This window comes from Ochotona princeps, chromosome 1 (genome assembly GCF_030435755.1).
Source record: "Ochotona princeps isolate mOchPri1 chromosome 1, mOchPri1.hap1, whole genome shotgun sequence".
NCBI classification, from domain to species: domain Eukaryota; kingdom Metazoa; phylum Chordata; class Mammalia; order Lagomorpha; family Ochotonidae; genus Ochotona; species Ochotona princeps.
The window spans coordinates 53934465-54078643 of NC_080832.1; the positions used below are offsets into that span (position 1 = coordinate 53934465).

Genomic DNA, 144179 nt, shown 5'->3' on the forward strand with positions numbered 1-144179 from the left:
TAGGCCACAGGCAGGGAGCTCAATGGGAAGTGGAGCATCTGGGACAAGAACCAGTCCCCATACGGGATCCTGACACTTGCACAGTGAGAGTTTAGCCATTGAGCCATCATGCTGGGCCAAGGACTTTGAAATCTTAATCAATGTGGTGCTCCTCTGTATTAGCTCACTTGGATATGACACCTCCCTTGCATCCCTACATACTGGGTGCTCCCCAACCCACCCACGCCATACAGACTCTTCCTGGGAAAACCATCCACCAGTGGAACCTTCTTTGCCAAAAGTAGTAGACCAGAATTTCCCTAAGTGTGTGTTTTGTTTTCAAAACACTAGATCTTTTTAAAGCAATGATTATTTTAAAAGTATTTATTTATTTTATTGGAAATACACATTTACAGAGAGAAGGAGAGACAGAGAGAAAGATCTTCCATCTGCTGATTCACCCCCCAACCAGCCACAACAGCCAGAGCTGAGCCAATCCGAAGTCAGGAGCTTCTTCTGGGTCTTTCAAGTGGGTGCAGGGTCCCAGGGCTTTGGGCCATCCTCTACTGCTTTCCTAGGCCACAAGCAGGGAGCTGGAAGGAAAGTGGAGCAGTTGGGTCATGAACCAGCGCCCATATAAGATTCTGGTATTTGCAAAGTGAGGATTTAGCTACTGAGCCATTGTGCTATGCCCTAGATCCTCTTTTTGTCCATTAAAAAATACATTTTTTTGGCCCGGCGGCGTGGCCTATCAGCTAAAGTCCTCACCTTAAACAAGCCCCAGGATCCCATATGGGCACCGGTTCTAATTCCAGCAGCTCCACTTCCCATCCAGCTCCCTGCTTGTGGCCTGGGAAAGCAGTCGAGGATGGCCCAAAGCTTTGGGACCCTGCATGCATGTGGGAGACCTGGAGGAGATTCCTGGCTTCCGGGCATCGGATCGGCGCAGCATCGGCCCATTGCGGCTCACTTGGGGAGTGAATCATTGGACGTAAGATCTTCCTCTCTGTCTCTCTTCCTCCCTGTCTCTCTTCCTCCCTGTATATCTGACATTTTAATGAAAATAAAATAAATCTTAAAAAAAAAAAGCTTTTTTTTTTCTTCTGCAAAGCAGAGTTACAGAGAGAAGAGATGAAGAAAGAGATGGTGTGTGTGGGAGGCACAGAAAATAAGAAAGAACGATTTTCCATCCTGTGGTTCACTTCTTAAATGGCGATAACCACTAGGGCCAGGCCAGGGCAAAGCCAGGAGCTTTATAAGGATCCTCTATATGGTGCAAGGGTCCAAGCACTTGGGCCATCTTTTGGTGGTTTCCCAAGCAAATCAACAGGAAGCTGGATCAGAAGCAGAATTGGTGTTGGAGTTGGTTTTTACTATTAATGTGGGCTTGAAAGTTGATGTTGCTGAGAATGCCTTGCAAAAGGACCTTTTACTATTCATGCTGTCTCCGCTGTCCCCATTGACCATATGCTAATCAAGGGTGTTAAGTCCCTGGATGTAGTGGGAATCTGTTTAGGGTTCTTCTTTCCTTGATCTTTGGGTCCTTCCTTCTGTGATGCATTTCCTCCCTTAACTGATTCAAGATTAAGTTGTAGAATGAGGATTGTAGTAGGAATGTGTTACTGATAGATATGCACGTCTACTGAGAAATTCCTGACCACAAGGTCAGGATGGATAACATCCCGCTTTAAGGTGAAACAAACAGCAGAATTATTCTTGGAAACACCCACTTGACCGTGATGTAGAAAGTCTGTGCCAGAGCTTGTGACTGCATCTGTATAAATAAAAAGGACAACTTTCTTGAATTGTCCATTATGATCATGAAATCCTAGTGGTCATTTCTTTTCTCCTTACGCCCACTCCACGCACCTTTCTTGAGCTCCAAACTCAGCTGGAGCTGGACTCCAGCACCCCTATGGTTGCATTTGCTGATTTGCACCAGGATAGAAGAAGTCTCTGGACAAATACTTGTGTTCTGTCCACAGCTGTCATTCAGAGTGTCTGATTGATAGGGGCTGCAGGGGAAGCCAGCCTTCTGGGAGACAGAGAACATGTGGGCAAGACAGAAACATTTGAAGCAGGGAATAGATTGGTGAGAGGACGGGAAGCCCCCCAGCTCTACCACAGAGTCTGCCTGCCTGTATCCACATCGCTCTGTGTGCCCTTGGCCATGTTTATCTGTCTCTCAAAGCCTTGTCCTCCTCCTGCAGGAAAAGGGTGCTTTCATTAAAGTCTTCACTTCACAGAGCTGTTTGCAGAAGAAACGAGCCAGGCTGATGGACAAAGCTAATTCAGAAGGTTTGCAGAAAAAAAAATGGAATTGAGAGATAAGCTTACTTGGATGTCAGATTTTCTTTCTGAAATTTGTGCCTGGTTTTTTCATTAGGCTCATTGGTTGTAAATTCTTTGAAGACCCCCTCAGATGCCTGGATTTGGGGGATTTGGGGCACCAAAATAGATGTACTCTTATGATCCTATTTCCCTGCAGGCTTTTTGAAGTACCATAGAATGTATACTACCCATCAGCTACTCACATTATCAGCAAGGAGGCTTTAGCATTAAAGACGCAGGACTAAGGAGCTCAGTAGAGAAGAGGACTGAGGTTGAGGCTTCCGTTGCATTTCTGTACTCTTGGGAGAAAGGGCTCATGAGTGTGAGCTGGGGGTCCTGCCACGAGTTGGTGGTCGACAATTCTGTCTGTGGACTTCTCTACCTCCACTCCAACTTCTGAGAATACCTGGCCAGCATCGCAAAACACAAAAACACGTAACACTTCTGATATGTTATGTTTTGCAAGAGAAATTGGCATCGATTTCAACAACTAAGATGGAAAGGCTTTAAGATGTAGGTAATAGTGATAAGCCTGTTGGGTGGTAACCTACTCAGCCAAGGCAGAGAGTAAGGAGCAAGTCCTGTTGAAACACACATGAGATTCCCCCACATCAGCCCTGGAGTCATCATTTTTTAAAGATTTATATATTTTGATTTGAAAGGCAGAGTTACAGAGAGGAGGTAAGACAGATTGAAAAATCTGTCTGCTGGATCACTCCCCAAGTGGTTGTAGCAGTTGAAGCTGAGCCAGTCTGAAGCCAGGAGCCTCCTGCAGGTCTCCCATGAGTGTGAAAGGTTCCAAGGCTTTGGGCCATCTTCTGCTTTCTTAGGCCACAAGAGGGAGCTCGATGGGAAATGGAGCAGCCCGACACAAATCTGCATCCAAATGGGATACCAGCAGGTGCAAGGTGAGGATTAAGCCACTGGACTATTGCACTGGGCCCTGAAGTCATCTTAGTGAAGCTCCGGACCACTGGGAGATATTTACATAATAATGGCAATCATTGATTGAGGACTTACAATTCCAAGTCCTAGGCTTGGGCACCTTTCAAATAACAACTCATGCTATGGTTTAGGTGTTGTTTGTTGCTACCAAAACTCAGCTGAAATTCACTTGTGTGGGTGGTAGTATTGAGAGGTGGTGAGGATCTGAAAAGGTTAAGGTCATGGGGGCTCTACACTTAGGAGAGTGTTATGGTGAGAAAGAGTTGTTAGAGATCCAGCCCCTTGTGTCTACTTGTCCTGCACTCTGCCTTGGGTTGAAGGAGCACCAGGCATGCATCGCAGGTGGCTGCCTTTCCTCCTCAACTGCGAGCTGAAGAAGCCTCGGGCATTCTGTTAATAGAACATAGACTAAGACAACTCATCTACCAAGGTCCAACAGTTATTCCTGTTACAGAAGAAATTGTTTCTGCAGGTAGTAAGTAGTAGAGCCAGGTTTTCAGTGTTAATACAATTTGGAAGCCCATGCTTTTATCCTTTTTGCTATGTTGTTTTTTCATCTATCTTCCCTCTAACCAGGTATTTCAGTATTGTAGTAGTTTAACTTATTTCTTTTTTAAAAAAGATTTATTTTTATTGCCAAGTCAGACATATACACATAGAGGAGGAAAGACGGAGAGGAAGATCTTCCATCCGTTGGTTTCAGTCCCCCAGTGACCACAATGGCCAGAGCTGTGCCAATCCGAAGATAGGAGCCAGGAGCTCTTCTGGGTCTCCTGTGTGCGTGCAGGGTCCTAAGGCTTTGGGCCATCCTCGTCTGCTTTCCCAGGCCACAAGCAGGGAGCTGGATTGGAAGCAGGGCTCCTGGGATTAGAACTGGTGCCCATATGGTATCCTGGCAGGCACGTTCAAGGCAAGGACTTTAGCTGCTAGGCCACCATGCCAGGTGTTTTTTCTTTTTCTTTTCTTTCTTTCTTTTTCTTTTTTTTTTCTTCTTCTTTTTTTTTTTTTTTTTTTTTTTTACGATTTATTTGTTTTTGGTTAAGCACAATAACTCAGTTGGGTGATCTGCCTATAAGAGCTGGGATCCCATATGGGCACTGGTTCATGTCCTAGATGCTCCACTTCCCGTCCAGCTCCCTGCCTGTGGCTTGGGAAGGCAGTTGAGGACAGTCCAAGGCTTTGGGACCCTGTACCCATGTGGGAGACCCGGAAGAGGCTCCGGGTTCCTGTCTTTGGATCAGCTCAGCTGCAGCTGTTGTGGCCATTTGAGGAGTGGCTCAGCAGATGAAAGAGCTTTCTTTCTTTCCTCATCTCTGTGTATCTGCCTTTCCAATAAAAAAAAAAATAAATCTTAAAAAAATGTGGAAATTGCAGGCCCTACCTTGGACCAGAGTTTAAACCTTTATTTCATTAACCTCTCCAGGGGATTCACCCACACATGAAAGCTGGAGAGGTGATGGTCTGCAGCTTTGAGTAGAAGCCCTGAAATCATCACACTTTGGGTAATTCCCAGCCCCTTACTGCACTGTCAGAAGCCAATAGTTGTTGGCCTCAGTAGATCAAGATGCCTCAAAATCACCTGATGAGAGCCCTCCTGCTTCCCCAGCACTTAGACATCCCCCTGCACTTGAAATGGGATATTGGGGGCAGCTTATGCTACTGCTTGTGATACCAGCATCCCATATTGGAGTGTCAGTGTGAGACCCAGGTGCTTTGTACCTGATCCAGCTCTCTGCTAACATGCTCCAGTATTTGGGGACTCTGCTGCCATGTGTGAGATCTGGACACTTGGGCACCTGGCATTGGCCTGGCTCAGCCTCAGCCATTGTGGTGAGATGAGGAGCAAACCAAGAGATGGAAAGATCTCGTGGTATTCCCCGCACTCCTCTGGTGTTTTGCTTTATTTACTCAAATCATTAATTTTTTAAGAGAATAAAAAATAAGAATTTAGATTGTTGTGATGAGAGGCAGCTACAATGTGAAGAGGTTATGAAAGGTGCTTCAGCATGAAGGGGGCTTAACTTCCACAAACAGTTGTATCAATTCTGAAAATTAGCTGTCCATTGGAACCCCTGGCAGTTGTGGTGGTGGTGGTGGAGGGGAGGAGAATTGAGCTCAGAATGAATAAACCAATTGGAATGATCTATGCACTGGAAATTTTTAAGTTCCCCAAGTGCTTCTGATATATAGCAACACTTGTGGACCTTTAAACTACTGTGAATGCTTTCCCTTTTTGGTCAACACAGTTCTGGGATCTTTGTTGTAGTCTGAGATGCTTTAAAAATAGTGTTTCCAAACTCCTTTAAGACTCACAGGAAGTACTTGCTTAGAATACGATCCACAGGTCTTATCCCTCAACTCACTGCCTTGAAATCACCAGGGATTTGGGGGGCTGTCATTTAGCCAGCACCCAGAGGCTCCTGTTATCACAGGAAGGATCAGGAAATACAGCCTTCCAAGAACAGTGGATTTGCAGCCCGAGCACCCACAACAGTTATCTGCTTTTATCATCTCCTATCTTCCTGTTTCTGGAAGGGTCTGAAAGGACGCCTGATCCTTACCATCAAGAACTAGATGGTTTTAAAAGGACAAAAAAAAAATGGGTTTAGGATTATTCTTTTCCTCCATTATACTGCCAATATGAGGTATAGAAAGGGAGAAAGACTGATGCTCCTTTGTGTTTGTGTTAAAGAAGCAGTGTGGAACAGATGCCATCAACTGTAGGGATTTGATGGCATTGCATTGGGGGCATCCATGCTTGCATCTTGCATTCTTTTTGTGTAATTACTTTGCTGAAGACAAACTATCCTCATCCTTTATTGTAAACAACACTTTTCCCCAGAGCTACCATAAAGTTTCTGTGATGTATTGCCTTCTAGTTGCAATACAAAATTATTGAGTTGCAGCAAATAAAAACAAGAATTGGATTTTGCATGCTTGACAGCCTTCTGCAGGGAAATGGATGTTTTTCAAATATTTATTTTAAAATTTTATTGGAGAGGTAAATCAGATTTATGGAGAGGACAGATAGAAAGGTCTTCCATCCACTGGTTTACTTCTCAAATGGCCACAATGGCTGGAGCTGAGCTGATCCAAAACCAGGAGCCAGGAGTCTCGTCCGGGTCTCCCACATAGATGCAGGGTCCCAAGGCATTGGACCATCCTCAACTGCTTTCCTAGGCCACAAGCAGGGACTTTGAAGGGAAATGGAGCATCCAGGACATGAACTGGCGTTCATATGGGCTCCTGGTGCTTGCAAGGTGAGGATTTAGCCATTTGAATCATTGTACTGGACCAAAGGGAAATGGATTCTAAATATGCTAAATCCACCTGTAATCTAGACTTAATTCTTTTTTTTTTAGTATTTAAACATTTTTATTATAAAAGCAGGTTTACAGAGAGAAAAGAAGAGACAGAGAAACAAAGCTTCCATCCTATGGTTTACTTCATAAATGAACCATCCATGGCTGGAGCTGGACTTACTCATCAGAAAGCCAGGGGCTTCTTCTGAGTCTCCCACATCAGCTCAGGGACCTAAGAAATGACTTGGACCATCTTCTGTTGGTTTACCAAGTACATTATCAGGGGTTGGATTGGAAGTGGAGTAGCCAGGACTGGAGCTGGCTCTCATGTAGAATGCCAGCACTACAGGTAGAGGTTTAATGTGCTAGGCCTTGGCACCAGCCCAAAGGATCTCAATCTTTAAATGAACGAACAGGTAAATAACTGAAAAGGGGCAGCAAAGTAGCTGGAGGAAGGACCCAAACACAGGCTGTCTCCCTGTGCTTCTTCTCACCTTTAATCTCCTGTACATATTACACAAATGATGGTCATAGTCATCCTGCTAGACACATATGCTTGACATAGAACAGAGACAGAAAGAAAGATGTTCCATCCACCAGTTGACTTGCCAAGTGGCCACAATGGGCAGAGCTGACCCAATTTGAAGCTAGGAGTCAGGAGACAGGAGCTTCTTCCAGGTCTCCCACGCAGGTGCAGGGTTCCGAGGCTTTGGGCTGTCCTTGACTGCTTTCCTAGGCCACAGGCAGGGAGCTGGACAGGAAGTGGAACAGTCACGATACAGATCAGCTCCCAAAAGGGATCCTGGCGCATGCAAGGTGAGGGTTTAGTCACTAAATTATTATGCTGGGCCCAAGTATTTTTTTTAAAGATTTATTTATTTTTATTCTAAAGTCAGATATACAGAGAGGAGGAGAGACAGAGAGGAAGATCTTCCGTCCAATGATCCACTCCCCCAGCGTCCACAACGGCTGGTGCTGAGCTGATCTGAAGCCAGGACCAGGAATCTCCTCCAGGTCTCCCACACGGGGTACAGGGTCCCAAGGCTTTGGACTGTCCTCGACTACTTTCCCAGGCCACAAGCAAGGAGCTGGATGGGAAGTGGAGCTGCCAGGATTAGAACTGGCGCCCATATGGGATACTGGTACATTCAAGGCGAGGACTCTAACCACTAGGCCATCGCATCAGGCCCGCCCAAGTATTTTTTAATAACACTTTTTAACATACTGAGTCATAATGTAAATAGCTCTTGTGAAGATAGAGTTTGAAGAGCATTATTGAATATGTATGGGATTTAATAGTTGCTGGTCTTCTGTGGCAGCTGGGAATAAAACATGCACACACATATACAACAGCTAATGAGAAGTGTTAAATTAATATTCCTTATGTTCTAAAGAAGGCTTTATTGCTTCTGTGGGCTTTACATTATTATCAGTGAGCTGGAGTCTGAGGTTGGTGGTTTAGTATTATTAATTTTGGTGGTCTGATTATTATAAATTTTTTTTTAACTCCCAGAGTGTCAAAGGGTTTAGTGAAAAAGGCCAGCACTTGACTGACCATGAAGTCATCCATGCTGACTACCATAAACTTGACTGCTGAGTCATCTTTTAGCATTTACCTATTTAAGAGAGAAATGCAGACCTCCCAGATGAGAACAGGTACTATGGAGCCAAGGATTACACCACTATCACTTGAGTTTGGCAGAGACCCAAACCCAGGAAGGGAGTGAAGAAGCTTAAAGGTAAAAAGTGAGGAAATTACAGCTATGTGTGGCTTGTAGATAGTTGGCCTGGAGAAGCTAGAGGAAGGCTAAGGAGAAGTAGTGTGATTAGCCCTGATGTGTCTGCTTGACCGTGGCTTGAAAGTAAGGGGAAAATCATCAGTCACTGACCAAGCACTCATGTTCTAGACCAATAGGTGCCCAAGTTGTGGTATAGCCTCCTGGATTGGTTGCTGGGTGGATTGTGGATCAGAGTTCTGTTGTCATATAATTCTGGCTACTGCCTTACCATCTATCAAAACAATTTAACCTGCAGAGGGCAAATTTATTCATTTGCTTGACACTTTTGGTCCCATGCCAATTTGCCCAGTGAATCAGAAAATAAAATAAGGGCTGAATATATAAGCTCAGAGTTTCCTTCGTCCCATCTAATTAGTGTTGGCACGGATGGCCCATACCAATCTGCATTTGGTGAACTGGAGGTGTTCACTTATGCTGACACTTGTTGGCAGATGACCAACAGCTTCGATGAGAGTATTTGGAGTCTGGCTAAACCAATTCAGTTGGAAGAGCTGGGAACCCTGTTAGGTCTACAATTATTTGCTCCTCTGGCGCTCTAGGGATATGTATGCTGTGTAGTTTTCAGTCACTTTCGGCATAGCCCTTCCACCTAGAGGACCGAACAGCCCTGAAACAGGAAAGGGTGCTAAGTTTTGATTCACAACATGAACATATTCCAAGGGCTTTGGTGTCTGAGGATATATGTGTTCGGGGAGAAACATCATTTAAAATGTAGGAATTCAGAAACTACTCTGGAAAATTCTTCTGCTTACCAGACTCTAAAATTGTAACCAGAGGATTCGTTTGGTTCTCTTGTTTGAACTTTGTCAGCAATGAAATCTCTGGGTCAGCTTTGTGCTTTAATGGGTTCTGGAGCATGGGTTCAAGTCCAGTCTGTTCTACTGATCCAGCTCCCTGTTGATGAACCAGGGAAAGCAGTGGAGGATGACCCAAAAGCTTGCGCCGCTAAAAATCATGTAGGAGATGTAGGAGACCTCGATGAAGTTTTGGGCTCCTGGCTTCCACTTGGCCAAGCCATGGCCAAGCCCTGGCCATTATGGCCACTTGGGGAATGAAGTGGCAGACATAAGCTACATAAGATTCATGCTCACTTGCTCTCCTTGTAACTTTTTTTTTTTGTCTTTTTTTTTGGGTAACTGTGTTTTAAACAAAACTAAATAAACTTGCAAAAAAACTAAAGAAGGAAACATCTTTGTTAGTAGTAATGGACCACATACACAGTGAATACAGTAATAAATGTCCCACATTAAATAATTTGATGGAAACCATGCAAATTTTTCATTGTTCAGAATTTTTTTGTTTGTGAAACACAAAATTATATTAACTTTGTACATAACTTATAATTTGATTTTTTCAATCATGAGGGCCCCTCCTCTTTTAAAAAAGGGTTTATTTATTTTTATTGGAAAGGCAGATCAGATTTATGCAGAGAAGGAGAGACAAAGAGCCTCCATCTGCTGCTTTAGTTCCCAAATAGCCACAACAGCTGGAACTCAGCCTATCTTAAGCCAGGAACCAGAAGCCTCCTCTGGGTCTCTCATGCAGGTGCATGGTCCCAAGGCTATCGGCTGTCCTCGACTGCTTTCCCAGGGCATAAGCAGGGAGCTGGATGGGAAGTGGAATAGTTGGGACATGAACCAGCACCCACATGGGATCCTGGCAGCCATTGAGCCAATGCACCAGGCAGTCTTCCTGTAATTTTTAAGTGTTTTTTTTTTTTTTTATTTGAAAGGAAGAATGAGAGAGAGAGAGAGACAGAAACAGAGACAGAGAGAAGAGAGTGTCAGAGACAGAAATAGAAATACAGATATCTTCCATCTACTGGTTTACTCCTCAAGTGGCTGCAATGGTTGGAGCTGCACCGATCTGAAACCAGGAGTCAGGAGCTTCCTCCAGGTCTGCCATGCGGGTGCAGGGTTCCAAGGCTTTTGGTCATCCTCAACTGCTTTCCCAGGCCACAAGCAGGGAGTTGGATGAGAAGTGGGGCCTCCTGTATACGAACTGGCACCCATATGGGATCCTGGTGCATGTAAGTGCAATGCGAGAACTTCAGCTGCTAGGCTATACCACCCTGGTCCCCCCAGTCAGCATCCTAAAATGTGCATCTTGATGTGAAATTTATGCTGGGTTAAGGATGTAGAAGAGTTTTGCATGGTAAGAGTTGCACAAATATTGCTTTGCTGATGCTACTGTTGTCATCATGACAGCAGCATGTCGCTGCTAGTAAATACACGAATAATTGGTTAATTTATACCAGAAGACATTTCTCCTCTTAACGGAATAGCACTCTGACTGTGGTTTAAGAATAAATAGGATTGGGCCCGGCGCCGTGGCCTAGCGGCTAAAGTCCTCGCCTTGAACGTCCCAGGATCCCATATGGGTGCTGGTTCTAATCCCTGCAGCTCCACTTCCCGTCCAGTTCCCTGCTTGTGGCCTGGGAAGGCAGCTGAGGATGGCCCAATGCCTTGGGACCCTGCACCCTTGTGGGAGACCCGGAAGAGGTTCCTGTTTCCGGCTTCGGATCGGCGCGCACCGGCCGTTGCGGCTCACTTGGGGAGTGAATCATCGGATGGAAGATCTTCCTCTCTGTCTCTCCTCCTCTCTGTATATCTGACTTTGTAATAAAATAAATAAATCTTTAAAAAAAAAAAATAAATAGGATTGTGTGCTCGCTTCGGCAGCACATATACTAAAATTAAAACGAAGAATAAATAGGATTTTCTAGGCATCAGCAGTAAACATTGCCCGTCCATGGTAGCATGAGGGAAGGGGAAGAAGACTGGACGTAGTTGCATGTACCTGTGTAATCCGGTTCTTTCAGGTCTCCCAGCAGCTAATTCCATTGAGTAACAAAGTGAATGATGCTGATTGTGGCTACATAAATGTACTACACAAATGTGTACATCTAAGTCAACACCAGCAACACGAAAATGACTCTGATGAAGGAAAGTTTCACTGTGTGGAAAAGCAAAGTGCTAAGATGAACCTAAAAGTATCAGCTTTCCCTACTTAGGAGGCAATATCTAGCCAGCAATCACAATGAAATGAATTAAAACATTTATGTACAGGCACAAATAGAAATGATACTAAGATACCTTTTAGGGCACGGCACGTTGGCTCAATGGCTAAATCCTCATCTTGTAAGCTCCAGGATCCCATATGGGCGCCGATCCTAATCCCCACAGCTCCGCTTCCCATCCAGCTCCCTGCTTGTGGCCTGGGAAAGCAGTCGAGGATGGCCTAAAGCCTTGGGACCCTGCACCCACCGTGGGAGACCGGGAAGAAGCTCCTGGCTTCAGATTGGCTCAGCTTCAGCCATTATAGCCATTTGGGTAGTGAACTGGTGGCAGATGGAAGATTTTTCTCTCTGTAAATCTGCTTTGCTTTTTAAATAAAAATGAATAAATCTTAAAAAAAAACCCGTTTTAACATGTGCATATTAGGTGGGAGAAAACATGCTGATAATTGTGCTTTTTTCATATTCAGTTACTATTGTAAAATATTTCGCTAAGATGATCTCTTCAAGGAAATAAATGACTGTTAGGGAAAGACTATTATGAATGAAATCAGAAATTGTGAAAGAAATTTATTAAAAGTGTGATTAGATTTGGAGACTACCTGAGTGGTCGGAGTTTAGCTATGCTCAGTGGTGTTAAGTTCTTAGGATAAAAGGTATTTATCCTCTTTGAGTGGAAGACATATTTCCAAATCTTTAATATGCTTTGTAAAAAGCAATCTTATTTTGGACTGGTAGGCGGTTGGCAAACTAACGTTATTTACTCAAACTGTTATTTTGTGGTTGAGTTTGGTTCAAGCCACTCTCCTGCATATCCCCAAAAGGCACCCAATAGATTTTCCCACAGATAGGAAGTCAGAAGGGGTGTGTTTACTGTCCATGATTTACAACCCCTCAAGGTTATAACATGGATGTACTATCCACAAAGGCCAGGCAGAGCATAATTGCAGCAATAAATAATTAACCAGTTTAACAATATTAAAAGCTGGGAAGAACTCAGTAACACAGTCGACACTAACAGAAGGAGGTTGAGGGGAGTATAGTCACGTTTGGCATTTATTCTTGGTGCAGCAAAGCAAATAACTTGCGCTGGGCAGGTCAGCGCCGGGCTGTCCCTTCGCAGTTCTCTTCGCAGTCGGGTTGTCCCTGTTTCAGGTTTTTCCACTCCATTACAGCCTGGAAGTTCCACGCAGACCCGAACAGCGGGGGCAATGCTGGGAAAACCGGTTAGAGACAGTTCCAAGGGGGTGGGCAGTAAGTTTGAAACGGCAGGCAAAGACGCAGGAATGTAACCCCGGAGGAAGACAAGCAGGGTGAATTCAGACAGGACTAGGGAGCGATCTAGGGAGCAATCTCCACGCTCCACCCCAGCAGTCCCTCCTCCAGCTGTTGACCCGCAGGGCACCATGTCGAGGTGCCCCAGGGCACGGGCTTTGTGGCGTCAGCGGGGTCCGGGCAGCAACCCGAGCCCTCCCCTTCCTCGTGCGTGACTTTGGGCCTCCATTTTCTTATCTGGAAAGCAGGACTGCTTTGCTTTATTCCGCCCGGTTTACTAAGAGGATCAAAGTGACAGGAATTAATAAAGGTCTTGGCACAGCGCCCGGTCTCAGGAAGCGCTAGGAACTGGAGGCTAGGGATGTTAGCGGGTTTGGGATCGCTAGGGCACCCGCCCCCTAAATGTAGGGGTTCCCCTTGAATAACGTTTATTTCCACATGGGGCTCTGCGGGAGCGCCTCAGGACCTGGCCAAACCACGACCGGGGCAATGAGATAGCCAGAAGCCAGGACGGGTGACAGACCCCAGTTGCAGCCCAGGCGGCACAACCCGCTTCCGCTGGCTTTGCCAACAAGCCTTCGCCCTGACCCCACAGGTAGGAACCCGGAAACCCGCGCGGGGCGCCGGGAAAGGAAACGCAGAAAGGGGGCGGGGCGTTGGATGATATGGGCGGGGCCGAGGGCGGGCCTAAAGGGGATCAGGGGCGGAGCTAGGGGAGGAGCTCGCCGAGTTCCGCCGCTGCGCGCGCCACGTCGCCCTTAGTGAGCGTCGGGGTGACAGGCCCGGAGGAGGGGCTAGCAGAGCGGGGCGGGAACTAAGCTCCTCTCGCGAGACCTGGCGTCGACACAGCCGCGGCGACGGCGTGTCGGGGAGGGGAGCGTGGGGGCGGGGAGCGAGACGGCGGTGGCGGCGGTGGCGGCGTCCGAGCTACGCCACACGGGGCCGGGGCGCCGGGACCGGAGCGCCGACGCGCGGGGTCGTGGCGGTGGCGGCGGTGACCGGAGCGAGGAGGAGGGGGTGGTGCCATGGCGGGCCAGCAGTTCCAGTACGATGACAGCGGGAACACCTTCTTCTACTTCCTCACCTCCTTCGTGGGGCTCATCGTGATCCCGGCCACCTACTACCTCTGGCCCCGGGACCAGAATGCCGGTGAGTGCCGGGGCCGCGCGGACCGGCACAGGCCCCGCCGCGTCCGGCTGGCCGGGGCCGTGCGGCCGGTGCGCCCGGTGCCCCGCCGAGCCTCATGGTCCTCCGCCCCTCAGTCCCCCATTGTTCTGGACGCCCCTGGCCGCTTGCTCCTGCCTCTTTTGTCTTCCCGCCGCTGCTGGCGACGAGCTCTTTTGGCTTGTTCTTGGGCTTTTAGCGGAGACGGCAGGGTGGGATGATGGGGAGGTCACAGAAGAGTTGGCGCAGGCGAGGGCCGCTGGGGCCGACAGCCCCCGGAGCCCCGCACCCCGAGCCCCCCGGTTCCCCGCTGCAGCCCGCGGTACCGAGGGTTCGAGGCGCCCTCCGAGCTGGGTGGCATGTTCGAGACGCTCCAACCCGGCTCACCAGCCTCCCACCCCGTCACTTCCCCCGTGGCTTTTTCATTTTCTTCACTGACACGATGGTGGGGGTTGGGGGGTGAGTTTGAAAGCGATGTCTTTATTCCTCCTAGCCAAAAAAAAAAAAAAAAAAAGGCGTCTATCTTTGGAGTTTCCTGTTTATGACGGGGAAAGTGCAAGTGTGGAGCATTAAGCCTCCTGTAATTGATCTGATGGGTAGTTGCGAAGCGGCGGCTCCGTTTGCTTTTAGTTCTGCATCCCTTCTTCGCGTGAAGCCACGTCGGGTTAGAACACAGACTGTTGGAGGTGTTCTTAAAACGTCATGTTTGTGCTGGAGCGCTGTTTAAATTTCATTTGTTGTCCGAAGGAGATGTTCTTCAAGTTGGCTGGAACTTGCAGGGGTCTCCCTGCCTGGTGGATGGATGGTCGCGGCCACAGTGACCAGTGGCGTTTTAGTGTTAATGTTTGCTTTCTGTTTGACATCACATATGCTAGCTTAAGGCTCTTGGGTGTGGTGGAATTCTCTAGGTTGTCCGGTTTGCTTTGTTGTCCTGTCCTTTGGGGATCAACTCAGAACTTGTTACACTTTAAGACTGATTTAAAGATCTGTACAAATCTGAAGTTACACATGATGCAATCCAAACATTGCGTTTAGAAACAAGAGCGACAAAGGACTCATCTTTTTTGAGCCTTCTTGACTAAGTTTAAATACGCGGTCAGTGCAAGAGTCTGCCCCAGTTCCAGTTGTTACCTTTTTCTCGTTGAGTGGGTAGTGGTTCACACGTGGATTTGGGGCTGTTGTGTCTTTTCCTGGGTGCATTTAAGTTGTGTGGGCTCTTTGGCAGTGTCTGTGTGCAAGGGATTAGTTTTAAGTAATGTATTGGTTTCTCTCATCTGTAGAACCCAAGTCAGTCTCTTGGTATTTCAAATGAGAAAGGTCCACTTTTTGGCGTGGTGGTTTGTCTCCCATTTGTGCATGGGGTTGGTTGTGTTGAAGACAGAGGCTACCGGGAAGATAGGTGGGTTTTGTTAGAATGTGGTTTTGGCAGCTGCCTTTTTCAGAGATTGGTAATCACTAACTGAATGTCTGATATTTGACTCCGTTTTCATGGTACTTGTGCAGTATAAAATTTGCCCAACAATGACACAGACAAATTAAGCCCCTTCCATTTATAAGGGGCGTTAGACAAGTGGTGGTAGTTTGGACTTTAGCCGCTAGGCCACGCCGCCGGGCCCAAGTGGTGGTAGTTTGGGTGGAAGGAATTGTGTACTTGTAAGTCACAACTTCAGATGTTACTTTGCTGAATCTTGTTAAAAATGTAATGAGGTACTGTCACCGTGATTATCCCCGTTGGACAGCTGGAGGTTGGGGTGGGGGGAGATAAGAAAGTTTTCTGTGTGGTGAATCAAAGCTCTGCGTGTCCCCCACCCCTGCTGCCCCCTCCCCCATTCTCCCCCCATGCGTAGAAAGCTCAATGAACTCTAGGTGTTGATTTGCCCATTCCTGACATCTGTTCCTCTGCTTCAGACTTGCATTAGGAAATGTATGCATATGTTGATGGATTTGTTTGGTCTTGCCCCAAATTTCTCTGTTAAAGTGGACACTGATCATGGTGCAGATTGTTGGGCACCACTCAGACTTTTACCATGGGTTTACTGAAATACCTTGTTTCTTTAGAATTACAGTGGAATTAAAAGGATGTCTTCAGAGTGGCTACTCCCCACCCTAAAGCCTAGTAACAGTATTTTGAAAATCAATTAGAAATGTTGAATTACAACTTCACCCAAAGCTTCGGAAAGAGTTTATTTCAGATGTTTGCGGAAAAATAATTTGCTGCCTTTACTGATGGGGGCAATTTAATCTTTATTCATCTTACTTTAAGTTCTGTTTTGTGTTTAGGGTATCTATCTGGCTCTTGGTCTGTGAGAGCCCCCGGGGCGTGGCAGGGTCTAAACACTGCCTTCCTTTTGAAATCCAGAGACCGTCTGGAGCATGTCTTCCCTCATGGGCTCTGCGGATCAGTCGGCTCAGCCGTGGACCTGAGTAACAACATGTTTCTGCATATTTTAGTAATTGCTTTTAAAGATTATCTGGTTTTCCTGTGAAGCTCTTCAATAGCCAAATTAAAAGTATAAGCATGAGTTTCAAAGTTCTGACAGTCATGCTTTTTCAGGGATACTTTCTGCATGAAAATATGAGCAGATTTGCTTGCCACAGTCAAGTCCTACAGCCTTGGAGTTTAAGTACTCTTGAAGGTTTTGTTAAAATGACGTCAGGGGCTTTGAGTTTCCTAGTTGGCAGCTTGTATCAGAGACACAAATGCCTTTTTACAGATTGTAAAAACTAGGATTTGAAAAATAGAGTTTGGTTATTGACTGTAGGGTTGACGTGTGAACTGAACTTATGCTGTTACCAAGAATATTATTAATGGAATTCTTTTGCCTTGATTTTGTTTGATTTGCTGGACTAAGGTACTTATAATTGGCTGAATAAAATCACAAAATGCTTTTCTATACAGTTGAGGACAAAAACTGAAAAAATAATAACATGGGGGGATTTAGATTTCCCAAGAACAATGGCTCCCAACTGTGTCTCCGTATTAGCACAACTTGGGGAGCTTTTAAAAGCACTTCTGCCATCTTCAGTTATTCTGCTTTAATTGGTCTGCAGTGCTGCAGCGTATTTGAATTTTGAAAGGTCCCTATATGATTCCAAATTGTAGTGTTTTTGAAAAGTGGTGATTATAGTAAGATTTCCTTAGATTGGTCTTTTGCTGGAGTTGTCATTTGGAAGATAGTATATTTGTTTTGGTATGTGCTTTTTGCTTAAAATCTAGAAAACTAGTGTTTTAGATTTGTTTATTTTAGAAAGCTAAGTAGTGCTTATTATAAAATAACACTGTAAAGTTCTTCTTTTTTTTGGGGGGGGGGGAAGTCAGATTTACAGAGAGAAGGAGATACAGCAAGAAAGCTCAAACATCCGCTGGTTCAGGTGGCCACAATGGCCTGAAGTGAGCCAATCTAATGGTAGGAGCTAGGAGCTTCTGGGTCTCCCATGTGGGTGCAGGGTACCAAAGCTTTGGACCATCTTCCACTGCTTTCTCAGACCTCAAGCAGGAAGCTGGATGGGAAGTGGAGCAGCTGGGACATGAACCAGTCAGTGCCCCAGTGGGATCCTGGTACTTGCAAGGTGAGGATTTAATCACTAGGCCATTGCACCAGGCCCCGTGCTATAAAGTTCTGATAGTTGGAAACCAACAATAATAGATTATTAATACGGGTTTGTAGCCAATATACCGAAGTTATCTATTATTTAGACATTGTGCTGTGACTGGAGCCTTAGGTAGTTTGAGTATCCTTAAATTTTGAAACAATTTTATCTAATTACCTTAGCTACCACCTAACTTTGGTGTTGCTTATAATTAGGTACTGTGACAGTTTGTGTCTACTGTGCACTTTGTTCCCTCTTGACAATGTTAATGCTTGTCTTGTTCAGTACTATTTATGAGTACTCTTAACGTTTATATGTAATTTCAATCTGTTAGTGTAAGTACTTAATTTTGTTTACTACTTCTTTGGTTTGTAATAGAGGAGTAATTTTTTTTTTAAGATTTATTTATTTTTATTGGAAAGTCAGATATATAGAGAGGAGAAGAGACAGAGAGGAAAATCTTCCATCCGATGATTCACTCCCCAAGTGAGCCGCAACGGCCGATGCTATGCCGATCCAATGCCAGGAGCCAGGAATCTCTTCCGGGTCTCCCACACGGGTGCAGAGTCCCAAGGCATTGGGCCGTCCTCGACTGCTTTCCCAGGCCACAAGCAGGGAGCTGGCTGAGAACTGGAGCTGCCGGGATTAGAACCGGCGTCCATATGGGATCCCGGCTTGCTCAAGGTGAGGACTTTAGCCGCTCAGCCATGCCGCCGGGCCCGAGGAGTAATTTTAAACATGGTTCTTACTGTTTGTGCCAGGTTCATGTTAGTGTATTTGTTAAGAGAAAATAATTGATAGCTTGTAATTGTAGAATTTCAAATAATCAAAAGAATGCTTTCATTCTTTTGTAGGTTAAGAAGCATAGATCTTTTGAATTGAGAGAAAATAAAATGTTGCATATTCCTGGTTTTTGTTTTGTGGCTTATTGATCTTACTCTTGGGGCTGCATCTTACTTTTCCAAAGCTTGACCTTACCTCCTCTATTTTATTTCTTCAAAACTGCTTGGATTTGAAGCTTTGCTCTGGTAAAAATAGTAACCAACTATGGTTTTAGGTAAGTGGTGCATTTCATTGTGCTCTTCTGTAGAGACAGTAGTCTGTTTCACCTGAAAGTGAGGATTGAAAATCTTTGCTGATTGCCTGGTCTTTGTGGAATAGTTTGATTTGGTACTAAAACATGCTTGTTTTTCATTGAAAGAATAATGGAACTTAAAAAAAATACTTTTATTTGTTATTGCTTACTTACTCCCCTTCAAACAGTACTTACGTGAACTGTTACTTGAGAGTATGAATATGAGACCACTGCTGGTGCTTATTAGTATAGTAGGAAAACCCATAATTTGAAAAGGGAGAATGTTTTTTCAAAAGATATATTTGGTTTTTTTTTTTTTTTATTGTTATTGGAAAGCCGGATATACAGAGAGGAGGAGAGACAGAGAGGAAGATCTTCCATCCGATGTTTCACTCCCCAAGTGAGTCGCAATGGGCCGGTACGCGCCGATCCAATGCCGGGAACCTGAAACCTCTTCCAGGTCTCCCACGCGGGTGAAGGGTCCCAAAGCCTTGGGCCGTCCTCGACTGCTTTCCCAGGCCACAAGCAGGGAGCTGGATGGGAAGTGGAGCTGCCGGGATTAGAACCGGTGCCCATATGGGATCCCGGGGCTTTCAAGGCGAGGACTTTAGCTGCTAGGCCATGCCGCCGGGCCCGATATATTTGTTTTTATTGGAAAGGCAGATTTACGGACAGAGGATCTTTGTGTTTTTTTTTTTTTAAGATTTATTCATTTTATTACAGCCAGATATACAAAGAGGAGGAGAGACAGAGAGGAAGATCTTCCATCCGATGATTCACTCCCCAAGTGAGCCTCAACGGGCCGGTGCGCGCCGATCCGAAGCCGGGAACCTAGAACCTCTTCCGGGTCTCCCACGCGGGTGCAGTGTCCCAATGCATTGGGCCGTCCTCAACTGCTTTCCCAGGCCACAAGCAGGGAATTGGATGGGAAGTGGAGCTGCCGGGATTAGAACTGGCACCCATATGGGATCCCGGGGTGTTCAAGGCAAGGACTTTAGCTGCTAGGCCATGCCGCCGGGCCCGAGAGAGGATCTTTGAACTGCTGGCTCACCCCCCAAATGGCTGCAACATCTGGAGCTGGGTTGCTCCAAAGCCAGGGTGTCTTCTGGGTCTCCCACATGGGTACAGGGTCCCAAGTCCTTGGGCCATCTTCTGCTGCTTTCCCAGGCACATTTGTAGAGAGCTGGATGGGAAGTGGAGCAGCTGGGACTTGAGTGGTTCCCGTATGGGACACTGACACTGTAGTTGGAAGTGTACTACATAAGAGGGCTGGTCTGGAAATTTTGGTTTTTAAGTCCCACATTAGTTCCTGTTTAGTTATCACTGAAATCTCAGCCTTGTTTTCTAAGGGTAATAATAATCTATCTGGGTCTCCTCAAGAAGTGATTTTTAGAAGCAAATAGACAAAACTCAGGCACTATAGAAACTTCTTTGTTTACAAATACCTGTAGTGTTGTCTTTGTGCTAAATGCAGTTTTTTTTTTAAAGATTTATTCATTTTTATTACAGCCAGATATACACAGAGGAGGAGAGACAGAGAGGAAGATCTTCCGTCCGATGATTCACTCCCCAAGTGAGCTGCAACGGCCAGTGCACGCTGATCCGAAGCCGGGAACCTGGAATCTCTTCCGGGTCTCCCACACGGGTGCAGGGTCCCAATGCATTGGGCCGTCCTCGACTGCTTTCCCAGGCCACAAGCAGGGAGCTGGATGGGAAGTGGAGCTGCCAGGATTAGAACCGGCACCCATATGGGATCCCGGGGTGTTCAAGGCGAGGACTTTAGCTGCTAGGCCACGGCGCCGGGCCCGCAGTTTGTTTTTTTTTCCCTGAGTATTTGAAAGGCAGAATGAGAGAGAGCCGTCTTGTCGTGATTCTTTGGTTCATTCAGCAACCAACAGCAGCCTTGCCTGGACCCTGCCTGAGTCAGGAGCCTCAGGCTGCATTCGGGTCTCCCACAGGAGCACAGGAATGTCATGGGCTGCCTTCCAAGGTACATGTTAGCTGGAAGCTGATTTGGAATTGGATGCAGGACTTGATGGATCAGATTTTTTGAGTGTACCTTTGTTCCTAATTTTTGTTTATTCAGTACATAAAAGCACAGAGGAATGAATGTTTGTAATACCATCATCCAAATCAACAAAAGACAACTATGATTTTGGTGTGTACATCTCCTTTTTATTCCTGTGGGGATGAAAGTAGTGCAAGTGTTTGTAGCTGTGAATTTCTCCCTTAGCACTGATTTTGTGTGTCCCATAAATCTTGCTATGTTGTGTTCTGGTTTTCATTCTTTGAGAATTTTCGCAGTTATGAGAGAGTGAGACAATGAGAATGATACCTTGCCATCTGCTGATTCACTTCCCAAATGGTTGCAACAGCCAAGGCTAGCACAGGCCAAAGCTGGGAGCCTGGAATGCCATCTGGGTCTCCCATGTGGGTGGCAAGGGCCGTCCTCGGCTGCTTTTCTAGGTATATTGCCAGGGAGCTGGATCAGATGTGGAGCAGCCCATACTCCATCACTTATTTGGGGTACTGGAGTCACAGGTAGTGGCTTAATTTGTAGTGCTACAATACTGGTCCCTCTGTTACTGATCTGTAATGTCATCTGTTGTGTTCAGAGAAGTTACTTGTATTTGTTTTCTTAAATATAGTAAGCCTTAACTACTTCTGGTGTGACACACAGCCTCCTTGCTCTCCTGCTTACTGCCTGCACTGAATGACTGTTGCCTGCTCTTTGACTACCTAGTTGCTTTGTGTCTTTGAATCTGAAGTGAGTCGTTTGTAGACAGCATTTTGTTGGATCATGTAATCCATCCATTCTACCATTTTAATATAATCCATTTGTGTTTAAAATAATGAATAAGGCAGGATTTTGGTCATTTTGTCCCTTGTTTTCATATGCCTTACAACTTTTTTTTTAAAGATTTATTTATTTTATTACAAAGTCAGATATACAGAGAGGAGGAGAGACAGAGAGGAAGATCTTCCATCCAATGATTCACTCCCCAAGTGAGCCGCAACGGCCGGTGTGCGCTGATCCGAAGCCGGGTACTAGGAGCCTCTTCTGGGTTTCCCACACGGGTGCAGGGTCCCAAAGCATTGGGCCGTCCTCGACTACTTTCCCAGGCCACAAGCAGGGAGCTAGATGGGAAGTGGAGCAGCCGGGATTAGAACCGGCGCCCATATGGGATCCCGGGACGCTCAAGGCGAGGACTTTAGCCGCTAGGCCACGCCGCTGGGCCCACAACTTTTTTTTTTCAATTCTTGTGTTACTAATGTTTTATGTGTCTCTTTTTTTTGTACTGAAATGTTTATTTTTAATTTGTTTTCATTTTACTTCAAAGAGAGAGACACAGATAGAAATGGAGATGTTTTCCACCTGTTGGTTCATTCCACAGATACCTATCTTAGCCATACTGGGCTAGACAGAAGCCGGAGCCCAGAATTCCATACAGGTGCTTCGTGGAGTGGCAGGGACCCAAGTACTTAAGACATCATCTTTTAACTTCCAAGATGCACATTGGTAGGAAGCAGGGGAACCAAGAACTTGAACCAGGCAGTTTGATATGGGATATTTGTGTTGCAAGTGGCAACTGAAAAAGCCTGTGCCAAAAACCCACCCTGTAGTGAAATGTTCAAATATCTTATTTCCTCTTGTGTGTGTTCTATAGATATTCTCTTCTTTCTCTCTTTCTTTCTTTATCTCTCTCTCTCTCTCTGTAAAGATTTGTTTTTGTTGGGAAGGCATATTTACAGAAAACAGGAAAGATCTTTCATCCTCTGGTTCACTCCCCAAATGGCCACAACGGTCAGAGTTGAGCCAATCAGGAACCAGGAGCTACTGCCAGGTCTACGTGGGTTCTGGGTCCCAAGGCTTTGGGCCGTCCTCTACTGCTTTCCCAGGTCACAAGGAGAAAGCTGGATGGGAAGTGGAGCAGTCAGGACAGGAACGGGCATCCGTATGGGATCCCAGTGTGTGCAGGGTGAGGATCTGGCCACTGAGCAATCGCGTTGGTCCCAGATAGTTTCTTTGTGTTTACCACTGGGATTACACTGAAATTTTGTACTTGTAACACTCTGATTTGAATTTATACCAGTTTAATTTCAGTGACATGTATTCTGCTGTTTTATAGCTCTCTTCCCCACCCCTTTCAGTCAATGGTATAAAGTTATATATTGTATTTCCTAAAACATACCCTGATGGTTTTTAAAAATATGTTAGTCTCATAAAATACAAATTGAAGTGACAATTACAAATCAAAATGGCAATGATATTAGCTTTTAGACTAGCACCTTTTTTGGCATATAAAGTAAAAACAAAGTGAAGGTACAAACTATTGTTATAATAACACTGGCTTTTGCAGATTATGTATTTAGCTGCTTGGAGATCTTTGCTCATATTTGTCTTCAAGCTACCTTCTGCTGCCCTTCCTCTTTCCTGGCAGGATTCCTCAAGTATTTCCCCTTATGCAGTACTGGCTATTAACCAGCTACCTCAGCTTTTCTCTGAAAATGCCTTAGTTTCTCACATTTGCCAGAAGTGGGAATCTTGGCTGACAATTTTTTTCTTGTAGTACTTTGACTATATTGATTCACTGTCTATTGGCTTCTGAAGGCTTTGATGAGAAATTAATCAGTTTGAAGATCCTTGTATGTGACAGGTTAGTTACTCTTTGATGCTTTTAAGATTGTCCTTGTCTTTGTCTTTTCGGAGCAGGATTATAGTGGTATAGTTCGTTAAGCCTCCTGGATGTTTATATTCATCAGATTTTTAGCCATTATTTTGTCAACTAATTGTAAAGTTGGAGCTCATGTTCAGAACCAGAAATCCAAACAGAATAGAGTTCAGCTTAAAACAAGCTTTACTGGGAGTGTTCCTGATTGAGGTTCACTGGTCTTGTATAGACAGCGGGCCAGGGAAGTTGCACCCAGGGGACGTGAGGGGTTGTTTTTAGCAGGGGGCTGTAGAGGTGGGGTTGGGGGGCAAAGGAGTGTGCCTTCCAGAGTGTCTTAGGCTCCGTTTGGCCTTGATGCATCACTGCTGGTCCAGGATGTGTGACCTTCTCAGCCGCCCTTCCCAGCCTCCTCCTAGGCTGTCCCTCACCCACCCTGGCTGGTCTTACCCTAGTCTGCGTATTTCTTTCTTGTCTGGGATGGCTGTAATGTGTATACTGGTCTGCTTGAAAATGTCTCCTAGGTTTTGTTCATATTCGTTAGTTTGTTCCTCATACTCAGCTGCCTCGCTTATCCTTTCTTCATTTCATTATTTTTTAGAAAGATTTGTTTGAAAGGCAGAGTGAGAGAGGGAGAGACAAAAAGAGATTATCACCTGTTGGTTCTTTCCCCAAAAGGCCACAAGAGCCCGGGAGTCAGGAGTAGGAACTCTGTCTCCCACGTGGGTGGCAGGGGTCCCAGTACTTGGGCCATTTTCCACTGCCCTTAAGGCACATTAGCAGAGGGATGGACTAGAAGCAGAGCAGCCGGGAATTGAACTAGTGCACTGATATGGGATCCAGTGTTGTAGGCAGTAGTGATTAACCTGCAGTACTACAATCCTGGCCAGTCATTTTTCTTCTGCTTACTCAAATGCCCTTGTATCCTTCTTGAGGAGTTTTTTAAAAAATTATTTTATCTTTGGGCCCGGCAGCGTGGCCTAGCGGCTAAAAGTCCTCGCCTTGAGCGCCCCGGGATCCCATATGGGCGCTGGTTCTAATCCCGGCAGCTCCACTTCCCAGCCAGCTCCCTGCTTGTGGCCTGGGGAAGCAGTAAGGACGGCCCAATGCTTTGGGACCCTGCACCCGCGTGGGAGACCTGGAAGAGGTTCCAGGTTCCTGGCTTCGGATCAGCGTGCACCGGCCGTTGCAGCTCACTTGGGGAGTGAACCATCGGACGGAGGATCTTCCTCTCTGTCCTTCCTCCTCTCTGTATATCTACCTTACCAATTAAAAAAAAAAAAAACCTAGTCGTGTAAGCTTTAAAAAGCTATTAAAAAAAGATAAATTTTTTTAAAGATAAAATTTTTTTAAAGATCTATTCATTTTATTACAAAGTCAGATATACAGAGAGGAAGAGAGACAGAGAGGAAGATCTTCCATCCGATGATTCACTCCCCAAGCAGCCGCAATGACTGGAGCTGAGCCAATCCGAAGCCAGGAGCTTCTTCCGGGTCTCCCATGCGGGTGCAGGGTCTCAAAGCTTTGGGCTGTCCTCGACTGCTTTCCCAGGCCATAGGCACAGAGCTGGATGGGGCCGCTGGGATTAGAACCGGTGCCCATATGGGATCCTGGCCCGTTCAAGGTGAGGACTTTTAACTGCTACACTATCGCGCTGGGCCTAAAATTTATCTTTAATATTGTTTATATACTTGAGAGGGATACAAGCTCATGCGGGCCTCCAGTTAGGATGGGAAGTGTTGATTATGATGGGGAGGGTCTAGATATGGAAGAAGGTAAACAGAACAAATTTTTTTCGCTGTTCTCTTGTGTTTCTGAGGAGGGAAGGAGAGGGGGCTGCTCTTTGCTATCAAACTGTATCAGCACCCAGGAATGGGGAACAGTCATTTGATGAGACCTTAGAGACTCCAATGTGGGGAACAATGTTCCAAGGGTGTTACTTGAGTAGTTTTAATAGTTCTGAGGTTTTCAGCTTTGTTGCAGAAGGGTTGAGAAAATCTTTCCAAGGTCTGTTGGCTGACCAGGTCCACAGACCCAGACACTTGCTGCAAAGACTGTGCATCCACAGACCCATACACTTCTGCAAAGCTTGGCTAGGAGAGTTGTCCAACCTGTTCTGCTTTCCACCTCTGAAAAGACCCTCAGTGTCCTCTGCTTGCCTAAATGAGTTGGCTGTCATGTCCCCTGTGTGCATCTGGATGTGCTTTCATAGCACAGGTAATAGCAACTGAGGGGGTCCAGTTCTGATACATACATTCCAAGGTTAGACTATGTATCTTGTGATTTTTTTCTGTTTCCAGAGTTTAAGTCCAATGATCTAGTTGGGGGAAGCCCCCTGAGAAACCTCACCTGGGGTGACTTCAGACTTGACTCTCATGCTCCAGCCAGTGTGGGATCAGGTTCAGTCTATCACCTGCACCAGCCAACACACTTATCAATGGATGTGGCTACCAGGTCAGTTTGCTCTTAGCCCCAACGGGTGCTGCGGCCCAGCGCACCAAAGGCCTCGTCCTCACACAAACCTAGTCAGGATGACCCTGATAACACCTGCCAGGCCTGCTTCCAGCCTCAGTTTTTGTGTGTGCCATCATGTGCTATGGTTTAGCTCACACACCTGCCCCCAGACCTGGTTCACACAAATGCAAATGATGCTGCTGCCTTGTCCACCCTGGCCTGCCCCCAGCCATGGCTCTTGTGCTGAACAGTGGGAGCTGCAGCCTATCAGGGATGTGCCCACAGTTCCCCTACCAGGCCCACTCCCAGTCCTGGATCTTTCATTTGCCATGGGGTACTGCAGTCTAATCTGAGATGCCTTGCACCCATTCCTGACACTTCGTAGCAGGTACTGTGGCCTGGTTCAGCCAGCCTGTACACATTCTGGCTCTTGCATGGGTCAGTGGGTGGTGGGCCTTGGCCTAGTTTGGCCCACCCCTAGACCCAGCCTACCTGTGAGTGATGCAGCCTCACCCAGCCTGGTCTGCCCCTAGCCCTGGCTCTTGGGCTTACAAGTAGAAGTTGTAGCCTCGCAGGGGAGTCCTCAAAGCTCACCTACCGGACCCATTTCCCAGCCCCAGGTTTTGTGAGTGCCAGCAGGCGCTTCAGCCCAGCCTGGCATGGCCTGCCCATGCTCAGCTCTTGCCTGTGGGTTGTTGCAGCCTAGCCCAACCAGGCGTAGCCCACACCTTGTCCTTGCGCTTGTCAGCACCAGCAGATGCTGTGGCTTGTGCCAGCCTGGCCTGTACCCAGACCCAGCCCACAAGCCCACAAGTGCTGCATGCTTGTTTGGCTCGGCCTACCCTGCGCCCAGGCCCAGTCCTTGTACTTCCCAGCAGGAGCTGTGGCCTAGCATTAGAGTTCTCCAGGTTCCTCTGTCAGGCCTGCTCCCCTGTGTTGGCAGGCGCCTCAACCCTTCTTAGCATAGTCTGCCCTCAGTTTTGGCCTCTGTGCTGGTGGGTACTGCAACCTGGCTTAGCCTGCCTTCTTCCGGCTGCCATGAGTGTCTGTGAATTCTGTGCTTTAGCCTGGCTTGGCCCATCATTATCTCCAACTCTGTGCAAACTGACAGATTCTGTAGTCCTCTGGAGGTGAGCCCACAAATCCTCTGCAGAATCTGGTTCTCTTGTGTTCTGGTGGGTGCTGTGTTCTGTTAGTTATTTAAAACAGTGGAAGAGTTCTAGTTCTTAGGATATTACAATATTATTACATACAATATTACGATATTATTATTACGTGCAGCTAATTCCTGCAACCTGGTTCTTTACCGTGAGCTGAAAATACCAGACGCAACGAGGTATCTAAGGAGGTTTATTCCAGCGGGGCAGCAACAGGGTGGAGGGGAAGGGGGGCCGGAGAAAGAGGGGAGAGCAAAGAAGAAGAGCAAGAGAGAGAGAGAGAGAGAGCCGCACCTGGGGGCCTTTTTTGTCTGCCAGGTGTGGGGGGTGGGGATTGGGAGGGATTGAGGGCAGGCCCCCAGGGGATTGGTGCCTGCAGGTGAATGCCTAGGGATGATTGGTGAGTGGGTGGAGTTGGGGAAGGGGCTGGAAGATTGGGGGTGGGATTCTCAGGTGGAATGCCAGGTTACATCTGATTGGTGGATGGCTGGACCTGCGGGAATTTCATGAGCTGTGAGGAAGAAGAAATGGCGCCGGGTCAGGGAGGGATATTTGAATAACTCCTTACATGTTCAGCCCTACATGGCCTACCCCCTGACCTGACAGTTGTGGGTATGTACTATGGCCTATTGCAGCCAGGTCTTCACCCTAGCTTTTGTGTGTGTAATGGGCTGTGGGCGAAGCTTCTTAGCTCAGCCCAGGCCTAACCACGTAGGTGAGTGAGTGCTTTGGCTTGACTCAGGCATACTTTCTAGCTTCCTACCTTCCAAACCACCCCATCTCAGCTCCCTCACTTACCTGTCAGTACAGTGTGGCCTGATATGTTGAAGACCCTAGATGTCATTCCTACCCAGTCAAACCATGCCCTCAGCAGCCCTTATCCAACTTATCTCCAGTCCCCCTTCTCTGGGCAAGCTGCAGCGCCCTCCCAGCCAACACATGGTGGGACATGACATGTCCGACCTGGCATTCCCTGCCTTCCTATTTATCTTAGGGAAAAAAAGGAAAGAAAGAAAAATGAATAGACAACTCTGTTGGCACATAGGTGTAGTTAATACAGATTTGGCAGAGTGCCCACCGGCTATTGACTGCTTTTCTCCCAGCATTGTAACACGTAGTCAGCTTCCTAACCTTGAGGATCTTCTGAGGTTTTTTTAAAGACTTACTTGTTTTTAATCCAGAAGACAAAGAGAAGAGACAAAGAAAGAGCTCTTTCATCCACTGTTTCACCCTGCACCCTCAAAATGGCTTCAACAGCTGGGACTGGGCCAGACCGTAGCCAGAACCTTCTTCTGGGTCTTGCATGTGGGTGCAAAGACCTGAAAACTTGGTCCACCTTTTACTGCTTTCCTAGACCTGGAAGCGGAACAGCTTTGGCTGGAACCAGCACCAACATAGGATGTCAGAAGGCAGCTGAGGGCTTTAGGCGCTATACCACAATGCTGGTCACAAAGTTTTCATGTTAGTTATTGTGCATTTAGTCCCAGAATTTCCTTCTGGTTTCTTTTTAGGTTTTGTGACTGTTGAAATTTGTTTTGCTCATATGTAAATATCTTGACATTTTTCTTCACTTCCTTTAGTTCTTTATACATCTTTTTAAAAATTGTTTAGTAGAATTGATTAAATGTCGTGTGTGTGTTTTAAAAGATTAATTAATGTATTTTGAAAATCAGAGAGAGCTCTTCTGTCAGTTCACGCCCCAGATGACTGCAGTGGCAAGGGCTGGGTCAGGCAGGAAGCCAAGAGTCAGGACCTTTCTTGGATTTCCTACATGGATGACAGGGCCACCCCTCCCCTGCTTTTCCAGGTTATTAGCAGGAAGCGGTATTGGAAATGGAACAGTTAGGACATGAACTGGCACCTAATTATGGCATGCAGACAGTAGCATGACCAGCTACACTGCCAACTCTGGTCCCAGATTTTATTTCTGTGGATATATTTTTCCCTTTGCGCTATAGTTAACTGTTTCTTTGTATGCCTTATGGCTTTACTGTTGTTGAAAACTGGACAAACCTGTGGTAACCCTGGAAATCAGATTCCGCCCCCCTTTTCCAGCATTTACTTTTTTTTTGTTACTGTGTTTAAATGTAAGCCATGTCTGACCTGATCCAAAGCCAGGAGCCAAGAACTTCTTCTGGGTCTATTATGAGGGTTCAGGGTCTCAAGGACTTGGGCTGTCCTCAGCTGCTTTCCAAGCCATAAGCAGGGAGCTGGATGGGAAGTAAAGCAGGTGGAACATAAACTGGTGCCTGTAAGGGTTGCCAGCACTTGAAGTTGGAAGATTAGCCTGTTCAGCCATGGTGCTAAATGAATAAATATTTTAAAACTGTATAATATGAGTCACAAAAAGAAAAAAGGATACTTGCAAAAAGTGGTATAAGCTTTGTGTTCAAAGGAATTATTTTTTGTTTTTAATCTGTTTACATTTAGGACTCATGGTCTTGCTAAGACTTTAGATCTTGAAGGGATATTAGAAATCTAAGAGAAGTTTGAATTTTCTTAAAAAAATCCATTCCCTCTTTTTCTAGCTTGAAAGAGAAGGACATCAGACATCTGTATAAGCACTTACGTCCCACACAGAGGAAACCAGCTGGGAACTTGGTGTCAGAAAGAATTACAGTACTGTATTTAGACTGTATAGGTATGGTGACAAGCATGGATTAGTAATTGCATTATGTAAACTTGCCTCCATTTAAAGATTATATTGCATAGTTTCTTGATCTTAGGAGAACTTAAAAAACAAAGCTAGTTTCATTTTCATTTTCTTAGGTGTTTATTCCTTTAGTCACACTTTTTTTCAGACATAATGAAGGTCATTACCAATATATTCATTTTCTTAGATTTCCTTTTTAAAATATTGCCAGGCTTTATTGATGAGAAATACTGTTATACCATGCTACCATTCATTTTTGTTTCAGATTTGAAAAGCAGAATTGGAGAGAGAGAAAGAGAGAGAGAGAGAAACTGATTTTCCATTCTCTGGTTCACTTCCCAGATTGCCCTTATAGCCAGAGCTGGGCCAAGCCAGGGCAAAGCATGGAGTTTCGTACTCCATCTTTGTCATCCTCTGCCGCCTTGTCAGGTACATTAGCAGGGAGCTGGATTGGAAATGTGGAAATGGAGCAGCCAGGACATGAACCAAAGCAGTGTTTATATGGGATGTTGATGTCAAGTTTTGCTTAACTTTCTGTGCCATAATAGCAGCTCCACTGTTGCATGCTTGAAAGGCCCAGTCTGTTGTTTGTCGTAACAGGGTGTTTCTTGGAATTGTGTTTGTGTCATTGGATGAAGAAATCTAGTATGCTCTTGTGTTGTTAAATCCAGTTGTTATTGACTGAGCAGTCAGTTTGTTTGATTGTGCTAGGTACAACAGATGATACAAAGTTGAATGCAATATAAATATAGTTTTGTTTTCATATGTGAGTGGGCTGTGGCAACACTAGGATTAGACAAATCCATGAATTATATCCAGATTCAGAAATGCAAAAGAAATCAAAACAACTGCTGTGGATAATATATTAGATAAATATTTACATCTGTTTGGATAATGGAGTCTACATCAAAGATTTTTGATTTATGGTTTTAACTTATATTTAGGTTTTATGAATTTAACCTTTTTAAAAAAAGATTATTTTTATTTGAAAGAAATATTTAAAAAAGAGATTTATTTATTTATTTTTAAAATGTATTTATTTTTATTGCAAAGTCAGATATACAGAGAGAAGAGACAGAGAGGAAGATCTTCCATCCAGTGATTCATTCCCAAGTGACCACAATGGCTGAAGCTGAGCCAATCCAAAGCCAGGAGCCAGCAGCTTCTTCTGGGTCTCCCATGCTGGTGCAGGGTACCAAGGCTTTGGGCAGTCCTCAACTGCTTTCCCAGACCACAAGCAGGGTGTTGGATGGGAAGTGGAGCAGCCAGGACATGAACCAGTGCTCATATGGGATCCTGGTGCATGGAAGATGAAGACTTTAGCCACTAGGCTAGCACACTGGACTCCTATTTTTGATAATATTTACATAGCCAAGGATACATGCCCGTATGGACCACTGATTAGGGTGGGAAGGGTTGAGGGATGGGGAAAGTGGATGAGAAAATTTGTTTCCAATTTTCTTTTTTTTTTTTTTTTCCTTCCTATATCTGAGGGAACTGGGGAGAAAAGGGGAAAAGCCACACCCAGCATCCTAACTGCAACTGAACCCGGGGATGGACGGCCCACCTGATGTCGTTCCAGAATCCCCAGTGTTGAGTATGCTCTGAGGGTTTTGCTCAAGTCTGAAATACTGTTGATTTAATTGATCAGAAGATGAGCACATCCTTCCAAGGTCCATGGACTGACATAGTCCACCCTGGACTCTCCTCTCACCCAGATATTTGCTATTAGTGCTTGGCTGGGAAAATTGTCCAATTTGATCTGCCCTCCATGGTACTGGATGTCATCTCCACGCCTCAATGAACTGGTTATAATGTCCCCCATGTGCATCTTGGCATGCTGTCCACTGCTCCATTTTCAACTGAGGAAGTCTAATTTTGACTCATGCACTTTTTGGTAGGACCACAGATCCTGCATTTCTCCCCATGGTTGGAGTTCTGAGTGCAGTGGTTTAGATGGGAGCTCTCCAAAGAAACTTGCCCTGAGGTGACCCCAGACCTGACTCCTGTGTGTGCTAGCCAGTACAGGGTCCAGGTTACTCTGTCATCCACATCAGCTATGTACACAGAGGTGGTTCGAGTCACTGGGTCAATTCTATCCCCAGCCCCATCTCATACTCAAGTTAATGGATGCTACGGTCCGGCCCAACCCTGCCCACCACACATTTAACCCTCATGTACACCAGCAGGGATTGCAGCCCAGAAGGGTGACCCCACTAGCCTTCACCACGCCCGTCTCCAACCCTGATTTCTGGGCATGCCGGTATGTGCAGCAGAGTTGTCCAGTCCATCCCGCATTCCATTCGGCTTTTGTATACATCAGTGGGTGCTGCAGCCTAGCTCAACTTAACTGACCCCACTGTGCTCCAGTCCTGCTTTTCATGCTCACCAGTGGGAGTTGCAGCCCATCAGAGGAGTGCTGTTTCCTTATTGGGCCCACTTCAACTCCTGGATCTTGCACTTTCCAGGTGGTTCTGCAGCCTAACTTGACAGGACTTGCCTCCCATTCCTAGCACTTGCCAGTTGATGCTGTGGCAGACTGACTAGTCTGCATTTACTCAGGCTCAAGCATGTACCATTGGATATAGTCATTTACACCAGCCTGGCTCTCCCCCTAATGCAGCTCACATGCAGGCCGGTGGGTGTTGTAGCCCTGCCCCTGGCCTGGTCTGCCCCCGGTTCCAGTACTCACACTTACCAGCAAGAGCAATGGCCCAGAAGGGGAGTTATTGTTGCCTTCCTTCCAGGCTTGCCAGCCCCTTCCTCCCATGCCCCAGGTCTCGCATGTGTTGGTGGGTGCTACGGTACAGTCTGGCATGGCCCACCTCACCTCGGCATTTGCCAGTGGATGCAATAGCCTGGCCCAAACTTCTCCCAGTTCCAGCTTATGCTGGTGGGTGCTGCAACCTAGTCTAGTCCTACTCCCTAGTCCCAGCCCTAATGTGAACTGCCTGGTGTTACAAACCAACCCAGTCTGGGCTGCTCCTGGACCTGACCCAAATGTTTGCAGTTGGATACTGTAACCTAGCTCAGTCTGGGCTGCTCCCAATCTTCATTCTTGTGCTCACCTTAGGGACTGTATCCTGACAGAGGAGATTCCCCAAGCTCCTCTATCAGGTTACCTCACAGTGGCAGATCTCGCATGAACTGTTGGGTTCTTGGCCCAGTCTCCTATCCCGGCAGGGCAGGTACAGTGACCTTGCCCAAGTGGCCAACACCTCTTCCTGCTTGCCCAGACCCAGCTGTTACGTGGTTCAACAAGTGCCGAGACCTAGGCCAGCTTGTCCTACACCTACCCTGGTTCTTGCAAGCTCAGTGGGTGCTGGAGCCCAGCCTAGTCTGGCACACCCTTGACTGTCTACACCCACACCAAGGGATACTGCAGTCATGTCCACCTCAGTTCACAGCCCCCATTTTGGCTCTTGTGCTTACCAGTTGGGACTACAACTTGGCCAGGTGTTTCCTTAATTCCCTACCAGGCTTACTCCCAGCCATAGATCTTGCTCATGCTGGTAGTTGCTCTGACCCAGCTTGGCGTAGCCCATTCCCCTCTTGGCCATTGCTGTCAGATGCTGCATCCTGGCCTGGCCTGGCCTACTCCCACACAACTCTCACTGGTGGGTATTGTAGCCTAGCTCTGCTTGGTCTACCCCATTTCTGGCTTTTATGCAAACCGGTAGGTGTGATAGCCTAGCTCAAGCCCAATATGGTGCACACTACATTCTGGCTCATGCACATGCCAGTGTGCTAAGATTGACCTTGCCCTGCCCAAATCCCCCTCACTCCCATCCCCAACCAACCCACATGCTTGTCAACAAGTAGAGCTGCCTTGTCCAGCCTGACCAACACCCAGCCCTGAATTGTGCTCACCAGTGGGAGCTATGGCCGACCAGGGAAGTTACCCAAGTTTCCCCCACCAGGCCCACTGCCAGACCCAGATCTCACATGTACTGGCGGGTGCTAGGCCCTTACCTGGTACATTCTGCTCCCTGCCACCCACCCCCTGCTCCCCCTCTTGTTTTGGCCTTTGTGTGAACTGACAGATGTTGTAGCTTGGCCCACCCACACCCTATTCCTGTATGCACATATTGGTGCTATATCCTGGACCAGCCTGGGCTGTTCCCAGCCTAGTACCCATGAATGTCAGGGGATTCCGTGGTCCTGCCTAGCTCAGCCCATCACTTACCCCAGCGCTTGAAGAAACCAACCAATATTGCAGTTTCAGAGGGCTGAGCCCACATATCCCCCACAGAATCTGTCCCCAGACCTGATTCTCTTGCGTGCTGGTCAGTGTCATGGCCCTGCCTAAGTTTTACTATTCCCTATCGTGATGTATCCCTGCCAGGTAGGCCCTCAGCCTTAGCTTTAGTGTGTGCCAGTGAGTGGTGCTTGACAGTGGTCAACAGTGGTTGATGCTAAGTAGCCCAGCTCAGGTCTCCTATGTGGGTGGGTACATAGGTCTGATCCTGAAAAGTCCTCCAGCTTCCCTCCTTCAAACCGCTGCATCTCAGCCACTTTGCTTCCCTGCAGGTATAGTGACCTTGGTGGAAGTCCCTTGGAAGTCATTCCTTACCTGCAATGTACTCCCTCAGTGATCTTCCCTCCCACATATCCCTTATCCTTTTCCCTGTGCAAGTCACAGTCCCTGCACCTGGGAGCACATAGGTTCTCAGCCCAGTCTTCTGGTAGGGTGGAGCCCTGTTCTCCCAATTGGGATCCTAGAACCAGTCCTCTGATGTGCTGGCTTGGGCTGCTATTCCTCCGCCCAGGTAGAACTCAAGCATGTTAACAAGGCTTGCTTTGCTCCCCCTTGCCGCCAGCCCAAGTCCCCAGCCCATCTAGGCATTGCTGTGGTGGAAGCAAGGGGCCTAGGTGCCACTGTGGTGGAAGCAAGGGGCCTAGGTGCCACAGTGGTGGAAGCAAGGGGCCTAGGTGCCACTGTGGCGGAAGCAAAGACGGATGTTCTCTGGATGCTTACTTACATCCTGAAGAGATAAGGGGAGGGAGGAGGGTAGTTGGCACACCAAATCACAAGTTTGGCATAGTGATGAATGCTTTGCTGGGAAATAAAGTGTTCTTTCAAGGTTTTTTCTGAGATGGTGACTTCAAGTTGAAAGCTGAGTGACAGTACCAGCAATTTAAAGTCCTGATTTGGGTGGAAAAAGCCTATTTCAGGCTAGAGAGACAGTTGGTGCGCAGAAGCCTTTAAGGCAAGGAAGAGTTTGGCATGTTCTAGGAACAGAGCAGATGGAGTGGCAGGGTGTGACAGGTGAGGTAAAAATGGGCTGAGATGAAGTCAAGGCTAGGCCCAAGTCACGTCTCTAAGTCAGGTAAGAAACCTGGGTTTCATTCTAGGTACAGCAGGGAGCTGTTAAAGCAGGGAAGTGACAATACTTCATTTACTACTATTCTTCTTTTCAATGAGAAGAAATCATTTTTTGGCTAGCTTTGAGAGATAGTCATAAAATTTTTACTTAGAAATTTAGTTGCATATTTGAAAATTACTAACAAATATAGCTGTACTTATGTCAGTTTTACTTATACTTTAGTAAACAGTTATTTTCAGATTTCTCATGTATTCAACCTCGGTATCTTTGATCATCATGAAAGATTTTTTTTTTTTGAAAAAGATTTATTTATTCGAAAGGCAGAACAAGAGAGAGATATCATCCAACTGCTGGTTCATTCTCAGAATGGCTGCTGTGAGTGGAGCTGAGCCAAGCCCACACTAGGAGCCTGGAACTCTTCAAGTACTTGGGCCATCTTCTGCTGATTTCCCAGGGGCATTAGTAGGTAACTGGATCAGAAGTGGAGGATCTCAGCTTTGGGCTGGCACCCATATAAGCTACTGACCCTGTAGATTATGGCTTGATGCCTGTGCCACCAGATCAATTTTTGAGCTGTTTTTCAGAATTTATTTGCCTTTGTTTGGGATATGTGCTTTTCTTTAAAGAATTTAAGATTTATTTTTTAAAGATTTATTTATTTTTATTGGAGAGACAGATTTATAGAGAGAGGGAGAGAGAAAGATCTTTTATTAGCTGGTTCACTCCCCAAATGGCCCTAGCAGCTGGAGCTGAGCTGATCTGAAGCCAGGAGCCAGGAGTTTCTTCTGGGTCTCCCATGTGGATACAGGATCCCCAGACTTTGAGTCATACTCCACTACTTGCAGGTCGCAAGGCAGGAGCTGGATGGGAAGTGGAGCAGTTGGGACATAAACTGGCACCCACATGACGTCCAAGGATTTAGCCACTAGGCTACCATGCTGGGCTTGAAATACAGATCATTCCTAGAGGGAGGGAGGAAGGGATAAAGAAAGAGAAAGAGAGGGCACGATTTGTTCATCAGCTGCTTCACTCCTTAAATGGCCAGAACTGGGCTGGATAGATGCCAAGAGTCAGGGACTGCATCATTTCTCTCATGGCTGGCAGGGCTCCAAGATTCCCAGGCTCATTAGCAGGAATGCTGGATGACAGTGGAACAGCCAGGCCTCAAACTGGCACTTATGATAGGGGATGCAGGGATTAAAATTGGATCAACTTTCTGCCGCCACAGTGCCAGTCCTGGAATACAGCTCTTGGGGATTCTGCATGTGAAACTATCACTGGAAATTTTCCTTTTAAGCTGTGAAGTGTAACATTATACAGCTTTGGGTATTTTCATCATCTTATAGATGTATATTTTTGTTGTTTGTAATATAACCACTAACTGTATTTTGAAGTAACCTTTATAAAGATAGTTTACAATGACAGCGAGAGTTTTAATTAACTTTTACTTCAAGTGACTAAGAATGCCAAACAAGCATTAATTTAGTTTGTTTTGTATTTGTTTTAGACTTTTAAAGTAAATAATTAAGCTGAATTCCCCACTCTTCTTATTTTCCATAATCATTCAGATACTGAGTGGTTCTTTTTTCTGAAGAGTACTTTTTAGGAGAATGTGCAAGATGATCAGTTCATTTTTACTTCTTTTTATTCTTGTAGCTTATCCTGTCTTCTTTTTCCTTTGTCCCTGAACTGTAGGCCATGTCATTGAACTTGCCTTTGATGAACTCCTCATAGCAGAGAAGGAGAGCATTAGTGAAGCAAATAGATTGTCTAAAAAAGTGAGCCAGTGTTACCACAGTGAGATAATATGAAGGTACTTCAACAAGTTCATGGAAAATGGAATTAACATAATTTTGAAATGCATGCAGAGTTTTTTCTTGTAAATGAATAAAATGTCAGTGAAATAAACGATGTTTGTCATTTGGCTTTCTTAATTTTGCTAATTTATATACAAAAAACTGTAAAATCTCTCAGTGTGTTTAATTTAATTTTTATTTTTAATACTGCTTATAGTTGAAAGGGATGCTATGCCCAGTGAGTCTCTGATGAGGGTGGAGAGGGTCAGATAAGGAGGAAGGTGGGTGGGACACATGGGTCAGTCTTTTTTTCCCCTTTGTGTCCACAGGAGAGGAAGGGGAGATGGCTGCTTGCTGCTTGCTGTCAAACCTCATCCACACCTGGGGGCGGGGAAGCGTCCTTTGATGACGCTGCAGAGGCACGGATGTAGAGAAGAGTGTTCTGAGGGTGTTACTTGATTGGCTTCAATAGTTAGTGGTTTTTGTAATCCTCAAAGGATTAAAATATTGTCACTGAAAGATTAGGTCACACTTTTCTTCACATTTTGATTTTGTTGATTTAACATTGAAGACTCCTTTACTGTTTAGGTTCTGCAGTATATATTTCCTGTAAATTGAATGAGCTAATCTGGAACCTCCATGTTTTGACAAAATATGCTTGTAATAGAATAAAACTGCATTACTCTGTGTTCCATATTGACAGAACTTTTTGTTTCATTAAAGATAATTTAAGGGGTTGGTGCAAAAGCGCAACTGGCTAGTCCTCTACCTTGTAGTGCTGGCATCCTGTATGGGTACCAGTTCATGTCCTGGCTGTTTTGTTTCCAATCCAGCTCCCTGCTTATGGCCTAGGAGGGCAGTGCAAGATGGCCCAAAGCCTTGGGAGCTTGCACTTGCATGGGAGAGACTGGGAGGAGGTGTCTGGCTTCAGCTCTGGCATTGTGGCCATTTGGGGAGTGAATCAGTTAGATGGAAGGTCTTTCTCCATATCTCCTTTCTGTAAATCTGCCTTTCTAATGGCAATAAGATCATTTAAAATTAAATTTTTATTTATTTGAAAGAGAGAAAAGAGATATCATGTTTGCTGGTTCACTCTCCAAATGCACACAACAGCCAAAGCCAGGCCAGTCCAAAGTCAGGAACCAGGAACCTTAAAACCTGGATCTCCCTGGGGATTCTAGGAACCCAACTCTGACTTAGCACCTGCTGCCTCCAGGGGTATGCATCAGCAGGGAGCTAGAATGGATAGAGGAGGTGGAGCCAAAACATCCAAAGTAGCCTTACTCTCTAAATACCTGCCTTTGTATTTACTTATTTATTTATTTTTTATTCGTTTTATTACAGCCAGATATACACAGAGGAGGAGAGACAGAGAGGAAGATCTTCCGTCCGATGATTCACTCCCCAAGTGAGCCGCTACGGAAGAGGGAAGGAGAAGAAGGCAATTGAGAAAAAGCCAAGAGTTACAAATAACCTGTTAATGATTGGTGAATTTGAGTGAAGAATGTTGTTTATTGTAATGTTCTTTCAACTTACCGTGTGAATGTTTTTGAAGCCAAGTGGAGGGGGAGGGGCAAGTCCTGTGATGCAGTTTTAACTACTGCTTGAGGGTACCTCCATCCTTTATTATGGGATGCTAGTTAAGAGTCCTGCTTACTCTGTTACTGATGTAGCTCCTGCTAATGTGCCCGGGGAACACGAGCTGATGGCCCGAGTATGTCAGTCTGCCACGCACTTGTTAAACTCAGCCCTGGATTTCAGCCTGGTGTAGACTCAGTTCTTGTGGCCACTTAGGGAGTGAGCCAATAGAGAGATTAGCTCTATTTTTGTCTCTGCTTCTGTTATTCTTTTAAATAAATAAATATAGCAAAACAAAGTGGACAACACTTCATAGTCACAGGGAATAAAAATAAATTTTTATTTGTAGGAATGTGAAAAAAGAGAATGTGTGAAGTCAGAGTATTCTCATTTGCAGGTTCAATCTCCAAGTAACTGTAATGACTGGGTTTGGGCCTGCCCACGGGTAGGGGTCAGGAACTCAACCTGAGTGTCTGTGTGGGTGGCAGGAACCAATTACTTGAGCGGTCCCCACCATCTTTCAGTGTGGGCACTGTTCGCTGTTATTTGCATTCAAGTCGTTACATGCAGCTAATTCCCACACCCAAGTCCTCTCTCCAGGATAAGTTTGCCGCAAACCCAAAATACTAGACCCAACGAAGTACTTAGGAAGTTCTTTATTCCAGCAGTATAAGGAACAGACTGGAGGTGGAGGGGAGAGAGCAAAAAGGGAAATGTTTCCTTGCCGTAGTGGCAGGAGGGGGCTGCAGGGAAGGGTAAGGGGGCAAGATGAAGGAGGACAAGGAATGGCCTGGCGGGAAAGGGGCAGCGTGTGCAGCTGGGAGAGAGGAAGAGGAAGGGAGGGCAGCCGTGAGCGACTGGTGGTTAGGATTGTCAGCACCATGAGGTTACTGCCGATTGTTGGGCAGCCAGAAAGACTTGAAACTTGTGAGCAGTGGGAAGAAGCAGGAAGTGGTGCTGCATCCAAGATGGAGGGATCTCATCAGTCCTGAGCGCTATTCGAGCCACTCTCACAGGCACTGTCTCTAGTCCTGGCTGCTCTACTTCTGAGCCAACTCAGAGGGTAGCCCAGATGGGCCTTTACACCCACGTGGGAGCCCTTGGAAGAGGCTCCTGGCTTCAGCCTGATCCAAAGATTTGGAATGTTTTGTTAGGAATTTTCACCATTAACCCAAGATGTCCGATGCAGGGAGTCACATAGGAGGTCTTTATTTCAGCGGGGGAGGTGGCTGCAGGGAAGGGCTTTCAGAGAGAGAAAGAGTTTTCCTGTCATGGTAACAGGAGGGTCATCTTGGGAGGCCGGTGGGAAAACAGGGCTGAGAGCTGAGAACCTAGAACCGGAAGAGAAGAGAGCAAGAGGAAGAAAGAGTGGCAAGAGGGGGCCCAAAGGACCCCAGCATGGGGAAAGAGCAAGAAGGGGTGCCCTGCACACAGAGGTGTGGGTTTATGGCCTGCGGTGGGTATCAAGGGGCTGTGGGGGATTGTAGATGCAGTAATAGGCGGGTCCTAGGGGGTGGGGCTGCAAAGGATTCGTGGATAGGGACATGCGGTGCCATGAGGTTAAAGGGGTTGATGATAACACGGTTAGGAAGTTAGAGCAGGTTGGTGGAGTACAGGGTTGTGAGGTAAAATGGCTTAGAATCCAAATTGGCAGGGGTCCTATCAGTCTTCAAGACTGATGTTCGTGTCATTCCTCCCATATATGCCATGGAATTTTAGTTGTGTTGGAATTATAAATGCCACTGTGTTAATATATAAAGCATGCTCTGTGATACTTAGTGATTGATTTAATTGTCCTCTTCAAAGGGAAGATTTAAGTTGAGAGAGTATGATATATGGGCCTGATGCAACGGAACATTGTCGCATTTCGTTGGCATGTTTCTTCCTTCAGTCTGGAATAGTTGATTGGCCTTTACTTTAATTGTTATAGGCCGATTATCTAGTGGAATGAGCTATAAATTTAGGTTGTCACTAGATTCAGATAGTTTCTGAGGCAGGATTACCACAAAACACTGTCTGCTGTTCCGATTGCATTCCAAATGACTCCAGGTTGTCCTTGTACTGGTGATGTTTATTGAACCCTTGGTAAAAGTGGTCACTGCCAGATTGTGTTAGTTCCCTATTGTAATAAGTTAGTATAAATTCAGTGGCTTAAAACAGCAGCTTTAATCTTTCCCAGTTTTGAAAACCCGAAGTCCAAAATCAACTTACTTGTGCTGAAGCCGTGGTTTGTGGGGAAGGTTCCTTCTGGAGGCTCTGCAGTAGAATTGGCTTCTTTGCTTCTGCTTCCAGAGGTTGCTTGTGTGCCCCACTTTTAAAAAGAGCATTATTCCAAGGTTTTCTTCATTGTATCACTTTTTTTTTGACCTTTGAACCTTCTGCCTCTCTAAGCACTGCTGTGATTGAATGAGTCATATTAGGATAATTTCCTTGTTTCAGTATTCTTTATTTAGTCACAGCTGCTATAAAGTACTTAAAATGATGGGTTGCAGTTGTTGGGCTGTGGGCCTCTTGGGGTGGGCATTTGTTTAGCCTGTTTTACTTGCTCAATGTAATGTCATTGTTTTCTCCTTTGTAATTAATATTTTAGTGGAATACACTGGAATTCTTGGCTCCTATTACTAGCAAAAATGATGTTTAGAAGTCAAGATCAGGCTGCTGGATGTGTTCATTACTATTGGCATTTTGCTGCTCCTGGGCTCTTGTCACACAGATAGGGCTGTATCCATGATTTTTATTACAATACATTGATTTGGGTGGATGTTTGGCTCCAAGTTCCTCCTAGCTCTTTGTCTTACGCTAAAGAGAAGCCAATGGGCATTAAGTGGACCCTCACCTCCCCGAAGTCTAGTTACCATATAACGATGGGGGGGGGGGCTGTTAGTCACACCCTTCTGATGACCTTTTTATTTTGATGAAGGAACTGGACAGGAATTCCCCTCCATACCCTTTAATTCATTTTGCCTTCCTCCCTGAAATGGTGCTTAAAAGACTCAACTCCCACCATTTTCCTGGGTCTGTCTTCTCTTGGATTCCCCGTTGCTGATTGGAGGCGTTGTTGTGGAACCCCCAAAGTGGATCTGATCATCTGATACTCAAAAAGCCAGTCACTGACATTCGGGTCAGTGGAAGATGGTAGATCTGTATTGCAGAGCATAGAGCTAGGAGCCAGACAGTTATTGCTTCATTCCTGGGCTTCCGTGTAGTCGGGGTAAAGGTTTTTATAGAGTGAAAATTGGGGCTGAGAGGTGTGTACATGCAAGATTCCTGATTGGTCAGCTATGCGGTGATCTTTAGGAAGGGATTATTGACCTTTGTGTGTATGTGTGTGTGGGTTACTTGAATGTAGTTACAGGATTTCCTTCCAGACCCTCAAGGTTCTTATCTACTGGTGAAGCAAAAGACTCCTGGGAAATCACTCTCTGAAGTGAATTCCTTTTGATAAAAAGCAGGCAAGGATACATTGTGCTAAGGCAGACAGACAGGGATACCTGCGGCTAAGGGAAAAGGCATGGATCTAGACCTTGCTTTTGTTACGGGTTGCAAGTGAGATCACACCAGACATGTCTAAGGTTTATTAAGGAGTCTTTATTAACCAAGCTTGGTGATAATAGAGCATACTAGAAATAAGCAGATCACAAGTCCATACGGCAATCCAACCAATCATAATCCAACCAAACACAATCCAAAGGGGAACAAATGGTCATTACCCTGAAGTCCATCTGTTAAGCTGAAGACCTATGCCCCAGTTTCCCCAACAATAAGTTATCCTAAGAGACATGCAACGAATAACCTGGACACATGCAAAGCTGCAGACATTCACCTTTCCCTGGCTTCTCTGCCCACATTCCACTACTGCTAGGCCTCCCCTCTCCTGGAACTCCTGATAGTACACGAACCAGAAACAACGCTACTATATCCATTGTCCCATCTAAGCAGTACACAGGGACCATGCTCCGGGGATTACCTGACCAGAAAGAGAGCGAGCCCCAGCTTCACAGGCCTTTTAAAGGGGCTTGTGAGGGGAGTGGTTACACAACAATGCAATACCACCCTCTCTCAGGTGATAGGTGAGTCACAGGTGGGCAGGAGCAAATACCTAGGTGGTGGGGGGGGAGTGGCTGAGGATGAAATTATCATTCCATTGCTGTTAGGATCCACCTTCAGGTCAGAGGGCGGGGGACACAGCCACATTTCATTTGCCCACTGTCAGTGGGTGTTGGCTATCACTGGCTGCACCCATAACAGCTTCAGCTTTTTTTTAAAAATAAATTTTATCCTTTTGATGATTTTTACATAGTTGATTAGATTGTAAAGGGTCAAGGGCTAAAGGAAAGTAGATGAGACCATTGTTTTCACATTCTCTTTTTTCTTCCTGTATCTGGAGGAAGAGGGAAGATAAAGGGAGAAGCCACACCCAACCTCCCAATCATCCCAGGGGCCCCAGTGTGGGGGCTTGTTCCAAGGGTCCTGCTCCAGTGATTTTTGTTAGTTCAACAGTCCTAAAATGCTGTTGATCCTGCCACTCCAATCACGATGAAATCTCTGCAGAATCCACTGGCTGACATAGTCCATCTTAGAGTCTCCGTTTGCCCATATTTTCACTGCCAGCACATGGCTAGGATAGTTGATCAATTTGTTCTCTCCTCCAACCTCTGTTGTGGTACCAGGTGTCCTCTGCAGACTCCAGTATTCTGCCATATCGTTCCTGTTCATCTGGATATGCTGTCCACTGCTCTAAGACACTGAGGAGACCCAGCTCTGACACATGCACTCCATGGTCATTTAATGGAACCTGCCACTCTCTCCATGGTTGGGGTTCTGAGTCTAGTGGTTTAGTTGGTGGTGGGGGGAGGTCCACAAAGATGCTTGTATAGAAGTGTTTCCAGACCTGATTACTGTGTGTGCTTGCCAATACAGGGTCCAGCACAGTCCCTTGCCCAAAATAGCCTATGCACACACATACATGGGTAGCTGCAATTGCTGGGTCAGTTCTGTTCCAGCACTGTGTTCTAGCAAACCAATACGTGTTGTCCCCCACCCCACATTTGACCATCTCGGAAATCAGTGGAGCTGCAGTCTAGACCCACAATAACCCCAACCAAGTTCGTCCCCTGCACTGTTTCCCCTGCTTGCCAGTATGTATAGTAGACTGGTCCCACATCCCACTCAGCTCTTGTACGTGTTAATGGGCACTGAAGCCTAGTTCATCCCAATCAGCCCTACTATCTAGTCCACACTGATGCTAGTGGATGCCACTCTGTCTGTCCATGACTGCCCCTAGTCCTGGTTCTCATGGTCACCAGAGGAAGTGGCAACCCAAGAGGGAGTTTTTCAGGATTCGCTTTTACTCCTGTCATTGTGGCGGGAAGCCTCTATCTTACATAAATATTGCTTTGCATGATGAAATTGTCCACATCAAAATTATTTTGTGTAAGACAATAATTGAGGATGCCTTCAGTGACATTAAGTACCTTAATGTTCGAGTAGATAGTAGCGTGGTAATGATGCTTAATATTGTGTTAACTCTGGTTTTATCTTTAGTTGGAAAATGGTTTAACCCATCTTTTTTTTTTTTTTTGACAGAGCAAATTCGACTAAAGAATATCAGAAAAGTGTATGGAAGATGTATGTGGTATCGTTTAAGGTTGCTAAAACCTCAGCCAAATATTATCCCTACAGTAAAGTAAGTAATGGTTTCAATTTTTAAAAATACGTAGTGCTTACTCTTTGGGATTCACACCAAATAGAGGTGTAATACTATAATCGGACATTGTATGTAAAGAACATGTAGCCTGCAATAGGTGTAAGACAGAATTAGTAAGTTTGAGAACTGTGAACAGAATGGATTAGAAATCCATAGATCCAGAAGGGTGGACAATGTAAGAAAACAAATCCTGACTGTGACATCTGTAAAAGATTGCAAAAGCAGGGCTCGGCACGGTGGCCTAGCGGCTGAAGTCCTTGCCTTGAAAGTGCCAAGATCTCATATGGCAACTGTTCATATCCCAGCGGCTCCACTTCCCATCTAGCTCCCTGCTTGTGGCCTGGGAAAGCAGTCTAGGATGGCCCAAAGCCTTGGGACCCTGCACCCACATGGGAGACCTGGAGGAATTTCCTGGCTCCCTGCTTCGGATCGATGCAGCACTGGACATTGTGGTCACTTGGGGAGTAAATCATAAGACAGAAGATCTTCCTGTCTTTCCTCCTATCTGTTTAACTGACTTTGCAATAAAAATAAATAAGCTTTAAAAAAAAAGTTTGCAAAAGCAAGGAGATGCCAGGGTCAAGTTGCATTCCAGAATAACAGAGTTTGTTGGATACCTACTGTATGCCAGGTACTTTATGATAGTTTTAATCATAGTTGTGTTACTTTAGGTGGCTTGAATCCTCCCCCCCACTTTTTTTTTTTTCGTTTGTAAGGCTTTGTAAGAAGAGGCAAAGATTAACTTTAGTGTTGAGAGCTTCAGTGATGTAAAACAAAAGGCAAAATTGATGTTGACAAGTGGCACTTTTATTTTTTAAGATTTACCTTCTTTATTTGAAAGGCAGTTAGAGGGCCCAATGTAATGGATTCATTGCCTAAATCTTCACCTTGCAAACTCTGGGAATCCTATATCAGTACTGGGTCATGTCCCAAACCACTTCCCATCCAGCTCCTTGCCTGTGGCCTGGGAAAGCATTAGAGGATGGCCCAGAGCTTTGGGACCCTACACATGTGAGGGAGACCCGGATGAAGCTCCTGGTTCCTGGTTTCAGATCAGCTCAGCTCTGCCCATTGTGGCCATTTGGGGAGTGAATCAGCAGGTGACAGATCATTCTGTCTCTCCTCTGTAAATCTGATCTGCCTTTCCAATAAAAAACAAACAAATATTAAAAAGAAAAGCAAGGAAAGAGAGGGAGGAAGAAAGTAAGGAAGGAAGCACAGAGTTACAAAGAGAGGAGAGACAGAATGGTGTTGCATATGCTGGTTTACTCTCCAAATGACTACAACAGGCAGGGCTGGCCAGGCCATGGACAGCAGCCAGGAGTTTCCCCTGGGTCTTCCAAATGAGTGCAGGGGCCCGGAGACATGGGCCGTCTTCCATTCAGGCATGTTGGCAGGGAGTTGGATCCAAAATGGAGCAAGCAGCTAGAGTATAACTGACATGCGTATGGAGTGCTGGTGTCATTAGGCTGTTTCATCTGTTACTCTTGGCCCCAAAATAGCTTTCTATACACTTTTGTTATTGTTTGTTTTTATGTTAAATTAAACTTTTGTGCCAGTTTTAAAAGAAACATCCAGGCAAATTCTTTTGGCTTCCCAACAGTTTGTAGATATCTGAACCTCAACATTCAAGGGGGAAAAAAAAAGGATTTTTCAGTGATTAATAAATTGATTTACTTAGAGTGCAAACTAAGGACTGTTGAAGTGAAGGAAAATTGAGTAAATACTGGTAATTTAGATAAACAACTAAAACGTTTTTACTAGTCATTCCTGGAACTTTCTTTCAAAATTAAGCAGCCGTTGTATAATGTTTCCTTTCTGGTAGCATCTCTGAAACTAAGGTATGTCATTCCTGAAAATTGCCTCCAAAGTGCTCATAGAAAAATATGCTTAGAATTAACTCTGCAGGACTTTCATAAACTAAATTCACAAACAGAGATCACATTAAAAAATATGGAACTAGGCTCAGTGCAATATCCCAGCAGCTAAAGTCCTCGCCTTGCATGCGGCAGGTTCTCATGTGGGCACCAGTTCTAGTCCCGGCTGTTCCACTTCTTTCCAGCTCCCTGCTTGTGACCTGGGAAAGCAGTAGAGAATGGCCCAAGGCCGTGGAACCCCATACCCGAGGGAGGCATGAAAGAGGCTCCCAGTTCCTGACTTGGGATTGGCTCAGCTCTGGCCATCGCAGCCACTCGGGGAGTGAAGCAGCAGACAAAAGATTTTTCTCTCTGTCTCTTCTTCTCTCTAAATCCAATAAAAAAAATCTTAACATACATATATAGAACTGTATCGTGGAATAATAAAATTAATCAATTAATTAAAAAAAAAAGAAAAATATGCTTAGGCCGGCGCAGTAGCCTAGTGGCTAAAGTCCTCGCCTTGCACACTCCAGGATCCAATAAGGATTCCGGTTCTGATCCCGGCAGCCCCATTTCCTGTCCAGCTCCCTGCTTGTGGCCTAGGAAAGCAATAGAGGACAGCTCAAAGTCTTGGGACCTTGCACCCATGTGGTAGACCCAGAGGAGGCTCCTGGCTTCTGGCTTCAGATTGGCACAGCTGGGAGGCTGCTGGGGGCTGCAGGAAGGAGCGTCTTGCTCGGATCTCGATCCCAGCCACCATGTGCTCATGGTGAGCTGGGCCTGGGCCCGCCTGGATTCGGGAACTACTTCCTTTCGGGTGGGTACACCGAGGTGGGGGAGTCTCCGGGACTGGTTGGGTCCGGTGCCCCCCCTCCACCGCCCTCATTGGGCGGTGGACGGGATTGGGGTGGGGCGTAACCTTGGGCCTGCGGGTTTAAACTTCAGCAGCCAGGAGGCTGCTGGGAGCTGCAGGAGGAGCGTCTTGTTCGGATCCCGATCCCAGCCACCATGTGCTCATGGTGAGCTGGGCCCGGGTGGCAAGTGCGCCATTTGGCGCCAGGCTGTGCCTGCTGACCGCCCGGCTGGGGAGCTCTGGGGTATTGGTTGTCCAAATCGCTGCTTTGGTAGCTCCAGGCTAACCCCACTGTTTCTGGGATCTGAGCCAATCCTAAAGATTCCCAATGCCAGTAACTCTTCCTTTGAAGAACTTGTAATCACTTAACAATGCTGAGCTGTGAACACCTATAATGCAAAAGATAAGCTCAGGCTTGTCTAGCAGGATATTGTTTTGCCTGACATGATGATGGTTCAGGAGACTGGTCACATTAGGCAGGGCCATAACATCAACTAGCACTCTAGAACCTTATCCTGGGGTGGATTCTGTGCAGGATGTGTGGGTCACACCCTGTAGAAAGTTTAGCCCCACTGGTAAACCTAAAAGTTTGGGTGGTTATGGATTAAGCTAGGTGTGACCAAGGAGCCTGCCATCAATCGCAGGTAAAGGAACCTGCAGCAGTCTGCACTTGTCAAGGCAGCAGCACCTGAATGTGCATCCTGAATAGGATGTGGGGTGGGCCGGGCTGCAACATTCACCAGCTCATACAAGGCCAAATGGGAGGCCAGAGTACACCGGGCGCTGGCCTAAAACCCATTGGCATGTATGAGAACTGGGGTTTGGAGTGGATCAAGTGGAGGAACTTGGGAAACTCCCCTGGCGAGTCATAGCTCTCGCTGGTGAACACGTGGTCCAGATCTGGGGGTCGGACAAGCAGGGCATAGTAGCTCCAAGATGTGTAAATTGGTAATGGAACGGAATGTACTGGGCAGGACTGAGCAAACCTTAGCCTACAAGCAAAACTAGGAACCAGGATGGAGCACAGGTCATACCGAGCTAGGCTCTTGCACCTGCTGGTCCTCAGAGCAACCATGGGCAGGCCCAATTGGGAAGGTAAGGGGACACCCTAAGTGGGTTGAGGTTCCCACCAAGGGGCGCGTGTGCTGGAATGGGGGCTGTGTTCTAACTAGGAAACAGTTGTAGTCTCCCGTGGCACTAGTGTGGACTGGGATTGGATGCACCAGGCCAGGTCAGACCCCAACACCGTCTGGTGTCATGGAGAACCAGGATAGATGTGGGACAGACTAGGCTGGGTATCAAACCCTATTAAGCCATGTGTGAGCTGTATGTGGGTATGGACGAGCCATGGCTGGGCTGAAACATCCAACAACAAGAACCAGAATGGGTTGAAAGCCAGCCAAGAAAAGCCACTGTTCCTGTGAGGACAGGAGGTGAACTGAGTAGGGCTGGCTCATGGACCCCCTGGTATGCGCAAAATCTGGCATTGGGAGGGGTTCTGATGGAGGAACCTGGGCAACTCCTCTGGCAGGACACAATCCCTGCAGGTAAGCGCAAGAAGCATGATAGGAAACAGCCCAGAATAGGCCATGGAAAGTTTCCCACTGGCACACATTCGGCATGGGTCAGGGGCAGACCAGGCTGAATCAGTTCATGTCATCCACTGGCAAATCCGATCACCAGAACAGTGTGTTGGTCGAGCCAGGTTTGGTCGCGACAAAACCAGTACACATTATGGAATGCCATGGTGTGGTTGACTGTACTGGATGTGACTGCAGCACCCAACCAGCAAACGTGAGGTCCAGGAAGGGAGGGGCAGAGCCGGCACGGGGATTAAGGGGCTGGTCCCCTCGCTGGATAGCTACTCCCACTGGAGAGCGTGGGCTGAGATGGGGACAGACCAGACTAAGCAGGGCTACAACACCTGTGCGCCGCATGTGGACTAGATCAGGGAAAAACCAGGCTGGGCTGATTATTCCTACTGGTGCAAGCATAAATTAGAGTGGGTGAGGGTTGTTTGGGCTTAGCCACAGCATCAGATGGCAGAAGCTGGCACTGGGGGCTAATTCTGTCAAATCAAACCACAGAACCACCCGAAGTGTGCATCAACCGGGATTGAGAGAGACCCGGGAGGGAAATAGTGGGTTCCTCCCTCTTGGGTTACTACTCCCACGGGAGGGCATAAAAACTAGGATGGGGGCTGGGATGGCTAGACAGAGAGGCACTCAACAACATCCGTGAGGGCTGGATAGTTGAGTTGGTTAGATGGAACTAGGCTTCAATACCCATTGACAAGTACGAGAGCCAAATGGGATGTGGGACAGACTGGACTAGTCTGCTATACATACTGGCAAACCAGGGTAGGGGGCGGGCCTGGTGGGGGTTATTGTGGGTCGCTCTGACTAGGCTGCAGCTCCCACTGGTTTATGTGAGGGCCGAGTATGTGCTGGGCAGAACCAGGCTGGACTGCAACACCCATTGGTTCCAGTGGAAGTCGGGACTGAAAACAGAACCAACCCAGCAATTGCAACCACCAGCTGATTGGGGTGATGGACTGTGCCGGGCCCTGTGCTTGCTAGAACATACAAGAATCTGGTCTGGGAATACCTCATAGTTTGTTTGGAGATCTCCCCAATCGAACTGCTGGACTCAGAACTCTAACCAAGAAAAGACAGAAGACAGAACAGGTCAATCATTCATCTCAGCTATATGTGGGCAGCGAAATATGGGGCAAATGGAGACTTTATGATGGACTATATCAATCAGTGGACAACCTCATCGAGCGAAACTGGCAGCGATTCATAACTGGAGAACTATTAAAACCACTTGAGCAAGGATCTCAGAGCATGCCCCACCTCCGGGACTTGGGGTGGGCGGGAAACCGGGTGGGGCTTCTCCCTCAATATCCCCCTTTACCTCAGATACACGATGGAAACAATATGGACATAATAGTATTACCCACTTCCCTGTACCCCCTGAACCTTTTCTTGTTAACCATAATTAACTATGTAAAGATTGTCAACAAGTATACAATAAAATAAAATAAATTCAAAAAAAAAAAAAAAAAGGATCGGCATAGCTCTGGCCATTGTGGCTACTTGGGGAGTGAATCAATGGACAGAAGATCTTCCTCTCTGTCTCTCCTTTTCTCTGTGACTTTCCAATTAAAAAAAATGAAAAGAAAATTATGCTTATAGGAAGAAAATGCAAGATTTCACAAGTTAGTTCCTAAGACCATATGCAGGGAGGATGCTTTTTTTGTGAATCGGGGTCCAAATATGTTTTTGTGTACAGTGTGGTCTAATTTGTTATCTTTTACTCTTTTGTTCTGGCTTTCGGGAGATTTGAGCATGGTAATTGGTTGTGATGTAGTGTTGTGGGTTGGGGGCTTCTTGCATGAGCATCCCCACACCACAGTTCTTGGGTCTGAGACCAGGTGCTGCTTGTAAAGCATGTGACAGTCTATCACTCTGCATGGGTTATACTCTTTGCATTTGTTTTAAAATCTTGCTTTCGTGATTTTTAAATTTTTTTTTCTTAATTTGTGCTTTGTGAAGTTTGTTATGTTTGCCGTTGGTAGGAATTGGCAAGGCAAATTGTGGTTATTTGGAGATAAAATCTGGTTTTAAGTGTTTTTCACTGTGTTGGAGGTTATACCAAACTTTGAGTTACAGATGTGTTATTTTTCATTGTTTTCATTTGTCATTCAGTACTTATTCTAAGCTTACTGTATATCAGTTATATCAGGTGTTTGGCTATACTCTGATAAAATAGATGTGGGTCAGCATCTAAGTCATGAAGATACTGGAAATAAACAGGCAGTGATAATAGAAATAAAAATACATTCATTTGGATGTGAAACTTTTTTGAAATCTATCCGTAATTCTCGTTTTCTTGTTAAAAAGGGCTTATTTGAGGGGCAGAATTACAGAGATAGAGACACACACACACACACACACACACATCTTTCATCTTCTGATTAACGCTCCAGGTTACACTGGCTGTGACTTGGCAGGACAAAGCCAGGACCGCAGAACTCTTTTCAGGCCTCTCACATGGATGGTAGGGACCCAAGCATTTGGACCAAATTCCACTGGTTTCCCAGGTGTATTAACAGGGAGCTGCATTGGAAGAGGAGCAGCCAAGATTTGAACTGGCACTCATGTGAGATGTGAGTGTTGCAGATTCAACTTAATCTGTGTAGCATGCCACCAGCCTCTGTGGATAGTTTTTTTTTTTTTTTGGTACTACACCTTCTGTATGAACTTTTTGGAGATTCATTGTATATATAGATTCCCTTTTTTTCCTTTTTTGCATCAAAACGTGATTTTATTCTCCCTGAACTTCTGTTTTTAGGTTTTATTTATTTGAAAGACAGAATTCTAGAGAGATGATCAGTCTGTTGGTTCACTCCCCAAATGACTGTGTTCCCCTGTTCTGGGTTGGGCCAGACTGAAGCCTGGAACCAGAGCTTCTTTCCATCTCCCATGTGTGTAGGAGGAACCCAAGTACTTGAACCAACCTATTCTGCTTTTCCCACGCCATTAGCAGGTAGCTGTTTCAGAAGTAGAGCAACCAGGATATGAACCGGTGCCCATATGGCATGCTAGTGTTGCAAGCAGCAGGTTTTGCTGCTATACTGCAGTGCCAGTCCCTGTAGGTAAAATTGTTAGAAGATAACCAAATATCCCTCCTTCCCCAGATAAATTGCATTTCTACACTTACTGAATGTAATTATTAAGATAGCAGTTCTTTTTTACTTTAATTAGATAATACTTAGAATTATATATTTTGCTATGATTTAATGAATCCAATAAGTCATCCAGCTGAATTAACATATGTCCTTAAAATTCTGTGAAGAGTAACAGAAAATCTATTACATGCAAAGCATTGTGCTAAATTCTTGAGAACTGGGAGAAAGATACACTATTCTTGTGATAACAGGTGTTTACAACTGGGTGATTGTGGAATTTGAGTTAGAAGCATAGTGATATAGAATTGCTTTAGATTGTGTTTTGTCTTGATTAAAGGTAGCTTAAAATGATTATTTATATGAAAGGCAGAGTTATGGAGAAAGAGAGCTCTTCTATCTGCTTGTTCATGATTCACAGGATCAAAATTACCAGGACTGTGCCAGGTTGTAGTCAGGAGCCATGAGCGTCTCCAATCCTGCACCTGTGCCTTCCTCCACTGAGTGCCCAAGTGCAGTGGCAGAGAACTGGATTGGAAGTGGGCGGTACGGATGGGCTCAGTGCCACAGCGAAGGCACCGTGTCTTTAGACTCTTAAAGCAAAGCCATTCAGATGTGTTTACTTACGCTTCACTTTTTTTCTAAACAGGAAAATAGTTCTGCTTGCAGGATGGGCATTGTTCTTATTCCTTGCATACAAAGTTTCCAAGACAGACCGAGAATATCAAGAATACAATCCTTACGAAGTATTAAATTTGGATCCTGTGAGTATTTCTGCATAGTGCACATCATCAGTTTAATAAGCCTGTATCCTGAAAGTTATGATTGAGTTTTGCCTCATTTGTTTTTTTTATACATTTTATTATTATTCTTATTATTTTATAGTACAGTTTCATATTCCCTTATCTCCTCCCCAGTTCCCTCCCCCCCCAGTTCCTCTATATCATTACTAACATATAGTTCTTCATACTCAGTCATATGTCCATCATTGTGGGCCTGGACAATGGCAGAGAGTCCAGAATCCTATTGTCAAGATACAGTAAACAGTTTCATTGTAAGTCCATTTTTGTCTGGAAGCAGAAATGCATACCACACTACATCCTCACATCTGAATGTTAGTCTCCGTTTCACAGCTACTGTACATCCCCTTAAATGAAAAGTCATGTTTCAAAATCAACAATAGAAAGAAAAGAGGAAATTTACAATGCCATGAAGTTAAATGACATGTTACTAGATATTACAGTCTCCATTACACAACTACTGTACATCCCCTTAAATGAAAAGTCATGATACAAAATCAACAAATAGAAATTTACAATGCCTGAAGTGAAATGACATGTTACTAGATATGACAGTCTCCATTACACAGCTACTACACATCCCCTTAAATGAAGAGCCACAAAACAAAATCAACATCTGGGAGAAAAAAGAAATTAACAACACCAAGAAGTTAAATAACATGCTATTAAATGACTAATGTGTAGCTGAAGAAATGAAAATCAAGAACCTTCTTGAAGAAAATGATGCTACCGTATGATATACGAGTCATTGAATGATTTAATCAGAAGGAAGTGTTTTGAAGAGATGAAACTAACAGAGAATAACAAAACCCATGTGATATAGTTTCCGCTAATCTTTGTTGAAGTTTGTCTCCTCCAGACAATAAGCAGATGGGTTTTGTTTTTTAATCAAGTGTACTACTCTATGATGTTTGATTAAGTTTAAGCCATTTACATTCAGAGTTTAATATACATGGGTGTTACATTGGTCCTGTCATTTTAGCAATGGGTTGTTCATTGGTTTAGTCTTCTGTTGTCATTTTACTGGGATGTTCTTCCCATTTGCCTTTGGTTTTGGTAGGTGCTATTCCTCTTCTCTGCCAAGAGAACATCTTGAAGTATCCTTTGTAGGGCAGGTTTGGAAGAGGCAAATTCTTTTAGCTTTTCTTTGCTGTGGAAGAATTTTATTTCACTTTCAAAGACAAAAGAAAGCTTTGCTGGATATGTTATCCTAGGCCGACAATTTTTTTCTTTTAGAATCTGGAATATGTCACTCCATTCTCTTCTTGCCTGTAGAGTTTCCTGTGAGAGATCTCCTGTAAGCTTAATTGGCATTCCTTTATATGTCAATTGATTTTTTTCACGTGCACATTTAAGGATCTTTTCCTTACGTTCAATTGAAGAGAGCTTGATGATCATATGTCGTGGTGAAGATCGCTTTTGGTCAAGCCTGTTGGGAGTTCTGTGCCCCTCCTGGAACTTGTTTCCCAATTCTTCCTCTAGATTAGGGAAATTTTCCCTTATTATTTCATTAAATACATTTGCAAACTCAGCTTCTCTTTCTGCACCTTCTGGGACTCCCATAACTCTTAGATTTGGCCTCTTAATAGTGTCTTTCAATTCTTGAATACTTTTTTTGGCCTGATCCAGCTCTGCTTACAGCTTTTTGTTTGCTTCCCCCTGGTGACAGGAAATACCTTCCACTTCTGAGATTCTTTCTTCTGCTTGCTTCATTCTATTTTGGAGACTCTCCACTGTACTCTTAATTTGCTCTACTGTGTTTTTAATTTCTGATATACCAGCCTTGATTTGCTTTATTGCTTCCTTAAATTCTTTGAACTCTTGCATAAGCTTCTCTTTGTTGATCAGAATCTTTAAAATGAGTCTTATGGATTCTGTGTGCCCCATTTTCTCGATGTCTTCCTTAGTTAACTCTGAGATTGGCATAGGGTTTTGCTCCCTTGCAGGAGAGTTTTCGGCAATATTCATTGTGCCTTTGTCTCTTCTTTTATTCTTGATCATTGTACTTCTGCTTAGCAGAGTCTTCTCCTTGGGGTAGGTTTCTAAGCTGTGTCACCCAGGGGGCTACAATGCGATTTTACTTATTGCGGTTGGTACACAACTTTTCTTGCCGCCACTTGTGCCACAACCTCCAGCAAGTTCCAGGTCTGGGTTCTTTTGTCAGATTTCCACCCTGGTGTCCACAGCCCCAGCTCTTGGCTCACCACTCACCACCTCCTGTGATACCGTGGCGAGGCTGCATTGTTGTCTCTGCAACGTTTCTCCCACTTCCGGTTGGAGCAGGTCCCAGGATTAGAGAGACACCAGGTGTCCTATATAATTAGGTTGTTGGTGGCGCTGATCTTGTCGGAACCTGTTGGACATTAGGTCTGGGTGCCACACGGACCTATTTTGACCCGTACGATGACACAGTCAGTATTATTTTCCTGTGGGACCAGTGCAATCTCGGACCTCAGCAAGTTCTCACGAGATCAGCACATGCGCAGTTCACTGTTGTCCCCTGCAGTCCCAAAGCTATTGCCACAGTGCCCCAAATGGCGCCTAATATACAACCACTACAGTTCTTGATCTGCTGGCCGTCAGATCCGAGGGCTATCCAGACCTGCCCTGGATGGAACCTGTAGAATGCCACGTCGTTGCAGTTCACTGAGACAGAAATGAGTTCACTCCCAGCTCAGCGCATGCTCAGTCCTTTCCCTTGCTCTTTCCTCCTTATGCAAAATGACACCCAATTCAGCTCTAGGGGGCTGACTGGGCTATGAAATCCACCCTGTTATCTCACTGCCCGTCTGAGATCTGCTGCTCTGTCTCTGCTCCTGGTCAAATCAAACGGACCAGCAAGATGGACAGTTCTTTGTCTGGGTTCACCTCCCGAGCTCCCAGTGAAAGTCCCTTCCCACCTGGTTGCTGGTGGAGTTCTGGCTGCTGGTGGAGTTCAGATCGCCGTGCTGGAGCATCAGTCACTGCAACACCACACCATTGTGTCTGCTGCTTTCCTGTGTCTGTCAGTCTCCAGGTACCCCTCTGCTGTTGTTCTGTCCCTTCCTGTTTCCTGAAATATGTCCTCTCTGCTTCATCCTGATTAAATGTTTTTCCATCCGCATAAACGTGTCCTTACCCTATTCCTCCATCTTGATTCTCCCGAGTTTTGCCTCATTTGGTCAGTTAGATTTGTTTATTAAAGTAAGACAATTAATTACCACTTCTGATGTGTGTATCTTTTTAAGCTATCATTAATGATTGCTGTATTCAGGATTGGTTTGCATTTGCTAAAATTTAAGAATATTTGAAGATGAAATGAGAACTTACTGTGCATGATTTTCAAAGGCATCTGTAAGTTTCATTTAATGTAAAATTATAAAGCTGGATGATTTATGTTAATTGAATCATAAAAATCTTTTTTTTTAGAGACTATTTTGAAAGGCATAATTATACAGAGAGATGGAGAGAGAGGTCTTCTTTCTGCTGGTTCGCTTCCCAATGATTGCAGGAGCTGGATCTGGCTGGCACCAAAGCCAAGAGCTTCTTCTGGTCTCCTGCATAGGTGCAGCGGGCCAAGGACATGGGCCATCCTCTGCTGCCTGTCCAGGCCATAAGCAGTGGAGCAGCTGGGTCAGAAACCAGTCTCCATAAGGGATGCCAGCGCCGCAGATGGGGAGGCTTACTTAGCTTGTACAGGGGTCCCAGAGTGACACCAATCTTACAACATTGTTTTAATTAGGCAGTTAGGTTAAGTCCGTTATATAGTCTTGTAAAGAACAATTACTGTTGTTGCAGAAGTTCAGAGTAACCTTGGGTAGCCCCCTTGAATGATCTCCTGATTGAGCTTGATTGATAAGTCCTAAAAGAAATTTAATCTTTTTAGTGTTTTGGAGGGAGTATCAGAACTGAAATTAATAGAAGATCATCTAGCTTTGATTTTTAAAAAAACATATAGATTACACTTTTTAAACAAGCCCAGTTTGCTCTGCCACAGTGTCAGCCCCCTGACCCTTTTTCAGATAGAAAAAAATGAGACTTCTTACTAAGCTGAATCTCCTACTATTTCCAGTTTTTTGCCCTTACTCAGCAGATGCCTGGAAGGAGTGTATCAATCATGTAGCAGTCTGCCATACAAAACAAAAGTTTACATAGCATGCGTTTCCCTTTTATGATGACTATGATTACCTGGACAGATTTTACAGCATTGCAAGGTTTGGGGGTAACAAACTAATTCTTTTTTTTTTTAAGATTTGTTTATTTTGTTGGGAAGGCAGATATACAGATAGGAGGAAAGACAGAGAGGAAGATCTTCCGTCCGATGATTTACTCCCCAAGTGGCCACAACGGCTGGTGCTGCGTCGATCCGAAGCCAGGAGCCAGGAACTTCTTTCCGGGTCTCCCACGTGGGTACAGGGTCCCTAGGCTTTGGGCCATCCTCGACTGTTCTCCCAGGCCACAAGGAGGGAGCTGGATGGGAATTGGAGCTGCCGGGATTAGAACTGGTGCTTATATGGGATCCCAAGCGTGTTCAAGGCGAGGAACTTAACCATTACGCTATCGCGCTGGGCCCAACAGACTAATTCTTAGTAGACACTGATGTTAATTAGGGCATGGGCCAGCTTAGTAAATGTGTACTTAATATGGCAGTATGTTGGCAGATGAGGCTACCTGCTGTCCCCCAGATTGTAAAGGAAGTTGTCACTCTAAGGCTTCTTGGAGCCAGTCTGAATTTGGTGTGACACTATTTTGACAGATTAAAACTCCAGCATTCCTTTAGTTATTATTTCCTTGTGCTGTCTCACTCATATCATTGGTGCCTAGTGTACTGCATGACTCCCAGCAGGAGCTCAGTGAAATAAAGACTGCACAAACTAATACTACCATTTATTTAAAAAAAAAAAAGTTACTGGCCCCGGGTGTCAGTCTTGCGGCCAAAGTCCTCCCCTTGAACGTGCCAGGATCCCATTGGGCACCAGTTTATGTCCCAGTGGCCCTGCTTCCCATCCAGCTCCCTGCTTGTGTGCTGGGAAAGCAGTTGAGGACGGCCCAAAGCCTTGGGACCCTAAATCCGCTTGGGAGTCCCAGAAGAGGCCCTGGGCTCCTGAGTCCAGAGTGGACCAGCTCTGGCTGTTCAGCCAATTGGGGAGTGAATCATCAGACGGAAAATCTTCCTCTCTGTCTCTCCTCTTCTCTGTATATCTGGCTTTCTGATAAAAGTTTAAAAAATGACAAATTTTTAACAAGAATTAGGAAAGGAAGTACATGAAATAAAGCTTCATTTTCTTTTTCAGTAATTGAATGATTCACGTTTAAAGTTAAGAAGTAGATGGATTACTTCTTTACAGCATTGTGATTATTTTTACTAATACAAAACTTTTCCTTGCAGGGAGCAACAGTAGCAGAAATTAAGAAACAGTACCGTTTGCTATCGCTTAAATATCATCCAGATAAAGGAGGTGATGAGGTTATGTTCATGAGGATAGCAAAAGCTTATGCAGCGTAAGTACCAAAGGACCTGTTATACGTTTGTAAGAGGGGTAATGATAATTTTTTATTTCTTAATAAGATAGTAGTTAAAATAGATGTTGTATTAATTTATTAAATGCTTACCTCATCTGATTACTCTGTTTTTTTTTTTTTAATGGAACTGTTTACCTCTAAACTAGTAATACAGTTAAACCTTTAAGTAACAAAGTTGGATTAAAATAGTGCTTTTGCCATGTGGACTTAGTTAAATTAGAGAAGAAGTGATAAGTTAAAAGAACTGTATCCTCAGTATTTGGATTAGAATTTAGCATATGCCCTCCAATTTTCATTTCAGTGTGTTTTGCTTTTATTTTTTCATGAAATCTGTTTCTCTTGTTTTGCTAGTATAACTTATCTCATTTGACTACTTATGGAAAAGTTCAATTTTTTTACTACTTGTAAGTGCTTCAGTTCTAGTGTCTTTATTTTTCAAATTTCATCATAATAGATTATTCCTGGTTATTGTTTTTTAATTACTATGCATGTTGTGATCTGCAGTTCTAAAATCTGCATTTTTAATGCCTAGAGAATTTTTCTATAAAGATATTTTAGGAACTTACAAATAGTATTTTCTTTGGCAGCCTAGAGAGATGTAGTGTTAATGTCAGGATCCATGCCACATTTATACATGCAGTATGTGTACAGGTACATAGGTATATTTGTGCATAGTTTTATGGAGACAAAATAGAGTGTAAATATATAAAGCTAGAAGCAGTACTGTTGGATGTCAGTATTACAATAGATTACACTAGATTAGCTGGATTCTTCAGGAAGGGACTTGATATATCTTCACTCATGGTTGCATTGAAGAGTAAAATGTATGAAGACTTGAGGTAATGTATGAAGACTGTGAGCTAATTTAAAAAACACAAATTATACAAGACCAGTAGATTTAATAGCGAACTGTGAAAGTGGCATGTGGATATGTATTTTAAGATTTTTAAAAATTAAAAATAATTAATTAAAATTTTTTGATTAATTTTTTAAAAAATTAAAAAAAAATTTGAAAAGCATCTGCTGACTCACTTCCCAAATGGCTGAAACTACTAGGGTGAGGCCAGAGCCAAGCCGGGAGCCATGAGCTCTCTCTGGGTCTCCACGTGGATGCAGGGTCCAATAGGTTTGGGCTGTGCTTTACTGCTTTCCCAGGCCGCAAGCAAGGAACTGAATGGGATGTGGAGCATCTGGGACATGAAGCGACACCTGTATGGGATTCTAGTGCTTGAAGATGGAAGATTAGCCAGTTGAGCCACTGTGCCAGGACAGCTGCTCTTACTTGCTGCCCTACAGTGCTGGCCCCAACCAGCAATGGAATTTATTGTCTTTTAGCATGCTGCCAATGTTTTATGGGGAGCTGCTGTTATATACTAGTCATTCCCAAAGTGGCCACAACAGCTGAGGCTAGACTAGGCTGAAACCAGGAGGCTGGCATTCCATCTGGGTCTCCCACTTGGCTGCAGGGACCCCACGCTTGGGCTGTCTTCTGCTTCCCGAAGCCATTGGCAGGGAACTGAATTCGAAGTGGAATTGCCAGCCATGTTTTGAACTGGTAACTATGTGGGATGCTGGTGTTGTAGGCAGCCATTTAGCTTGTTACACCACAACAGTAGCCTCTAATTTATGTGTGTTTGTAGTGTTATTAAACTTATCTACTGAAGGAATTTTGGAAAGTGCATGAGTATTGAAGTTTTAGAAAGTACATTGAGTATTGATAAAAAAAAAAAAGTCACCTATAAATGCTTTACCCTCTTAGAAAATGTGGTGGCCTGTAAATTTTTATCTGGTTTGAACTGGTTAGACTTGAGCACTCATAGGCCCACCAGGAATTTGTATCAAGGCCTATGGGTAGGGCTTTCTGCTGATACACTGTGAGGTATTCCTGTCCCCTTTTCTCTGATTTTAGAGAGACCTCTGTTCATTCCATGGACTAATACCTTCTAAGAAATGTGTTGGCTCATGAATTGAGTTTGTCATTGTGAATACCTGCTTTCGGATACAGCTGTCTAATTTTGTAACTGTTCTTTTAATGCTAGTTTAACAGATGAAGAGTCCCGCAAAAATTGGGAAGAATTTGGAAATCCAGATGGGCCACAAGGTGTGGTAAATGATGGTCTTAAAATATTATTGCCATGGTGTATATTATGGAAATTTTAACTGTATTGAAAAGTTTGATCTAATTAATGAACAGGCATGTTACAGCCAAAAGGCGTTGAACAGATTCATTCATTGATGTTCATTTAATTTTAACTTTACTTTTCTTTCTGAAGACTAAATTGAAAATAAAACTTTGGAGAGAATAGTAATCAGTATATGTAATCATTTCAAGTTAGTTGATAAAGTTTTTTTTTAACATTCGTTTTATTTTTATTTGAAGGGCAGAGTTACAGAGAGGGTCTTCTGTCTGCTAGCTCACTTCTCAAATGGCCACAATAGCTGGAGCTGATCTGATCTGAAGCCAGCTTTCTTTGGGTCTCCCATGTGGGCAACTACTTGAGCCATCCTCCACTATTTTCCCATTCCATAAGCAGGGAGCTGGATTGGAAATGGAGCTGCTGGAACTCAAACTGGTACCTGTGTGGAATGCTGGTGCTGCAGGTGGAGGATTAACTGGTCGATCCACCACACCAGCCCTGAAAATGTTTTTCTTTACTGACTTAAATTTTCTCATATATGTGGTACATAGATGAACTCTTGATCGATAAAGAACAGCTTGTTTTTAGGGAAGAAGCCTTTGTGTACAAAGTTTTATTGCTTAAAAAACTTGAAACTTATGATATAAAGCACATCTCTTTTTTTTTTGTAACGAGGACCAACTTAATTTTTCTCAACTTTTGTTTATTTTTGAGAGGAAGTCCCCCCTCCCCCAGGCTCACAGTCTTTATTGGGGTGGGGTAGCAGGGTCTTGGTCGGCGGTGGCGGTGGGAGCCATGGCGGGTGCTGGTGCTTCCTTCTTGAGCCGACGCTTCTCCTAGAGGGGCTTGGCTGCTGCTTCTCCAGGTCCTGCGGCAACTCCTGGAAGCAGGCGCTCTTGGGCCTCGTTCTGCAGCCACGCCCTCCTCTCCTAGTGGGTCTGCACCTTCTCCCAGGGCTCCCGCTGCTGCTGCTGCTGCTGCTGCCGCCTCCGGGTGGCATGGCCCCAGCTGCCAGCGTGGGATTGGCGGCGGGTCTTCCAGATCTGGCCACTAGGGCCGCAGCGAACGGCACCCGGTTACCCCGCTAGCCACAGGCAGGGAGCTCCATCCATGCGGGCGCCGCCATCTTAGGGGAGCAGGTGCTGCCCGCGGGGTCCTCCCAGTAAGAAGTTTTGAGATACGCATCTTTAACTGGGAGTAGCTACTATTCAGAAACTGCTGTTTTTCCTGTTTCAGCCACAAGCTTTGGAATTGCCCTGCCAGCTTGGATAGTTGACCAGAAAAATTCAATTTTGGTAAGTGAATTTAAATGTTTATCATGCTTAAGGTTACTTTGAGAGAAATAAAGAGGAGAAAAATAGCTACTAGATTTAAGGTCAAACGAGGGAAAATTTGATAAAGAACACTATACCTGATTGGAAGGGAAAATAATGAAACTGTTCTGTGGAGTTATCTATGTTGTGTCATTGCCAGCAAATTATATGATAATTTTTTAAAGATTGATTTATTTTTAGTGGAAAGGCAGATACACAGAGAGAAAGAGATAACATGGAGAAACATTTTCCATCTACTGGTTCATTCCTTAAGCTACTGCAATGGCCGGAGCTGAGCTGATCCGAGGCCAGGAGCTTCTTCCAGCTCTCCCACAAGGGTACAGGATCCCAAATCTTTAGGCAGTCCTCCACTGCTTTCTCAGGCCACAGGCAGGGAGCTGGATGGGAGGTGGAGCAGTTGTGATTAGAACCGGCGCCCATATGGGATCCCGGGGCATTCAAGGCGAGGACTTCAGGCATTAGGCTACCGTGCTAGGCTCAATAATTTGTTTTTAAAATTTATGTACATTTATGTACTTTTAATTTTTTTATTTTTAAGATTTATTTATTATTTTAAAGATCTATTCATTTTCATTGGAAAGGCAGATTTTACAGAGAGAAGGAGAGACAGAGAGAAAGACCTTCCATCCGCTGATTCATTCTTCAAGTAGCCACAAAAGCCAGAGCTAAGCCACCCTAGAGCCAAGAGTCGGGAGCTTCTTCTGGGTCTCCCCCGCGTGTGCAGGGAACCAAGGATCTGGGCCGTCCTGTACTGCTTTCCTAGGTCACAAGCAGAGAGTGGGTTGGGAAGTGGTGCAGCCAGGTCTTGAAATGGCACTCATATGGAGTACTAATACTGCATGTGGTGGATTAGTGTGTTATGGCACTGCATTGGTCCCATGAAATTTACTATAGTAGATTAGAGTTTCAGCCACAGGTCCAGACTGCACTTAGCTACTAGCAGTGTGACATCAGATAAGCTGTATAGCCTGTATGTATAGCAGGTACTCTGTTTGCAAAAGAGAAGCAGTGATGGTCTCTTCCTTATTGAGTGATAATAGGGCTTGAATGAGATAATATACAAGGAGTGTTTTGATAGTGCTTCTCCCATTGTGTACTTGGGAATCAGTGTTCCTGGGGATTGTTACCGTCTACCTGATTAAGGCCATACTTTTGTCCTCTTCAATTCTAGGTTTTACTTGTGTATGGATTGGCATTTATGGTTATCCTGCCCGTTGTTGTGGTAAGTTCAAACTGGGTTTTTTGTTGTTGTTTTTAAGATTTATTGATTTTTATTGGAAAGAGACAGAGACGTATCTTCCACCCGCTGGTTCTCTCCACAAGTGGCCGCAGTGGCTGGAGTTGAGCCAGTTTGAAGTCAGGAGCAAGGAACAACTTCTGGGTCTTCCATGTGGGTATAGGGTCCCAAGGCTTTGGGCCGTCCTCTACTTCTTTCCCGGGTCTCAAGCAGGAAAGAGAATGGGAAGTAGAGCAGCCGGGATATAGACCAACACCCAGAGGGATCCTGACACATACAAGGCATGAGAACTTAAGCCACTAGGCTACTGTGTTGGGCCCTATTTTTTAAGTCGTATTTTAATCTTCCTATAAAATTTTATTTTTATTAGAATATAAATCTTTTTTAATATATTTTTATTTTGAATTTTGAATTACGTAGTACAGTTTCGTATAGGCTGGGATTCCCCCCCAAACTCCCACCCCCAATTTGATCCTTTGATCCTTGAATTTAAGAATCTTCTGGACAATTTAGGATCTTTTAAAGGTGACTTCACTTGAGTCTGTAAATGTATAACCACTCCCAGTCCAGAACCACACAACTGACATAGTACAGATATATTTAAAGCCTTGAATGAAAGTCTTACTTCATCATCTTTTTGAACCCTATATAATTGGGAGAAATCGTTGAATATATATATACTCAACAAATCTATCTATCTATCTATCTATCTATCTATCTATCTATCTATCTATCTATCTTCAACGATTTCTCCCAATTCGTGCAAACACATTTTAACACAAACCTGCCTCAAAACCGGGAAGCAGCAAGTTTTTCAGATTACCTTCTTTTAGCTGATTTGAGACTTTTCCCCTTCTCAAAAGAAGGCAGATAAGAATCATAAGTGACAGGGTCTCCCTAAGAAGCCGATGAACTTGACTGGACTATAAGATGCTGGACTCTATGTTTAGTATATGCTTGCAAAGAGGGAATCTCAGCTAAACTTGAACTGTGGTTATGCAACAAGGTGGAGGAATACACCAAAGGGGGAGGGTGTGAAGAGGGGTGGGGAGGATTCCAGTACCTATGAAACTATGTCACATAATACGATGTAATTAATGAATAAATTAAAAAAAAAAACAGGAAAAAAGAAGAATCATAAGTGGAGCTGCTGGGATTAGAACGGGCTCCCATAGGGTATCCTGGCACGTTCAAGTTGAGGACTTTAGCCACTAGGCCACCGTGCTGGGCCCTGAACCCTATGTTTTTTTGAGATATCATTGCTGGATTTTGTGTTTCCTCTTTCAGATAATTTTTTATGCATTTTGTATACATTTGTTTTTGTGCTTTGATGTTATTTTAAAATAACTGTTGTTCTTTGTATTTTGCTGCTTATTATGTAGAGGGTACAACATACCAACTAGCCTCATCTTAATAAACAATTGCATAGGTACCCTAGTATGAAAGTCTCATAAAGATTATGTATCATTACTTCAGTGACTTGTAGTTTTTCTGATCCTGCAGTTTTTTGAGTCTCATATTTAGGCTAACAATTGACCTATCTTGCGTTCTTCCATAGGATTGCTGTGTAATAATGCAGTTATTTGAAATCATGTGATTGAAAGTATCATGTCAACTGCAAAATTGTTCATACATTTATCCATTAATTATGTAAGACATGCTAGGTATCTGGAACAAATTTGTTGCTTTATTCTTATTTTATTCTCAGACAGTTTCTACATAAAGGTCACATGTTTTAGTCATAAATATGCAATGACTTAGTTGGTATTTAGGCTGTAGGCAATATAAATATTGGCTAAATAAATCATCTGAAATACGTAACAGACGGTTGTTCAAAAGCTCAGATATTTTTATTGGTTTATGAGAACTTGGAAAAGTTGACCCTTATCATGTTATGTGTCAGACTGCATTTAGCATTATACCTATGCATTGTTTTGTGTTTGATTTTGTTATGTTGTAGGGTTCTTGGTGGTATCGCTCAATTCGTTACAGTGGGGACCAGATTTTAATACGTACAACACAGATTTACACATACTTTGTTTATAAAACTCGAAATATGGACATGAAACGTAAGTGAGCAATTATAACTGTTAGTCACACCACTTTCTGAGTCACTTAAATGGAATGGCTATATATTCCTTGACTATTGATTTCATTTAAGTTTTATAGATAATCAGTTAATGTAACTGAGGCTGAAACAGAGATGGACTGTTTCTCATTTCTTTTTTAAAGATTTATTTTTATTTGAAAGGTACGGTTAACTCTCTGAGAAGGAGAGACAAAGATCTCGCACCCACTGGTTGACAGTTGTTTTCATGAAAATATTTGAGGTAGTAAGAACATAGACTGCCTGCTGTGTGTCAAGTACGTTGAAGAAATTGAAATGCAAGAAAGGTGGCATGTGCTGTCCCAGATCATTTAGTTAGGAGGTGACCCAACTTGAATGTCTTTGCTGTTACCATCTGTACTGTCCTGCCTTCTGTGAGTCCATTCCGGAACCTTCTGCTGTAATGTGAGGTTGATGACCAAAGTGCCAGTCCTTAAAGAGCTTATGTAGGCTAACCAAAGTATTACTAAATATGAGGCTTTGAATTGTGAGTGTCAGTCATGTAAATTTCTACAAAACTTTCTTGGCTTTCCCAGTACGATTTCTGGAAATTGTAATCTAGTTTAATTTAATTAACTCAGAGCTCTGATAAGCTTATGCAGGGAAGAAACCTCTCATTTTTAATTGATATACACGTCACTGGGGCTGGGTAATGTGTACATTTTAAAAGGTGGAGTTTTTTTAAATGGGCAGAATTGCTAATTCCAAGTAGTGGTGTTCAGATGCTTTTTAGCAGTGTGCATAATTTGCGAAGTGTCCTACTGTAACATTGATGAAGTATCTCTGAAAGGAACAGACAAGCAGACGTGCTTATCCTCCTGAATGTCTTTGATTTCCATAGGTCTTATCATGGTTTTGGCTGGAGCTTCTGAATTTGATCCTCAGTATAATAAAGATGCCACGAGCAGACCGACGGATAATATTCTAATACCACAGGTTAGGATCATCTGTGCATTAAGCACCACAATGAATGCTTTTTAAAGTATGTGTTTTTTTAATAACTTTTGTTTACTCTAGCTAATCAGAGAAATTGGCAGCATTAATTTGAAGAAGAATGAGCCTCCACTTACCTGTCCATATAGTCTGAAGGCCAGAGTTCTTTTACTGTCTCATCTTGCTAGAATGAAAATTCCTGAGACCCTTGAAGAAGGTATTTGTAATCTTCATATCTTTAGAGTTTTAATAGTGCCAAATTTAATTAGACTCCGTAGAACAGTGTTTTTGCCATTGTTCCTTTTTGCTCAGTCATGTAATCTATATGCTACATGATTATTTCACAAATTGTTTGAAGGATTAAGTAAATCAGCAATTTGGGCAAATGTTAAAATTTAATATTTCATGGTGATGAAATGCTCTATATAAAGAATATTTGAAAAAATAAAAGAATATTTGGATTATGCTAGGTTACAGAAAAAGTTCCAAATGACTTTTTTTTTTTTTTTTTAAGAAAAGGCATTAAGAAGTGTTTCATCTTTATTCAAAGCTTCATAATACCTGAAACTGTCTATTAAAAAGAAGTGAATTGGGACATGATTTCCATATTTTCCATTGAGTTTGACCTTTCATCTGCATTGTTTCAGTTGAAATGTTCAAAGAAAGTTACCTTTGGAAATAAATGTTCTTTCTCAATGAGCTCTTCCTACTCCTGCCCTGCTAACAATACAGTCAAATGCCTCTGGAAAATGTTGGGATAGAATAGATACTTAAGGCAGAATGTGGGACTACTGTCTGGGGACTTCAACTAGAGTTGAAGAGTTAATTAGTCATTCTGTTGGTAATGTTTTGTGCAGATATGTGGCTTCCTCATTTTGTGGTGAATCTGTGAGAAATAGGGCGCAGATTGTTAGTTCTAAGCCCAATGCGTGGTTGTAATAGTTCACTCCGTCTCTGTTGCCTTCTCCTTTTTTCTTTTACCTCTATAAATTATTACTGTTGGGTTTTGGTCTTAGTTATTATTACACCTATAGAAACCTAAGTACAGAACAAAGAAATTCTCAAAATCCTCAACTACAGCAATATTAAGGTTAAATTTGAAGAGTTTGTAAAAACTCATTAACTCAAAGACAGTAATGTGAGGTACTTGGTTTTCTAGTAGGAGCCAAGGTTTTCTGACTGGATTTTGACACAGTAATGCTGAACTAGGAGAAACTTCTTTTTGGTCGGTGAAATTGTGAGACCATGTGACATAGTTGTGGTACAGCTTCAATTTAATGTTATTCTTGAGCTGCATGTGATAAAGATACTTTTAGCTATAAAATTAAGATGGTTTGTTTCAAGTTTTTGATTGTTTTACAGATCAACAATTTATGCTGAAAAAATGCCCTGCCCTACTTCAAGAAATGGTTAATGTGATCTGCCAGCTCATAATCATGGCCCGCAGCCGGGAAGGTGAGGAAGAGCTGTCACTCCCTGGGTTTCTCTTTTTCTTGCAAGCGTATACAGATTACTCTTCTTAATTGTTTAATGTGCCAAGATTTTAAAAATTTTTTTCTTTTCCTTTGTCTGAATACTTTCCCAGTTAGGTTATTCTGTATTTTACCAGTTTGAAATAATGATTTAACTGATGTAATGATTCACCTGATTTGAAAGAGAGAGAAAGGAAAGGAATAGAGATTATATGTGTGTGTGTGAGAGAGAGAGTTGGGGTTTCAGAGGTGATGGAAAGGAGAGCCTTAAGGTGCAGTTGTGATGTCAGTCGTTGACCTGCTGGCTGTAATTTCTGAATAATGATAGTGTTCAAAAATTTGCTGCTGTTGGAAGTGAAATGAAGTTACCCATTAAGTCAATAGCTATTGGTCAGCAATGTACATTTGACTAAGTGTGTATATTTTAAAATATTTCATCTGTAACTTTTAGGGAGAAAACATCATGCTATTAAAATTTGAGGTACTAATGATGTTATCGTAATTTTGCATTTCTGGTAGATTGTGTATTTCTGAACTAGTGAAAAATCCAGCCCTGTTGTTTCTTTTTTCCTGTTCTTTCTAAGAAAGGGAGTTTCGTGCTCCAACTTTGGCATCCCTAGAAAACTGCATGAAGCTCTCCCAGATGGCTGTCCAAGGCCTTCAGCAGTTTAAGTCTCCTCTTCTGCAGCTCCCTCACATTGAAGAGGACAATCTTAGACGGGTTTCCAATCATAAAAAGGTAGTTCTTTACTACTTTAGTTTTTAGGAATGATGTTTCTTAAAGGTGCTGATACGGATAAAAATGCGCTAAAAATGGTTACTGTGAGTTTCTTAGATTTGGGTTTTTTTTTTTTTTAAAGATTTATTATTTTTATTACAAAGTCAGATATACAGAGAGGAGGAGAGACAGAGAGGAAGATCTTCCGTCCGACGATTCACTCCCCAAGTGAGCCGCAACGGGCCGGTATGCGCCGATCTGAAGCCAGGAACCAGGAACCTCTTCCAGGTCTCCAAAGTGGGTGCAGGGTCCCAATGCATTGGGCCGTCCTCGACTGCTTTCCCAGACCACAAGCAGGGAGCTGGATGGGAAGTGGAGCTGCCGGGATTAGAACCAGCGCCCATATGGGATCCCGGCGCGTTCAAGGCGAGGACTTTAGCTGCTAGGCCACTGTGCCGGACCCAGTTTCTTAGATTTGTAATGTTTTAGCTATTCCAGAATTTTCTGTTAATGCTCACTAGAATAGGTGGCTTATTTTAGAATATTTTACTGCTGTAGATAATTCCCCTGTTTTAAAGGGGTCAATGCATTTTAGCAATTGACACTTTATTCCTTATCTTATGTGAAGATATTGTTAAAGGGGAAACTGCAAATAAAGGCAAGCTCAGTTCTTACTCCACGTAGAATTTTCACATGGGCAGGGCAGTTATTTAAGTCAGAAACCTCCGCCACAGCAGTCACAGGGAACTCTCCGGAAGAAGAAGGGCCCAAGAGGCTCGTCAAAATGAATTCAGGGAGTAGCATTTGTCAATTGATCAAGGGTAGGATGGAACCCGTGGTAAGGCTGCAGGACTAGTCCTGTGTCGCCTTTCAGGAAATAAAGCCATCTGAAGAGTGGAAGAGGTAACTGTATTCTCATAATACAGAGGAGTGGGATCACTATTCCCATGCATTTTGTGATAAATCTAGAAACTCAAAGGGGTAATTGACATGCAAGCATCTTATGCACTCCTTTCAGCAAGACCTGACCTATCTGCCTATTAGCCCATCTGATTCATCGACTAGGAAGCAGCAAATGATGACTCAGGTGGGTCCTGGCCACCCCCTTCAGAACGCTGGACTGAGTTTTAGATTCCCAGCTTTAGCCTGGCCCAGCTCCAGCTATTGTGAGCATTTAGGGAGTGAACCAGTATGTAGTAGGTCTTTTTCTGTGTTTCTCTTTCAAATCAAAAGAAAATAAACAAAACAAAATAAAAAGAAACAAATATAATTCTGGTAGCTTCTGAATATTTGTATATGACAAAGTGAGCAATAGATACACACTGAATTTGAAGTTAGAATTAATAAATATATATTAGAAATTTGTTGGAGGTCTCTCTTGGTAATTGGGTTACCCTTATAAATTTGGAAGAAAAGTTAGAATATTTATTTATTTTTATTGGAAAGTTGGATTTACAGAGAGAAGGAGAGACAGAAAGATCTGTCATCCTCTTGTTCACTCCCCAAGTGGCCACAATGGCCGGAGCTGAGTCAATCCAAAGGCAGGAGCCAGGAGTTTCTTCTGGGTCACCCATGTGGGTGCAGGGTCCCAAAGCCTTGGGCCATACTGGACTAAAAAGCTATGCATTTACAATTTGTTTTGTTTAGTGATTTGAAATAATTGTGTTTTAGCTTTTTTCCCCCCTGAAAGTTGCTGAAAGTCAACGTACTAATAATTTTCTATTTATGAAGTTTTGTAGATTAAGAATCTGTTTCCTTTCTTTTATTTAGTACAAAATAAAAACTATCCAGGATTTGGTGAGCTTAAAAGAATCAGATCGTCATAGCCTACTACACTTCCTTGAAGATGAAAAATATGAAGAGGTTATGGCTGTCCTTGGGAGTTTTCCATATGTGACCATGGACATAAAATCACAGGGTAAGTGGGAGACTTCAATGGTAAACATTGAAATGATCATTAGATGCCTGATTCCTAGTAATTTGACTTAAAGTTCTCAAGTGACCACACAACTTGGAATTAGGCTTAATGGATTTGTTGCTTAGCTGTAAGGTTTACTAGGATGGAAAATGATACACACTTCCTAGTTTTTAGAAAACTGATGAAGCCTCATTTTTATGATCTTGTTAATGGGATTAAGACTGAGGACCCTGTTTTGTAATTCAGCTTTCAGGAATTTCTTGACTTTTCTAAACATGAAGGAGGTTTCTGAGTGTAATAAAACAGGAGATATTTGAAATATATTGTTAGCATAAAAAAGTCACTAGTTTCTAAAATTAATTTTTGGAAATTTATTTTTGTTAATTAAGCTTTGAACATTACCTTGTTTTCTGCCACATTTCAAGGTTTTTTTTTTGTTTTTTGTTTTTTTGTTCTCATTTTACCTTTCCATCTGTTTTGAGGGAAAAATAGATTCTTTTTTTTTTTAATCCATATACTTCCCCCTGTAAGTATTGATAGCTGGATAATAACATTGTCGCGTACTGATAATGTTAGTCATCTACTGCTCCAATTCTTTCATTCTGGTATTTTTCTGAGAGCTTTAACAGTCACTGAATCACTGTTGTAAAAGTGTTCTTGTAGGTCCCAAGAATTCAGGGACCTATTAGAAATGTTCTGTGTATCTTTGTTCAGGAAGTATGCCAAGTATTGAATGATTGACACACATATTGTGCCAGGTTTTCATGCAGCCAGTGTTGAATGGCATGTGCTCTTCTTGGTGCTGGGGGAACAGTGGTAACAGTCTTTACATTATTTACATTCTAACAGGAATTGGCAGAGATAAATGACTCCCAAATATCAGGGTGTTTAGGAAATGAAGGCAGACAGTTCAGTCTTTGGCTAGAGTATAGGATGCATCTGAAAATTTGGACCACTTTGGTGAGATGTTGAATTTCCTTTTGGGTCCTTGAGTTTTCAAACTTTAAAAACAAATATAAAAGATATATTTAGGAATTTGACATGGAACTGTGTAAGTAGAAAAATATTCATTCTCCCCAAGAAATTTTGCCACATGTTCCCTGCTTTGCATCTTATATAGACATTTTATGACTTTTATTTTTACAATAACTTGTAGTTACTTAAAGAAAAGTAGAATAATTACAGAAGCAGAAAAGACGTTATAATATAGTGCTGAAGATGGTGGATTTCCTTCCCCATATTGCTGGCGGCTATAAATGATTTCCTGGAATCTTTTTCTTCATCTTAAAGCATCACATGGCTGTAGACATTGATATAGCAGTTATTTCTCCAATGTACTCCTCAAGCGTATTGAATTTTGCAAAATGAAAAATGTAGGTGAATATGTGTCCTACATTTGACTTTGGGTAATGGAGACTTTCAGGGTAAAGAATACCCGCCACCTTTTTGATTTCCAGTGGTCACACCTCACAGCCAGTCATGAGTTAGCAGTTAAAAGTTGTTGGAATATGGCTTTCCAGCTGTTGGAATATCAGTAATGTGTCAATCTGAATTTGTCTAAAATAAGTGAGTCTAGAACCATAGGCAAAAACAAATGGGAAATCTCTTACAGATAAAATATGCAGAAAAAGCAAGTTATGTCCTTTAAATGGAAGGTGTATTTGAAAAGTTGTAATAATTTTCTGCTTATTTTAATTAGACTTTTGGTAGTTCTACATACACACACACATGTAATTTTTAAAAAGATTTATTTATCTGAAAGGAGGAGAGAGAAAGAAAGAAAGAGACAGAATCTTCCTTCTGCTGATTTACTTCCAAGTGGCCGCAATGGCCAAAGCTGGGCCAGTCTGAAGCTAGGAGCCTGGAGCATCATCTGGGTCTACCAGATAGGTGCAGGGACTCAAGTACTTGGACCATCCTACTCTGCGTTTTCGGGCACGTTAATAGGGGGCTGGATTGGGCAGCCATAACTCAAAACGGTGCCCACTTAGTTGTGGGTGCGATAGGCCACAGTTTTACCTGCTATGCAGTAGTGCTAGTCTCACTACTGAGACTGTAGTTTAAAAAATTATTGTAGAAATGTATTTAGCATTTATTATAGAATATAAGTTGAAAGGTTTATTTATCTGGGTTCTGGGAGACCATCTTCTGTCTGTTGGTTCACTTGCCACAACAGCCAGGTCTGGGCCAGGCTCAGATCAGGAGGCACATACTTTATCCTGGTCTCCCACATAGGTTCCAGGAACCCAGGTATCTACGCCAGCTCCTGCTGCTTTCCCAGGCTGGGTAACAGAAACCTGCATTGGAAGTGGAGCAGTCAGGACTAGAACCGTATTCTTTTTTTTTTTTTTTTTTTTAAAGATTTATTTATTTTATTACAAAGTCAGATATACAGAGAGGAGGAGAGACAGAGAGGAAGATCTTCCGTCTGATGATTCACTCCCCAAGTGAGCCGCTACGGGCCGGTGCGCGCCGATCTGATGCCGGGAACCAGGAACCTCCTCCGGGTCTCCCACGCGGGTGCAGGGTCCCAAAGCATTGGGCCGTCCTCGACTGCTTTCCCAGACCACAAGCAGGGAGCTGGAAGGGAAGTGGAGCTGCCAGGATTAGAACCAGTGCCCATATGGGATCCCGGCGTAGAATTGTATTCTAATATGAGATGCCAGCAATGCACATGCAGTGGTTTACCCTGCCACTCCATAATATTGGCCCCTTGGAAATTATTTTAAAATTGCTTTTTTAGTAAGTAAGTAAATAAATAAGTAAAGTTTTGTTTGAGAGAGAGAAAACCCTGGTTGTTGGTTCACTGCACAAACATCCAGAGTAGTAGGAAGGGGTGGATTAAGCTAAAGCTGGTAACCAGGAACTCAGTCTAGGTCTCCCATGTGGCAAGCAGGGACCCAGCTCACTTGAACCACCACCTGCTGTCTCCAAGGGATGTGTTGGCAAGAAGATGGAGTCAGGAGTAGAGCCTTAATAGGTTCAGGACACTAGTTTTCATTGTTTTGTTCATTGTTTCTATTGACAGTATTTATACAGATAAAACTTTGAATATAATCTTTCCTCAGTTCAACAGGACAGCTTTATTTTTGTACCACTATGAAAGAACTGTGTTACAGTAACTGTCATACCCAGTCTCAGTGCATGTGTCTATGGGCATTTTACTTTATTTCTGAACTTAAGGTTCTTTGAGGTGGAAATATAGTAGTACATTGCAGAGGTTATTGTAAATATTAAATGAGAATTAGTTTGAAGGCATCTACTAGAGACCTATACAGAATGGTCCAAATTTAAAACACATTATGCTCAAAATATGAAAGCACCAAACTGATTTATATAAGTAAAATTTTGTTACCTGTGTTGACATAGAACCTTATTTTCTGCTTTTTATTTTCCCTTCATCTTACAGTACTGGATGATGAAGATAGCAACAATATCACAGTAGGATCTCTAGTTACAGTGTTGGTTAAATTGACAAGACAAACGATGGCAGTAAGTATTTTCTGTTTATGTTTTTATTCTTCAAAAATAAAAAATCAAAATGTTTACATTTATTTTTGTTTTGATTAACTCCTTCTCAAGGTTGAAACTGCTGAAGTAACAACTGTTTTTAAGTTTAATTTTGCAAATTCTGTTAGCTGTTTTTTATTTTTATATTGTCTTAAGACGTACTATCACACCAAAAAAAAGCCTAGAAAAGAGGGTTAGTTCTTCATATGACAGATTAATTCTCTATAAAACATCACAACAAAGTAATAAAATTGTGATTCTTCAGTGTAAAGTACTATACAAAGGGTCATTGCTGACAAGAATTTCACCAACTACTTATTTTTAGTCAATTACTTGAAGAGTTTACTTAAAAAAATTTAAAAGTTGGGCCCGGCAGTGTGGCCTAGCAGCTAAAGTCCTCACCTTGAACGCCCTGGGATCCCATATGGGTGCTGGTTCTAATCCCGGCAGCTCCACTTCCCATCCAGCTCCCTGCTTGTGGCCTGGGAAAGCAGTCGAGGACGGCCCAAAGCCTTGGGACCCTGCACCAGCGTGGAAGATCTGGAAAAGGTTCCTGGTTCCTGGCTTTGGATTGGCGCAGCCTACCAGCCGTTGTGGCTCAGTTGGGGAGTGAATCATCGGATGGAAGATCTTCCTCTCTGTCTCTCCTCCTCTCTGTATATCTGACTTTGTAATAAAAAAAAATAATAAATAAATCTTTAAAAAAAAATTTAGAAGTTACAGTGAAAATAACTTCTGATGTGAAAAATTCATGCTGTTTGTAGAATAAACATCATTTTTATTTTATTTTTTATTATTTTTAAAAAAGATTTATTTATTTTTATTGCAAAGTCAGATATACAGAGAGGAGGAGAGACAGAGGAAGATCTTCCGTTCGATGATTCACTCCCACATGGGATCCTGGTGCTGCGTTCAAGGCAAAGACATTAGCTGCTAGGCCATGCCGCCAGGCCCTGAACATCATTTTTAAAAGAATATAAAGAGGGCCCGGCGGCGTGGCCTAGTGGCTAAAGTCCTCGCCTTGAAAGCCCCGGGAGCCCATATGGCCGCCAGTTCTAATCCCGGCAGCTCCACTTCCCAGCCAGCTCCCTGCTTGTGGCCTGGGAAAAGCAGTTGAGGACGGCCCAATGCTTTGGGACACTGCACCCGTGTGGGAGACCTGGAAGAGGTTCCAGGTTCCTGGCTTCGGACTGGCACAGCACCAGCCCGTAGCGGCTCACTTGGGGAGTGAATCATTGGACGGAAGATCTTCCTCTCTGTCTCTCCTCCTCTCTGTTTATCTGACTTTGTAATAAAAATAAATCTTTAAAAAAAAAAAGAATATAAAGAAATTAAGATTTTTTACAGTGCTACAACTTTGAGATGACTAGTTTTACAGCTCATCCATGTGAGCTGTAATACACACACTCGTAGTGTATGTGTCCTTGCGGATTTCAGTGGTGTGTTTAACACGGGTAAAACCTCTTGGCAATCCCAGCGGCCAGAATCACTTCTTTTTTCAGTCTTTTTTGTTAAATATGTTCATAATGTATATGCTCTGTGCATCTTTATGCTACTCCCCAAGTCAACCAGTGTAATTGTAACATTATTTTTAATAGACTGCTGTATTTCAACTAAGTAGTCAACAAATTGATAGTTTTTGGCTTATCCTCTAAGCGTCTGTAAGAAATTTGCATTTAAACTCCATGTCTAAAATGAACATTAGGAGACTTACTTTTTGATAAGATATGCCAAGTTCAAGGTATTGATTTTGTGATAGCAAGTGTTGAGGAACTATTTGTGTCATGGACTGGTTGAGAGATGCCTTCTGGAACAGAAGGAAACTTTAAACGTGTGCCAGAAGTGGGTTTAGCATCTTCATTTACACTGTCCATATGGCTTTGGGATTTTCATCCTGAAATATGAACAAAAAAAAAATGCCTGTTGACATTTCTGAGATAATTGATACAAGAAAAAACCAAATTGCTTTGAGTAGGGAAAATAATATTTATCTGCCCATTCATGTCTTTTAGGGCAGTCAGGTACGTTGTTTTGAATAGTTTTGTCCCTCGTTCTTTTAACATTTATTTGTTTGAAAAAGAAACATCTTTGATGTACTGGTTCACTCCCCAACTGGCTGCAATGGCGGGAGCTGAGCCACAGTGAAGCCAGGAACTTCATCCAGGTCGTCTCCCATGTGGGTGGTAGATTTTCAGTACTAGAGTCAACATTTGCTGCTTTTTGGTGCATTAACTGGAAGCTAGATGGGAGATAGAGGGGCCGGGGGCTTGAGCCAGCACCTCAAAACAGAATGCAGAGGTCTCAAGAAGCAACTCAACTTGCTCTGGCCACAAAACCAATCTGTTTATTTGAAAGACATTATGATATACTTACAGAGAGCCACAGAAGGAAATCTTCCAACTGCTGTTTCACTTCCCAAATGCCTAAATAAGCCTAACCTGTTCCAGGCTGAAGTCCAGAGTCTGGAAATTAAGTCACTGTCAGGGGTGGCAGGATCCCAAGTACTTGGGCCATCACCTGCTTTCTCCCTGGCTGTACAATAGCAGGAAGCTAGATCAAAAGCAGAGCTAATACTTTACACATACACTCCAATATGGGAGCAGGCATGCTAAGCATGTGCCTACCACAAACCTTTCAACTTAACTTTAATTCAATTTTCCATGAACTTTTTCCAGTGCTCTTACATAGACTATAATTAGACTTTGTTTTTATGCTAGCTGTAAATTCTAAGGAGTTTATAAAGTACAGCGTCATTTTCTGGTATGGATTCTTACTGGGGTCTTTATGATATTTATATCTTGAATTTGTGACTTCTGCACTGATTCCAAGCAATGATACAGGTGGTGAATACGTTCTATAATTTATGGATTTTCTTGATAATCCACATCTTAGTCAGAGATCCATGAACAGTGTCAGTGGTAAAGAGGTTCATTAATGAGGTTTTAATGTTAGAAAATGATCTGATATATCCCAATTCTGACATCTCACATTTGATTGCTAATAAGTGGTATTTTAAACTGTGATGTATTATTTGACTCTATAATACATTTATATCTCTTAAGGCATTTTATTTCTTAGGCAGACTATACTTTTTCAGAATGTATTGAAGATCCGTCAGAATATCGCTATGGGTGATATGGCTCAGTTAGCAGCTCTGCAGCCTCCTTCTCCCATTGTAGCCAGTTGGATAAAACTTGCTGATCATATTTTAAAGGTTGTTTATCTTAGAGATATAATATAGGTTTACAGATTTTTGTATATGTTTTTCTTTCTCCCCTTAGGAAGTATTTGAGAAGGAACAGTCCATCTGTGCTGCAGAGGAACAGCCAGCAGAAGATGGGGTAAAAACTTAAGTTTTCTGAGCCTCTCTTTCCTGGTGAAATAAAGGCTTTATTTACTTCCATAATTGATTCTGTCACTGTTGGAGTGTAATTTCGTTTATGGAAGCATTCAGTTCAACATTTCCATCAAAGAGCTACTGTGAGTTCCAAATGAACCTGTTGCTAAGACTTGTGTGATATGTGTTATGATTTACAGCCAGCTGATATTAACAAGAACAAAGCAAAAGGAGGATGGCAACAGAAGAGTAAAGGACCCAAGAAAACTGCTAAGTCAAAAAAAAAGAAACCTTTAAAAAAAAAACCTACACCTGTGCCATTACCCCAAACAAAACAGCAGAAACAGAAGCAGGCCAATGGAGTTGTTGGAAGTGTAAGTTTATTTTTGTTGCTTTACTTATTTTGAAAGGCAGAAAAGGACAGAACAAGAACCAGCTGCTGTCTCTGTTGGCTCACTCTCCAATGCCTTCAGTTACAGGAGTGGACCAGGTCAAAACTGAGAGCACAAAACAGCCGAGGCTGCTGGGCTTCCAGGATGTGCATGAGCAGGAAGCTGGAACTGGGCACAGAGCTGAGGCTGGAACCGAGGCACACTTACAGAGATGCAGGGGATGTGAGCCAACACCTGCCCCTCATCGTTGTTAAGGAAGCATAACATACATCCACTAGAATGTTGATCAGTTAAAGTCTCTGAACAGCTTTGAAGTTTTATATATGTGTGCACTTAATAAGCCTGGATTAATACTTTAAAAAACAAAAGCCTTACTACTACTGTGGAAAGCTCTTTTGTGCCCTTCTTAACAACAGTTCATCTGGTTAGTTCCCTATCTCCATGACTCTCTGTAGTTTAGTTTTAAGCCTATTCACATAAGTGGAGTATTATGGAGCTGAATGGTAAGTGGAGCAGCTGTGACTGAAACTAGCAGCTATTTGTAATGCCTACAGTGCAAGCGGTGGCTTAATTTGTTATGCTACAGTGCCAGCCCCAGAACGTGTTTAAATATATTTTGCTTTTACTTTTAGGTCTGGTGTAAGCTTTGTTTTTCAAGAAATTTATACATTTCTTTTAAGATTAAATTTACTGGCATGAAATTAATTTTTTATTTTTACAATTTTTATTTATTTTATATATTTTGTTATACACACACACACATCTTCCATCTGCTATTTCACTCCCCAATACCCACCAAAACCAAGAACTGTAAACTCAGGCAGGGTCTTTGCAAGTACTTGTGCCATCACGTTCTGTCTCACTGGTTGTGCATTAGTGTGAAGCTCAAGTCAGAAGCAGAACTGGGAGTTGAACCCGAACAGGTTATCATGGGATGCATATGTGTCCTCACTGTGGCAAACAGCCACCCAAAGGTGGTTTTTTTTTTTGTTTTTTTTTTTGTTTTTGCATTTTCTATTTTTTTTTTTAATTGTTGACAATCTTTACATAGTTAATTACGGTAAAAAGGGTCAGGGTCTATAGGGAAGTGGGTAAGACTTATTATATCCATATTGTTTCCTTCTTGTATCTGAGGTAAAGGGGGATACTAAGGGAGAAGCCCCACCCAGTTTCAAACCCACCCCAAGTCCCGGATGTGGAGTATGCTCTGAGATCCTTGCTTAAATGGTTCTGATAGTTCACCAGTTATGAATCACTGCCATTTTCACCACTCCCAGCTCAATGAAGTCGTTGAAGAATCCACTGATTGACATAGTCCATCATAGAGTCTTCATTTGCCCTGTTTTTCACTGCCCACATATAGCTGAGGTGGTTGATTGACTTGTTCTGTCCTGTCATTTTTTGACTAGGGTTCTGAGTCCAGCATTTCGATTGGGGACATCCCCAAAGAAACTTTGAGGTATTCCCAGACCAGATTCTTGTATGTTCTAGCAAGCACAGGGCCCGGCACAGTCCATCACCCCAATCAGCTGGTGGTTGTAATTGCTGGGTTGGTTCTGTTTTCAGTCCCGACTTCCACTGGAACCAATGGGTGTTGCAGTCCAGCCTGGTTCTGCCCAGCACATACTCGGCCCTCACATAAACCAGTGGGAGCTGCAGCCTAGTCAGAGCGACCCACAATAACCCCCACCAGGCCCGCCCCCTACCCTGGTTTGCCAGTATGTATAGCAGACTAGTCCAGTCTGTCCCACATCCCATTTGGCTCTCGTACTTGTCAATGGGTATTGAAGCCTAGTTCCATCTAACCAACTCAACTATCCAGCCCTCACGGATGTTGTTGAGTGCCTCTCTGTCTAGCCATCCCAGCCCCCATCCTAGTTTTTATGCCCTCCCGTGGGAGTAGTAACCCAAGAGGGAGGAACCCACTATTTCCCTCCCGGGTCTCTCTCAATCCCGGTTGATGCACACTTCGGGTGGTTCTGTGGTTTGATTTGACAGAATTAGCCCCCAGTGCCAGCTTCTGCCATCTGATGCTGTGGCTAAGCCCAAACAACCCTCACCCACTCTAATTTATGCTTGCACCAGTAGGAATAATCAGCCCAGCCTGGTTTTTCCCTGATCTAGTCCACATGCGGCGCACAGGTGTTGTAGCCCTGCTTAGTCTGGTCTGTCCCCATCTCAGCCCACGCTCTCCAGTGGGAGTAGCTATCCAGCAAGGGGACCAGCCCCTTAATCCCTGTGCCGGCTCTGCCCCTCCCTTCCTGAATCTCATGTTTGCTGGTTGGGTGCTGCAGTCACATCCAGTACAGTCAACCACACCATGGCATTCCATAATGTGTACTGGTTTTGTCGCGACCAAACCTGGCTCGACCAACACACTGTTCTGGTGATCGGATTTGCCAGTGGATGACATGAACTGATTCAGCCTGGTCTGCCCCCAACCCATGCCAAATGTATGCCAGTGAGAAACTTTCCATGGTCTATTCTGGGCTGTTTCCTATCATGCTTCTTGCGCTTACCTGCAGGGATTGTGTCCTGCCAGAGGAGTTGCCCAGGTTCCTCCATCAGAACCCCTCCCAATGCCAGATTTTGCGCATACCAGGGGATCCATGAGCCAACCCTACTCAGTTCACCTCCTGTCCTCACAGGAACAGTGGCTTTTCTTGGCTGGCTTTCAACCCATTCTGGTTCTTGTTGTTGGATGTTTCAGCCCAGCCATGGCTCGTCCATACCCACATACAGCTCACACATGGCTTAATAGGGTTTGATACCCAGCCTAGTCTGTCCCACATCTATCCTGGTTCTCCATGACACCAGACGGTGTTGGGGTCTGACCTGGCCTGGTGCATCCAATCCCAGCCCACACTAGTGCCTCGGGTGACTACAACTGTTTCCTAGTTAGAACACAGCCCCCATTCCAGCACACGCGCCCCTTGGTGGGAACCTCAACCCACTTAGGGTGTCCCCTTAGCTCCCCAACCAGGCCTGTTCCCAGCCATAGATCATGCGCCTGCCAGTGGCTGCTCTGACTCAGCTTGGCTCAGTCCCTCACTTGTTCTGGCCTCTACCTTAGACACTGTGACTTAGCATCCTTGACTCATGTAGACTAGTAGCTGCAAGAGCCTAGCTTGGCATGACTTGTGCTCCATCCTGGTTTCTAGTTTCGCTTGTAGGCTAAGGTTTGCTCAGTCCTGCCCAGTACATCCCGTTCCATTACCAATTTACACATTAGCCAACTGTTGGAGCTATTTTGCCCAGTTTGTCCGACCCCCAGGTCTGGACCACATGTTCACCAGCGGGAGCTATGACTCCCTGGGAGAGTTTCCAAAGTCCTTCCACTTGATCCACTCCAAACCCCAGTTCTCATACATGCCAGTGGGTTTTAGGCCAGTGCCCGGCTCAGTCTGGCCTTCCATTTGGCCGTATATGTGTTGGTGAATGTTGCAACCCGGCCCACCCCACATCCTATTCAGGATGCACATGCAGGTGCTGCTGCCTTGACAAGTGCAGACTGCTGCAGGTTCCTTTACCTGCGATTAATGGCAGGCTCCTTGGTCACACCTAGCTTAATGCAAAACCACCCAAATTCTTGGGCTTACCAGTGGGGCTAGATTTTCCACAGGGTGTGACCCACACACCCCACACATCCCACGCAGAATCTACCCCCAGATATGGTTCTCAAGTGCTAGTTAATGTTATGGTCCTGCCTGATGTGACCAGTCTCCTGATCCATCATCATGTCAGGTAACAGGATAGCCTGCTGGACAAGCCCCGAGCCTTAGCTTTTGCATTAACTGGTGTTCATCACTCAGCATTGTTAAGTGATTACAAGTTCTTCAAAGGAAGAGTTACTGCCATTGGGAATGTTTAGGATTGACTCAGATCCCAGAAGCACAGTGGGATCAACCTGGAGCTACCTAAGCAGCGATTCAGACAATGAATACCCCAGAGCTCCCCAGCCGGGCGGCCAGCAGGCAGAGCCTGGCGCCATATGGCGCACTTGCCGCCCGGGTACAGCTCATCACGTGCACATGGTGGCTGGAGTTGGGATCGAGCAGGTTGCCCCATCCTGGAGCCCACCAACAGCCTCCCGGCTTCTGGGAGTTTAAATCCCCAGGCCCAAGGTCGTGCCCCTCCCCAATCCCATTCACTGCCCAATGAGGGCAGTAGGTGGTCCCCAGACCTACCCAGTCACGGAGACTTCCCCCCTCAGTGTACTCACCCCTAAGGAAACAGCCTCTGAACCCAGGCAGGCCCGGGGACAGCTCACCACGTGCACATGCTGACTGGAGTCAGGATCTGAGCAGGACGCCCCATCCTGGAGCCCACCTTTTTTTGTTCTTTATATGGATAGTTTGTTTGTATTCTTTTTTCTCTTTTGTTGTGTTGCCTAGAGATTTATCAATTGTATTGATCTTTCCTGATTAATTTTCTGAGAACTATTTTTGGGTTTGAGGGGTGTTATGTATCTGCTTTTTCCTCTGTACTGTTTACTTCTTTCTTAACATTCAATTTGCTGTCTTTTTCTTATTGACTTGGTAAGCATTTTGCCTGGGATATTGTGTTTCTTTTCTGCATTACACCCTGTCAGTTATAGGAAATGATACCAAATTCCAAAAGCATGCTTTGTTGTAAATTGTCAATTTCCTCTCCCCAAATGAAGTGTTTTGTATAATTATTAATTTGTTTTCAAAAGCTGAGTTGTCATCTCTACCATTGTACTAGTATGCCTTGTAGATAAAAATAGAGTGGTTTGTAATGGTTCGTAAGCTATGATAAATGAATATAATGATTACTGATAGGTAAGCCAAATATTAAAGTCTTCATGTTGATTGATGCTCACCTTTTTTTTTACATATGTTTATGCTTTTCTAAAATGGTGTATGAATCATGAAATTTTAATCTTAAACTAGTTATGTCAGTGTAACTTAGGTTCTGGATTTAGGATGATATTATTCACTGTGATATTTAGAGCTTTCCATGCCTGCTTTTCTTCTTAGGAAGCTGGAATAAAAGAAGATGAAGAAGAAATGTCAGACAAAGGCAGTGATTCCGAAGAAGAGGAAGCCAATAGGGATTCCCAGAGTGAAAAGGATGATGGGAGTGACAGAGAATCTGATAGAGAACAAGATGAAAAACAAAACAAAGATGATGAAGCAGTATGTCTTTTTTTTTATAATTTTTTTTTTTAAGATTTATTTTTTATTTTCATTACAAAGTCAGATACACTGAGAGGAGGAGAGATAGAGAGGAAGTGGAGCTGCCAGGATTAGAACCAGCAGCCATATGGGATCAAGGCGAGGACCTTAGCCACCAGGCCACGCCGCCGAGCCTGATGAAGCAGTATGTCTTGACATATTTGAGATATTTGGAATTACAACTCTGACAACCATTTTAAGTTTTATGTTCTACATTTATTTGCTTGATTGTTTACTTATGTTAAATAATATCCATGTATTTTACAAATGAATTACTTTGTAAGGCTTTTTTTGAGAAATGACAGCCAGGGCTTCTGAAGAAAAGTAGTTTATTTTTTTTTTTAGAGTTATTTTATTTTTGTTACAAAGTCAGGTATACAGAGAGGAGGAGAGACAGAGAGGAAGATCTTCCGTCCAATGATTCACACCCCAACTGAGCCACAACGGCCGGTGCTGCACTGATCCGAAGCCAGGAACCTCTTTTGGGTCTCCCACGCGGGTGCAGGGTCCCAAAGCTTTGGGCCATCCTCGACTGCTTTCCCAGGCCACAAGCAGGGAGCTGGCTGGGAAGTGGAGCTGCCGGGAATAGAACCGGCGCCCATATGGGATCCCATGGCGCGTTCAAGGCAAGGACTTTAGTTGCTAAGCCACGCCACCAGGCCCGAAAAGTAGTTTGTTAAAGAGACAGGAGATTTTCGTTTTTTAAATCTTAAATGCCTTTCATCTGAGGTGTGGTCAGTTTGCTCTCTAAAATGGATTTTCAGCATTGGGGATGTCTGTGGAAATATGAGTGAGAGACAGGGGCTGAGAAACAGGTGACAGCTGGAGGGCTTGTACAAGTTTCAAGTAATCGAGGATAAGGCAACATTACTGTGAGCCCTGATAATGAAAGGTTAGTTCAGGGAAAGCTAGCACCTGGTTTCATAAGGAAGAAAAGATGTAAGAGGCATTGATGAAAATGGTTAGTGGTCTAGGGTATAGGAAAAGGTCTCATGGCATGAAGGTGCATGACTGAACCAGACATTGTTTGATAGACAAATAATGGTTTTTGAAGCATCTTAGAATGGCAGAAAGGGATGAGACAACTGCTTCCAATCTTCCTTTCTGTTTCTGGGGGAAAAGGAAAGAGATTAGGAGAGGGCCGTTCCCAGCAGCCTAACCACACCAGTACCTGAGCATGTAGGCTGGCCAGAGTGAGCTTGTTAATTAGCACTCAGAGAGTACAGCTAAAAACACCTCACCATGTTAATAAACATTTCAGATACTTTTATTTGTCCTTTACTAGGAGTGGCAAGAACTTCAGCAAAGTATACAGCGGAAGGAGAGAGCGCTCCTGGAAACCAAATCCAAGATAACCCACCCTGTGTACAGTCTCTACTTTCCAGAGGTGAGTTCCACATGGCCTAGTGTTCTCCTTGCTCCATTCACTCTCTTCCCTCTGTGCCCTGTGAGTACAGATGTGCAGATGTACTCTCTTTGGTGAATGTGTTATTTAAAAGAGGAATTGTTAACTTTTAAATTGTGTAGGTGGTTTCCTGTGCTTATTTTTTCTGAGCAGATTACACATTGTTGTTGATGGTGCTCATCAGCAGTGCAGGGGTCTTCATTAGACAAGTACATTTTTTTTTCTATTACATTGCATTATGTGACACAGTTTTATAGGTACTGGGATTCCCCCCACCCCTCCCCAAACTAGACAAGTACATATTTTGCCTTTGATTCCTTGACTGTTTTGACTCTCTTACCCCTGCTGAAGTTTAAATAGGATGTCCTCCCCCCCGCCCAAATCCTGAATTTTCTCTTTGAGGATCCCATATAAGCCACTAGACTTGGCTCTGACCCACTGTTGTAGTTCCAGCCCATGCAATGGGAGAGCCCATGCCTGTGCGACCAGCTGTGTTCTTGACTCTGAATACAAAGTAGAAAAAGAGCTGAGCGTGACTGAGTCCCAGTTGTAGCAATGAGAGCAATTACAGTGCTATTTGTTCCTTTGTCCTTGTTTACTTTATGGCTGTGTCAGGCTAAACTTCTGATCTGCTTGCTAGCCTCTGTTGTTTGTATTTCAAATTACTTTGTGATTCTCTTGACATTTTGCTTTTGAGGGAGATTCTGTGTTTGTAGCAGAGGCCAAGAACTGGTTTCCTCACAGCACAGGCCAACTTTCTGCAGGCTGCTCCACAGCTTTGCCACAGAGCACTCTGCTCCCTGGGCAGGTTGGGTAGCAGAGTTATGGATAGGTCTGCTTTTCTGCGAGGATGTCGGTCCAGAGAAGCTGCAGGCTTCTGAAGAGAGATTGCTACCTTATGTGGTTCTCCTGATCCCAGCTGACTATTGTTTTGACTTGGACAGAAGTCTGCCTGTGGTTCCAACTCAGTGCACACGCTGATCTTTCTTTTCCTGAGCTCAAGCCTGTATGTTAGGGATGTTTTGCCATAGCAGATGAAGTCTGCCATCATCACACATCCTCAAATCAAACAAATTGATTGATTGGTTTAGAAAATGCCATGGGATGCTCAGAGCTGAATCATTTATACAATCATTTGAACAATATTTCATTTTAGACCATGCTTAGTTAATAAGTGAAACATTCATGCATCATTCACTCCCTTAGGCCATATTATTAGTGGAAATCCCTTTTTTTTCAATTATCTTTAATGATGTTTACATAGTTGATTGTGGTGGAGAGGACTGAGCATTAGGGGGAAGTAGGCGGGACTGGACCATTGTTACCAAATTTTTTTTTCTTGTTCCTATATCTGGGGGAAGGGAAGAGATAATGGGAGAAACCGCACCCAGCATCTCAACTGCCTCAGTACCCAGGGATGGGAAATGGCCACCCAATGTCATCCCAAGGTCCACAATGTGGAGCGTGCCTTAAAAGTATAGCAAAGTGGTTTCAACAGTTCTGAAGTGCTGCCAGTCTAACTGATCCAGGGATGAGGAAATCCTCACAGGGTCCATTGGCTGATATAGTCTACCTTAGAGTCTCCATTTGCCCAGATACTTGCTGTCAGTATTTGGCTGGGGCAATTGACCAGTTTGTTCTGCCATCCTTCCTCTGCTATAGTGTAAGATATCCTCTGCAGGATCCAGTGGACTGCCATATCCTCCATGTACATCTGGGTATGCCGTCTACTCCATCTTAAGTCGCTGTGGAAGTCTAGCTCTGACACTTGCATTCCATGATCAGACCACAGATCCTGCAATTCTCCCCATGAATGTAGCTCTTAGTCCAATAGTTCATTTGGGGGATCCTCCAAAAATTGTCATCTAAGGTGACCACAGACCTGACTCTTGTGTATGTTAGCCAGTACAGGGTCCAGTTCAGTCTGTTACCCACATCAGGCTATGCACACAGTGATGGTTGCAGTTGCTGGGTCAATTCTGTATCTAGCCCCATCTCTTACATAAACCAATGGACGTTACAGCCCAGTCCACACTGCCCAGCACACACTTTGCCCTTGCATACACCAGTGGAAGCTGCAACCTACTCTGAGTGACCCCCAGTTACTCCCTCTGGGCCCACCCCTAGTCCTGGTTCCTCTTCTTGACAGAATGTGTAGCAGGCTGGTCCAGTCTGTCCCACGTCCCATTCAGCTCTTGTACATATCAGTGGGCATTGAAGCTTAGCTCAGTGCAAATAACACCACTGTCCAGTCCATACTCATGCTGGTGGGTGCCACCAGCTGTCCATCCAGGTGCACCCCAGCCCCAGTTCTCATGCTCACCAGTGGGAGTTGCAGCCCATCAGAGGGGTTTCCATAGTTTCCATGTTGGACCCACTCCCAGTCCTGGCACTAACGCTCTCCAGGAGGTTCTGCAGCCTAGCTTGACAGAATTTGCCTCCAGTCCCAGCGCTTGCTAGCAGATGCTGTGGCAAAGCCTGATCAGCCCACATTTAACTCTGGCTTAAGCGTTCACCAGTGGGTACAGTTGGTTAGTCCAGCCTGGCTTTCGCCCTGACCCATTTCACATGCAGGCCAACAGGTGTATCCCTGCCTGGAGTTCTGCTCCTGATCCCAGTTCTCACACTCACCAGTGGAAGCAGCGGCCTCACATCCTCCCTAGCCATCCCTCACCCCTGGGTCTCACACATGCTGGTGGGAGTTGTGGTCCAGTCTGGCATGACTAGCTTCACGTTGGCATTGCCAGCAGCTGTTGTGTCTGACCTGGCCCGGTCTGCTCCCAGTTGCAGCTAATGCTGGTTGGTGCTAGCATCTAATCCAGCTAGGACAGCTCCCAGTCTTGGCCCTTATGTGAACTTGCTAGTGTTGTGCCCCGACCTCGCCTGTCCTGAGGCTGATTCTGGTTCTCACATCCACCAATGGGTGTTATGAACTGGCCCAGACTGTCCTGTCCCCGGACCTGACCCACATGTTTGCCAGCAAGTACCATAGCCTGGCTTGGTCTGGGCTGCTGCTAGCCTTGGTTCTTGTGCTTGGCGGCAGGGACTGCATCCTGGCAGAGAAGATTCCCCAAGTTCCTCTATTAGGTCATCTTCCATGGCAGTCTCGGCACACTGGTGGGTTCTTGGCTCAGCCTGACTTAGTCCACTTCTGTCCTAGCAGGAACAGTGGTCTTGCCTAAACAGCCCATACTCATTCTTACTGTTGAGTGCCAAGACCAGTCCCAGCCCTTCCTACACCCACCCTGGTTCTCACAAGCACCAGTGGGTGCTGGATTCCAGCCCAGATTGCCAACCCATACTGGCTCTCACGTTTCACCAGTAGAAAACACAGGCCAACAGGGGCATCCTGTTAGCTCCCCAACCAGGCCTGCTCCTGGCACAGATCTTGTGTGTGCTGGTGGTTGCTCTGACCCAGTTCCACATAGCTCATCCCCCATCTTCTCCTTTGCCATCAGATGCTGAAGCTTGGCTTGTTCTGGCCTGTCTCCAGTCTAAACTGTTACTGGTGGGTGCTGTAGCCTAGCTCCTGCCCAAGTGATCCCATCTCTGGCTCATGCAAACTGATAGATGTGTTAGCTTAGCCTAGCATGACCCACATTACACCCTGGCTCATGCCATTGGGCTAACTTTGGTCTGGCCCTACCTGGTCTGCCCCTTTCCAGAGCCAACCTACACAGTTGCCAACAGGTGGCACTACCCTGCCTGACCTGACCAACACCCAGCTCTGACTTCTATGCTCACCGGTGGGAGCCAAGGCCCACCAAGGGTTTCCCAAGTTCCCCCACCAGGCTCACTCTTGGGACCCAGCTTGTTGAGCTATCACTCCTGCCTTCCCTGGATACTGTAGTAGGAAATTAGGAGTGGACCCAGGTTGAACCTTGGCACTAAGCTATGGGACATGAGCTTCCTAGTTCACATATTAACTACTTTTAGAAAAGTCTGCCTGCTAGAACCTATTTTCTGATTTAGGGGAAATCAGGGTTTTTAATATTGAGGCACAGCAGTAGGCTTTCAGAAGTCATTGAAACCCTCCAGAAAAACCGTGTGCAGAATTATTTTGGGGAATGTACAGTAAATCTGCACATAGTTAGTTCCAGTTTATTCATTTAGTTAAGTATCAAGAATGAAGAAAAGAAGCATAATAATGTCTAAAATAAGGTAAGTCCACATTGTATGTCTGTAACTCTTTCTAGTTTCTCATTTTCTTCTGTTTTATTCTTTCCAGGAAAAACAAGAATGGTGGTGGCTTTATATTGCAGACAGGAAGGAGCAGACACTAATATCAATGCCATATCATGTGTGTACGCTGAAAGATACAGAAGAGGTAATTGTCAGCAAAGTGCAGCCTCTCACCATTGTTGTAGAAGTGAATGTTTTATAAAAATATGTTAATTGTCCTCACTGGATTAGTGCTGAATATTGGACCTTTTGTCCTAAAATATCTTAGAACTGCTCAACCAGATTTTAATGTTGAATTTTTAAGATTTATTTATTTTTATTGCAAAGTCAGATGTACAGAGAAGAGGAGAAACAGAGAGAAAGATCTTCCACCTAATGATTCACTTTCCAAGCGGCCACAGTGGCCGAAACTGCATCGATCTGAAGCCAGAAGCCTCTTTTGGGTCTCCCTAATATGGGTGCAGGATCCCAAGGCTTTGGGCCGTCCTCAACTGCTTTCCCAGGCCACAGGGAGGGCGCTGGATGGGAAGTGGAGCTTCCAGGATTAGAACTAGCACCCATATGGGATCCCGGCACATTCAAGGCAAGTACTTTAACCGCTAGGCCACGCTGCCTGGCCTGCAAGGCAAAGACTTACCCGCTCGGCCATTCTGCAAGGCCCAAAGAAATCTTAAAAAAGAAAAAAAAGAAAGCTTTGCTTTTGTCCATCTGTTCCAGGCAGGCAAAATTTCTTATCAGAAAAGGCAGCACACAGGGCCTGGCGCAGTAGCCTAGCAGCGAAAGTCCTTGCCTTGAATGTGCTGAGATCACATATGGGTGTCGGTTCTAATTCCGGTGGCCCCACTTCCCAGCCAGCTCCCTGCTTGTGGCCTGGGAAAGCGGTCGAGGGCAGCCCAAAGCCTTGGGACCCTGCACCTGTATTAGGGAGACCTGGAAAAAGCTCCTGGCTTAAGATCAACTCAGCTCCAACCGTTTTGTCCACTTGGGGAATAAACCAGCAGATGAAAGTCTTTCTCTGTTGTTTCTGCAAATCTGCTTTTCCAATAAAAACAAATAAATCTGAAAAAAAAAAAGATTTCTTTTGGAGGAGCAGAGAGAGGGTACGAGAGCGTTGTCACCCACGGGTTTACTGTACAAATGTCCACAGTGGCCTGGGCGGGGACTGCAGTGGGCGTTAGGAAGTCAGTGCAGGTCTGCATGTGAATGTCCACAGTGGCCTGGGCGGGGACTGCAGTGGGCGTTAGGAACTCAGTGCAGGTCTGCATGTGAATGGCAGGACGCAGTCGCTGGGACTGTTGCCATTCACTCAGATCAGTCTTCAGTGAAGCAGGGCAAGACGCTGACTTCCAGAGTTGTTTGATGCTGATTTTTTACTTAAAAAAAATTAAGTTGGATAACCAAGCAGTAAACATGTAATGAAGTAGCTTGGTGTTGTTTGACACCTAATGTTAAAAATAACTTCAGGCATTTTCTTGACAGAACAATGTAATTTTTTTTTTAATTTTTATCTGTTTCTGAAGACGGTGCATTTACCTAAAGCTTTAGAACATATCATATAAAAGTACATACGGTGAAACATTGTATCCCTTTGTGCTTGTCACTTTGTGAGTGACATGCAAGTATAAACAAAACTTCATATAAATTATCTCCTTTTTTTTAAAAAAAAAGGCAAATAAAGTGATTTTTGACCCACTGATTCACTTCCCAAGTCACTGCAGTGGCCAGAGCTGAGCTGATCCAAAGCTAAGAGCTTTTTTTCTGTCTTCCACGCGGTTGCAGGGTCCCAAGGCTTTTAGCCATCCTCTACTGCTTTCCCAGGGCACAAGCAGGTTGGGAAGTGGGGCTTTCAGGACTTGAACCCATGAACCTGCACCCATATGGGGTACCAACACTGTAGGGGAAGGATTAACTTGCTGTATCACTGCTCTGGCCCCAGATTATCTACTTTCTAATACAATCATTGTTAATTCTAGCATTTTGTTTTGATTTTATGTCAGATTATCAACATGATAATCAGCTTATAACAGCAATAAGTATGCTTTCTTGACAGAGGACATACAAATTAATCTCAAATTCTGCTTAATTTTTTTTTTTTTTTTTTTTTTGCAGTATATATAGTATGCAGCAAAATGTGTCTTACGTGTTTTTTCTCACATTTGCTAGCTCTTTCTGTATCATCTGGCTACTAAATATTGTAGTCCAGGAATTGAAGGATTGAACCTTTATTTCATCTTAAATACAGATTTTTAAGTGCTAATTTTTATATTTTAGGTAGAACTAAAGTTTCCTGCACCAGGCAAACCTGGAAATTACCAATATACAGTGTTTCTGAGGTCAGATTCCTATATGGGTTTGGATCAAATTAAACCATTGAAGGTAAGAGTCATGACTTCTCAATGAAAACAGTTGTCTTAATAAGTGCTTAGTATACAAGGGAAGCATTGTGGTTTTGAAATAAAGAATAATGTAAGGAAAAGGAAGTCACCTTATGTTCTTTCAACAGTAGACTTAAGTTATAAAGAAGGAGTGGGAAGGTGACTTTGAAATGTTTGTGGAAAGTGGAATTAAAAGGTAAAAATACAAAGTCTTCAGTGTAAGTTCCATCAGGCTCCTTGCTCCTGGCCTAGGATCAGAAGTGGAGCAACCACAGTAGGTGGTGTTTTTATGGCTGCCGGCCTTGCAGATAGCACAGTGCTGGCTTTACGTGCTATGCCGCAACACCAGCCTCAGCTTCAGAAGTTACTTAACAAGAGTGATGGCTGCAAAATATGCCTGAAAAACATATGAGTTTTATTTAGCAGAAAACTTATATTGAGATGTCACTTTTTCTTACCTCAATATTAAAGTGATTAATCTTTTTTGCCACAAAAATACTTTCAAAACTGTAATTTGTATAAAATGAAAATATCCAGCTATTATAAATTTTATAATATTTACATGTTAATAAATTTAGGGATAAAATATCTGTTCTAAATGAGTGTGTTAAATTTAGAGTTGTACCCCTAAGAATCTCTTTATTTGTAATTGCTATGATTAAAGAAAACTTCTTTTAGCCAGATAATTTCTGTCTCCACACATTTCTGACATGTACATTTAATTTTTTAGTTGGAAGTTCATGAGGCTAAGCCTGTGCCAGAGAATCACCCGCAGTGGGATACAGCAATAGAAGGAGATGAAGACCAGGAGGACAGTGAGGGCTTTGAAGATAGCTTTGAAGAAGAGGAGGAGGAAGAGGAAGATGATGACTAAGCAGTACTTTGAATGGACCACAGTGTTTGCAGAGACTTGCCAAGTTGTTGCTGGTTTGGATGTGTCTAATAAACCTGAAACAGTACATAGCTGTTGGGAGGGGAATGCTAGTGTCTCTCCTGGGCCTGGGTGCATAAAGCAGCCCAGCAGTGGGGAATGCCTCAGCACAATCTGAAAAAAGCTTGTTCAAGCCTGCAAGTATGGGGTGGTGCATTTACTTCATCTGCAGATGATAATAAATCCTTGGTTGTTGTAACTGTCTAGAGCGTGGGCTGTGTATTGCCTGATCAGTTTATGGTCCCAGTAAAAGTAAAGGTACATAAAAAAATAACCTATGAATGAGCAATTTTTATTTGTTCAGCTTTAGTTTTAGTAAATGAAGTATGATAAACATCACAAATATGTTTTAAATAACATCTCAAGGTTTTGATCTCTTGGTAAACTCTGTTATTCCTTTATTGATATTTTGCAGGTGGTTAAGACTGTTCATAACAGCTCCACATATAGCTTAAAACCTTTTATTTTCACCTATCTGGGTTGCAAGTTCACATTCTCTGACATTCCACACAATACTGAGGGCTACATTGTGGGTTTTTCCTATTCTTAATTGCCCAGAGTTATCAGATGAAAAAAAAAGGCTTAAAACATTTTTTAAGTCTTGCTCAGCAAATCAGGATTATTTTGATAACCTTTCGACTTAAAAGTGTGGGACCATACGTTCTCTGATGTTGGTAGCTTATGTTATTAAATCTTTTGCAAAAGGTTTACTTAAAAAGCTGAACTACATTCTTAGCTTTTAATCTACCTGACTCTATCAGAAGCGTTTTAAGGGAAAAAAAAAAAAAAACATGCAGAGGAGGCAATTTTTTTGTATTCATATTGGACTCCTGTCAATAAAATAGAAGTTTGACTCGTTTTACGTTTGTAACAGTGTGTGTCTTTCTTTATTCTCAGAGAAAGTACATAAATACAGTAATCCATTCTTTTTCAACTTAGAATTCAACAATATTGTTTGTTACTGTTGAAGCCACTGCTGTTCCTGTGTGCTCTAGGAAAGCCTCCACAGGAGAGGTGTTTGCCCTCCCCTCAGGCAACTGGAAACATGCTTGTGCTTATAGGATGTGCGTATGGGTCTCCCAGGCCAGATGGGTACTTTGACTACTGTTGTTGGATGTGGAGGAAGCACCTGTCGTGCCACAGGGCTGCTGCTAACATCCTCAGCTCTGACATCTCTGTAGCAAAGCACGTTGGGATGCTCTCATGAGACCTTGCGGTGGCAGAGGTTGCTGCTTTCTATGCAGAATTACCACTGGTGTTCTGTTACTGCTGTAGTTAGAAGTAAAATTTAAAAAAAAATTTTTTTTAACCACGAATGTTTCTTTCGCTTCTAAATTTGATATCCTATTTCCCATCAAATGGTCAAAGAAATGTGTTTCCTTTGGAACCTTGCTTGATAATACAACTTAGTAACACCACAGTGCTCACAGAAACAGCATCACCTTGACCTTGGTGAGTGCCACAAGTCTTTTCCTTTGCCCTCGCTGTGTGTGCGCGTGCGCATGCACACTTCCCAGCTGACTATCTTCACTGGGCGTGCTGCAGGAGGCGGAGACCTGGGCCTTCAGCTGGGGGCCTCCCCCAGCATGTACTGAACACCCCATCCCCCTTGTGTTTCTGGAATGGGCTTCCTAGCTTGCCCTGGTTTCTTTTGCATTTCACCCCTTGGAAGCTTACCAGGTAAACAGGTAAGCATGTAGATGGGACCAATGTATGTGTGTGGAATGTGAAAGTCAGTAACTTAAACTGTAGTGTGTACCTCTGAACATCGAGGCAGTATCTTTGAAGATAGAGACTCCATGAGGACACTTCAAAAGCCATTGGAAGGGCAGCAGTGCAAACCTTGACTGAGTCTCCATGGGATTTTCCATGTGCGTATCTCCAAGCTCGAATGTTAAGCAGATGTTTTTAAGTTCTTTGAAATGTTTCGTTTTTGTGAATTTTAAACGTTGGGCACACCAAGTAAGCTGCACTCTGTGGAGCAGTATCTTGGGCTCTGTTGTACTCCACTCAGCTTGTCCTGGGGGTTGGTGAGGGCAGTCCTGCTGTGCGCGCCCCCTGTGGGAAGGGGCGCTCAGGTGGGTGGGAGCAGGAGTGGGTGGAGACCAGCAAAGGATGTGGAAATGTGTGTGCAATGCTGGAGGCGGGGGCAGATTGGAGGACTGTAAGGAGGACTCTGAGCCAGTTCTTGGCCACAGCATTGATTCAGTACTTGCTTCAACCCATCAAAGCCATATCCTGGAGTGTGCTTTAGCAATAGTTCTTATGTCAGATGTAATTCAGCACCTTCCAAGCTTTTAGAGAAGCTATTCATTTGCTTGTTCTCTGAGCTTCTATGTGCCCGGCTAGTGATGGGATATAGGGGCTGTCAAAATTGGAGTGCTTGAGTTAAGAAGCCTGGTGCTGAGCCAGGCAGATCTATGGCAATCTGTGTTAATCCATTTGCCTTGGCTAGTTTATGTCTTTCTATTTTGGGCAGAGGAATTATTGTTTGGGGCTGTTTAATTTTTGGCTTTAAAAATATATACAGACAAATTCTAATCCTTTGTTTTAAATCCTTTTTGAAAGTGTTTTTCCCTGCACACTTTGACTCAGCTCTGTAAAATCCCATTTAGTCTGCCTTGAAGTAAAACAATTAGTGAACTGTAATATGACATTTTGCCAGCTGTGTCATGGTTAGTCCAACTATGTCTTCAAGAAATTAGCACCAGGCATTGTCACACATTGGGACCTAAAGCTAGGGCTACTTTGCAACACTTAAAGACAAACAATAAATGTAATCTTGTATGTTATCTTGTAACCTGAGCTAAAAACCCAAGTAATAGCGGTTATTGTTGTGTCTCAGGGCTGTGGCTTCGGGTGCGGGACTGTGTACATCTCCAGGGTACACAGATCGACCCATTGAGAAAATGTTAAAAATGATTATTTGTATTTAATCTTCATCCTTTTAAATTTCTATTTTTGTGTGTTTTCTAATGTACATAATATATTGTACAATTGTACACTTATATAATTTATAAATAAATAATACATTTATTGGTGCATTAGGCCCATTTTGTCTGACTTGGGTGAATGATGCGAACATGGACCTCACTGCTTGGTGGCAGTATTGGGCTGTTGCTTAAGCAAAACTGAAGGCTGGGACGTGTTGGAGTAGGGAGTTGGCATTCACTGGCAGGCAAGAATGAGTAGGTTTTTGGTGGGGTTAACAGATGGGGAGGCTCCGAAGCAGGTATTGTCTGTGGAATAGGTGTGGGACAAAGTAAAGGCCACAGTTGTGTTCTTGGTCTCGACAACCAGTGTCTGATGCAAATTAAAATGGTGTGACAAGGACTTCCCCCTTTTCTGCCCAAAGGCATTGAGTGTTAAACTTGTTGGCGTGGGGTCCAAAAAAGGGGTCTTGTTCCTTTTAAACTTTCCCAGCATCCACAGTTCACATTGGAAAACCTTGATAGTGGCAGGTGTATGTAGGACCACTCCAGATAGTGTCCTGTAGTTCCTAGCCTGGTTCCGGTAGAGGACACTAGCTATAACTTTCTGTAACAAAGGAATTTTAGGGACTCAGAACCAAGATTAAAGAAATGCTTTCTAATTCACTGCTGTCAGCATCTTTGTTCTTTGTGTGTCCTCCTGACCTGTGTCTGACATGTTCCTTAGTACGTCAGTTTGCATGCAGGATTTTCTGGCTGCATTAAGCCCCATGCAGCAGGCTCCAGAAGTTGTGGTGCCAGAATTCTGTTAGGTGGTGCACTCAGCAGAGGCAAGCTGCCAGGTAGGTCAGACACAGGCATTTCTCTGCATGTCAAGCTTTTACATGGTTGGTGGTGTCAACGAGGAAAGGTGTGCTCACAAGTGAACCTGTATGGTGTCCTGTCAGAAGCAGAGCAGGCTGCTTGAGTGTCGTGTCCTCTGCTGCTCCAGTCCTCTGTGTTTGTGGTAGGGGCTGTGGAATGCCTGATGCTGGGTTGGGATGCTGCCCATGCAGCAAAACGGAGACACTGAATGTGGGAAACTGAGGCTCTGAAAGGGCCTGCAGGCAAACAGTCTCACTGTCTTCCTGGGGGTGGAGGGATGCTGTGGCTCCCAAGAGTCCTTGCAGCCCAAATATCCTGGAAAAGAGTTTTCTAGAACAGGAGCAGTGGGCCTCTGCTCATAGGGTGCAGAAGCAGGCAAGACTTGAGCAAAGTGAGGATTTGATACACACAGTATCTCCTTTCCAAAGAGGCACAGGGCACTTATTTTCAAAGGGGAGAAAGATTACGACTAATGTAGGACGTCGTCCTTGAGAAGACAATGCTTGTTTGCAAATGGTGCTTCATCAAGGATAGCCTCTGAAAGGGCTGCAGCAGTGGCTCAACAGGTGAGTCTTCCACCTGCAGTTCTGGTGTCCCAACTTCTCCACTTCCCATTTAGTTCCCTAAAGCAGTAGAGGCTCCTGCACCCACATGGAAGACCTAAAGGAGGCTCCTGACTCTTGGCTTCGGATCCACTAAACTCTGACCATTTCAGCTATTTGAGGAAAGAACCAGTGGATGGAAGATCTCGCTGTCTCTGTCTCCTCTCCGTCAATCTGATCTTCCTTTCCAATAAAAATAAATCTTTAAATAAGTAAAATAAAACCTCCTCTTCCCTTCAGGATGGATTGAGCATTTACCTTCTAGTCAGCCCAAGATTTCTTGGAGGCCCGTCCATGCCCTTGCTAAGTCCTTACTAGGTGTTTGGTTGAAGTAACAGGAACCTCTGGAATCTTCTGAACAGACTAGCTGGGTCCCAGCCTTCCTTCCAGGGATATTGAAGCATGAAATGTGAGCCGGGAGGGCCATCACATTCACTGCTGGGTGTTTGAGACTAAGACCACGAGTCCTTCTTCATCTTCAGACTGAGTCACTTGTATGCCTTGTCTGCAGCTGTGTCTTTGTCAAGTTGGGCTCCTTGCACTAGAGTCACATCCAAAGTCTCGTTTCTTTCCTTTTCCTTTTCCTCCCTCCCTCTCTCCCTCCTTTCCTTCCTTCCTTCCTTCCTTCCTTCCTTCCTTCCTTCCTTCCTGTGTTCTTGGGACTCCAGGGACTGTGTTCCTTTACTGTTCTCTTCTGGACATGACAACCCATGAAGGGAGGTGAGGGGAGGAGGATGGGCTCCAGGAACAGTGCCTGAGTTGTGAGGCATTGGGAGCCCTTTCCCACACCTGGGAGGCATTGCTCACTGCATGGCCAGCTCCTCCACGGCGCCACCCACAGTCCCCAGGAGCTGGTGCCCCATCCACCCAGCCACACCTGCTCACAAAACACCCTTTTGCATGTGTTGTTATGAAAATGACAAGGATTAATGTGATCCTTTGCAAAGTGCTTTAGGGAAAGATGAGTCATAGATGAGTTTGTTGTGACCTGTATTGTCATTTCTTTATACACGGGAACCCCCACATCCTTCAAGCCTGCTGACTTAATGGCAGGGTGTCTCCCTCGTTGGCACAAACGATGCTGCCAGAACAGCACGTTTCAGTCTTGCCTTGAGCTTGGGTTCCATCTTGAGTACAATTTGGAATGAGTCAAGGTATTGAAGAATTTTGAGAGTGAGAAAAAAAATTTTTTAAGCTATCTTGCACTCAGTGTGAGCAGTACAGTCTTTTGTTTTTGTACTTATTTTGCATTTATTCTGTATTAGGGGGCTTAACCCTGATAGAACCAAGTCTCTGCTCCCAGACCCTAGCCCAACCTAATATAATTAGGCATGGACTCAAAATGTTTCGTCTCGGAGGGACCTCTGTGCATTCTCAGGCAGGGCCGGGCCTTGGGAGACTCCCTCTGCTGCTCTGTTCTAGAGTAATTTGAGTTCTCCCAGACACTGATAGAAATGAAGCGCTCCGGAGGTGACTTATGGCTGACAAACTGGAGCAGGGGCTCAGGTGCTGGGCCCTTTTACAACCCTCATTCTTCAGGAACACACATACACACAGCTCTCATTAACATGGAAACTGGCAGGACCAGGTCCAGTGTATGGGAGGTTGGTCTCCCAGGGTTAGACTCGAGTCCCATTCTTCTCTCTTGCAGAGTTCTCATACTGTGTGAGATCCTGGTGTGCCCATCTATATACCAAAAGGATGAAGGAGCCTTTAAGACCTTCCCAATTTCAAGATTCACCAAGTGTTACAATTCTAGATGATTGTCTCGAGAGAAGAAGTGGGTTCTCCTACAGCCTTGGCCATGGTTACCTTGAGGTAGGGCAGAGCATGGACCCCTGGGCATCCCTTCCTTGACCAAGGACGCTGAGATGGTGGTGTATGCTGCTTAGGCTACCTTCCTTGGCCCCGTTCACTCTCTCTACAGGGTGAGGCTAGTAGAATATTCACCTATTGAACCTAGAACATTCTGAAGGATCTGCCTGATGTTCTCGTACTAAACCTCACTTCTTACTGGGCTGAGTGTTTCTTAGAAAATTTCTTTGAGTGCAATTAAATATTCTGTAAAAGGTTTATTTTTATTTGAAAAGGAAAACTACAAAGAGAAGGAGAAAGAGAAAGATCTACCACTTGCTGGTTCACTTCTCAAATGGCCGCAAGGACCTCTAGAGCTGAGTTGATCTAAAGCCAGGAGCTAGGAGCTTCTTCTAGGTCTTCCACGCAGCTGCAGGGTCCCAAGGCTTTGAGCCATCCTCTGCTGTTTTCCGAGGCCGTAACCAGGGAGCTGGATGCAAAGTGGAACAGCCGGTACAAGAACTGGCACCCAAATGGGATGGTGGCACCACAGGCAGAGGTTTTTACTACGTCACGGTGCCAGCCCTGTAGTTCAATATTTTAATATCTGGACCAAAAACTGAAGCTTAGGGGAAAGCAGGCTTACTCTTCTGTAAAGAATGGAACCTCAGAAATGATGATTCGGCTTAGAATCAAGCTCACGTTTCTTCTTACACCTGCTTTCTGCAGCCATCAGTACTATACAGTGTGCCAATGCAAAATGAAACCAGATGTTTAGGGCCTCTGTCGTGGCATTGGCCATAGGCTGCCTGAGTTTCTTGCTTTGGCCTCTTTTCCCTGACCAGTATGGATGCTCTGAAGGTTGCAGAACTCTCTCACTCATTGTGTGGAAGGTATTTCATGTAACTGCAGTCCAAGTATATACTCTGAACCATTAGAAGGTTGGGTTCCTCACGTTATGCCAGTAAGCCTGCTTTTCCTACTACTCTGCACATCTAACAGTTATCACAGTGTCCACTGTGGAGGAGTCGGTGGACAAGGACCACATAGTAGTTACTTCTTTGATTTTTATCTCTAGAGAGTAGCTTGTGGGGGAAGTTCTCCTACACTAGGAGCAAGGAGGATTTCAATTTTTCAAGAGCAATTGACTTGTTCCCAGGGGAGGCTGTGAGGTGGGGTGCGGCTGGAGAAGGGGCCGTGGTACAGCTGAACACCTGTGTCCACAGGAGTGTATACATTGTTGGTGAAAGGACTGATGGTCTTCCTCCTATGATTTTTGCCTTGTGTGGCACAGACCTACTCTAAGCATGACTCTCGATGCCTGTGTATTATGGGAAAAATCTGATGCTCCTGTCCTTTGGCCTTATCTTCAGATCCAGCTCTTCAGTGCACACATAACATTCCATTTCGCTCCTCGGACTTTACTTTTGAGAACAGTTCTTTGGAAATAATGTCCTTTGCGCAGGGTACAGCTCTGGTCCAGGGTCCCCAGACCTGGCACCCTGTCCTTGGAACAGCAGAGGGAGGGATGAGCCATGTGACGATGATGGTAGCTTAGATTTGCTCCTCCAGACTCCACAAGGCACGTTCAAGCACATTGTCTTATTTGGCCTTCCCAGGAGTGATTTATTATTATTATTATTTAAGATGTATTAATTTTTACTGGAAAGGCAGATGCACAGAGAAGAGACACAGAAAGATCCTCCATCCTCTGGTTCACTCCCCAAATGGCTGCAATCGCCAGAGCTGAGCCAATATGAAGCCAAGAGCCAGGAGCCCCTCGGGGTCTTCCACACAGGTGCAGGATCTCAAGGCTTTGAGCTTTCCTCTACTGCTTTCCTAGGCCACAATCAGGGAGCTGGATTGGAAGCGGGGCTGCTGGGATTAGAACTGGCACCCATATGGGATCCTGAAACTTGCAGGTGGAGGACTGATCAATTGAATTACTGCACTGGTCTCCTTCCCACGAGTCCCACAGACAGGATGGATGGGAAGGTATCACCATCCGGGAAGCTGGCAAGTGCAAGGCCAGAGACATCAGGGGTCATAGGCCAGAAGACACATTGTGTAGCACTAGAGCTAGGGCTGGAAAGGGGTTCTCCAAATACTCCATCTACTGTGTGTGCTTCTGGAGCAGAGCTTCAGTGGGAAGCCCGTGTCACCAGAGCATTCAGCTGTGCACGTGTAGTGCCAGTCCAGGGCCCTGCCAATCTAGGCAGATGCAGAGGACAAAACCATGAGTGGGCTCTGTTGCCTGCTCTTCCAAGGGCTTCGACAGAAGAGTGAACAGCAAACAAGCCGATACACTCCTTGTCCAACGGTCTAGAAGTGGGGCAAGAGACGAGCAATCCGTGTGAAAGAGAAGCAGTTGAAGTGTCACATGTGACGGTGACAAGCGCCATGGAAAAAGTGAAACAAGGTAAGGAAGTGGGAAGGGAAGCAGAGGTGGGACAGTAGGTTCTAATTTTCATGGCCAGGAAGGAACTGATGCTAAAGCTGACATATGAGCTGGGATTCAAAGGAACGAAGTTAACTGTGTACATATTTGAGGGATGAGTGTTCCAGAGGCCAGCTGCTGGAGCAGGGCAAGTGACAGCAGGACAGCAAGTGTCATGAGCTCAGAGAAAGGGTCCTGTTAGTCACTGAAAGGACTTGGGCTTCCAGGATGAGTGACGTGAGCGTCACCACAGGGCTTTGAGCAGAATAGTGGTAGGATCTGTCTGTGTCATAGGAGTTCTCCAATCGCAATTAGAGAGAGAGAGAGAGAGGATGTGGTGGTGCAGTTTCATAGCAAGCTAACCCTCCACCTGAGGTGCAGGCGTCGGGCACCTGTGGCTTTGGATTGTGGGGTCTCCCCCCATAGATTCCTCTAATACCCCATTTTCGGAGGGGGTGAGCCTACTGCCTGCCACCCAGCCTCGTGGTGTGTGAGAGACAAACAGACCTGGCAGGGATTCTGTCCAAGCAGTTCTGATTTATTTGGGAAATACAACCCCTTTTTTTTTTTTCATTTTTTTCTTGGACAGAATCCCTGCCAGGTCTGTTTGTCTCCCACACTGATGCAGGGTCCTAAGGCTTTGGGCCATCTTCCACTACCCTCTCAGGCCACAGGCAGGGAGCCAGAAGGGAAGTGGAGCAACCAGGACACGAACTGGTGTCCACAAGGGATCCTGGAACATGCAAGGCAAGGATTTTAGCCACTAGGCTACCACACTGGGCCCATCACACAGTCTTAAAAGGCAATGAAAACTTGTCATTTGCAACAGCATGAAAGGAATTGAAGATTGTTAAGTGAACTAGGCCACCACAGCAAGGTAAGTATCACACATCTCATATGTAGAATTAAAAAAAATATAGATGATCTCATATGATTTCCCAATGCAGTTGTGGTTATCAGAGGCTGCAGAGGAAAGTGGGAAAGGGGGAACTGGAAAGCTTGGCTAGGTTTTTATCTAGATAGCTGGTCAGGAGAACGTGTTGGAGTTCTATTGCACAATGGAGTGACAATAGAAGATAGAATATTTGGATATTTTCACCATAGGGAAATGTCAGATGCCAGAAATGCCCTTGTTCTGGGGGCATCATACATTTATATATGTAATAGAATATTATAGAAAATAATTGTAGAACATTATAGATAAAATCTACAATTTTCATATGCCAAACTTTTAAATGAAAACAAATGTAAATCTTCTTAGAAAGTTAATGCTGTAATCCCCTCGGAGTTTTCATGTGTGCTGTAAAGCTCTGCATGCGGTCTGGATGTCCATCTGCATGGAAGCTGTGGCCAGTTGGAGCTGTGGAGGTGGGACGGCTGTGCATACAGGCTGTGCATTGTTAGATAAATCCAGCAAGATTTCCTAGTTGACTGGATATGCTGTTAGCAGAGAAAGAGAAGAGTGAATATGCATTTGAGATTTTGAGTTAAGCAGCTAGGAAGATGTGGCTGAGAAGGTACCAAGCCAGGCATGGAGCAGGTGTTGGGGACAAGATTGGAAGTCCTGTCTTAGTCACATTGATGTGAAAGTCTTCAAGTGGCAAAGTTAGGGAAGCCACTTGGATGCACGCGTCTGGACTCTGAAAACAAGATCTGGCTAGAAATACAAATGTGGGATTGAACGGCTGAGTGAGAGCCCGGCAGAAAGCAGCGTGGAGAGGGTTGGTCATAAGGAGACCAAGGGGAGGAGCAGGATGTAGTGGAGGGGACCAAGCAACAGCCAACAGTGACAAAAAGAAAAGCAAGAGGGTATTGTGTGCCAGAAGCCGAGGGAGGAAGCTGTGACGGCAGCCAGCTCTTAAGCTACCAGCAGTAATTGCAGTTCCACAGGGGTGAGCCCACAAATCCCTCACAGAATATTCATCTAGGTCCGGTTCTTTCTTGTGCTGGTTAATGTCATGGCCCAGCCTATTCCTATGCTCACCAGTGGGTACTGTGGTCAAGCCCCACCAGGTAGGCCTCCCAGTCCTAGCTTTAGGGTGTGTCGATGGATGGTGGTCAGGGGTGGTCAGTGTTAACTAGCCCAGCTCAGGTCTCCCACGTGTGTGGTTGCATCAGTCTGACCCAGAAAATTTATCTGGTTTTCCTCCAAACCACCCAGTCTCAGTCCCCTTGCTTACCTGCAAGTACAGTGGTCTTGTCAATGCAAGTCTCCCAGAAGTCATTCCTCACCTGCAATATAATCCCTCAGTGGTCTCCCCTCTCTTACATTCCATACCCTCTTCTCTGAGCAATCCACAGTCCCCGGACCTACAAATGCATGCGTTCCCCAGCCCAGTCTTCCAGCTGGGTGGCGTGCTGCCCTGGAGCCCTGCCTGCCTACCTGGGACCCAAGCACATGTTCAGTTCCCTAGACAGTCTGGCACACATGCTGGCCTGGGGGACCCAAGCACATTCAGGATTCCCCAAGCCCAGTTCACCAGCACCCCACGCCAGCATGTCAGCCTAGGGACCTCCCTTTACCCCCTGCTCCCACACCCTGCTCTCCTCCTGCCCCTACGCAGGGAATTCTAAGCACCACTAAACGTGGGGGATGCCAGTCTGGGCCATGCCAGCCAGGCCCCAGGCACACTGCATGCTTTTACCTGGCGGGGAAGCTACAGATTGCAGGGGCAGGTTGACTGGGGATATGCTGGAGTGGTTGCTGGGCAGGTTGACTGGGGATGTGCTGAGGGCATGTTTGACAGGGGAGGAGTGACTTCTAGGGGCTTCCACAGACCCAGCCACTGCGCTCTCAGGTGAAAGCGCTGACAGGGTGATTCAGAGGGGGAAACTGGAGGGCATATCTGGGTCAGACCTGGGCTGGGCTAAGTAGCATTTCCCACCACCCACAGATGCACATGAAAGTTGGGACCGGGGGACATGCCTGACTCGGGTAGGTCACAGTAACTGCTTGTGAATGTCGGAGCAGGGGGTGAGCCATGTCGGGCTGGGCTTCGGTACCCACCAGAATGTGAGAGAATCGGACCTGGGGGTAGATTCTATAGGGAATCGTGGGCTTGCCTCAGCGGGATTGCAGCATTCACTAGTTAACCCCAGAGCTGGGGCAGTGACAGGCTGAGCCAGGCTGGGCCACAGAACTCACCAACACTTGCTGGAAGCTACAGCTGATAAGGCTGGGCTGGGCCAGTCTGCAGCACCTGCTGGAACACGCAAAAGCTGGACTGCGGGCAGACTATGCCAAGCAGGGCCACAGCACCTGCCAGCATGCACAAGATCTGGAACTGGGAGCTGGCCTGGTAGGGGAACTTAGGCAACTCTCCTGCTTGGTTTTAGTTCCCACTAGGGAGCACAAGAACTAGGGCTGGAGGGGTGTGACAGGCCAGACAAGGCTGTAGCACTCTCTGGCACGTGCAAGAGGCAGGATGGAGTATGGGGACACGTCAGACTGGGTTAGTTTTCAACATATGCCAGCAACAGCTGAGACTGGGGGCAGGACATGCCTGGCTGGGTCAGAGTACCTGCTGGCACATGCAAGATCCAGAGCCAGAAACAGACTTGGTAGAAGAACTTTGGAAACTCCCCTGATAGGTTGCAGCTCACACTGGAGAGTGCAAGATCTGGGGACTGGAAGACTGACGGGCTGGGAGACTGACCAGGCTGGGCAAGGCTACAACACCCTCAGGTACGTGTGTGGACTAGATCAGGAGGCAGATCAGACTGTGTTAGGCCCCATCACTCTCTGGTGCTTGCAAGAGCCAGATGGGTGTGAGACAGTCTAAGCTAGGCTGTGGCACCACCTGGTCATATGAGAGAGAGCCAGGTCTGGGATGGAGGACTAGGCTGCAGTATCTGCTGGTGAGTATAAGGACTTGGGACAGGCCATCTCAGTCAGACTGGGCTGTAGCACCTGCTGCCACATGTAAGACCCAGGGCTAGGATCAGGCCTGGTAGGGGAACTTCAGGGACTCCCTTGAGAGGCTGCTGCTTCCACTGGTGAGCACAAGAACTGTGTCTGAGGGTGGGCCAGGCTAGGCTAGAGTGTTGCGCCTGCTGTTGCACATGAGAGCCAGATGGGGTGCAGCCTGGATGAACTAAGCTGTAATACCCATTGGCAAGTGCTGGGATTGGGTACGAGTCATGTTAGGCTGGACCACAGTACCCCCAAAAAGCTGGAACTGGGAGTGGGCCTGAGAGGGGAATTGTGGACACTATCCTGCTAGGTTGCAGCTCCTGCTGGTGAGCATGGTAGCCAGGGCTGGGGGTGTACCAAGAAGGACTTTCATAAAGTTCCCAGTCTTGGGTATTTTGTTATAGTAACAGAAATAAACAAATACTGCCTTAAATGGGAAGAAATGCCAATATGTGCCCTGAGAACTTTTTACTAAGTGATAAGACCAATCCTGTGTGATTCCATGTATCATAAATTACTAAAGTAGTCAAAATCACAGAGACAGAAAGCAGAGTGAAGATCTTCCAGGAATGAGAGGAGAGGGGAGTGGACATAGAGTTGCAGCTGAGAAGAGTTCTAGAAATGGCTGCACAACATCATATCTAGTATCATGGAGGTACACACTTAAAAATGGTTAAGATGATAAATTTTAAGTAATACTTATTTTCTCACAATAATATATTTTTTAAGATTTTAAAATTTTCTTGGAGAGTCAGACATATAGAGAGGAGGAGAGACAGAAAGGAATATCTTCCATGTACTGATTCACTCCGCAAGTGGCCTTGACAGCCAGAGCTGAGCTGGTCCAAGGCCAGGAGCCAGGAGCTTCTTCCAGATCTCCCACACAGTTGCAGGGTCCCAAGGCATCGGGCTGTCCTCAACTGCTTTCCCAGGCCACAAGCAGAGAGCTGGATGGGAAGTGAAGCAGCTGGGGTTAGAACCGGCGTCCACTGGGGTCTCAGTGTGTGTAAGGCAAGGACTTTAGCCACTAGGGTTACTGTACCTGGCTCACAATAATAATTTTTAAAAATCTGTTTATTTTTATTGGATAGGCAAATTTACAAAGAGAAGGAGAGACAGAAACAGAGATCTTCCATCTGCTGGTTCACTCCCCGAGTGACCACAACAGTCGGAGATGAGTAGATCCGAAGCCAGGAACCAGAAGCCTACTCCAGGTCTCCCCCACAGGTTGAGGGTCCCAAAGCTTAGGCCATTCTTCACTGCTTTCCTAGGCTACAAGCAGAAAGTTGGATGGGAAGTAGAGCAGCAGGACATGAACTGGCATCCTTCTGGATCCTGGCGTTTGCAAGGTGAGGATTTAGCCAATGAGCCATTGCACTGGGCCCACAATAATAATTTTTAAAATGCACAAAAGAGAGAATGGGAATTAGACGGTAGTACTGAAACAAAACAAAGAGGCCAAGAATACAGAAAGAGAGCCGTAGACCCAGATAGGTGGCTGGCCCTACCCACATGATGTAGGTGACATGCGGACACTGCAGCCCAGTGGGGGAAGGAAGGTATTCCCAAAATACGGGATGATAGGACATCAAGTGGGGGGCAAAAAAGGATACATGGCCTCCATCTTGTGCCTTAAATAGGGATTAATTCCAGGTGGCTTATAAATCTACATTTGGAAAGACAAAATAATGAGGCTTCTATTTTATAATCTATGGGAATACATTCATAACCTCAGGGTAGGAAACGATTTCTTAAACAGAATACAGAGTATTTCTAAAAAGGCAAATTTTTTAGATAAATTGAATTATATAAAAATGAAGCCCAGAAGTTCTTCCAAGACATAACAAAGAAGTTTAAAAGGCAAGCCACAGAGTGGGAGCATATATTTACCACCCATGTAACTGACAAAGAACTTGTTTCCATACTAAAAAACAAACAAACAACCCCCCCCAAACAAAAAAGCCTACAAATTGGTAAGGCAAAAATGACAGGAAACTCAAAAAACCCCTAGTTGTAGGCAGGGATCTAAATTGCATTGTACCTAGCAAGTATTACTGCTGAAGAAAAGCAGCTAATAGCTGGTGGGCATCCTGGGTCTGGTTAATGCCAAATTTATGTTATCTGAATTAGTGTGCCAGCATATTTTATTTATTTATTTATTTTAAGCTGTGTGGGAGGGCAGACACAAGAACACCAATAAGCAGGGTCAGGGGACCCATGTGTGTCTGGGCCCTGGATAGGCAGATAGGGCCCAGACTGATAGAGCACACCACCGGAGGACTGGGGTTGGGGATCTACACAGGCATGGAGGGCTGTGGAATCCTCAGGAAAGCCCGACTGGAGATGTGTGGGAGGGAGGACTGCTGAGGGAGAAACTGACAGGTGAGGAGTGACTTCTGGTGGATTTCCACCAACCTGATAACTGCACTTGCAGGTAAATGAGGGAGCTGAGACTGGGTGGTTTAGAGGAGGGAAACCAGAGGCCTTTTTAGGGCAAACCATATACCTGCCAACATGGAAAATCTCACCTGGGTGGTGGTATCAACCACCACCTACTGGCACACACAAAAGCCATGGCTGGGTGAGGGGCCTGCCTGGCAGGGTTTGACCACAGTACCTGCCAGTGAGTGTTGAGGCAGGAGGTAGACCATATAAGATGGGGCCATGACACTAACCAGATCACAAGAGAACTGGGTTTGGGAGCAGATTCTGGGGGGGGTTGTGGGCTTACCCTTGTGGAACTACCATACCAGCTGGTTAGCTCGAGGACTGGAGTGGTAATGTTCTGAGCTAGGCATGACCATGGAACTCAATAACACTCATGGATACTGGGGTTGGGAATAGGCCGGGCTGGTCCATGCTGTAGCACCTGCAGGCACACCCAAGAATTGGGGGAGGGGTGGGCCAGGTTGAAACATCCACCAGCACATAAAGGCTGGGGGACAGACTGTGCCAGATAAGGGGCTAAAATCCACTGGCAGCCATGAGATCTGGATGTGGGGGAACTTAGGGAACTCCCCTGGTGGGCTGTAGCTCCCTCTGGTGAGCATGTGAGACAGGGCTGGGTGTTGATCAGGCTGGGTAGGGCTGCTTCACTTGTTGGCAGGTGTGTGAATTGGCTCTTTAGGAGGTAGATCCGGCAGGGCCAGGCCAAACACTAACACACTGACATGTGCAGGAGCCAGGATGGGGTGCAGGCCACGCTGAGCTAGGTTAGGATATCACAACTACCACTTTGCATGCAAGCCAGGGATGTCAGCAGGCAGGGTTAGGCTGCCACACCCACCAATGAGAATTGGGCCTCAGGGCAGGCCAGGCCAAGCCAGTCCAGGCTGCAACATCTGATAGCAAAGGTCAAGCTGGGTGATGCATTATACCAGGCTGGGTTGGAGCAACCACTGGTATGCACAAGATCTGTGGTTGGGAATGAGCTTGGTCGGGGAGCTAAGGAGATATCCCTGCTGGGTTGTGGCTCCCACTGATGAGCAAAACAGCTGGAATGGGTCAGTGAACTGGGCTGGACATGACTGCAGTGTCCCTTGGCATAAATGTGGACTGGGTATGGGGTGTGCCAGACTAGGCTAGACTTCAGCACCCACTGGGGTTCATAAGAGCCAGGGTAGGTGTAGGACAGGCTGAGTAGGTCTGGGGGTGAGCCAGGCTTTTCTGGGCTGTAAAACCCAAAAGAGTGAGCCAGAATGAGTGTGAGCTGGTTAGGTAAGGTCACATTCCTACCAGGACAGGAGGTGAGCCAAATCAGACTGGTCAAAAACCCAATGGTTTGCATAAGATCTGACACTGGAAGATGACCTGATAGAGGAGCTTGGGGAACTCCTCTGTCAGGACGCAGTCCCTGCAGGTGAGCACAAGAACCAAGGTTTGGGAGCAGCCCAGACCAAGCCAGGTTACAGTACCAGCTGACATACATGTGGGTCAGGTCTGGGGCAGGCAAGGCTGGGCCAGTTCACAGCACTCATTAGCACATGTGAGAACCAGGACAGGACGCAGGACAGGCTGGTTCAGGCCACAACACCAGCCATGGTGGGCCAGGGCTGAGGACTGGCTGGGCTGGGCTAGGCTGTACCCCCTGCCAGCATGAGCTGGAACTGGGGAAAGGTTCAGCTAAGTCAGGCTGCAGCACCTGCTGGTGGATGCTGAGGTAAGGTCATGACAGTCTGGGTCACAGCTCCCACCAGCACGTGTAAGACCCAGGATGGGGGTGAGGATAGCAGGAGGATTCCCCTGCTGGGCCACTGCTCCTGCTGGTGAGCATGAGTATTGGAACTAGGGGCAGACCAGGCTAGGCAGGGCTACAACATCCATTGGCCTGCATGTGAGCTGCTTTAAGGGGAAAGCTAGGCTGTCCTAAGTGACTCTATCCATTGGTGCATGCATAAGCCAGAATAAGTGCTGGCTGGTTGGGCTTTGTCACAGCATCGGCTAGCAAGTACTGGGCCTGGCAGTAAGTCCTGTCAGACTAGATCATAGAATCACCTGGAAAGTGCAAGATCCAGGACTGGGAGTGGGCCCAGTAGGGAAATGGTGGGTACCTCATTATGGGCTGCAACTCCTACTGGTGAGTATGAGTTTCAGGGCTAAGAATGGGCCTGGCTAGACAGGTGGTAGCACCTGCCAGCATGAGTACGGGCTGGATAGTGGGATCGGTTGGGTTGAGCTAGGCTTCAATGCCCACTGATGTGTGTGAGAGCTGAATAGTATCCTCTGCACATATTGCACGCACTGGAACCAGGCTGAGGGGCAGACTTAGTAGAGGTTATTGAGGGTTGTTCTGACTAGGCTGCAGTTCCCAGAGCTGAGTGTGTGGTGGACAGTGTTGGGCCATAGCACCCACTGGTTTGTGTATGAGATGCGGCTGGGGTCAGAACTGACCAGGTGACTGCAGCCATTGTGTATGTATAGGCCAATATGGGTGGTGGAGTGAGATGGTCCCCACATTGGCTGGCACACACAGGCGTCAGATTGGGTTCGCCTCTGGTGAGGTTTCTTTGGGGAACCCCCAGCACCTCAACTGGATCACTGGACTCAGAACTCCAACCACTGTGAAAATCACTGGATTTGTGACCTGACCAAAGAGTGCATGTGTCATAACTGGATCTCCTCAGCTACTGAGGGCTGTGCAGTGGGTGGCACGCACAGATGCTCATGGAAGACATGACAACCAGTTCATTGAGACCTATAGAGGACATCTAGCATCATGGAGGGAAAAACAGATTGGACAGCTCTCTTGGACAAGCATCTGGGCGAACGGAAACTCTTAAGGTGGACTATGCCAGCCAGTGGACCTTGGGAGGACTTCCTCAATCTTGGAGCATTGAAATCAACAGCATCTCAGAACTGCCAAAACCACTCTAGCGTCATTCTTGGATCATGCTCCACAATGGAGACCCTGGGATGACATCAGGTGGCTGCTGTCTCCCGTTCCTTGGTACTGATGCAGCTGAGTTGCTGGGAGCGGCCCTTTCCCAGTCTCTCCACTTTACCCAGATACCAGAAGAAAAAGGAGATTGGAGGCAGTTGTCTAATCCCTTTCCCCATTCCTCGACCCTCCCCACCCTAATTGGTGGTCCACGTGGGCAAGCATCCCTCTCAACTATTAAACTTCATGAAAAATAATAGGAATTTACTATTAAAAAGAAACTAAATAGAAAGAACATACAGTAGATTTTAAAAATACACTGCATGTCACAGGTTAGTTCTTTAGAAATAGATCCTGAGAACAGTGTGTGTGATACAAGATGTTTATTAGGAATCAAAGTGTTTATGATGAACAAAAGCAGGAGGCTACAGGACAGGGGCAAAGAAAGGAGCTGGGCTGTGACATAGGCTTAGCCAAGCCCATGGCAGGAGCACAGCAGGGAATGTGGCTCCCATGCCTGGCTGGAAGGGCGGTGCCTTTAGTCCCATTTTGCTTAGTCGAAGCCAGGTCTCCCCCAGCAGGAGCGAGACCTAGGACTAAGGCTTTCTGCAATGGAGGCAGCCGCTGGAGGAGCTGGCAGCTGTTAACTGACCGCTCTCTCCCAAGCTGGGTAACAAGCCCTTCCTTGGAGGAAGAGCTGGGCATCTTCTCTACACATCCAGAACCCTTCGCCAAACACGATAGGAATACATGAAACCCCATCCAAGCCTGTAGCCATCAGGGAAATGCCAATGAAAACCTGGGTCAGACGTCACTGGATGCTCACCAGCATAGCTTAAGTTCAGGAACTCGACTGGACCACGTGGTGTTGAGGACATGCCACAGCTGGGGCTCTCATATGCATCTGGGGGTGCCAATGTGTCGATCACTCTGTAAAGTAATTCACCATTGGATAGTAAAATTGAGGTGTGCACAGGCAGAGACTATTCCGAGTATTTCCCCAGCTGACAGAGTTGTGTGCATGCAAGTACCCTATAGAAGGAAATTTGTAGAAGCACTATCATGGCTCCAAGCCAGCAATGACCCACATGTCCATCCATATGAGAAGGGGGTGAATGCAATTTTCTAGGTTTACAACAAAGACGAATTTTAGCTTAAAATTCTCACGACCAGATCAATGTTTGAACACAACTCCAGAAGCTTTACTGAGCTAAAACTGACCCTTAAAATCAGTTGCCTTGCTTAAGGTGGGGAGGGTGAAAGTTGGACACCTTTGGCCTGTGGCAGTCACTCAGAGCGGCGGCCTCTTGATTCTTGCCTTAGCTAAAGAAAGTTCCCACTGCACTGTAGCAAGAGGAAAGAGGCGTGGAATCCTGCAAATGGAGTCCCAAGCCCTTGACTTGTGTTACTGCAGTGGCTCAGCCTCCAGTTTCCAAGTGAGATGAATGAGCGGCTTCTCCAGCAGTGGCCACCAGGGGGCGAAAGGTGGTCGCCGAGGGCCGGCCCTGGAGGCGCAGGTGGCAGAGCCAGGGCAGCCCGAGCTGCTCCATCCCTGCCCGCGCCTCTCGCAGCCACCTCGGAGTGAAGGGTAGCTGGTGAGCATCCGTGTGTCCCGGACCCTGAGTCCACTCCAGGAGCAAGGAGCTTCTCCTTGGACCGCCTTGGTAGCTGCCCTCCGCTGCTCGCCGTCTGCAAGGCCTGGATCCCTGGCTTTAATCCTTGAGGTGCTACTAGATCCCGTATCCTACCCTGATCCCCGCTGGGATGGCCTTGGGGCCTGGAGTAGGCTTGCCTGCTACTTCTAGGACACCCAAGAGAGGATGCCCACCTTAATTAGAATTTCAGATAAACAATGGGAGAGTTTTTAGTGTAAAATGCATCCTAAATAGCCCTTGCTTATCTGAATTTCAAATTTGCTTACATGTTCTGTCCTGTGGTAGGTTTTTTTTTTTTTTTCCCCAGGAATGAATTTATTTCTGCTTGGGTTTGTGAATTTCTACCTATCTACATTAATGTAAATATCACTGTAAATTTCCAGCCAGTTCTGGAACTATCCTGCTTCTCTGTTTTGTTTCAGGTCGACGCAGTACAATCTTGTCTGACCTGCAGCCAGTAACTTTCTTATTGATTGATTTAAGATATTTATTTTGTTTCTCTTTTTTATTATATTTTTGACAATCTTTACATTGTTAATTAGGGTTAAAAGGTACAAGGACTATAGGGAAGTGGGTAAGACTATTATTTCCGTATTGTTTCCTTCATGCTTAAAAGGGGGTTTTAAGGGAGAAGCCCCACCCAGTCTCCCACCCAACCCAGGTCCCGGATATGGGGCATGCTCTGAGATCCTTGCTCAAGTGGTTTTGGTAGTTCGCCAGTTATGAATCGCTGCCAATCTCACCACTCCAGGAATGATGAGGTTGTTGAAGAATCCACTGATTGACATAGTCCATTATAGAGTCTCTGTTTGCCCCGTATTTCGCTGCCAACATATAGCTGAGGTGGTTGATTGACCTGTTCTGTCTTCCGTCTTTCCTTGGTTAGGATTCTGAGTCCAGCATTTCGACTGGGGAGATCCCCAAAAGAAACTTTGAGGTGTTCCCAGACCAGATTCTTGTATGTACTAGCAAGTACAGGGCCCAGCACAGTCCATCGCCCTGATCAGCTCGTTGTTACAATTGCTGGGTTGGTTTTGTTTTCAGCCCCGACTTCCACTGGAACCAATGGGTGTTGCAGTCCAGCCTGGTTCTGCCCAGCACACACTCGGCCCTCACATAAACCAGTGGGAGCTGCAGCCCAGTCAGGGCGACCCACAATAACCCCCACCAGGCCTGCCCCTACCCTGGTTTGCCAATATGTGTAGCAGACTAGTCCAGTCTGCCCCATATCCCATTTGATTCTCATACATGTCGATGGGTATTGAAGTTTAGTTCCATCTAACCAGCTCAACCATCCAGCCCTCACGGATGTTGTTGAGTGCCTCTCTGTCTAGCCATCCCAGCCCCCATCCTAGTTTTTTGTGCCCTCCCATGGGAGTGGTAACCCAAGAGGAAGGAGGCCACTATTTCTCTCCCAGGTCTCTCTCACTCCCAGATTATGCACTCTCCAGGTGGTTCTGTGGTTAGACTTGACAGAATTAGCCCCCAGTGCCAGCTGATGCTGCGACTAAGCCCAAACAACTCTCACCCACTCTAATTTTGTTTGCACCAGCAGGAATAATCCTCCCATCCTGGATTTTCCCTGATCTGGTCCACATGAGGCATACAGGTGTTGTAGCCCTGCCTAGTCTGGTCTGTCCCCATCCGGGCTCACGCTCTCCAGTGGGAGTAGCTGTGCAGCAAGGGAACCATCCCTTATTCCCCTGCCGGTTCTGCCCCTCCCTTCCTGATTCTCACATGTGCTGGTTGTGCACTGCGGTCACATCTGGCACAGGCAACCTCACCCTGGCATTCCGTACTGCTTTTGTCGCGACTGAACCTGGCTCGACCCACACTCTGCTCTGGTATTCGGATTTGCCAGTGGATGACGTGAACTGATTCAGCCTGGTCTGCCCCCAACCCATGCCAAATGTATGCCAGTGGGAAACTTTCCATGACCTCTCCTGGGCTGTTTCCTTCCATGCTTCTTGTGCTTACTTGCAGGGTCTGTGTCCTGCCAGAGGAGTTGCCCAGGCTCCTTCATCAGAACCTTTCCCAATGCCAGATTTTGCGCATACCAATGGGTCCATGAGCCAGCCCTACTCAATTCACCTCCTGTCCAAGCAGGAGCAGTGGCTTTTCTGGCCTTCAACCCATTCTGGTTCTTGCTGTTGGATGTTTCAGCCCAGCCACGGCTCGTCCATGCCCACATGTAGCTCATATATGGCTCAGTTGGGGTTGAGACCTAGCCTAGTCCGTTCCACATCTACCCTGGTCCTCCAGAACACCAGAAGGTGTTGCAGTCTGACCCGGCCTGGTGCGTCAAGTCCCAGTTCACACTTGTGCCACGGGAGATTACAGCCATACCCAGATTAGAACGCAGCCCCATTCCAGCACATGTGCCCCTTAGTGGGAACCTCCACCCAGTAGGGTTTCTCCTTAGCTCCCCAACCGGGCCTGTTCCCAGCCATAGTTCAGCATGCCAGTGGTTGCTCTGACTCAGCTTGGCACAGCCCGTCACCTGTCGCGACCCCTGCCTTAGATATTGTGGCTCAGCGTCCATGGGTCACGCAGACCAGTTGGTGTAAGAACCTAGCTGGGCATGTCTTGTGCTCCATCCTGGTTTCTAATTTTGCTTGTGGGCTAAGGTTTGCTCAGTACTGCCCGGTGCACCCGTTCCATCGCCTTTTCATACACTGACAAGCAGTTGGAGCTACTTTACCCAGCTTGTCCGACCCCCAGATCTGAACCACCTGTTCACCAGTGGGAGCTTTGACTCACCAGAGGAGTTTCCCAAGTTTCTCTCCTTGATCCATCCACTCCCATACCGAATTCTCATACATGCCATTGGATTTTAGGCCGGTGCCTGGCATAGATTGGCCTTCCATTTGGCCTTGCATGAGCTGGTGAACGTAGTAGCCCGGCCCACCTCACACCCTACTCAGGATGCACATTCGGGTGCTGCTGCCTTGACCTGTCCAGACTGTTATCGGTTCCTTTACCTGTGATTGATGGTATGTTCCTTGGTCACCCCTAGCTTAGTCCATCACCACCCCCACTCTTAAGCTAACCAGTGGGGCTAGAATTTCCACAGGGTTTGGCCCACACAACCCCCACATAATCCGCCCCTGCATATGGTTCTTGAATGCTAGTTAATGTCATGTCCCTGCCTACTGCGACCCCTCTGCTGGTCCATTATCATATCAGGTAATGGGACATCCTGCTGGGCAAGCCCAGAGCCTTAGCTTTTGCATGAACTGGTGTTCGGTACTCAGCATTGTTAAGGAATTACAGGTTTCTTCAGAGGAAGAGTTACTGTCATTGGGAATCTTTAGGATTGATTCACATCCCCAAAGCACTGTGGGTTCAGCATGGAGCTACCTAAGCAGCGAATCAAAGAACCAAAATCCCAGAGCTCCCCGGCTGGGGACAGCTCACCACGTGCACGTGGTGGCTGGAGCCAGGATCTGAGCAAGACGCCCCGTCCTGAGGCCCCCCAGCTGCCGGGCGGCTGCTGGAAATTTAAACCCCCAGGCCCAAGGTCCATATTTATTTATTTGAGACAGTAACAGTTAAGGGAAGAAAAAAAGAGGGTGGGTAGGAGGGAGGGAGGGAGAAAAAGAGAGAGAGATTTTCCATCTGTTGGAAGATTCCCGAGATGGCCATGTCAGTGCTGGGTCAACCTGAAGCCAGAAGCCAGAAGCCAGGAGCTTCTTCCAGGTTTCCCAGGTGGGTGTAGGGACCTACACACTTTGGCTGTCTGGTACGTGGGTCGGGCTTTCTCCAGGTGTGTTAGCAGGGAACTGGATCAGAAGTGGAGCAGCTGGAATTCAATGTGGTACTCATATGGGATGCCAGTATTGCAGGCAGAAGCTTTACCCACTGGCCCTTCTTAACATACATATATATGCATACACATACACACATATGTAATGTATATATGTACACACACATATATTTATTTATATTGGAAAGACAGAACTACAGAGAAAAGGAGAGACAGAAAGATCTTCCATCAGATAGTTCACTTCCCAAGTGGTCACAATGGCAGGAGCTGAGCTGATCTAAAGCCAAGCTGGTCTCTTATGTAGGTGCAGGATCCCATGGCTTTCCTAGGCCGCAGGCAGGGAGCTGGATGGGAAGTGGAGCAGCCAGGACACAAACCGGAGCCCATACGCTGACATTTGGAGGAGGAGGATTAGCCAATTGAGCCACTGCACCTGGTCCAACATTATATATTCTTTAAAAAGCTCCTGGTAATTTTAAGCATGTCTCTCAGGTCAAGCTGCTACACTCTATGTCTAAATAGTTTTTAATTTTAAGGATCTTAATATTTTATATTAGTTTATTTTTGTGAAAACATTTTTTTAAAATTCTTATTTCCCAGTGTACAGTTCTGTAGGTTTATGGTTTCCCCCATTCCCTCTCTTTCCTCCCTCCCTCTTCTCCCCTCTCCTGTGTTTACAATAGAAGAGTCTTTCAGCTGTAGTCTTGACTCCAGCGAGAATGTCTCGTTCCTTGTCTTACAGGAGGATTTGCTTTCTGCCTGGGGTGTAGATTGACAAGGAGTTGTTCTGTTTGGTAGAAGTATGGAAGTCACCACATTTGCTGGGCACAACTTTGAACCAGAGCTTCTGTCTGGATAACCATTTCATGTGCAGTGCCCTAGGACACACACGCATGCACAAACACACACAAATGACCTCAACAATCAGAACTGGACCAGAATTAACCCAAGAGCCCCAAACTCCACCCATGTGGGTGGCAGGGTGCAAACACTTGGGCTACTTTCTACTCTTTCCCTGGCACAGTAGCAGGAAGCTGGATTGGAAGTGAGAGGCTGTGACTTGAACCAGCACCCAGTTACTTGAGCTGTCATACCTCTCAAAGCATGCATTAGCAGAAAGCTGGAGCTGGGAGTGGAGTAAGAAGCCAAACCCAGGTACTCCGAGTTGGAATGGTTGTCCAGCCAGCACCTTAGCTGTGTGGCCAATGTCTGTCCCTTCCTTTTTTTTGTTTAACCCTTCAGCCTATTTTCAGATATTCTTTGTATGTGCCCAGGTGATGTTTCTTGTATCTTTAACTTGTGGCTGTGTGTGTGTGTGTGTGTGTGTGTGTGTTTAAAGCCTCTCTAAAATACAGAGTGCATGCAGGAGATGCTGAATTTTGTACGTGGGCAAAGCAGGTGGAGCATGGGCTGTAAATGCGCTGGCCTCCTCCTGCACTGGGAGTGCATTAGTCATTTTCTTAAGCAATTTGAGCCCCAGAGAGATTGCAGGTAGAAGGCCATTTCACTGACAGTGTTCCTCCTACTACCACATATGAGGACACTTCACAGAGCTCATGGAAAAATGGAATGAAATGTTTATGTAGGCGCAAGGCCTTGAAATTCACACTTAGGGTTCGGCCGGGAGATTGGGTCAAAAGGAGCCCTCTGCAGCATGGTGGCTGTGAAGGGTGCCCGAATCAGGTCAGACCTAATGCTTGGGACTCGGTCCATGGATACCATCGCCACACGGTGAGTGAGTCCTAGGCATTCCCAGGACCAAGAGATTTCTTCCCTCTGGGTAAGTACACTGTGAAGGAATTTTAGGAACTGGATTAAGTCCCTGACTCCATCCCGTTGCTACCATCTTGGGGCAGGAAGAGTCTGTACACTGTTCGGCCGGGGGTTGGGGCGAAAGGAGCCCTCTGCAGTGTGGTGGCTGCAAAGGGTGTTTGAGGCAGGTCAAACCCAACGCATGGGACTTGGCCCATGGACACTGTCACCACACAGTGAGCGACTCCAAGGCTGTTGGGCACTAAGCTCTGCCTGTTGCCTTCCCGGCGGTGAGCTCTAGGGTTTTCAGGGCATGTAATTACTGGCTAGGGACATCCATGGATAAGGCCAGTGTGAGTGTGGGTGAGGGATGAATTCTGGGTGATTCCCAGCAATGAGGTCACAGAACTTGCTGGCAAGCATGGGCACTGAGACCTGGTGGTTTGGAAGGGAGGGTCCATAGATATATTTCGGCCAGACTGATTCACCAGCCCATGTGAGAGTCCTGAGATGGGCTGTTAGCATAGAGCATCACTGACTACCACACACCAGTCCACATGAAACCTATGGTTGGGGGCCTGGCTGGCAGGGCTAGGTACCAGTACCTGACCGAGTGGTGGAACAGGGACAGGTCACACTTGGCAGTGTCAAGACACTAACTAGCACATGAGAGAGCTAGGTCCAGGGGTAGATTCTGTGGGGGAAGTGTGGGTTCAACTCCATGAAATATAGGTTCTGCTGGTTAGTTCAAGAGCTGGGGTGGTGACAGGCTGAGCTAGGTGTGACCATGGGATCTGCCATCACCTACGGGTAAAGAAACCAACAACAGTCAAAGCAGGTCAAAACAGCACCCAAATGTGCATCCTAAAACAGAATGTGGGGTGCGCTGAACTGCAACTGGAAGGGGGCAGACCGGGCAGGGCCAAGCAAACCTCAACTCACAAGGAAGAACAGAAATCAGGATGGAGCATAAGTCATGCCGAGCTAGGATCTTACACCAACTAGTCTGAATGAGCCAGGGAAGGCCCGGCGGCGTGGCCTAGTGGCTAAAGTCCTCGCCTTGAACGCGCCCAGGATCCCATATGGGTGCCGGTTCTAATCCCGGCAGCTCCACTTCCCAGCCAGCTCCCTGCTTGTGGCCTGGGAAAGCAGTCAAGGACGGCCCAATGCATTGGGACACTGCACCCGTGTGAGAGACCTGGAGGAGGTTCCTGGTTCCCGGCATCGGATTGGCGTGCACCGGCCCGTTGCAGCTCACTTGGGGAGTGAATCATTGGACGGAGGATCTTCCTCTCTGTCTCTCCTCCTCTCTGTATATCTGACTTTGTAATAAAAATAAATCTTTAAAAAAAAATGAGCCAGGGATACTAGGCCACAGCATTGAAGGCAAAGGCTGAGACAGGCGAGGGGCTAAGCCAACTGGGTCAGAGCAACCACTGGCACGCACGTACTCTATGGCTGGGAACAGGCCCAGCTGGAGAGCTATGAGAGTACACCTTTGCCGGGTTGGGGCTCTCCCACTGGTGAGTGCGGAGGCCAGAGTGGGGGCTGCGTTCTGCTGTGGATATGGTGCAGTTTCCCTTGGCACAAGTGTGAACTGGGACTGGAAGCACCTAACCCGGCTAGACTCCAGCACCATCTGGGGCTCTGGAGAACCTGGGTAGATGTAGGATGGACTAGGCTAGGTCTCTGCCCCTACTGAGCCAGGTATGAGCTGTGTCTGGATATGGACGAACCTTGGCTGGGCTGAAACATCCAACAATAACAATCGGAACGGATTGAAGGCCAGTCAGGAAAGGCCACTGTTCCTGCTAGGACAGGAGGTGGACTAAGTAGGGCTGGCCCATGGACCCACCGGTATGCGCAAGAACTAGTGAAGCTCCTCTGTCGGGAAATAGTCCCTTCAGGTGAGCGCAAGAACCATGACAGGGAGCAGCCCAGACCAGGCCAGGGAACAGTACCCACCTGTATACATTTGGCATAGGTTGGGGCAGACCAGGATGAACCAGTTCACATTATCGACTAACGAATCCGAGTACCAGAACAGAGTGTGGATAGGGCTGGGTTTGGTTGCAACACATACCAGTGCACATTACGGCTGGGATTGGATGCTTGCTGAGCTGGGCTAGTCTGTAACCCTCATCAGCGTCAGCTGGAATTGTGGGTGGGCCGGGCCGGGCCGGGCCAGGCTACAACACCCACTGGAAAATGCCGAGGTGAGGTGGGCAGTACCATATTGGGCCTCAATACCCAACCAGCACATATGAGAACCAGGGAGGAAGGGGGCAAAGCCAGCAGGGGAATGTGGGCTCCCCTGCTGGACAGCCACTCCCACTGGAGAGCATGAGTTGAGATGGGGGCAGACCAGACCTGCAGGGCTACAACACCTGTGGGCTCATGTGAGCTAGGTCAGGGAAAAGCCAGGCTGGGCTGACTGTTCCGACAGGTGCAAGCATAAATCAGAGTGGGTGGGGTTTGGTTGGGCTTTGCTGCAGCATCAGATGGCAGAGGCTGGCACTGGGGACTAATTCTGCCAGGTTAAACTACAGAACCACCTGCAGAGAGCATGATTCGGGAGTGGGAGTGGCCAGTAGGGAAATAGTGGGCACCTCCCTCTTGGGTTACCACTCCCACTGGAGAGCATGAAAACAAGGACAGGGGCAGAGGTGGCTAGACAGAATAGCACCTGCTAGCATGTGTGTGGGCAGGAGAGCAGGGCTGGTTGGGTTGAACTAGGCTTCAATGCACACTGACATGTATGAGAGCTAAATGGGATGTGGGACAGACTGAACAAGTCTGCTGTACATACTAGCAAGCATGGGAACCAGGATAGGGGGCAGACCTGGTGGGGGTTATGGAGAGTCACCTTTACTAGGCTGCAGTTCCCACTGGTTTGCGTGAGGGCCGAGTATGAAGTAGGCAGGATTGGGCTGGACTGCAATACCCATTGGTTTGCGTGGAACACAGGGCTGGAAACAGAACTGACCCAACAACTACAACCACCAGCACATGCAGTAGCTGATTGGGGCGACGGACTGTGCCAGACCCTGTACTGGCAAGCACACACAAGAATCAGGTCTGGGATCACTTCAGACAAAGATTCTCTGGCGATCCCTCCAACTGAACTGCTGATCTCAGGACCCCAACTATGAAGAGACTATGTCAGCCAGTGGATTCTGAAGAGATTTCATTGTGCTTGGAATGGTGAGATTGGCAGCAATTCAGAACTGTTGAACTACCAAAACTGCTTGAGCAGGACCCTCAGAGCATGTCCCACATTGGGGATCTGGGGTGGGTGGGAGGCTGGGTGGGGCTTCTCCCTTTGTTTCTCCCCTGACCCCAGATACAGGAAAAAGTGGCATTAGTGTGGAAACAATGGTCTTACCCACTTTCCTGTAACCTTTAACCCTTTGTAGCCTAATCAACTGTAAATATTATCAAAATAAAGAAAAATACAAAAAAAAGTCCACACTTAGAAGTCTTCAAAGTGTTGGGCCCGGCGGCGTGGCCTAGAGGCTTAAGTCCTCGCCTTGAATGCCCCGGGTTCCCATATGGGTGCCGGTTCTAATCCCGGCTGTTCCACTTCCCATCCAGCTCCCTGCTTGTGGCCTGGGAAAGCAGTTGAGGACGGCCCAATGCATTGGGACCCTGCACCCGTGTGGGAGACCTGGAAGAGGTTCCAGGTTCCCGGCTTCGGATCGGCGCGCACCGGTCCGTTGCGGCTCACTTGGGGAGTGAATCATCAGACGGAGGATTTTCCTCTCTGTCTCCTCTCCTCTCTGTATATCTGACTTTGTAACACAATAAATAAATCTTTAAAAAAAAAAAAAAAGAAGTCTTCAAAGTGTTAATGGAAATACCTACTGTGAAAAAACTGAAGCGCCCGTGGAAATCTTTTCTACCCATTGGGTTTTCCTGTCTGCCATTTTCCATCTAGCTTTTCCCCCTCAACTTTTAAAAAAGCCTTTATTGGGAAGGCAGATTCATAGAGAAAAGGAGAGACGCAGAGAGAAAGATCTTCCATCTACTCGTTCTCCCCCAAAATGACAACAGCCAGAGCTGAGCCAATCAGGAGCCAGGAACCAGAAACTTTCTCCAGATCTCCCACATGGGTAGAGTGTTCCAATGCCCTGGGCTGTTCTCCATCACAGCTCCTGGCTGTAAGCAGGGAGCTGAAATTGGCAGTGGAGCAGCCAGGACATGAACTGGCACCCACAGCCTACCAGTTGAGCCACTGTAGCAGTCCCATCTAGCTTTTCTTCAGCAAACACATGTTCATTTCATTCTCATACCATGTGCTTGACAATTCTCCCATACTTAAAGTGTCTTTTAAAATTTTTACATCTATCTTTAAAAAAAAGATCTAGTTTTTATTTACTTGAAAGGCAGTTAAAGACAGAGAGGGAGAGATCAAGAAAACCAGAGAAAATGAGAGAGTAAGAGGTGAGAGAGAGAGAGAGAAAAATCTTTCATCCACTGGTTCACTCCCCAAATGGCCACAGTAATTGCAACCGGGCTAGACCAAAGTGGGAAGCCTGGAACTTGATGTAGGTCTGTCATGTGGGTGATATAGGTCTAAGGTCATCTTCTACCACTTTCCCAGGCATGTTAGCAGGGAGCTGGATCAGAGGTGGAGCAGCTGGGACTCAAACCAGCACCCGTATGGGTGCAGTTGCAAGCAGCTGCTTAACTTGCTGTATTATAAAGCCTATCCCGGTATTCTTAGATTTTTCTGTGTTGTTTTGTTTGTCTTCTTTCTCTTCCAGGGGTGGGGCACTACAGAGCAGGTGTATGGCTGGCCCATGACGCATCTCCTACCATTCTGGTGCTACACGTTCCCATCTCTTCCATAGCGGCTATCCTAATTCTCCCTACTTGTCTTCAGTGGTTACCATCCCAAATCTGATCTCCTCCCCTGGAGTTGACTGTGCCTAGGTGTGCACTGTTGTTCTGGAGTCTCCCCCTGTGCTGGGCCTGTGGATGCCAATAGTACGGAAATCACTTGAAGGGTTCCTGAAAGAGTGGGCAGATTGATGAAGGCTCAGGCAGCAGAGAGAGGTATACTTGCTGTGAGGGAGTTCTATTTCCAAGATTCTTTCTTATAATTAATCATTTTTATTTATCTGTTTTTTAATTTTTATTTTTCGTGATACAATTCCATAGGCTCAAGGATTTTCCTCCCCATCTCCCCTCCCCCCTCACTGTTTCCTCCATATTATTATAACATATAGACCTTCAGTAACAGTCGCCAGTCCTTCATTCTGCCTTTTAAGTGTATCATGACAATGTAGATATAGACAATGGTAGAAAGCCCGGTATCCTACTGTCAAGATATGCATTTTTCTTAAGATATATTTTTTATTTTTATTGGAAAGTCAGATATACAGAGAGGAGGAGGGACAGAGAAGAAGATCTGCCATCCAATGATTCACTCCCCAAGTGGCTGCAATGGCTGGAATTAAACTGATCCGAAGCCAGGAGCCAGGAGCCTTGGGCCATCCTCCACTGCTTTCCCAGGCCACAAGCAGGGAGCTGGATGGAAAGTGGAGCAGCAGGACACAACCACCACCCATACGGGATCCTGCAGCATGCAAGGCAAGGCCTTAAGCTACTAGGCTGTCACATTGGGCCCCAAGATATATTTAGTAGTTTCATTGGTTGTCCATCTGTTATTTGTGAGTAGGGACCATGCTACAATGTATCTTTATTTCCTGGTATGCTAGTCTCCATTAGACAGTTCCTATAAGTAAACACATGTATATACATGTTTACCTGTATCCCGTCTGTTTTGAATAAGGTGCTTCTCCGTGCTTTGGAACCTCTGAAGGTCATGGGCACGTTCTTAGGCAGCTGCGCATTACCTCGCTTTCAGCTTGCTGAAGCCAATTCCGGATCTGTTTTTCAGTTCAGACTGACAACTTCCGAAAGGAGCACTGGTGGGGTATTCTAATAACTCCCGGGGCAGTTCCGGGTCTCTGTGCCTGCCAATGGAGGCAGATGCACACAGGCGTGGAATCCATCGGTCACGCAGGCCCAGATTGTGGCCGTCAGTTCTTTCCCAGCCAAGACTGAAAACTACGTGTTGTGGATGTGTTCAGAAAGACTACATGTGCTTTTTAGGATTGTCCAGCTGACGCTTGTGGTATGTTCTTGACATGGCAAGTCCTGGCTTAAGCAATGTGCACCTGTTTCTTCACAGGACATGGCAGGTCCTGGCCTAGGCCTCGTGCATATTGGGGACTGTCTGAGGCAGCAGGTGCCCTATGTCCCTGGGTGCTGTGCGTCCTTCTCATTTACTGAGACAACTGGGACTTTCATTCATTTATTCACTCATTCACAAATCAGCTTCTGTGGCAGTGCCAGGGACTGTGCTAAGCCAGTGATATAACTTTTCCCTCCTGGAGCTGCTTCCTACAGTAGGGAAGGAGTCAAGAAGCCAGATAAACATCCATACAGGAGCATTTCAAAAATGGAACTGAGATTTTGGCTGTGGATTTAGCCAATTGCAGATAAACAATGTTTGGGAAGAAAATGCATCTGCATGGAATATGTCTGGGTCTTTCTTTCCTTCTCATGATTCCCTAGCCAATAGGCCGTAGTGACTAGTTACACAGCACTACATTGTGCTAGGTGTTGTGAGTAATCTAGAGGTGATTTAAAAATATTTGTTCTACCTGAATATCAGAAATACACAGGGAAAAGGAGAGACAAAGAGAGATCTTCCATTCACCAGTTCACTCCCCAAATGGTCACAGTGGCCAGAGGTGGGCAGGTCTGAATCTGAAAGCCAGGGGCTTCTTCTGGTCTCCCGCATGGGTGCAGGGACCCAAGGACTCTGCTGCTTTCCCAGGCCATAAGCAGGCAGATGGATCAGAAGTGGAGCAGCCAGGACTTGAACGGGAGCTCATGTGGGAAACCAGTGCTTACAAGCACAGTATTAGCTTGCTATACCACTAGACTTTCCCTAGAGATAATTTAAAAGAAGGATGTTCCAAGCAAATATTATATGCTATTTATATAATAGACTTAAAAACTACAGACACTTGCCATCAATGCCACATTGATACCAAAAGATGACTGCATATTAGAACTAAGCCATCTGTTTCATTCCCTTTTTCTCCCCACTCTGTTCTCTCTCTCTCTCTCCTTCTCTCTCCTTCTCTCCCTGGCTCTCCCTCCTGCTCACTCATTTATTTGTTTTCCAAGTAGTTTTTTCAGCTCTATCTCCAAATTGTAGAGTTTCCACACTTCCATCACAGTCAAGCATTCTTCTTCCTCCTGGTTTTTCAATTTTTCCTTTGAGAATTCTCTTCATGGTGAACACCTGTTGGGGTCCATCATTTTTCTGTCACCTTGCAATTGCCTCCAATCAGGGTTCTGGAATGAATCACTTTCACCCAGTACCATGTGATGGTGATGACTTAACCTGTTCATCTTTGGAAACCTTTGCACTGAGCCTTAGAAGCCCTCTGGAGGAAGCTTGAAAACTTGAAGCTCAATGACACATTGGAGCTGCTGGCTGTAGTTCTCGCATTGTCCCTGATAAAAGTGCTATCCAGACCTAAGTAAGTGTTTCCTTTCCTACCCCTGGTGTTTGCTACATGGGGAGAAAGGGGTATGTATGGCCCCCTCCAAGACTCTGGAGGACCACAGCTCTCATGGGGTGAGGGTAAACCAGGGTGCATCTGTCCTGTTCCTTGGTGGGGGAGGGACCTGGAGGTGACTCCTGTTCAGCCTTCTCAATGAAGTTCAGTGGGATAACATCTGGAGTAAGACAGAAGCCAACTGGCTGTCCTAGTGTCACACTGGGCTGACGGATGATCTGTCACAAGCCCCCTTCACAGGGTGCTGACACCTGATGGATAAGGCAGTCTGATTAGCACGTAATGCTTCTCTACAGCCCATTGCTCTCAACCTTAACTAGCGCATCCCAAGAGCACCCACATTCAGAACGGACTTCCTCTCAGTAAGTCACGCCAACCCCTGGCCCTGATACAGGACATACCCAAACTACATGGCTGTAGCGCCTGTGTCGGGTGCCGCTCTCTTGCCCCTTAACTTGCCCAGTTTCCTCATCCCAGGGCGGGCTGGAATCCTTGGGCATGGCAGCCTCTTCTCGGACTTAGTCTTGCAATTCGTTGGGCCTGGCCCCTGCCCGCACACACTTTTTCCTGGCTCCTCCTGCTTGGACCCAGCATGCAAAGCCCAGCCTCATCATCCCATTTCTGCAAGAAATTCAGCCCATCCCATGCTACCTAATTTCTATGCTCTTTCCTGTGGATGGTATCAGGGACAGCAGGGGGCGATGACGAGTGTAATGCCTCACATCTAGCTAACTCCTTGTCTCTGCACACTGTCTCCCTCCCCCTCCCTGCTGCCTTCCCCCTTGCTGCTAGCAGGCAGTGGCTTCTGGCTAACTTGGGCCCTTTTGCACACAATCTGGTCCCCTTGGTAAGGAAGGACATGCACATTGCATTCAGGTGGCTTGCCCTCTCTGTCATCACCAGTAGCTGGGAGAATGGAGTTCCCTCTCTTCCTCCCATTTCAGAGGTGAATTTAAGCCAATTAGCATATTCCAGTGGCTGTCATTGGTTCAGGGATGGAGTGTGGCCCAATCTCAGCCAATGACATGAGAGATATGTTGACAGAAGGTTCTAGAGCAGAAGCTTCGTTGCACCTCTGGAAGCTATCTGGACAGGCTCTGCTTTGTGCTGGATGTGAATGGAGAATTATGTGGCCTGCAAGCAGCTGGCAGCTATATTGTGGCCATGAGGGAAGTCAGGCCAAAGATGGTTTTGAGCGGGTCTTGAGCTGTTGGGTCAGCCTAAATCTCTTTGGTTTCGCTGCCAATGGATGCTTCCCAGTTTATCAAGCCAGTTCAGGATGTTTTCTACTGTTTCTTTACTTTCCTTTCATTCCTCTTCCTTTCCATGTATTTAATTTCTATATTTACCTTCTGTGTCCTATAAGCTTGTCAAAGGCATGGGCCACACTAATGCTATTTGTCCTTGGGGGGAATTTTTCATTCAGTTGCTTTTTTGCTTACCAACCAGATGCCTTTTTGTTTTGTTTTGTTTTTTAAATATAAGAAGCAGATGCTTGGCGCTGTGGGTGAGATGTCATTTAGAACACCTGTATCCCATATGGAAGTGCCTAAGCTAGGATCCCTGTTCTGTGTCCCATTCCAGCTTTCTGCTACTGCAGCCTGGGGAGGCAGTGGGAGATGGCTCAAGCATTTGGATCCCTGCCACCCATGTGCCAGACTCCTGCCTTTTCCTGGCCCAGCCCAACTGTTGTTCACTCCCCTAAGGAGTGAACAAGTAATGCAAAATCTCTCTCCCTTTAAAATAAAATTAATTATGTAATTTATAATGTATAAACTAACATTAATTAATTCACACAAATTAATCCTTAGATAATTTAATTCATTCATTAGTGGTTATTTGCTGATATTCTAATCCAGACCTGCACTGTATCACATGCAGGGGACAACAGAGCAAGACCTGTTTCCTGCCATCTTGGACACAGCTTAGTGACCCAACAAGTCCCCAAGGTCGCTTTCCATTCCCTTGGCTGTCAGCCACATGCCCCATTGTATCAACTCTGTCACCAGACTGTGTTCCTGGACTGGGATCTCTGGCCTGTGCTTCCATCCAAAATGCCATTCCTCAAGATAAGAGTTTCCGCCAAGTTGATGCCTAACTGTTAGCCAGGCCACAAGCCCAGAGCTGCCAAATGGGATATGTTCTATCACCGGCTTCTGTGTCTTTAGTACGCGGCTTTATGAAGAGTGAAGATTATCAGCTCTGAGACAACTCTCTCAACTCAACCCAAGAGCTCTTGGGTGGGGAAGACTAGGAGTCTGGTTCAGATTTTGTGTCTGCTGTGCTGAGCGTCCTGCATAGTACCTGGAAACACTTCCAGGGATGCTGCCCCAAGTGGAGGAAAGCAGGCTAACGAAGGAACAGAGAGCCGACTTCAAACTGGAAGCACCAGATAATACAGTGGCCGAGCGTACCCTGCAACCACCAGGCTGACCAAGGGTATATTTTTATCACAGTGATTAAGTCTGAGACTTGAAGATTTATAAAGATTATAAGCAAATATGTTTGTTGATATGGCATAGAAGAATTCTGCTACTGATCAGTCAATGATACAACTCTTTATTGTCACAAAAGGGGGTATTCCTTTGAAGAAGATATAAAAAGGGAAAACAAAGATGAAAATCACTGATAATCTTGTCATTAAGGAATCATTTGTTTATTTTATCTGTAAGATTTATTTGTTTTTACTTAAAAGGCAGAGTTAGAGAGAAGGAGAGAGAGAGGGAGAGAGACAGAGAGATAAAGGAATGTTCCATCTCTCCATCTACTGGTTCACTACCCTAATGGCCACAATGACCAGAGGTAGGCTAGGCTGAAATCAGAAATTCCATCCTAGTGTCTGGTCACCTGGTCTCCCATGTGTACAGGGACACAGGCACCCAGGCCATGCCCTGCTACTTTTCCAAGCCGTTAGCAGGGAGCTGGATTGGAAGTGGGACAGCTGGTAATTCAAACCAGAGATCTAACATGGATGGCTGGTGCCCCAAGGGTGGCACTTTGATGCAGGCCTCTGGAGAAATGTTTTATGGTGAAGGCATATCTGTGTTTCAGCTTTTCTCAGATGCTTTGCAGCTGAGTGTGACGTACGACTGTGCGTGAGGCCAAGCAGGGCAGCTGGCCTTGTTCTTTTCTCCTTCTACCCTTCCCCTTTCTCCAGCTTCTTTAATGAAATCAACTTAACATGACGAAAATGAAAAATTACCAAATCTGCTTTTCTCTACATCAAACAACAACAACAAAAACTCAAAAGATGAAGTGAACCAATAGCTGAATGACTTCTTGCCCGAGAAGCATCAGGTTTTGACTTGAAAAAAACAAATGAATTTTTCTTACCTGCATAATTCAAGAAGTGAGATGCCTTATATCTGTCTCTTGAACTTCTGCAGTATATTCAAACAACCCTCAAGTTGTAACTGCACGGCTTTCCACTCTCAGTAGCTGGCTGAGCTCTAGCCTCTACCTTCATTAGCTCTCATTGAGGCCATAGTCCTGACTGGGCTTGTGGATGGCTCACCTTAGTCTAAACATTTGGAGAATGGATACTTCAACCCGGCAAGAATTACGTGAAAGAAAGGGGCAATGGCTGGATCCTTTCTCCATTTTACAGTTTGTTCCAGAGAAGGCAGTGGGCGTGGAGGAGGCAGTGGGGTATTGCCCAGTCCCTGTGTGAGCACCACTTCACCCCGCGGGCAGGCCCTCCAGACATGCAAGAGTACAGAGAAGCCCGGGAGCTTCCACACGCATAGGTGGACCCAGAGTCAGGGCCCAGTTGTTGTTTTGTTTTGTTTAGATTTATTTTGATTTGAAAGGCAGAGTCACAGAAAAAGGGAGAGCCAGAGATCTTCAATCCACTGATTCATTCAGATGGCCATAATGGCTGGAGCTGAGGCAGCCTAAAGACAGGAGCCAGAAGCTTCTTCCAGGTCTCCTGCCTGGGTCCAAGGAATTGAGCCATCCTCCTATGCTTTCCCAGACCGCAAGCAGAGAGTTGGATGGGAAGTGGAGCAGCTGGGACATACACCAGTGCCCGCAAGGGATGCTGGTGTCACAGGTGGAGAATTAATCTAATATGCCACCACATTGGCTTCAAAAGGCCAGTTTTTTTTTTAATGCATCATCCACAAGTGTTTTGGGTAGCTGCAGAGTTTATTTGAACAATCTTTGCATTGACACACTCCTGTGGCCAACATGCAGCTTTCCTGAGCAAGGGTGAGTTGGAACATTTCTGCGTTAACTGTTCGAAGTTCATTGTTCGTTTGTCAGCTTACTAGTATTGTATAAGCCTGGTGTTGGCCCACACCACCGCAGGACTGGGACAAAGAGAGGATGTTACAAGGCTGTTTCTATGGCAACAGAGGAGAGGTAATAAAAATGGAAATGTTAGAAACACCCATTTTGACAATGGGGAGATGATTCAGGTTATCGCAGGGATGGAAACACCAGAGAATCAATCATGTCGACTAAAACCTATGTGGCACGTTTCTCTTTTTTTGGTTGCTAAGAGGAAGGAAACTGAAAACAAACACATACACGCTATGTTTTCTGTATGTAAAACGTGCATGTGCTTTAAAAGCCAGTGGTTGGCTGCTTCTCCGACATGATGTGATTGAAGCTACCATCGTAATGGAAGTTCATAGTTGTAACTGTGGTAAACTGACTTTTCTGCCTCGGCTGAACGCGTTAGTCTAATGAGATGTTTGCAGCCAGGGAACAGGACCACTGGAGGCTAACTGTGGGCTCCTCATACCTGCAGGTGAACAATCGCTTTGGCAGGACTCGGTTTGAGTGTGTCAAAAATCATCTGACTCCCAACCCAACACTCCTGGCCTGATTAACCAGTGGATCAGGGTGTGGGGCAGCGTGCCATAGGGGGCTCATTCGGGGGTTGTGTCGCTGATGTGGGATCCTTCTCTTGTGACTGCCAGCGTGACGGGCAGCTACCTGTTTCAGTTTTGCTGGATTGCATGCCTAGCTTTCTGGCAATATCTGAGTGTCCTGAACCAAAACACAGCCCAGCAGGTAAACTTGTAGTTCCTCCTATGCAAAAATACAGCATTCAGTTTCTTAAGATCTCAGAAGGAGAAGACGTAGCATGGAACTATATCATCAATAAATTTGGATACATGCACTTAAATAAATAGCAAGTTGTTTTCATTTTCCAAATAGGAGCACAGACAGTTGTTAGGGTTTTTCCCCCTCTGTGATAATTTTGCTTTGCCTTGTGCCTTTAATTTCTAAAAGTTTCAGTATATTTTGGATAAAAATTTATTCAACATTAACTATTCAATCTAGGAGGCTACAAATAGGTAGACATGTCTCATTAAGTGAATTTTTAAAAATATCTCAGATGATATATGTCTTGGTGGTAGATTTTTTTTCCCCAATTTACCAGGCATAGAGGAGAATAATGTTTCTTGCTAGCTGCCGGTTTCAGTTAGCTTCAGAAAGGAGAGCAGGTAGGTAACTAAAGACTATCAGGAGGGACCTTCAGACTTACAGAGAGAAGGAGAGACAAAGGAAAACATCTTCCACCCACTAGTTCACTTCCCAATTGGCCACAACGGCTTGAGCTGAGCTGATCCAAAGTCAGGACTTCTTTTGGGTCTCCCATGTAGGTGCAGGGTCTCAAGGCTTTGAGCCATCCTTTACTGCTTTGCCAGACCGTAATCAGGGAGCCGGATGGGGAATGGAGCAACCAGGACACGAGTGCCCTGATACTTGCAAGAGGAGGATTAGCCAACTGAGTCATCCCACTTGTGCCCCCTAGTACCTTAATCCACTTACTCCGCCTTCCCACTGTGAGGTGAGGCACAAGATGGGGAGGTGTAGGCTGTCTAGGGAGTGGGACAGTTGTTGAGCTGGAGGCTGGGGTCTTAACCACTATGTGTGACCACAAAATGACAGGTAGCTTGTGTGATGGCTCAAGTGAGGGACCAGCTGCTGGAAGCTTTCAAAGAAGGCACTTTACAGTCGGTCACAGATGCTGGGATCCAGATGCTGAGTAGGGACCCTGCGGTTTCCTTCCTTACAACCCAAGAGACCAGTTTTGCAAAAGGAGGGATGGCTTCATTTTCACATGAAACAGATTGTCGAGTGAAAATGCATCACTCTACAGAATTCAGGAAATGGGAACCTGTCCAAGTGGTATGTTTGTGTGGGACTTTTTCTGTGTTACTTGGTAGAACGGACCTGGAAAGCAGTGGGCCCTGGAACTGCGGCCTTGGTGTAGATGCTGTCAGGGGAATGTGACAGTAGTGTGAGAGACAGAGTTGTCCTCCATTTTTAAGTAAGTGGAACCAGCAGAAATAGTTTCACTTTCTGGCTCTTGCTCCTGGAGTAGAGGGTGTCTGGCTGGTTCCCGCAGCAGGTGCCTCTAGCAGGCCAGCTGCTCAACAACAAGCCGACTATGAAAGAAGAGTTGGTCTTAGAACAATGCAAGCAATACTGTGAAGTACAGAGATGGATTTTTTTTTTTAATTTCAAGCTCTAAATGATTGGAAACATTGCAGATTGCCTTAAGCTTCCCACCACGCGGTACCTGTTGTGTATTTTTCATCCTGATTTTCAATCTGGAATAATTCACTTCAGCAAGTTTAAGGAAGCTTGAGTGCAGTTCCCTGAAATCGGAGAAGTAGTTGGGGGCTAAGTTTCTGAGCGTTGGGATAGCTAATGTACAATTTTGCCTGAATGGAGGACAACTCTGTCTCTCACACTGCTATGGGTCAGCTAAGACAGACAATGGTGACATGACCAACCACGAACGCCACAAAAGTGCCAGTTCGAGTGAGGCTCTTAGAAAACTGTTTAATGTTATTGTCCGTTTCAGGGCATGCTGATCTTGGTAACTTTTGCTTTGTCTGCTGAGATGTTATTGCTTTTAGAATTAACAGATTGCTGCCAATGACCCTGTTGTTGTGCATGTAGCATTCTTTTTGTGTATATTTACTTTAACTTAAAGCTGCGTTTTCCTTCCCCTCGGTGCACTATCCTATACAATAGTTGCCGCCCTGCTCCATAATAACTTCGTTTTCTTGAAAGGTTCAAGACTCTGCGTTCTGATTTGCAGCATACACACACACACACACTCATCCCTAGGACTCCTACCTCAGAGTAGGGTTTGTTCTGGGCAGAGTTTGAGTCTGAATGGCTCTCCCCTCCAGGTGGGTGAGTGCCCAGCAGGGCTCTGCACTGCCCCAGAATGCCAGGTAGCTGGGATGTGTTCCAGGCGCTCCAGGCACATGTCCTGAAAGGGGCCTCTCTGACTGCGGGATTTTATGATTCCAAGCAGCTCCACTTCCATTCTCCTGTGGCTCCTCAGGCTTGCTTTGGTGGTGCAGTGGGACAGCAGGGAAAAGAACTGGAGGAGAGACCAAATATTTATCCAGGAAATCTGGCCTCACCATTAGAGAGTGAAGTTTGTGAGAGTGGCTCCTTGGGTGTAAGCTCACAGGCTCTCTTTTGGTAATAAACTTGAGGTTTCTAAGCAGGACTTTTAGAAACCCTTACCCTGTCCCCCCAGAACAGACATATTTTTGGCAGATTTATTATTTTTATTGGAAAGTCAGATCACATTTATGGTAAAAGGGAGGCAGAGAGAAAGATCTACCTGCTGGCTCATTCCCCAAATGGTCACAATGGCCAGAGCTGAACCGATCTGAAGCCAGGAGCCAGGAGATTCTTCTGATCTTCCACATGAGTGCAGTGTCCCCAAACTTTGGGCTATCCTCAACTGGCCACAAGCAGTGAGCTGGATTGTAAGTGGAGCAGCCGGGACTATGAACTGGTGCCCATATGGGATCCTGATGCTTGCAAGGTGAGGATTTAGCCACTGAGCCATCCCATCGGGCCCCAGACATCTTATTTGTTAATCAAGTGATTTCCCAGGTTAGTTTGAGATTTAAACTTTTTTTAATTGCCCCCTGGGAGAACACTCAGCCACCACCAGGGTGTCTAGGAAATTGCTCCCAATTTTAATGAATGAGTCACAAAAACTACATCACAAAAGCTTTAAAAATTACCCCTTCATCAATGAGGCAATAATTAACTTTCTCTGGAATGAAAAATTCTTTTATCCCCCTTCTCCCCCTTCTGGGGATAGTCCACAGCATCATGGGAAGTTCTCTGGACCACAGCCAAGTTTTAACAATCGGTTTTCTGGCAGACTACCAGGATTTAATGCAGATATTGATTGTGGCAGGTCCTCACGTGGTCCAGAGCCATGGGATCATCCAGACGGCAGAAGAACTTCTGAGATGCAAGCTGTGGCCCAGGACACTGGGAGCATTCAGATCTGTCCCTTTCTCTCTCTCTCTCTCTTCCCCCGCACCCCCCCTCCCCCCCCCCCCCCCCCCTCCGCAGCACAGGACTCCGGTACCTGCTGCAGATCTCTGCGAGCAGCCCGCTTACCCATCCTGGGCGCTCCCAAATTGCGGTCCGTGCTCGGCTGCCTGCCCCCGGAATTTTCCATGTTCTGCATTTTGATTGCGGTCCTCGCGGTTTGAATTCTGGCAGAGGTGTGCCCTCCTGCGCCGGTCCACAGACTCGGAGTCGCGGTTTGTCAGACGCTCAGATTTCCAGGGAGAGAGAGTAGGTGTCGCCAGGGGGCCATTTGAGAGGAGCTTACAGCGGTTGGCTGATTCTGAGCTACACGGAGGGGTCTCCAGGGACGGCTGCCTTGCACAGCAGCCTGGTCCACCAAACATCTCTCTCTTCTCTCTGCTCCATGCCTCCTCTCTCCCACCTTCCCTCCCTGTCTTCCTCTTCCTCACGCTTATGCACACACACACTTAGGAGTGCTGTTGCTGGTCACTGACAGGTGGCATCGAGGGAGAGCCTCACCGGGGAGTTTGGCCACAGCAGTTGGAAAGTGGCCAGAGGTCAAGGCACCATCGCATGACTCGTTTGGAAGGCAGAACTATCTCTTCTCTGTGGGTTCTATAAATATTAGCGTTGCTGGCATCCTGCTTCCCTCAGAGAGACCTGGCCAGGGAGGGACACTGGTGACAAGGAGTCCTGCTGGATGAAGTGACATTGAAACACAGATGGGGACATCCCTGCTTTTGTTTTTTTTTTTTAATTGATTAGAAAAATTTTTTTTTTACAGACGAGAGAGAGATGTTCAATTTGCAGGTTTACTCCTCAAATGGCTGTAATGGCCAGAACTGAGCCAGTCTGAAGCCAGGAGCCTGGAGTTCCTTCTGGGTCTCCCATGTGAATGGATGCAGAGGCCCAAGGACTTAAGCCATCTTCCACTGCTTTCCCATGCACATTGGTAGGGAGTTTGGATGGGAAGTGGAGCAGTTAGGACTCTAATGCCCATGAGGGATGCGGGTGCTACAGCTGGAGGCTCAGCCTGCTATGCCCTGGTGCCGGCCCCTAACTCTGCCTTTTGGCCAGTGGAGGAAGGAGCAGCAACCAGCAGACTGGTGCATTTGGAACCACTGAGCTTCTCCAGTGCAAGGGTCCCTTTGCTACCCCGACGGCATTTAACACCTCCTGCTTCTCACGATCGATGGTCACGGCATGGGCTGCTACTTAGGACAGGAAGCAACTGAGTGATTCAGGGGCAGGTCTCCATCTGCAGTTGGCTGATGCCCCAGCCTGGAGGAGTGCATGGTGAGAGCCTCACTGAGGGCCTGCCCTTGACTGCGCCAGCCTTCCCCTTGTGATTTGCGGAGTCCAGTGATGTGAAGCCACGCCAACTCCTCTTCATCCTCCCCCCAGCGTGCTCCTTACCCTGTGGCTGTGCATTTCTGGTTTGGGCAGTTGCGTTTCTAGGTCAGGTAGATGATCCTGCTTCCACTGAGGTGGATTTTTTTGGGATTTGTGGCATTTTCCTGCTGCCACCAAGCGGCCCCAGGCTCTGGAGGAGGGCGAGACAAAAGGGGTTGCACTCTCCTCCTTCAGGCACAGGGTGGATAGAACATGGGACAGGGGCCGGGGAGGAAATGACAGTGCCAGTGCCACACGTTGAGAGGAGGAGGTACTTGTCTGCTTCACCCTGGCTGGTAACTCAGCTTTCGGGAGAGACTATTGGTAGCAAAAGCCTCTGCCCTTCTTGCCAAGTCCCTTCCTTCTCCCTGGACAGATTGTTCTTCAGTCAACGCTCTCATTCTTTCAAAGTAAAATCAGATATCTGGTCTTGGGAAGCCTATGTTAAGAAGATGCACAGCTTTTGATGGAGCAAGGTCTTAAACATATTGGCACTCTTGGCAAAGCCAAGAGGAACCCTGACTGTGTCCAAGTCCAGCCAGGGGAGCATGATACAGAACAAAGCGGAGCTGGGACACAACCCAGAGGAGACAGCCTATTCACCTCACTTCCAAGGATGCCTTGGCCACTCTGCTCCTCTCGCGTCCCCAGGGATCATAAGAGCTGGAGTGGCTCTGTCCTTGGTGTCTAGATCTAGCCTCCGAGTGCTCTCAACAGGCCCAGGGACAGCTCCAAGTGACCTTGGCTGAGGTTCTTCTGGGGTACTGCCTGCGAAAAAGCCTGGGACTTGTCTCAGGTTTTGGATCCTTTTCTGACCAGTAGCCATTGCCTTGGAAAACGAGGCAAGAAGAAATCACAAAGCCAAAGCCAGCTTCAGCACCTGCAGGCTTATGGTCTCAGAGACAGGATGTGGTGGCCGGTCCTGTGACTCAAACAATTCCTTTGGGTCTAGCCATTTTTTTGAGCTAGGGCAGGAGTAGGAGAATTATTCTCTTCTTGTGGTCTTACATGCAAGTGGTTGACTTTTTCCTTTCACAGCTGTCTGGGATATGGTGTCCTTGTTTGTGGGAAATTATGGTGATGGCAAGACTTCATGAGACAATTAGCTTTACGAGAAAAGCTGTTATGGCAAAGAGAAAAGCTCACAAATGCTAAGGTGTGGGATTTATTGATCGGCAAAAGACTCCACTCTGATAACAGATTTCCATAGTTCTCAGTTGTGAGAAATTTGCAGTCACTGGTTGAAGACGTATTTGGCTCCTGCTGTTGCCATTGCAACCTGGGATAAATGTGGGTTGCCATGCAACTTGCTGGGTCAGTCCTGTGGCCATCTAGGTAGGGGTTGCCCTGTCTATTGGAATTTGCCTTTGCAGATGCCAAAGGTACTTTTACGTATAGGATCACTTTTTGGATTGCATTTGCAAAACAATGCAAGGAGGGGACATGCAAATTTGGGCATGCAAATGACACAAGCATCAGAATAGAAAACCAGAAAACAAACAAAAGCAAAAAACCTCTGGCTCTGATGTTTGCCATCACCACTCACAGTTTCACATACAGAGATCTTGGGGTTGAGTGTTGGTGCTGTAACAAATCCTAAAAACTCAACATAAACGAAGAGGAGAGGAAAGGCGTTGTTAGAATCTGGCATGAAAATGGTTGATTAGTTCCACAGTGGGAAGCCTTACAAGGTTTTGTTGGCTTCATGAGGCCAGGTGACTGTAAATTCTCTCCAGGAATATGAAGTTTGAAGTTCAGGTTTGGGGTGTGATGCGTTTGTGAGAATGTGTGGAGGGTCAATGATGTGTGGCCAAATCAGTCTTTCAGTCCACATTGCCCCACTCCTGCCCTCCGGTGGAGAACAAAGCAACTGCAAGTGCTGTGCTGACTGAGGGAGGAAAAGGTGGCTTTAACGATCTGTGGCTTGCTCAAGTCCCTGCTAGCAGCCCATGTCTCTGTTCAGGTCAAGTGCCGTGAAACTGACCTCACATGCATTGGCTTGAACTGGTGAGGTGTGGCGTAAGCCAGAAGTCTCATCATTTTAGAAAGCATGCACTTCTGGGCGCAGGTGAGGGTGGCTTTGATGACCATATGTGACATTTTCATGCCTGAAGAAAAGAGAAAGTTCCATTGGGCCCAAAACCCAGTGTGTCCTGGTAGATGGCTAGAAGCAGAAGACAAGAGTTAGACGGGCTCCTGGACAAAGTCAGTCCGCCTGGGCCAGCCATTGGAGGAGATTTCCCACGGTGTGTTTGTGTGCATTGACGGATGTTGTCAAGGGTTTCCCTTCTCATCCCGGAAGACACCTGTTTGGGACAAAGTCAAAAGAATGGACACTGGATCCACGTAGGTCCTGGATCATGTTCCAGCCTGTGCACTCCCCTGGAAGCGGGCAGTTTAAAACAAGCCAAATATTTAGCAAGAGGGAGGAATAAACATCTGACCCTGGAGGAAAGAACTAAAAGCACCAGGCTGCATCCCAGACTCAGCCGCTGCATGGGTTCGGAGGTCTCCCTCCCGGGCAGGCTCCCAGCTTGCCCTGATGCTTCAAGGGATGTAGACCACATGGGAAGCTCCAGCTGCGACCAAGGACATTCCTGCCTTTGTCCCCACCTCCAGAACCTCCCCAGATTTCCTTCTCCCGTGTGTGCTGCTTCTCCCAAGGGCTTCCTTGGGTCCCAGAGCTGTACAGAATCACTCTAAATGGAGCTGCAGCGGTTGACTACCAGTGAGACCCAGGGCCATTGTCGTGGCATCCCTGCACCTGCTGATGCCTCCTTCCTTTCGGGGACCAATGTTCCTTGTCAGCTGTCACTACTGAATGGCTCCAAAGAAGCAGCATGTGGAAAAGGACATGTAAGCCGTGAGTACCACAAGCGTGGTACTAACATGCGTGTTTGTCTTTATTGAGCATCATAAACCCAGGGATGCTGATGCAAGCACTAAGCTTGCTTTTCTTTGTTTGTTTTACTTATCTGGCATTATACACACCTGAAGTCACTGTGCATGTTTTGGGGAGGGGCAGATATTTTTAACTCTGTCTCACAGTTGGGGGAACTGAGACATGTGTTAGCCACCCTGTCGTGGGCCGTAGGAAGTCTGCCGAATGCTTCCTTGTCCAGTGGAGAAGGATGCAGAACAAAGAGCTCTTTCACTTCCCAGAGCCGTCTGCTCCTGCTTGGCCCAGCTAGGCTGCTCCAGCCCCGCGGGTTCCCGAAAGGAAATGATTGCCTGGTGTTGTCGCCTGCCAAAACATTTTTCAGCCCCAGCAAACTTCTTTTAAAGCAATGCCTGTCAGACTCAACACTTGTTTTTGTCACAAGTATTTTCTTTTTCTTTTCTTTCTTTTTTTTTTTTTGTTGAAGATTTGTTTATTTTTTTAAAGATTTATTTTATTTTTTTAATTACAAAGTCAGGTATACACAGACAAGGAGAGACAAAGAGGAAGATCTTCCTTCCTTTGATTCACTCCCCAAGTGACCACAACAGCCGGTGCTGCACTGATACGAAGCCGGGAGCCAGGAACTTCCTCCAGGTCTCCCACACGGGTGCAGGGTCCCAAGACTTTGGGCCGTCCTCGACTGCTTTCCCACAATAGGGAGCTGGATGGGAAGCAGGGTTGCCAGGATCAGAACCAGTGTCCATTTGGGATCTCAGCATATTCAAGGTGAGGACTTCAGCTGCTAGGCCACCGTGCCAGACCCTGTTACAAGTATTTTCAAACCCTCTATTTAGAATCCTGAAATTTCCAGATAATATAACTCACCACCACCTGTTGTTTATGCAAAATAAATATGTCATAACCAGAAACTACAGAGGCAAAGGAGGTCACAAGGACTTAGTAGTACATGTGGGCCCCTGCTCAGGCTGGCACAGTGGGCTGCTCAGGCCCTAACATCTGCTCCTGGGAGCTTGGGGGTGGCCCCACTCTCCACTGAGGCAATCAAAACTGGACTACACGGTAAATAACCTTTGGAATTCTGAACAAACTGGGAGAAACGGTATTCCTTGGAGTTTCTGATGTCCCCACTGATTATGTTCCTGGAAGATGCGCCAGGTGGCGCCAGGTGGGAAATCTGACGTTTACACATGAAGTTAAATTATGAATGGGCTCAGACAATTGAGGGCTTCCTCTATGGTAAGGCAGGCTTCCACTGTGTGGGACTCCCCTGCGTATCCCCATTCCCCTCATCTCGCCAGCATCCTGAGTCTCTGCCCTGGATGTGCCAGGAACGCCCAAGCTGCCCCAACCTTGCGCCAATGGAAACTACCACCCACACATTTCCAAAACAGCCCCCTGCGGAGGCTGTTTTCCCTACCGCTGGGCACCTGTGGATCAGAGCCTGCCAACCTGCCACTCCTTCAACTCTCGCCTGCCTCTCCAAACACTTGCTTAATTAGGGCTTGGAAAAAGGATGGGGCTGTTTTGCTCAGAGAGCCCTCTTAAAGACTCTGCAAGGGACTTTAAGAGCACCCTTGATATTCTGGGAAGATGTTTGCTCGTGAATTTCCTTTAAAGAAAAAAGCAGCTGACACCAAATGAAAAGACCCGTTTTTTCTTTTCTTTTTAATATTGTTTACATAATTGAGAGGGATGAATGCCCATGTGGGCCTCTGATTAGGGTGGGGATGGTCAGGTATGGAGGAAGGTGGGTGGGACAAATTTTCCAATTTATTTTTCTCCTATTTTTGCAGGGGAGGAAGAAGAAGGGGCTGCTCCTTGCTGTCAAACTACATCAGCTCCCAAGACCCTTTCTATCTTGTATAGGTTTCCTCCATATTATGCATGGTTTTTAGAATAAATAGTGCATTTTAAAAAATACCTTTGTAGGGTCCAGTGTTATGATAAAACTGCTGCCTGTAGCTGACATTCCATGTGGGCACCAGTTCGTGTCCCAGCTACTCCATTTTGGACCCAGCTCCCTGCTGTAATGGCACGGGAATAGTAGCTGAAGATGACTCAAGTTTTGGGGCTCCTGTCACCCATGTGTGAGACCCGAGAAAAGTTCTTGGCTTTTGCCTAGCCTAGTCCTGGCTCTGACAGCCGTCTGAGGACTAAAACACTGAATGGAAGATCTCTCTTGGTCTTTCCCTCTCTTTCTCTGTAACTCTTTCAAATAAATACATAAATCTTTTTTTTTTTTAAGCCTTTTGTGGACAAGCAGCATGACTCAGCAAGTTGATCCACTGCTTGCAACATCTACATCCTATATTGGAGTGCAGTTCAAGTCCTGGTTACCCCGCCACTACCTTCCTACCAAGGCATCTGGGAATGCTGTGAATGCAGTAAATGGTGGCTCAATATGGTCCCTGCCACTGACGTGGGAACCAATGGCCCTGGCTGCTATGGGCATTTGGGGAGTGAACCATCTCTTTTTCTCTTCATTTCTCAATGTAACTTTTCCTTTTAGATAAATAATTGAATTTTGAAAAAGAAACTTTTGTAGGAGCAGCTTAGTTGTCAAAATATCCATGTCCCATATTGGAATAGCTGGCTCTGACACCCAGCTCTGGTTCCCAACCCTGGGCTCTTGTTCACACACACTCGAGGAAGCAGATGTGATGGCTGAAGTATCTGGGGTCCCGGCACCCACCAAGGTAGACCAGAATTGCATTCCCAGCTCCCAACTTTAGCCTGGCCGAGTCTTGGTTATTTCAGGCATTATATAATTGAGCCAGCAAATTGGAAATGTCTGTATGTCTGTCACTTTCTCTCTGCCTCTCAAAAAAGTTTTTTTAAACCTTTGTAAAATCTTACTATAAAGGTAGTTTAAAATTTTGGGGAGAGGGAAATGGAACCAAAAGATCCACACTTTTTTTTTTAAAAGCCTATGTGTTTTCCAGGAACTTTGTGAAGCTTCGTATTCTGAATACTTGAGAGACAATGACATTGCTGGTGTCATACCAGGCATCCACACACTAGTCTTACAACGTTATCAGTGTTCCACGTCAACAGACTTAAATCTGGAGATTCTATGAGTTTAAACAACTGGCTCAAGGTCACCTGGTATGAATACAATAGCTGGATCTCATGGTCAGGTGTCTCTGACTTCAAAAATCCTTGCTTTGTCCCTGTGTTAGTTGGGGACACATGGTGTACTTTTATCCAGGATGCACAAGTCCCACGTCTGAGCTCTTACTCTTGGTTCAGAACACAATAATAGTTTGGAGAAATGAAGTTGCCCCAAATTATTCAACATTCTTTCCACTTAAAATGTGAAGTCTAATTCCCCTCCTAGACTCTGGACTGTCCTAAATGATTTGTTTGGCTTATGACATTGGTGGAAATAATCTTCTGGAGCTGACACAAGGTTCCTGAAAGCTCCAGCTGGTCCACGGAGGTGTCATTCTAGGAGCCACAAAGTACTGTGACAAAAGGACAACTACCCTAAGCTGGCCATAGCCACACGGGGCAGCCCTGGAGACCAGTGCTTTCTCCTTGAACTCTTTGAAGACTTCTTGCATGCTGGCTTCTTAAAATGGTATGGCAACAGGGCCCAGCGCAGTGGCTTATTAGCTTAAGTCCTCGCTTTGAACGTGCCGGGATCCATATGGGAGCTGGTTCTAACCCTGGCAACCCTGCTTCCCATCCAACTCCCTGCTGTGGCCTGGGAAAGCAGTCGAGGACGTCCCAAAGCCTTGGGACCCTGCACCCGTGTGGGAGACCTGGAGGAAGTTCCTGGCTCCTGGCTTTGGATCAGTGCAGCACCGACCATTGCGCTCACTTGGGGAGTGAATCATCGGACGGAAGATCTTCCTCTCTGTCTCTCCTTCTCTCTGTATAATTGACTTTGTAATAAAAGTAAATAAATCTTAAAAAATGGTATGGCAACAAACAAATGCATCTTTTAGTTTCATTTTGCACAATATGCCATGCTGTTTGCGGTGTCTGTCTGTCTGTCTCTCTCTGTGTGTGCATTAGAGAGACAGAGAGAGAGGTGGGGGAAGGGAGGAGAGAGTTGTCGAAGAGAAAACTAGTAAAGGTCATAACTTCATGATTTTGCAGGCTGAGAAACCCCTAAATCCACAGGCAGCAAGCTGGAACTCGGGAGACTCAGAATGCAATTCCAGTCCCAAAGGCTTGAGACCCAAGAAGGGCTAATGATGGAGTTCAAGTCTAAAGCAGTGGCAAGGAAACAAAACAACCAAACCAAACCAAACCAAACCAAACCAAAACACACACACACAAAACCAGCTTCTCAACAAAGCAGAGGAGTTTGTTTTTGAAAGGCAGATTTACAGAGAGAAGGCCATCCACTGGTTCATTCTCCAAATAGCTGCAACAGCTAGCCGAGGCTGGGTCAGCCTGAAGCCAGGAGCTTCTACCAGGTCCCTGATGTGGGTTCAGGGAGCCTTGGTCCATCATCCTCTGCCTTCCAAGGCCACAAACGGGAGCTGGATGGGAAGTGGAGCAGCTAGGTCATAAACCAGTGCCCATAAAGGATGTCAGCACCACAGATGAGGGCTCAGCTTACTATGATATGGCACCCCTCTCAGGAGTTCTCTCTTATTCAAGGGAGGGCAAGCCTTTTTGCTTCCCAGCTTTCCATGCAGTGGATGAGGTCCACCCACACTAGAGAGAGCCACGTGCTTCGCTGCATCTGTTCATTTAAATGTCAGTCTCCTCTGCCAACACCCTCACAGACACATCCAAAATTGAATTTGACCAAATGACTGGAAACCCTGTGGCCCAGTCAAGTTGAACCATCAGTTGAATTACACGAATATTCAGAACAACAGCTCATTACCCTAGGGGTCTAAAGTGTGGTAAGCACTGCTTTGAGCGCTAGACTGTCCCTATCTCCGTTCTCTAGGATTTAGGCCTGAAATGCCAAGCTGAACTGAACTGTCCAGTTCATCTTCTGGGACTGTGGTTCTTGGAGTCCTACCCATACGTTCGGCTGGAAGGCTTATCCTGTTTGCAGTGTAGCTTTTTAGAGCATGTCCCTTTAAGATTGCTGGCCTTGGGGGATGTTTGAGATTTATGGGCTGCTGTCCCAGGACTGGGAGTTTTCCTGTCTCCACAGCTGGCTGCCGTGTTTGTGGTCAGGGCGAAGTCCCACAGCTGTAGTAAAGGTTCACTGTGGCTCCTGTACATCGTATGCCACAGCAAGCTCGGTCCTCTAGTGCAGGGGTTTGGGAATATCCAAACTGAAGATCATAGGATGGTCCTGCCAAGCCAATTGCAGGCTGGGCTCAAAATTCAATGTATCCATAGTGGGCTCATTTTATAGCTGGTGATTCCACATAGATTGGTGCTATAAATATCCCAATAGCCCTTGGCAGCAAACAAGCTTCTCCACTCTCATGAGAGGATGTTTTCCCTGGGGAATCAGGGTTCCTGGAATCCTTTTGTCACTACGTAATGTCGAGTCTGGGCCACAGGTGACACAGAAGAGATTGCTCAATAGCTCAAACATGATGTGTAAGAGATGACATTGTGGCAGCAATGACAGGTCTGTGACTCATAGCCGTGAAGGAAGCTGGACATGTTCAGACCCCTTCTGGATCCTACTTGTCTAGCAAATGCCATGTGGCCTGATTAATTTTACCTGCCACTGCCCACTCTCTGCATTTGTGGGTACAAAAATCTCCTAGAAGCAGGATGAAGTCTTTTTAAAAAAACATTTATGTATTTATTTATTATTTGAAAGACAGTTATAGAGGAGAGACAGAGAGATATCCTCCATCCGCTGGTTCACTCCCCAAATGACCGCAATGACCAGGGCTGGGCCAGCCTGAAGCCAGGAACCAGGAGCTTCTTCTGAGTCCCCTGAGTGAGTGCAGCGGCCCAATGACTTGAGCCATCCTCTGCTGCTTTCCAAGGCCATAAGCAGGGAATTGGATCAGAAGTGGAGCAGCTGGGTCACAAACCCTCGCCCATAGGGGATTCCAGTGCCACAGGCACCGTGGCCAGCCCTAGGATGAAGTCTCTAAAGAAGTCAGCAGTTGTCTCTTTGATAAGCAATCTCACTGCAGAACAGAAAGTCAGCGACAGCAGCCTTGGTGGGCTTGAACAAGACAAAGCATTTCCTTTAGACGGACTGCTTGTGGTTTGGGCGTTCTGGGCCACCCTCTGCTTGCACAAGGTCACCTGTGACTGTCCTCACTTGGCCTTCATTGTCAGAGAGGGAAGGGAATTTCCACCCTCCTGGGGAGGGGAGAGGACTCAAGACAGGAGTAGGAGTCAGCTTAGTCCCTAAGAAATACAGAGCATTCCAAGAATCATACCACACAATACAGAAAGCACACAGGCTCACAAAACCAACTTGTGCTTATTTTGATTGTGTATGTGTAAGATGAACACAGAAGTGATATGTTTCCTGTGTGCAAGACGGAAATGTAACAGACTGCTAGACGTATGACTGCTTATAAAGGACTACACTATTGTAATAATATGGGGAAAATCAGTCAGGGGTTGAGAATTGGTAGTGGTGGGGAGGTAGGGAAATCCCATGCCCTATGCAATTGTATCATAAAATTTAAAAAATAACAATAAAATTAAAAATCAAAAAAAGAAGGAAATGTATTCATGTTGATTGCACAAACTTATGGGGTCTACCCCAAGAAACTACTTGAGAATGAGTGCTGGAAGCATTAGAATTCCTTCTTCTGCAGCTTTGGAGGCGACCCGAAGTCCCAGATGTCTACTGTCAGCAGGGTTGGTCCCACCTTGGCTATGGTTACCATGTCCTAAAGTGGCCTTTCCTCTGTGCACCTGCACTCCAAGTGTTCCATCCTCCTCTTATAAGGATGCCGGTCCTACCCCTCTGGGGACAACTCCCACTGGATGCTCTACCTATGTTGGGCAGACAGGAGACCACTCCTATGCTCCCACAGCAGTAGGGAGATATTCTGAGTCACCTGCTGTGCCAGTTGGGAGGGGGAGTCTGGAGGATGAGGATTCTGAATGACAGTTGTTGGTCTAGCTTTCATCTCATTAACTAGCTTTCTTTGATGTCTATAATCTGGAGATTCCTTCTGGAACCTTGGGAGATTCTTGAGGAATTCTTGAGAGATGAACTTGAGGAAATGAAGAAAATAGCAAAGATCCCACCTGGGACATCTGAGTTTCAGTCCAGCTTCCTGCTACTGCAGACCCTGGGAGGCAGCAGGTGGTGATTTAAGTACATGGGCCCGGCCACTTTCACAGAGGATCTGTTTTGAATTCCTGGTCCCTGGCTTTGACCTGGCACACTCCTGGCTAATGTAGACTTTGGGGAAGGATGAAACAGAATGGATGACCTCTCTGTGTCTCTGCTTTTCAAATACATAAAAATTAATTTTTAAAAATTCTAACAAATAACTATTGAATTCAAGAGACATTACAAAATTGAAGTCCATGGACTAAGAAACAAGAAACTGGAGAAATATCAACAGACGTTCTTGGAGCAGATTAATAAAATTCTTCCTTCTAGCATGATTGGCCATAAGAAAAGAGAAATGCAAATAGCTTGCAGAGGAGCGGAAGAAGGAACATGTCCTTGTCCTCCTATCTATATCCTAAAACGACACCAAGGAAGAATTGTGAGCCATGTGTGCTAAGCAAACAAACAAGCTCAACAAATTCTTTAATACACATTACCAACCAAATTTGACACAAAAAATTAAACAGAAAACCAGAATTACCTATCTTTTCAGTAAATTGAGTTTATAATGAAAAGCTTTCCCACAAGTAGAACTTTAGACTCAGATGATTTCAGTGGAAAACTCCATCAACTCTCCATTGCTCTCCATGGAGCGATAACACCAGAGCATATAGTTCCTTGAAAAACTAGAAAAGTTTCTCTTATTTTCTCGTACTTTCTATTTTATTTGAGGCCCCCCCCAAACCCTGTCAGTGAATCTGACAATGATACAAACAATGAAGTCAGTATCACTAGGAATAGAGGTGTAAAAATCCATAGGAAATTATCAAATAAAATTAATCAGTTCATAAAAGGTATAACACATTAGGAAGAAGTGGAGGTTATCTTAGGAATGCAAGGCTGGTTAGCATTTGGAACTCATCAATGTTGTTTTCCACAATAAGGTAAAAAGACAAAAATTAGATAATCATCTACA

General features: G+C 45.7%; 1 protein-coding gene across 3 annotated transcripts; it reads left to right on the plus strand.

Moving 5' to 3' along the window:
- The first annotated feature begins 12853 nt into the window (after nucleotides 1–12853).
- Nucleotides 12854–91577, plus strand: SEC63 (SEC63 homolog, protein translocation regulator). 3 transcript variants are annotated; one of them, XM_058660087.1, is made up of 21 exons: nucleotides 12854–13242; nucleotides 43699–43798; nucleotides 51871–51985; nucleotides 57390–57502; nucleotides 59563–59624; nucleotides 60898–60956; nucleotides 62167–62217; nucleotides 64193–64301; nucleotides 65181–65275; nucleotides 65357–65489; nucleotides 66635–66727; nucleotides 67329–67483; nucleotides 69233–69380; nucleotides 72790–72872; nucleotides 76172–76231; nucleotides 76428–76601; nucleotides 81620–81778; nucleotides 83103–83204; nucleotides 87451–87549; nucleotides 89676–89780; nucleotides 90510–91577. In XM_058660087.1, exons 2-21 carry the CDS (start codon nucleotides 43743–43745, stop codon nucleotides 90651–90653), a joined length of 2115 nt encoding a protein of 704 aa, XP_058516070.1. In that variant the 5' UTR covers nucleotides 12854–13242; nucleotides 43699–43742; the 3' UTR covers nucleotides 90654–91577. The 3 variants fall into 3 exon arrangements, with proteins under 3 accessions (XP_058516070.1, XP_004580399.2, XP_058516076.1); XM_004580342.4 differs by lacking the exon at nucleotides 12854–13242 and adding an exon at nucleotides 13469–13796; XM_058660093.1 differs by lacking the exons at nucleotides 12854–13242; nucleotides 43699–43798; nucleotides 51871–51985; ... (5 more) ...; nucleotides 65181–65275; nucleotides 65357–65489 and having other exon boundaries at nucleotides 66633–66727; nucleotides 67333–67483.
- The last annotated feature ends 52602 nt before the right edge of the window (nucleotides 91578–144179 follow it).

Bases quoted from the DNA above. Each gene is read 5' to 3' on its own strand.
- SEC63 (XM_004580342.4), top strand. From the start codon at position 13,673: ATGGCGGGCCAGCAGTTCCAGTACGATGACAGCGGGAACACCTTCTTC. The intron at 43,799-51,870 runs GTAAGTAATGGT...TTTTCTAAACAG, and splicing joins AATATTATCCCTACAGTAAA to GAAAATAGTTCTGCTTGCAG. The intron at 65,276-65,356 runs GTTAGGATCATC...TGTTTACTCTAG, and splicing joins ATAATATTCTAATACCACAG to CTAATCAGAGAAATTGGCAG.